Source organism: Convolutriloba macropyga, chromosome 1 (assembly GCF_964194025.1).
Source record: "Convolutriloba macropyga chromosome 1, txConMacr16.3, whole genome shotgun sequence".
NCBI lineage: Eukaryota > Metazoa > Xenacoelomorpha > Acoela > Convolutidae > Convolutriloba > Convolutriloba macropyga.
This window is the reverse complement of record NC_134468.1, coordinates 87,866,637-87,986,636: the sequence shown is the minus strand read 5'-3', so window position 1 is coordinate 87,986,636 and position 120,000 is coordinate 87,866,637. Positions and strand designations below refer to the sequence as shown.

Here is a 120,000-nt window from a genome sequence, read left to right as displayed (position 1 = left end):
TTTCAGGAAAATCCTCTACCCGGGTGATCTGAAAAAGTCTTCTCAACAATTGGAAGTTGATCATTGATTTTTGTGATTTGATTGTTTACCATTGTTAAAGAATTCATTTGGGTGACCGGACAATAAATCGACAGGACAACAGGTGGAAAACAGTAGATGGAAAATTACTCTATTTTCATTGGCTGAGCTCGATATCTATTTGCGAGCCGACATGAAATTTCCGCATCTGGCTCGAGGGCTGGGGGGGGGGGCTGGATAAGAATCCAGCAAAAAGCAACATAATATCACGACAGAACATCGCTATTTTGATCTTCTGTCTTTCTATCTATTTTTTTCTGATCTTTTGCTTTTCTATCTATTGTCCTAGCACCCCATATATATTCTATAGTTATTTGAAACATTGAAACCTCTCAATTACAGATGATCACATTTGGGGACAGAAGGAAACAGTTCCTGCAAGGACTCTGAGGTCTACTCTGCACTTTGCAGAATTGTAATCGGAACTAAGAATAACAGCACCCACTATTAAGTTTCCAAACATAAAACCAAACGAACTCCAGCATGGCGTAACTCTGTCAAACTTCCTCGCGTTTGAGTACAACAATGAGAGAAAAACACCATCGAAAGCACAGATTATAACTCCTTTTAAAGTTGTATTTTGGGAAATATTTTGGGTTAAAAGTGTAATCGGGTCACAAATGAAAGCTGTGCCCGTAATTCCCAAAGAGACAGAAATTACAGTCAGTAATGTCGGACATTTTTTGTCCTCGAAAGATTGGAGAATAACTGCTGTTAAAAGCGCGAAAAACACACCCACCATATTATTGTCAGCGGGTAATAAATACTCTAAAGACCAAAAATGGAAGTAAAGGGCGGCAGATCCGAAAACAGCGGCATTGAGCAAGCTGAAATATACCTGTTTGTCTCTGAATTGAGTTGACAAATCAAAACTCTTGTCGAATGATAGCACTACAATGCCAAACGTGGTGCCAAACAAACCAAGCCAGAAGAGAAATTGAGCAGCCAGGAATCCAGATTTAACAAATGTAAGACTGGACGTGGAGTAAAAAAGGGCGTTCAAAAGAAGACAGATAATTCCACGATTTGTGTCTCTCATAATGAATTTGTATCGTGTTAGGGATCTATTTTAACGAATTTGGATAATATTAGGACAAGGTTAGCTACTTAAAAAACTGTAGTTGATATGGAAGAAGGTAAAATTTTATGGAATTTTTTTGTCGCTATGGAATCAATGGAAATCTAGGTGACAATATAACACATCACCATTCTAGAAACTTTATCAAACTTTACAAAATATATCAATTTGATTTTATACAAACAAAAATTTGCCCAAATCAAAAATGTTACATACTAAAGATGGTATGGATGCAAACACGCATAGATTTTTATTAATCTTTTAGCAGCAAAAGTGTGTCAAACAGTGCAGAATTTTACCAATTTCAGTAAACTGTTTCAACAATATGTCCATTTTGTATAATAAAGAATGTGGCTTGCATTGGGAACAATTGATAGCATCTGGAAATTCGTGGTTCATGTTCATAGAATTTTTTAGTTACCAAATTTATACCACTCAGATTCTTTTGGAGGAAACCTGAATTTTATGCAAAATTGACACTGAGAACAAGCGCAAAGCTGCTGATATCTAGATAGTCAACTTGATTAAAAATTGACATCTGAAACTCGTGTAAGACATTGCCCTGAGAAATATGTGCCAGCAAAAGTCGCTAGCCATTGGAAACCAATTTGAACGTTTTCAAAGGATATAATTCTATAACACCTTTCATTCATTCATTGGAAAGTATACAAATGGTGAAAGTACCAAACAGTCCCAGACAAAACAGTCCCAAATAGTAAAATATTCCTAGACAAAACAGTAACAGTTTAAATATCCCATCTAAACATAGAGTTAAACATATTTAGATTACTTAACAAAAAAACACCTCCATTTAATCTTATGATTGTATGTCATTGATCAAAAATAAAGTTTATTACGCCTTTGTTTTTGCCAAAATTAAGTATTTTGAAACCAATTTTTGGTTTAATCAGTTAAAACAATGCATTCAGAAGCATAACTGATAATTTATAATTTGTTTATTGTTTATAGATCATATTTACAATTCTTTCGATATTTTTCGGGACTATTTCCTCAGAGACTCTTTTTTCTGCAAATATTTTGTAATTTATCATTGCTTCTGTTTGGGAATGCTTTTTCTGAGCACTCTACAAAGCTTGGCGGCAAAAATTTTACAGCGTATATAACTGCAAAAAATTGCAACATAAAAGTTTATTATGTGTCCAAAAAAATTATTACACTTAAGATCATCAGTACAAATCAGAGTTTTCGACAGTCAAATAATATTTCTATGTTTTCGTTCAGAAAAACTCTGTACTGATCTGATGTACTGGGGAACACCAAATACATTCAGAGAAAAAATTAACCGATTGCAAACCGGGTGGAAGAGAGAAAATGACACAGATAATTTAGAAAAAAAACATTTGAAACAGGGCAACAGATTGCTAATATTGACAACCGAAAATGAACAAAAAGAAACTTGACGCAGAGGATAGACCAGAACCAAATTTAGTTTGAGTGCGAATCAGTTTAAGCATGTTTTCTTTAGTTCATTCACACTTTTGATAATCGCAATTTTATTTTTCTCACTAAAAACCTTTGCGGGTAAAACAATAAAGTCCCATTTTTAACAAGTCTCAGATACAAATATGCGCGCTAACACCAGGCCAAATGAAAAGAATATTTAGGACTCAAATAAATTGCGCTAACACAGAAAAGACCAAATTAGCACAAAAAGGCCCAACAATACCAGAATCGATATTTGCAGGGCAACGTAACATCTGATAAGAGGCACACAGAATTGGCTGAAACCTTTTTGTTTGGAAATATTGTGCAATTTAGCATTGCTTTTTTGGGAAAATTTTGTCCGAGCACTTTACCAACTTTGTCAGCAAAAGTTTACGCCGTTTATATCTGCAAAAAATGCAACTGAAAAGTTCATTATACGTCACAAAAACATTATTACACTTAGGATCAACAACACAAATCTGAGATTTAGACAGTCAAACAAATAGTTCCAAATTTTTGTTTCAGTAAAGCTCTATACCGACCTGATGTACCAGGGAACATCAAATACTTTCAGAAAAAATATTACCCGGTTGCAAACCAGGTGGAAGAGAAAAAACGACATTGTTAAAAAGAAGACGTTTTTTCTTCGCCAAAAAAGAAATGAAACAGGGCAACAGATTGCTCATTGTGACAAGCGTCCTGAAAATGAAAAAAAATTATCGTGAGGCGTAGGATAGACCGGCACCAAATTTAATTTGAGACATGGTTTAACAAAATTTTTGAAAAATCAACCAACTCTGATAAACAAACGGTTGGGACGATTTGTCCTATTTCTACATATCAAAATACCAAATGTGATTTATCACTGAAACTTAAACTTCCAGATGCTACACTGTGGACAATTGATAGCAACTGGTATAAAAGTATTTAATCTTTTGGTTAATATTTTTGATTTGCATGTTTGAGTAAAAATAGCCGACAGATTAGAAAATGGTTATTTTCCATGTAAAATTGTTCTTAAACGATTTTGAGGCTATCTTGTTTGACTGTTCATTTAAAAAAAATCAAAAACGGCTAACAATTTTACTAAAATTTTCCAAAAAAATATAAATTCATACTAGCTTGCGCGGGATTTTGCTCATTGTTTTTTCTCGATTCTTTTGTTTGAATTATTTCAAGACTGTGATTTTTTGTACAAAATAACTGTGTTGCTAACGCTTGTTCCGAATAATTAATAACTGCTGCACTGTAACCTGACGTATACGAAATTGCTAATAAGTTAATAAGTTAAATAGTTAATAAGTTCAATTGGTTGGTAAATTTTGGGCCAAACGTTTCTTTGAAATGGTGAAGCCGCTTGTTTAAATTAATTGAACTCAGTTTTCAAACCCCAAAAATACTTTGAATTTGGATAAAGGTGTATTATTATATCGTATTGTAATATTGAACGTTAAACAAAGAAATTTAGTCAGATAATATAATCCCAATTGCGCAAATAAAACAAACATAATTTGATCCAAAATGTCAATAATTGGAAGGTGGTATCTTCTCCATAAAGTAAATGGATGACAGAATTGAACTCATATGTTGATGGAGACAGAATTCTTGGTGCATTCATTACAAACATTGAAGAATCAAGATTGATTCGGGTTATTTCAGGGCATATAATTCAACATAAAGTGTCGTGGGAGACCAAATAGGTTGAACGAACGACTTTCAAGGACAAACTGTCAGTAACAGGACATGCGCGTGTTCATAAATACATGTGTAGGTGGTGTCCTATTTGCTAAAATTTGTTCACGCTTTTCCCCCTTTTCTCTTCCCTTTAGACTTCCACAGCGCTTTTAGTTCATTCACCTCCAAAATACTTATTCCCTCTATTCTTTAAGCTATTACAGTGTTATATCTAGTTATATCTTAAGTGTTAAAACGAGCGAACTGCGCTTGTAAATGTAGGAAACCACAAATATACAAAATTGATACGTTAAAAAATGATATATTAAACTTGAGACTCTTTGTGGCAGGAAAATGGTTTTTATTTACAGAAGTCTAACTTTGAACTTACAAGCTGCTCCGCAAAATGTTGTTCACTAACTGATGCGGCTGCATACATGCAAAAACAATACCTTTAGTTATTACTATCCCGGGTTTAGCCGCCCAGAGTATTTTCAGTACTGAGCCAGCGAAAAACCAGGACTGCTTACAGGCATTTTTACACTTGTGCATTCTTTGATCATCTAATTTTCAGAGCAAATTTACTCTGATTTCGTTATGATCATAATACAAAAACAGTCAGTTTATATACTCTTCTGCTGGAGGGGTTCGTTTTTGCGGCAATTTAAAATGAACAGTGTGGAGGTTGAAGTGCTTTTGTATTACACAACATAAAATAAATTGGCAACGTAAATCTAACCGGGCTATGAACAAAAGTTTGGCTTGATTGATTGATTGATTTAAACTCAGATGGTAGACGATACAGAGTATTTTATAAAGAATATTAAGTTTAATCAGTTTACCACCTTGGACACCATACGAGTCAAAAGACTCCACAAGAGGTGCCCAGAGAAAAAAAACGTGCAATTCCTAATAAAACATATCGAAAACGTCTTTATTATCCAAATAATATGCCCTAAGTTTAATTCGAGTGGAAAAAATTTCCTTTTTAGATACTTGTTTGGGTAATAGACTTTCTTTATCAAGGTAGTTGAACATTTTTATTATTGAAAATCTCAATGATTTCTTCTGAGTCTGTGTTTTGACTTTTGGCAAAGGGATGAGTGACTTAGTGGACGCCCACGTGTTCGGCCTGTTACTGTCAACATCAAAAAAATTCAAAGGAGAAACTTCTGCAATCTGATCCAGGATCTCTTTCACAAGAGCGTCAAAATAAAAATCAAAAACTGACAGCACGTTGTCGCGCTTGAAAAGACAGCATACACGGTCTTTCCAACATGTTCAATGTGTAGATCAAAATTGAGATGAATTTCGTAACACTCGTAGATAATTGAATGAAACCACTTCTTCAAGCATTTCGCCTAATAGCAGATTTTTTTGATTTTTGTACATTCAAGCCAAAACCCACATTTTTACATTTCTTACTGTTATTGACAAGTTTGTTTCTTGTACACCAATTTTCAATCTTTTTCAAGTCATTATTGAGCTTTTCCTCAGTTTACGAATTTTTGCCTGATATTAAAATTGTTGTGTCGTCTGCAAGAAGTGCTATTTTTGAACTATCTCGAACAATTCGAGGCAGATCATTGATAAACAAAAGAAACAGCAACGGGCCCAAAAATGATCCTTGTGGAACACCAACATTAATTTCCAATTTTTTCGACTCTTTTAATCCACGGACTACAAAATTGTTTTCTATCTGACAATAATGAAGCAATGAGTGTATTAATTTTTCCTCGAAAGCCTAGATTTTTTAATTTTTTCATAAGAAGTGAATGACCAATTGTGTCAAATGCCTTTTGAAAGTGAATGAAGCCAGCGAAACCCAATTTTTGTGATTCAATAACATTTCGCATCAGTTCTGTAGCTGATGCGATAGCGTGAGCGCATGAGCGTTCTGGCCGGAATCCGAATTGTTCCTTTGAGAAAAATTGATGTTTTTCGAGGAATTCAACCATCCTTGTAATCCAGATTTTTTCAAACACTTTGCTTAGGGATGAGAAAAGACTAATTGGTCGATAGTTTGAAGGGTTTTCAAAATTTCAATTTTAATATAGAAGAATTACCTTGGCTGTTCTAAGACAAACCGGAAAAAATCCTTCTTGAATGCTCTTATTTATCAGTTTAGCCACATGATAGCGAACTACAGAAGCTAAGTTTTAAAAGTTTGTTACTAATCCCATCATGACCCGCTGTGCTTTTGTTTTCTAATGAACTTATTATGTTGAAAATTCCCTTAGTGTCAACGGGAAACAAGAAAAAAGTTTTGTCGTGACATGGTAAACCTGGCTCACTGTCTGCATTGTAAAAATTTGTGTTCCTCACTTTTTTCCCTACGTTGACAAAAAAGTGATTAAGTTCTTCCACATCAATGTCTATTATCGATTTTTTTCCTTTGCCCTAGGAATTCCTTGAACAATTTAAAGTTTTGTGCTGGACTAGCTGATAAAGTCAGTTTTTGATCATAGTGTTGTTTGCCAGCATTTCGCAGATTTTTTGTTTTTAAATAACGTAATTGCTTGAACCGGACTTCATTTCTACTATTTGGATGAGATATGAGTGTATCATGAGCACGATCTCTCTTGCTAACAAGATTCATTAACCTGTTTGTCATCCAACTGTATATGAAGATTTTATTCTTCATAATTGGACATTTATTATAAAAAACCTGTAGAATGATTGAACACAGTTCACACCAAGACCTTTCAAGATCATAACCTTTCATCTTGTTTAATCTATGTTGGAGAATGAAGAGGAGGTTCAAATAATTCTGTTTATTCTCAAAAAATTTAAAATTACGAACGTAATGAAATTCATTAGATTGAGAGCTAGAGACTGAAAAATCAAATTCATAAACCAGAGCATAATGATCGCTGAAAATCCTTTTCAGGGTTGATGCTTCTCTCGATTGTTTCGACAAAATATGATCGATACATTTGCTCGTGAACTTAGTTACTCTTGTGGGTTCTTCGTTTTGCATTTCATAGTTAAATGAATTGATCAAGTTTTTGTACTGTTGATGGTATGTATCAGAGATATCAACATTAAAGTCACCACAAATAAGAGTTTCCTCTTTCATTGCGTTTATATTGAACAGCAAACTTTCAAAAGTCTCAAAGGCCTATATAGAACACGGAAATTTTTTCGCTTTTTTCCGCTTTCTATGGTTAGAAGTAGGTACTCCAGATTTTCTTCAAAAAAGAAGTTGGATATTAGCTTTCGATCATGCCGTACAAAAACGCCAACGCCTCCTCCTCTTTTGTCGTTTCTATTTTTTACTATCATTGGTTGATACCCTGTTATAAAATACATATCTATGGGATCGTTATCAGTGAGCCAGGTTTCGCATACAGTTTTTACATCTTGTTTGGTATCGAGGGTTTCTAGTTGACAGCAAAGTTGGTCATGATTGGATCTTAAGGGTTGCACGTTTATAAACAAAAGCGATTTCGAGTGTTTATCCATTTCCAAGTAATAGATGATTGTCCAATTACTTGATACTAAAACTGTTACGAAAACACGAAGTTGAAAGAGAAGTTTACACTGCGTCTGTTTTTTAAGCCGCGTTTTTTTAATGTTTGGACAATCATCTAGTGGGCGAAGAGTCGTTGTCATTAAGTTTTTTCCAGCTGGTGCTGCTCCCAGATGATAAATTTTGTCGAAATTATCAATTTCAATTACATTGCCAGGTTTTTTGTGTCGTCGCTGATTTGGCACTTGCTTAGGATTCCAGTTGTTGGCTTAGTTGCGTTGATACGGAGATATTTTCTTTATTGACCGTGATTCAAGATCTTCAACTGCTTTAACACTATCAACAAGTTGTGTTAAACGCCCATTTTCAGTTTTTTAAAAAAGTTTTACCGTACAGTTGTAGGTCGTGGTGATCAAATCCAGTTCGTTAGCCTGCTTTTGAATTGCCAAATCATGTTGGGGGAGACGCTCTTTCATATATACGTGTTTACCATTTAGGGAGTTCCTAAAATTTTCAAGCATTGGTCGACGATTGTATAATTTAATTTTATCGTTGTAATAAATAAATTTGACAATTACCACAGGGAGGGTGTTACCTTTCCAATTACCCAAGGGATGACAGGTTTTGATTGCATCCGGAGTCATGGAACAATTCAAGCATTTATTTTAAAAAAATAGAATTTGATCCGTTATGTTGGCGTTACCAGGTTGCAAAGGGGGGCTATTTATAATGATTGTGTCTTTCGAACTATACCGCTCCAATTGAATCACTCTGGATTCCAGTTCGGTAACTTGGTTTGTTAGAGAAACTATTTGGTCTTCTTTTTCAGTAAGTTTTTTATGCAAATAAGTAAGAATGTTTCGCATTTTTTCGTCAGTAACATAACAAATTTCAGTTTCGAACGCGAATTTGGCCATGATTTTTACGTAAGCAGTGCAATAGTTTCAACTCAGTTCATGAATATGTAAGCGACTGTTTTCGAACGTTGCTCTTTTGCTTCTGCGATAATTTGGGAAGGCTACTCGGAACTGGGAATCCCCAATGCAGCCCATAGCACAGTTAAAATTAATGTGCCATCTGAGCAAAATTAAAACTTTTAATCCACGGTTGAAACAAAAGAGCCTTCGCGAAATAAAGGAATAACTATTAAATTACCGGGCAGTACCTGTCATATAATGACCTAAAAACTTCTTGATAGGTTCGAGAAGAGTGAAAGGGAGAAAAAACTATTTGTCACTTTACCTCAATATTATATATTATAACTAGCGCGTAATTTAGTATAGCAAAAAAATAAGATTTCCACATGTGAAATGACCACTTTATAATTTGGTCACATATTTGTTTAGGATTTGTCTGTTAATTTGGGAATTCTCTGTTTGACCTCTGAATTAAGACTGGACAGACTGAAATAACACTATGGTTTTCACTTGGGCATACAGATGATGAATTACATTTGAAGCAGACTGACTGCGTGATGTTTTTCAGAGCAGTACTGGTTTGTAATGGTTCATTACTGAATGACAGGGCGATAACTCCTGGATACAATAAGCGACATGATTCCGAAAAAAGTTGGTTGGTGCAATTGGAGATGGCTGTTAAAATGGGTTAATGACAAAGCTAAAAAAACTACTATAAGATTAGAATGATATGTTCTCCATTGTGATGTGTTCTGTGCATATGTATAAGTGTGAATGAACTTGTGTGTGTGTGTTTGCGCGTGTGTGTGTGTTTGTGTGTGTGTGTGTGTGTGTGTGTGTGTTTGTGTGTGTGTTTGTGTGTGTGTGTGTATTTGTGTGTGTGTGTGTTTGTGTGTGTATTTGTGTGTGTGTGTGGTTGTATTTGAGTGTGTGTATTTGTGTGTGTGTGTGCGTGTGTTTGTGTGTGTGTGTATTTGTGTGTTGTGTGTGCGGGTGTGTGTTTGTGTGTGTGTGTGTGTATTTGTTGTGTGTGTGTTTGTGTGTGTGTATTTGTGTGTGTGTGTGTTTGTGTGTGTGTGTGTGTAAGTTTGTGTGTATGTGTCTGTGTAAGTTTGTGTGTGTGTGTGTGTTTGTGTGTGTATGTGTGTGTGTGTGTGTGTTTGTGTGTGTGTTTGTGTGTGTGTATTTGTGTGTGTGTTTGTGTGTGTGTGTTTGTGTGTGTATGTGTGTGTGTGTGTGTGTTTGTGTGTGTGTTTGTGTGTGTGTATTTGTGTGTGTGTTTGTGTGTGTGTATTTGTGTGTGTGTTTGTGTGTGTGTATGTGTGTGTTTGTGTGTGTGTGTGTGTATTTGTGTGTGTGTGTGTTTGTGTGTGTGTATTTGTGTGTGTGTGTGTGTGTGTGTGTTTGTGTGTGTGTGTGTGTGTAAGTTTGTGTGTATGTGTGTGTGTAAGTTTGTGTGTGTGTGTGTGTGTGTTTGTGTGTGTGTGTGTGTGTGTAAGTTTGTGTGTATGTGTGTGTAAGTTTGTGTGTGTGTTTTTGTGTGTGTGTGTGTGTAAGTTTGTGTGTATGTGTGTGCGTAAGTTTGTGTGTGTGTGTGTGTTTGTGTGTGTGTGTGTGTGTGTAAGTTTATGTGTATGTGTGTGTGTGTATGTTTGTGTGTGTGTGTTTGTGTGTGTGTGTGTGTTTGTGTGTGTTTGTGTGTGTGTGTGTGTTTATGTGTGTGTTTATGTGTGTGTGTGTGTGTGTGTGTGTGTGTGTGTGTGTGTGTGTGTGTTTATGTGTGTGTGTTTCTGTTTGTGAGAGTCCGATTGTCATTCAGGCTGTGGTGTGCGTTGGGGGTCATTCGCCCGCAGACTAAATGTGGTCATTAACCCACCGATCCAAAAGAAAATTAATCATGGTCAGATTTTAGTTCAGTTTCCTCACGAGTTCGCTTCAACCGTGATTTTGAGGAAGTCATAATCAGATCTACTTAGACGAATTTTAAACCTCATACTTAAAACCGACTATCTAATGAGATATATTACAACCAGAATCATTTCTTCTAACTTTTAATTTTCGAAAGCTTTTTTCGTCGAGGGCGTAGGAGCAAAATTTTTTTCTCACCCAGAGAGTATTTAAGCAGTTCTAGGGGGTACTAGTATCTTGCAGCATGTTATATACAAAAGAAAATAACTTTTTCAAGTTTCTCTAAATTTTTTTTAAATTGAAAAAAGTCAGCACATTAATCACCAGACTTTGGTTCCTTATCAATATACATACGCACACACATACACACACACACACACACCCACATATATATATATATATATATATATATATATATATATATATATTTATAGAGAGAGAGAGAGAGAGAGATATGTAGTTGCGTGTAAGCAACTAGATTTATTTTGAATGAAGTCTTTGTTCAAAAAAGCGATGCATTATTTTTGGAAAATCTAGTGGAATTTAGACTTTAAATGCGGGTTTTGTATTCCAAAAGATACGCCAGTTCATTTGACTAGTTCACACTATCTTAAACAGAACATTACTGAATGTCTGCAGTCAATTTCAAACAGTTACCCCAGAAAAATTTTGCGTGGCGATTCACCATGTTGCAAGATTTTGCTCTATTTTTTTGCTTTCTACGGTTATTCTAGGTTTGCTTTTGGTTTGCATTTTTAAATTTAATTTTCATTCTTGCCCACCATCAGGTTAAGGGTTGTTTTTGATAAATAAAATAGTAATAAAGAATCGTTCCTTTTGAATCATTCTTCAAACTTCTTGTCGAGGTCTCAAACATTTACTTCATCTTTAAAAAAGGCGCAAATTAAGTATCCGTTTGTGGCCATAACTTCGTGTTGAAATACGTGGTCTGACAAATTTATCTCAAAAAAGGTTTAAAAATCAACAATTTGTGTCCAAATTACCAAAAATACTTCGCTAGTGTTGAAATAAAGTTTGAAAATGTTCCTAATTAAATTTTTACATATGCCAAAGTGCCCTTTAGTTTTGTTGCAAATCAAGTGACGGAGTTTATGACGGAGTAAATATTCTCTTTTGTTTCCAATTTCTCCGTCAAATTTAATGAAAACTAAGCTTGAGCATTTTTTTTGGATACACAACTCAGATACATTTTTAACTTTCCCGGACTAATCTTTCGGGATTCAAAACAAGGTGGAATATAATTTAACGGCTGATATGGATTGCAAAACTGAGGGAAGATGGTTAGGAACTTCCAATTGCCAGTTCAGTAAAAAATTTTGCCTGCTTTCGGTAAACAATAGATAATTAGGTAGTCAAAACATACAAAACCTGTTTTTGGGACATTTCTTTGAATTGTGGTGATATTAAAACTAATTAAACCAGAATTTATTTAGCTCTTATGATCAGGGCCAACAATTACGTCCGCAGTTCTGCACGCAAAACTATTTATAAATTTATAAAGTAGCAACAAGTGTTAACAATTAAAATTTTAGAATTTTTTTTAAAAACCGGGAATAGTTTTTTCTTTTTATCAAAAGCAATTATCAGCAAAAAATGAAATCGTTTTCACATGTAATGTTCTTAGCAATTCTTTATGTAGGAATAACTTTCATTGTGAACCTACGTTAGTATTAAGAAGCTGAAAGCTTTGCATAAATTTCAAATTGATTTTAACAAAAAATTTTTTCACAGTTTTTTCATGGTGTGTGCGATACGGTTATATCATAGTTCTGAAAGTGCACTGAATTATTAATTGTCCTTATGCCATTTAAGTTTAAGTGTAACCTCCAAGTCATTCACTTAGTTAAGTTTTACCTCCGACTATAAAGTCAAGCATTCAGATGTGTTCACACTTCCCACTTTTGTTAGTAATATCAATTTTCCTTCTTTCATCAGTTAATCTCAAATTCATTTGCTTGTCAATTTCTCCTGCTTTGAAATAAGAATAGCTTGTTATGGAATTGAGACAGTATTCCACATGGTTAGAATAGAGTTACATTTTTAACACTATTGCTTAGTAAAAGTAAAGTCTGTACACGCAAGCTACACAAATTACAGTGCATTTGCTCCTCGAATCTAACCCTTCTAAAGTAGCCAAATATTCGTTGCTCAGTTGTATACCTCTACTGTCAGAGGTATCACATTGCGCAGCCTGCACCTAAAGAACGAGCTCTTCTGGATATAGAACCCTATTGGGAACGGCCAACACTGGAACCTCTTTTGAGATGGAAACATTGGAGAATAATTCTGAAGTTGGCAATTCTCGCTAAAGAGGGCATTTCAATCGATATCCTACGAGAAGCATCACAAGATAAGGTCACTTTCTTTTCTTCCTGAACCTATCTATGAAGAAGATTTGGACAATAGCACGGCTCAAAGTGAGAGAGATCGCAGAATTCGCAACGAACAACTTGAAAATGCGTGATTCAACAAATGTCAGAAGATTGAGGCGGCGGGAATTTTGTGTGGCGATAGACAATGGAAGTGCTGTCATACCAACGCTGTCTCACTAACAAACCTCAGTCTTGGCACGGAAGACCGATGAACATTCGGTTCTAAAGAACCAACGATACAGATTGACCAAATCTCGACGAAGGACCTTTGGGATAATTGGGATAACGTCTTCACTAAGCAAAGAAACATAACATTCTATCGCTATACACTTCTAACACGAAAACAACTCAAAGGAGAACCAGCTGAGAAGCCTTACGGATGCCTTCGTGAACTATGGCTGAGCTGTGATCTTGGTAGTCACGAGGAATCCATAATTCGAGACGTATTCATCGCCAACATTCAAGATAGAGAACTACAGGGAAAAATACTGAAAGAAACGAGGTTGACCAAGAAAGCATTGGAGTTGGCAATAAACATTGGGATGTGTATTCAAAACCAGTTGAAAATATCGGGAGCAGCTGCACACACTGTTTCAAATCAAGTCGGTAACACGCCAAATAACAGTATTCAAAACTTTTGGAGTAGACATAGATCAACATCAAATAATTTTGTGAAACCTGCATTTTGCCCTCACTGAGGTTACGCCTGGTCAACCAGTCATCAGAACTGTGCTGCAGGTGGAAAAAACTGTAAAAAAATATGGAATGACTCATCATTTTGCAAGAGTCTTCCAAAAACGAAGATTCCAAATAAAGCCAAAACCACGGGTCAACATATTCAATGACCCTCTTCTGAAGCTGCTTATATTGGTACGTCTGTAATGGTAGCAGAATAAGTAATTCAGATTGAAACAATGATGCAAAAACGCAGTATATATGATGCCAACTATGACTCTGATTATGACGACTTCGACGACAACTTTGTAGCTGTAATTTCTGATGGTGATAAAATCAGAGAAGTGGAGCCCATAAACATGCATATTCGATTCGGAAAAACTGAGACAAAACATTAGTGGATTCGGGGAGCGTTTGCACCATCATAAATAAAAGTCAAGCAAACGCGTTGGCATTTAATAGTCAAGAAAATTACTGGGTATAGTCTCCGGAAAATGTCGAATTCGCAAACTTCTCAAATGAATTAATCAATACTATTAGTGTGATCAAAACGTCGGGGAGATGCAATGATTGGCAGACTTTCACTGAAGCAAACTAAACAAGTGTTAAACGCCGATCAAAATCAAAGTTTAATCAAGAAACAAAAAGTTCATGACTTCCCTGTCCTAATGTCTAGAACCTATGAATCTTTAAAAACACAGTTAAATTTACTTTTCACAAACTTTTCAGAGCGACTCATCAAAAACGAAAACTAGTCCCTATAGATCTTCAACCCTTAGTAAATGCAGAGCTATAACAAAAATTCTCAGATGAAAAACACATAATAAAATTGAAGAGTTGTTCAGATAAAAATTTCATATCTCCAATTGTTATAACTGTGAAAAGAGATAAACCGTTAAATTAGCACTAGACTCTAAAATACTAAAAAAATTCAATTCATAAAAATAAATACCAAATGCCTAATATTAAGTGACACAATGCCAAATTCCTAAATTGACACAATACAAAAAAATTTAGTTACCATTGCCTCACATGAAACGGCTTATTTCTCAACATTGGATTTCAAATACGCATACAGTCAATTAAAATTAGACCCAGAAACCTCCCGCCATTGCAACTTTAACATAGTTAGCGGTGAGGGTACAGGCACATATCGTTTCATTGCTGGATATTAGGGGTTAACTGACATGCCAGCAGCATTTCAAACAGTAATGGATTACACCTTAGTTGGTCAGATAATACCCATTGCTTTTTAGACGACATCATTGTTGTTATTCTTGGCTCAAGGTTAGTCTACAAGTGTTTTAAAAATTAGATGAAGATAATTTGAGAATAAAACTATCCAAATGTCACTTCGCTAAAACAGAAGTAGAATGGCTGGGTTACAATTTCGCTCAATCTGGAATAGCATCACTCGAAACTAAAACATCAGCAATATTAAATTTAACAGCACCTAAAAATTTAAAGCGATAACGATCACTTTTAGGATCCGTACAATACATAGGCAGGTTCACACCCAATTTGTCACAACTATGTCATACTATTCGACCACTTCTTCAAAAGAAGAGTAAACTCATTTGGACTAGTGAACTTGAATGTCATGTTCAACACATAAAAGAAAAAGTAGCAAACGCCAAAGAAAACACATTACAATCCACACTTGGAAACCAGGACCGAATGCAATGCCTCTAGAGCTGGATTAGGGGCTGAATTAAAACAGCGTTCACCAACAGGTTGGCTTGCTGTCGCATTCGCGTCCTAATTTTTTAACTCAATTGGAGAACGCCAAGCCTTAACAAACCAGAATTATTTAACCAGAAAAACAAACCAGAAACACGAAAACCTTAACAACTTTAACAAACCAGAAAAATTCACCGTTGTCGAAGATGGACATCTACCAGTAATAAGACCAGATCTCTTCCCGCACCTTGAATTATCCTTAACTCAGTCAGGATAATTAATAAATATTAATCAAAATCAACGCCCGATCAAACAACAAATAGCTCTTGACTTTCCAGGTCTCAACTCCGAAATTGGTAAATCTCACAAACGCACCGTTAATCTAAATTTAATGAAAATTTCACTCCAACTCATCAGAAAGGTAGACGAGAACCAATTAGTCTTCAACCCTTGGTAAACGCCGAACTTAAAAAACTAAGAGGTGAAAAAAACATCATAGAACTCAATAGTAGCTCTGGTAAAAAAATTTATATCTTCAATCCTCATAACAGTTGAGAGATAAAACTGTTAAATTAGCACCAGATTCAAAACTTTGAAACAGTTCAGTTCATAAAAAGATCAGGGGCTGAAGATTGATAATTTAATAGACACAATTCAAAATTGAACGCTAATGCTTCAATTGAAACAGCTTATTTTTCGAAATTGGATTTGAAGTACGCTTACAGTCAAATAACTTTAGACCCGGAAACCTCACGTCATTGCAATTTGTATATTATAAGTGGCAAATGTAAAGGCTCATATCGTTTCATTACTGGATTCTATGGTCTTACTGACTTGCCAGCTGCAGTCCAAAAAAGGAATTAAGTTTTAGTTGGACTTAAAAGCACAAACCGCTTTCTCGATGATATTATTATCTTCAACCGCTTTCTCGATGATATTATCGGGGATCTAAAGACGACAATTTACAATCAGTCTAGCAATGTTTGAAGAAACTGAATGAAGACTAATTAATGGGAAAATTTTATGTTTACGTAATTCAATTGTTCATTGTTCTGAACAAGTTTTATTCGTGTTACATTTGATCTTGATATTTCGCAGTTTGGTTAAATGAGTCTGAAAATACTGACAGTTTATATCTTCAGTAATTTAATTTGGAAAACCATAGCATTTCCATGTCTCAATTTGTTGTTGAAAATTTTAACGTTATTATGAACAATAAATTAATATTTATACTAACCAGTGAAAATGTTAATTATTTTTAAAAATGTGATAGCTTGCAGTTTCAATTTTTCTTTCAAAGTCACGGATATGTGATACGGTTATATCATAGTTCTGAAAGTGCACTAAATATTAGTTGTCTTTATATCATTTAAGTTTAAGTATAACCTCCGAGTCTTTCACTTGGGTAATTTTTATCACCGACTAAAAAGTCAAGTATTCAGATGTGTGCACTCTTCTCACTTTTGTTATTAATATCAATATTCATTCTTTCATCAGTTAATCGCAAATCCAGTTGCTTGTCAATCTCTCCTGTTTTGAAGTAAGGATAGCTTGTTGTGGAATTGAGTCATTATTCCACATCGTCAGGATAGAGTTATATTTGTAAGCCTAGTGCTTACTGAAACTAAAGGCTGTGAGCGCAAGCTACAAAAATTACGATGGATTCGCACCTCGAATTCATCCCTTCTAATGTAGACAAGCATTCGTTGCTCAATTGCATACCTCTACATTCAGAGGTATCACAGTGTGATAGATGGATAAAAATAGTGTACTAAATCTTAAAGTGTACCATTCACATTTCTAGTATAATTGATGAATATTACTAGTTTATTGATCAAAATTTAACCTCCCACTATAAAGTTGTTCGTTCATCTTGTTCACAAAACCCACTTTATATACTCTTGACTAAACTCACTCTTCTCATAACCTTTGTTTAATCAGTTGCTTTTAAAAACCTCCAGTTTTAAAGCTAAGATAATCGAATAGTGGAAACGCAGTTGTTTTCCAACTTTGAGAATACAATTGGAGTTGTGTCAGAATTCCATTTGTCTTTCTCGAAGCGTCTAAATCAAATTGAACATTGGGCATTGGATTCGTGCCGCGAATCCAAATCGTAAAATTGGACAAGCAATAGTATACTATTGCTTGTCCAGAGGTCATTTCAGTCTGGAAAAGTCTGATCAGAGACAGTTTCGAGCGCCCTTCGAGCGCACACGGTGTTCCGAGCGCTCTTTAGTCTGATCAGAGGATACTTTGGTCTGGGATGGTCTGATCAGATGTCACTTCCGGATGGCACCTCAACCTGGGTAGCACTATTGCATACCTACGGAGTCAGATATCACACATGGCACAATTAATCACATAGAACAATAAATTTACTACTAATGAAAGTTTTTGCTGAGCTGACGCCAAACCCGAGGATCACGTTAATTTAATGCTGAATGTATTAATGCAATTTTCTTAATTTTTTTGAGCTCAACATACCTGATCTTTCTATCAAAGCGCACACAACCACACACTGTAGTAACGAAACTAACAGAAAACCGTGGTTTTAAATTGCACTCTAATCAAACCGTAAATCAATTCAAATTTACCGAAAGACAAGGCAAGCTTTGAAAATGAGATTCAAAAATACAATGAAAGATCAGAGATAATTTTATTCGACGTAACATTTTCTTAAATTATGATTATAACAAGCACTTATTCAGTATCTATTGATGTATTCGAAAGGTACTTCACAGAAATTGTGTTGATTTTGAAGATTAGCGGTAAGGCGCTCACAAGTTTTGCCTTGATTTATTGTGTTCTGTTGTCTCTACGAACAATTTATCTTCATCATACATACTTATTAACTCATCATTTGGACAGCTTTGAATTAAACAGTTCGTTCGAAACTCTTTGGTATTTGTTCTTAGGGTGTGTATAAATGGACATTGAAGTTTCGCTAAAATTTTCTATATATATACATGTGTGTGTATGTGTAATATAATTTATTCACATTGTTCTTTGTACAGGGTGAAGATTTGCAACGTAATTTTCCTACCCAGTCTAGTGGGTGAGGAACTATATACTCAAATGGGTCTTTTTGTTCAGACAATTTTGGCCGATCGATATAATCATCGTAGAGAAATGTGAGTGGTGTCATTAAAAAGCCCATCCAGAGTAGAATATGGAATTAAAAATTGAATCAGTAATTAGAGAATAGTGAAGAACACACAGAAGAAAATCTTTTTAATATCTTTGTGCTGTCACAATTGAATTTCAGTGCGTTTTTGTCCAAAAATAACATATCAATTGGCTTATAGACTCATCAAGTAGATCAACTCAGACATAAAAAATTGTTTTCTTAAAACAAATACAAAACTACGCGAGCTCCGTTTTTATAAACAAAATTTTTCCCACCGAACTCCATATATAACAACAGACAAAAGTTGCAAAAATGAGAGTACAAATAATATTTCAATGAGGAGCGGCTCAATTATTAGCAACAGCATTCGTATGTGGAATAGGCTTCAAACAGGTAAAGAGAAAATAAAGCTCTGAAAAAAGTTGAAGGAATAAATGGGAAATGCTTTACAGTTTAAAAAAATGCGAAAAAACCAATGTGTCTCATAATTTCAATACTTTCATCAGCGCTCTTTTTATTCAGAACGCAATAAACCGAATCCTAATGTTTTTTCCAAACATTTTTTAAAACTGATGCAGTCTTCGATTTATGGTTTGACGGGATGTAACATCAACCAAGTGGTTATTTCTAAGTTTGAGATTTATAAAACCGTTAACCATCATTTTTTCGAGGAATAAAAAATTTGATATCGTCTTCTAAAGATCCGAATCAGTTTTCAAGATCTTCAGGATAGCAATCTTAAAACGCCTGGGTAGCAATAATTTTGGAGGCTGGTAGAATATTTTAATATAATTACTCGTAAGAATTCCGAGCAGTTAAATTCATGTCAACTTCAAACGCATTGAATTTCCTATTTAAACGTATTTAAACAATAACTATGGTAATACAGCAATATATTTTTAATAAGTTAATATGTTCATTTTTTTGAATAAATTAAGTATAACAAGTTCAACGAAAGAAAAAAGATAAAACAATTTACTTAAAACAAAGAAGCAGCAAAAGTTGAATTTACTATGTGGACAGTTGTAACTAACTAGATATGTAACAACTATTTGTAATTTGCATAACATTCATCTCAGTTTGATTATTTGAGTGACGAGATTTGCTTTAAATCCCAAGTAATAATAAAAGGATAATCAACGCTTTTCACAAACTTTATCTGATAGAGGTTGACATTTTACCCACAACAGAAGCAGCCGCGAGAGTACAGTTTGGCGTCTGTTCTATGAAGTTAGTCTTTGATTGATTGATTGAATGATCAAAAGTTAGGCTTTTCAATGATAATGACGAATTTCAATTAAAGAAGAAATACGATTTTAATGAGAAATTGCGCATCAATAAAAGGTTCCAAACATAGGCACGAATTCAGTTTAATACTAATATTTCACATAGGCTTCAGTTAATCCATTTTGAGTGAGTTTGAACTCTGTGCTCGTAGTCTAAAGTAATGGGAGTGCGGATGACTGGAGTTTGAGTATGACATCTTTAGTGGGTTTTGGATAGGTCGCATTGTCTGACTTCAAAACATCAAATGCCCAGCAGATACAATATTCCAAAACTTCATTCCCAACTTTCTCATCTGCTGCTAGGATTGCTTCCCGAAGTTCCTTCCCCGTGATTTCCCTGTAACACACAAAAAATAATAAATCTCTTGCACCTCACTCAAGTTAGTTCGACCCAAGTTGAGGCTCCCACACAGGAATGACCTGACCAGACCGTCGCAGGCCAAACTCACCGTCCAGACCTTCCCCGTGTGAAATCTGATTAGAACTTTGTGCCCTCAACGCTGTATACTCTTGAAGCGCTGTCGAAATCGTACGATCAGACGTTCACAGACACGTTACCTCTGATCAGACCCTTGTATAGATTTAAGTGCGCTCGAACTCATTTCCAGACACTGCAACGTGGGTTGGCAGCACACCATGTACGCTCGACATGGGTATGATTATGGGTCGAGGTCCATGGGACCGCGACCTGGGGACGGACTCGAACCCACCCCCCGCTCTCAACATTACGTCAACCACCTATAAATGGTACTTTTACCCTCTTGATGTAATATACAAACAATTATGTCCATTCGAACCATTCCAATATGGAAATACGCATTTAGATTCTTTACAAACGCTTTTCAAATCAAAACAATTTTCACGCGTTGGATGGTAAACTCACATCAAAATTTTTGAATCCATTTACGATTTCAAATGGTAACACATCAACTTTTCTGCAACTCTTCGCTGTTCTGGGTCGCCATTTTTCAGTAGTTATACAAGAATGATAAATATATTATGGTTAATTGACTTTTTCAAGAAAATATTGCAGTATTCAATGAAATTGACAAATCTCCAAAAATTGAAACCCAACATCTGACAGTAGGCGACACCTATGAAAAGATATATATTTGTTACAATCACATTTCAATGAAATATCTTGTTTTCATATCAGTAAGACTCGTATCAGTATGAGTATGATTACTTTCAACGCTGCCATTAAAAAGAATTTACCACTAACAATTTCTAGTCACACCCTAATGAGGCGACAACTTTGTCCTCGCATTTTAGATACCAGGACAACATAGCAGATATGTGCAACATAGCAACGACATAACTTTTTCTCTAACAATTTTCGTTTAAAAAAATTTTAATATAAATCCCTAACAAAATTCTCCTTCAAAAATACCATTGGGCCTGCAATCAAAGTTGATGGGACTTCAAGTTAGTTTGCTAGTAACACAAGAGACCAAAAATTAAACCCAAAATTAAGCAAAAATTGCTTAATCGTAAAAACTTTTCAGAAATCTCGTAGAATCAACGCAAGAAAACCATTATTTTAAGAATGAAGCCTCTATTTTAAAAAAATATTTTCATTTTGTCAAAACAAATTATGCAAACTGCCATTGATCAACGTAAGCAACAAGTTAAGAGAAATCAGAAAACAAGAAAAAAACAGGAAACGTTAAAAAAAACAATAATATTTTTTAAAACATAAATTCAATAACATGAAAACCATTAGCTTTGGATTGAAACATTTGCACCTGTCATTTGCACCTCTTTAGGAGGCCAGAAACTTGTCATTATCCAGAATATATGACACGACTACAAAAAGAACGACAAATACAGGCAAAAAAACATTTAAATTTTGACAGGAAACGGCGTCGAAAACGTTAGAAACAGAACCTATTCACTCAAAACCCTAGATATGTTCAATTGCGCCTTCTTTCATATCTGGTGTCGTAGTCGGTGTTCTGTCATTAGCTTAAAAAGTGACAAGGTAATAAAGACAAATAAACAAAAAAAGGAACTCAGAAAAAATGAAATGTCTTAGTCTCAAAGCCAAAAAAGCAATCCTGAAAACATAAAGCATTGACGGCTAAAATAAAGTTCACTTAAAAAACGATGCCACCTCTCTGTTGGAATTGAGCTACAATTCGACAAAAAAGAAAAAAAAAACGAAAAATTTTTAAAAAACGATTAATTTTCAAAACCATTAAATTCAAAATCATTAAAACCATTAGTTCCAGATTTAACAATAAAAATAAGTTCATTTATAAAACAAAAGGAAAAATCAGGCCTGCCATTATCCAGAATATATACTACTTCGAAAAGAACGGCAAACATGGGCAAAGATTAAAAATTCAATCAAATTTTGCGAGAAAACAGTGTCGAAGCCGCTAAAACTATAAGCTATTCATCAAAAACCCGAGAAATTTTCAACTACACGTTCTTTCAACGCCCCTGTTCTGACACATGCTCTGTCATTGGTGCACGAAATGTGACAAGACACTAAAGTGAAATGAACAAAAATAAAGAAAGAACGAACAAGGTACAAAAAAAAGATTAAAACTCTGAGTTTTCACAGCCAAAAACCATTTCTGAAAACATAAAACGCAGTGAAGGCTAAACTTCATTTTACTAGCAAACTGATGCAACATACCTGAAAATGAGCCACAAGTTGAAAGAAAAAAGATAAAAAAGTGGCAAAAGCAGAAACTTTCAACCAAGAAAACTAAAAATTTTCAACAGTTAACTTTTAGCCCTGTAGGACGCCAAGGGGACATGTCATTAGGAAGACTAAGTCTTAAGACTACAAATTAACAGCAAGTAAAAAACACAAATTAAAAAACTACAATTTTACACAAACAGTGTTTACGAAGCAATAACAGCTTTGAGCTTCTATCTAAATATATGATATGTATTTATTGCGCCTCATTTGCACATACGTTCGATTATTGGAAAATGAAGTCATTCCACTGTAATAGCATTCCGGTATTTCACTTAAGAGAAACAAAAAAGCACAAAAACTTGAAACAGCTAATTGATCCAAATGTTAGCAAGATGAGAAATACATAATTCGACGAAAAAAGGCCATATAGCAAAAATAATATATGAATTTATTTTTGATAATTGTCACAGTTAAATTGGAAAATACCCCCCCGCAACTGATTCAATTCCGGAACACTCTGATAGCAAACGAAAGCAGACATTTTTGGAGTTTGAGAAAATTGTGTCAGTATTTTTAGATTTGTACATCCGGCTACTTTGAGCAATATATTCTATAGAAAAGCATTTTTGATGGAAAAAATCTGAAAGGTTTGGCTGAAAAATGTAGCCAAACTGATAGCAAAAATTTTGAATCAAAATATTCAGCACCTTTATTCTGTCTTGAAATATAAAATCATAAACACCTTTGGGAAGAATTTTAACATGGTTTTAAGCAAAATTGAATAAAAATAAGGAAAATATGCATAAAAACAACTGAAATCAGTCAATTGTTAAAATAACTTTGAACCTCGATAACTCCGTGGAATAAAACGAATTTCAAAAAATCTTATTTCTATATTCTACGCTGAACGGGCTTTCTAATGATACCACTCACAACGCTCCAAGATAAATATATCGATCGACCAAAATTGACCGAACAAAAAAAACCCATTTGAGTATTTAGTTCCAAAGTGCGTCGAAAAAATTAATTCGATTGCTTGCTCTTTTCCATTCTAGTTCTCTGCTCCCAAGAGAATGCTTTGGTCATTATTTAATAATTTTGCTGTGATGATGTCACCAGTTGAAAATCCAAACTGAAATATTTATATGGACCAACGTTATTTTTCACTCCTCAATAGTTGGATTATCACCAAATATGCGGGAATCGAATTTTACTTTTCACCGAATCCTGTTGCCTTTAAAATTTAAGCCGCTTAAATTTTAAGCCAATTAAGCTTTAAAAAATTCTTGTTTTGTTTTTCACGAATGATTAAGCTGAACGTTCCTTGTGGAAACTGGTTTGCCACACCCCACATTGGAGTAAGAAAGGTAGTTTCGTGAAACTATTTCAAAGGGTACGTCAGGGCAAGATATGATGAGTTCGTGCTCGAACTTATAACCTCAACAAAGACTGTAAGAAGCTATCAATAAAACCCTGTCAATTTCAAGTCAAAAGCCTTCGCATTAAACAACTAGGCACTGAAGCAGTGAACTTGAATTCAAATCTCTTCGTGAGGCAGGTTCTTTCAAGGTCATAGTAATGAAGGAGATAAGTTGGTGTAATAAAATGAGATCACGTGGCATCCACTGAGTAAATGTGACATGATTGACAACAGCAAACAAAGAGATTTATGAAAATCTCCTCAAGGTAGCAAACTAACTGAAGAAAATCTGATGATATGATCAAAAATCTATGTCAATTGCTACGTACTAATTTCTCATAATAACAATTTGGAACATAATGCTCACACCGAGAAAAAAGCTGCGATTGCTCCATAGACCATCAGTTCAGCAAGTCATTCAGCTATGCAATTTTTGCACTCAATTTTTGTTCTTAGGTTTTAATGAGGCTTTTCTTTGATAGAAAAAAAGCTTGAAGAAAACATGATAACTAAATTTGGGTGACAAAAAATTGCATGCATGAATGAATGAACCAAAGCTTATTTGAAGTGAGCTTGAAGTCAAAGGTTGCAACAAAAAAGTTGGCGACAAGTAAGAACTACAATAGTCAATATTGACTAAACAAAAACGAGACATAGAATTGACTAGGAAAATGATTGGACAACAATTTAGAACTAAAAAATTTGAAAAAAAGTGAAAACAGACAAAAGTCAAACTATGAATTGATTGGGAAAACCAATTAGAAAAAAATCCAATCCAAAAATTGAAAAAACTGTAAAAATCAAAGTGAAATTACCGCTTGTGATCAAAAAACCACTAGCGAGAAAGCGAATTTTTGTTCAAACACCGTTTTCTCGCTGTACTTAAAAATTAGAGTGAAAAAATTTAACGCCCCAAAACCACTCGCTTTTTCGCTCCACTTAGTGTTTCGGCGCGACAAAAATCTTGACGACGAAATAAAAAAACATAGTACGACAAGTCCTGACGTACAATTCCAAGAATTTACATTGACTAAACAAAAGACTAGACCTAGTAGGGACTATCAGTGAACAGGGAAAACCATTTCTAAAAAAATCAGATCAAAAAAACTTAAAAAAAACAGAAAATCAAAGTTAAAAAGCAGCACGCGAAAAAAAACGATAGCGATAAATTGAAATTTGGTTCAAACAAAAAACTAGGCCTAGAATGAACGATGAATGGATTGGGAATACCGTTCAGAAAAAAATCCAATCCAAAAAATCGAAAAAAAACAGTAAATATAAAAGTGAAACTATCGCATGTGAACAAAAAACCACTAGCAAGAAAGCGAATTTTTGTTCAAACACAGTTTTCACACTCTACTTTAAAATTAGGGTGAAAAAATTCACGCCGCAAAACTACTTGCTTTTTCGCTCCACTTCCTGTTTCGGCGTGACCAAACACATTACTCCAATTTGACATCAAAATAATGAAAATGTGCGAAGTGATCTTAAGGTTCAAATAAAAAAATATGCCTAAATTGAACAATCAATGGATTGGGAAAACCATTTAGAAAAAAAATCCGATCCAAAAAATTGAAAAACAAACATTAAAAATCAAAGCGAAATTGCTGCTTGTGAACAAAAAATCACTAGCAAGAAAGCGAACTTTTGTTCAAACACCGTTTTCTCAATCTACTTTAATTTTAGAGCAAAAAAAATTTCACGCCTCAAAACCACTCGCTGTTTCGCTCCACTTCCTGTTTCGGCGTGACCAAAATCACTACTCAAATTTGACTTCAAAAATCATGAAAATGTGTGAACAAATCTTAAAAAAAGACAGCGCCCCAATACAATTCAAATTCTTGAAAATGTGTGAACAGATCTTAAAAAAAGACAGCGCCCCAATACAATGCAAAAAGGAGAGCGCTAAATAATAGCCGTTTGAGAGCCTGACGGCCGCTATTAATAACTCAAAAGGATCAAAAACTCAAGCGAGAAAAGGTCACTCAAGAAGTGCAGTCGAAAAAATTTACCAGAAGAAACGGTCTCTTAATAGAACTTCGTGCTCTCCTGGCGTTATGTCCCTGTTTTGAAAGTATTACCACTAAAAATATGTAAACACATCTTAACAAAAAAACAGAACAACCATACAATTCAAACTTTTGCTTAAAAAAAAGGAGTCTGATCAGCATTTGTGCAAAAAGTTCCCTACTCAGGCCAAACAATGTATGTCAAATAAAAGTGTATAAAATCTGAAATCTTAAACTTTATTGTTCCGAAATCCCCCCCCCCGCCCCTTAGTGGGGAGGGAGGAGCTATATACTCAATTGGGTTTTTTTTTGTTCAGACAATTTTGGCCGATTGATATATTCATCGTAGAGTTGTGAGTGGTATCATTAAGAAGCACGGACACCCTAGAATATGGAATTAAATTTTTTTTGAATTTCATCTTTTACAGAGAGTTATCGAGGTTTGAAGTTTTGTGAATATTTAAAAGTTTTTATTCACATTTTCAGTAATTTTTGCAATAATTTGGCACAATTTCGCTAATATAATTTAAAATATTAGGTAGCGTGGTATTGTTACCCTTAGAGGTAGAAGAGCGTTTCTGAATTATTCAATTGAAGTTTTTTTCGGCCAAAATTTTAAATAAAATTTTCAAAATTCGAACTTTTTTCATCAAAAATGGCTCAAAATGTGCTTTTTGGTCTTCCTTGTTAAAGTTTGCCAGACGTAGTGACATAGAAATCTTGATACAGACTCTTTAATCTCCAGCAGAACACTAGTTAAAATTATGCGCCCTATCAAAGTCTTCTGGAAATAAAATTTTGCCGTTTTTGCAGATTTAACTCGATAATTATACAAAATGCATCGTTATTTTTCTTAATATTTGAAGAACTTCAATCAAAAATTGGTCTAATTCGCAAACATTTGGAATACTTGGGCGGTATGTTGGGCACGCGGCGAAATCAGGGATAGGTTTGATATCATCATGGATTCTTACAATCGGAAATTTTTCAATTTTTATTTTGGTGTTGCCTTTTTTCAAAATATTTTGCTTTTGTTTTTTCAATGTTATTTACTCACAAAAATGTTTCATTCACGGCTACATTAATGACAGCTCCAATTTACGTATAAATGACGACGGATGTAGATATAGTTTGTTTTGAGAGAATCTAAGGGTTTCTATGGCTTTGAGGAAGAATTTGAGTAAACTTTAACTGAATTCATGCGTTTTGCATTCAATTGTTATTCTTTTTGCTGTCTGATTATTAAATCTCTCAGAGACCCAACTGGTTTCCTCAAGAGGTATAAGTGTATCTGTTCCATACATTCGGTTAATACCTAATGTCTCTTATGTCAGTGAATGTATTTCTTTAAGGAAATTTCAGTGATTTTTTGAGCTTGTCAATGTTTAAACTTATTTCACTCAACTTTTTGCTTATTCTCAGTAAATACAGGTCGAACATTCTTCCTTTTAGAATAAAAACTAGTTTTGTGGGGGAATGTTTTAACAGAACGTTTTCTGGCTTTTGGTACTACAAGTTTTCATAGAAATTTTTTTTGTGCATAATTGCCCATTTTTGTTGTTTTTGTTTCTTTGGTAAAATGTCAAATTACTCACCAATCTAGATGAAAAAAGCTTCCAAAACCTTTTAACTGAACATATTTATTGCTCTCATAACCTATGGTTTTAAGGGCTGCGAAACCGTTCTCTTGCAGAATTAGGAATTTTTTTATTTTTGCCCTCTATTTGTTGTTAATTTTTGCTGTCGTATGCCAAATATTGGGCAATTAAAGGTCTCTATCGATCTACTAAAGACACACAGCGGCCAATTATAGATACATAAATGAACTTAATAACTGATATCGGTATATAGCTAATGGTTTTATTGACTTTCAAATTAAATTTCTAAAAAAAGAGTGAAAGTATTCTTCAATTTATCTTTTTGTTCTGGTTTGCGTTTCTTTTCATATAATACAATGTTGAATTATTTACGTAATTTAGCCTCATTATTGATAGGTCTCCTTAATGTTTTGGCGAACCAAACAATAAATTTCCTGTTGTTTAAACGATTTGAATGATGTTTGATAATTTCCTTTTTCAGTTTTTGTGGTTCTTTTTGCTGTCATTTTGTAGTAATCGTTTTACAAAAAGATTTTATGATAATCAAAATAGACGTAAATGAGGATTTTCTGTTCTCGCGATTATTATTTTATCAATTTAATTGCTTCAACATTGTGGTTTCGTAAAGTTGTTTGTGAAAATTTTTAGTTCAGCTTTCATTAAATATTCGTGATTTTTGCATATTCGCACATTTTTGTAGGTTTTTTTCTTTTCACAGTATTACAGTAATGGGTGGTCTTTTGGTTATTTGAAAAAAGCAATCAATGATTTTTAATGTCTTTAGTGATCAGCTTCATGTTTAATTGGCTGGGACATCATTTGCGTGCAAAACTTTTTGTGCAAATTTTTCCTTTTTGCCTGTATTTGCCGTTCTTTTTGTCGTATGACACATCCTGGATAATGCAAGGTCTCAATCACTCTCAATGGAGTTACAAAAGATTCGCTCAACGATTTCATTTGATGCATAATGTTTCTAATCAGTTTGAAATTAATTCTTTCAAAAAAGCTTTGCCCTCTTGCTCATTTCTTGTCGACTTGTTACCAAGTTGCATTGAGGAAAAGTCCTATATTTTTTTATATAATAAAGTACAGGTAAATCTTCTTAGTATAAGTTTGATATGATGCCATTTTGATTTGGTTAATAATGGTTTCCAAAAAATGGACAATGAGATTGGGTCGAAATTCATAATTGTAATTATTTGATTTTAAGCGCCGTCTTTTTTGGTAGTCACAGGTTTCATCGGCCCTCTAAGGTAGATTGTTTTATTCATTTAGTAGTTTGTTGAAAGATTTGTTGATATTTTAATTTTTGTATCTCTTCCTCATTCGGTAGACAATTAATTGAAAAATGTAGATGAGCGGAGTCGGAACTTTATGTGCGAACGCATTTTTTTTTTGCAAAAGATAGAAAAATATTGTGGAACGTTTTGAATTCTAAAAAATTTGCTCCTTTCAAAGAAAACCAGCGAAAATTCTTTGTCTTTTAGTCTTCACGTTTGATTGTTAATGCCTTGTGTCTGAATTTAAAGACAATTACATTCAAATTTTAAGACTTAAAATTAGCTATCGTGTTCATAGGGGTTAAAAGAAGTTTCTTATGGACTATTATGATCAACACACTTATCCGCACTGACCCAGTGATGTCTTCAAGCCCCCTATTTCACACGCTTAAAGTCCAGTTCGTTAAGGCTTGACCAGAAGACTCAAATAGGAAAAGAAAGATAAGAATAGAAATGTATGGATGAAACGCTTAAAACAATGTATAACAAACAAGGAGGCTCGGTAATGTGCGCTCGCACATTAAGTTCCGACCCCGCTCATCTACATTTTTCACTTAATTGTCTACCAAATGAGGAAGAGATAAAAAAAATTAACATATCAACATATCGTTCAACAAACTACTAAAAGAATAAAACAATCTACTCTAGAGGGCCTATGAGACCTGTGGCTACCATAATATGACTACCAGAAAGGACGGCAATAAAAATCAAATTGTAACAAATATTAATTACGACCAAAACTCCTTGTCCATTTTTTGAAAACCACTAATAACCAAATCAAAATGGCATCGGATAAAAATTATACTAAGAAGATTAACCGGTAGTTTTTGGAACAAAATATGGGACTTTTCCTCAATGCGACTTGGCAACAGTGGCAAAAGTTTATTAAAACATTGCTTTTTTTTAAAAAAAAAGAATTAAATTCGAACTGATTAGAAACATTACGCATTACGAGGCCTTTCATTATCCAGGATATGTCATACGACTACAAAAAGAACGACAAATACAGGCAAAAACGAAAAATTTGCACGAAAAATTATTCTCGAAAACGATGTTGATCACTATGCTGATCACTAAAAGCAATAAAAATATTCGCTTGCACTTTTTGCAGGTGACAACATTTGTAAGTCAAATGATGCCCATTATTGTGATACTGTGAAAAGAAAACAAAAACCTATAAAAAAGGGGGCAAATTTGCAAAAATCACGAAAATTGGTTTTATGAAAACTGGTTGTCCCAAGAAGAAAGACAATTTGAGGAAAATAAAACCGTTTTGGAGAGCAAAATATATTTCAAAAGATAAATGATGTGATTTGTATATAGAGATGCTTAGCTACAACATAACAGAAACAAAATTGGCAGATCTCAAAAATATATCTCTTTTTTTAAAACAAATATTTTCAAAATTCATAGCCAACAAAAGCTTTCGACTAAAAGAGTTGACAGTTTGTCTTGCAACTACTTGGAAAACTAATTGCGACTGTTTTTAATGAGACTAAATTATAAGACTATAAAAATATTAAATACAATCTGAACTAATAAGTTTAACAGACAACTTTACGAAACCACAGTTGTGAAGCCATTAAATTTAACTACCATTAACCATAAGATATTAACCACGAGAATTTAACATCTTCATTTGCGTCTCCTTTCATCACCATAACATCTTTTTGTAAAAAGACCATCACGAAATGACAACAAAAAGAACCACAAAAACTGAAAAGCATCTAAACTTCACAAAATTCTACTGAAACAAATTGTCTAAGCCCTGAAGACATCATTTAAAAAGTTTAAACAACAGAAAGATTATTTTGTTTGATTCAACAAAACATTCAAAAGAGCTCTAAATAATGCGGCTAATTCAAGAACAGGATACAACATTGTAAAATACGAAAAAGAACGCAAACCAGAACAAAAAGGGATAAGTTGAAGAGTGCTATTACTCTTTTTTTAAAGAAATTTTGAACGAAAGACAAAACAACCATTAGTTATTTACCAATATCCGTTATTTTTGTTCACTTGTTTATCTAGAGTTGGCCACTGAGACCTTTGATTACACAATATTTGGCATATGACAACAAAAATTAACAACAAATAAAGGGCAAAAATGAAAAAAACTTTCTGAAAGAGAACGGTGTCGCAGCCCTTCAGACCATATGTTATGAAAACAAAAACAATGTTCAGTTTGAAATGTTGTCAAGTTTTTTCAGTTGGATTGTTAAATAATGTGACATTTTACAAAAGAAACAAAAACAACAGCAAAATTGGGCAATTATGAACAAAAATCAGAAAATTTAGTATGAAAACTCGTAGTAACAAAAGCAAGAAGACCTACTGTTAAAACAATCTGACACAAAATTAGTTTTTATCCTATAAGGAGGAAAGATTGACCTGCACTTACTGAGATTAAGCAAAATGTTGACTAAAGTAATATAAAAAAATGACAAAATCAAAAAATCACAGAAATTTCATTAAAACAAATACATTCAATAATATAATAGACATTAGGTAACAACAGAATGAATAGAACAGGTTCAATTGCACCTCTTGAAGAAAAGATTTAGATCTTCGAGTGGTTAAACTTAAAAATCAGACTGCCAAAAGAATAACAATTGAAGGCAAAAGACAAGAATTCAGTTAAATTTTACTAAAACTCTTCCTCAAAGCCATAAAAACCCTTTAGTTCTCTGAAAACAAACTGTATCAACATTTGGCCTCAAATTTAAATAAATTGGAGCTGTCATTGACGGAGCCGTTAATAAAAAATATTGTCAGTAATTAACATTAAAAAACAAAAGCAAAATATTTTGAAAAGGCAGCATCAAAATAAAAACCAAAAAGTCTCTGATTCTAAGAGTCCACGATATTATCAAACCTCTCCCTGATTTTTTCGCACGCCCATCAAGCCAACCAATTGTTAAAGTTATTTACGAATTAGATCCATCGTTGAATGGAATTCTTCAAATATTGAAAAAAAAAGAAGCATTTTGTATAATTATAGAGTTAAATCTGTAAAAAACGGCGAAGTTTTAGTTCCGGAAGACTTTCATACGGCGCCTAATTGCAACTAGTGCTCTTTTTGAGATTAGGGAGTCTCTGATAAGGTTTCTAGGTCACTAAGTTTGGCAAACTTCAACAAAGTGGACCAAAAAACATATTTTGTGCCATTTTTGATGAAAAAAGTTCGAATTTTGAAAATTTTATCAAAAAATTTAGCCGAAAAAAAAATTTCGATCAAACAATTTAGCAACGCTCTTCTATCTCTAACAGTAACAACAACACTTTGCCGTTAACAATTTTAACTTATTTTGAATTATATTAGCGAAAATGTGCCAAATTTTAGCACACAAAAACAATCGAATGTTCACAAAACTTTAAACCTCGATAACTCCCTGTAAAACACGAAAATCAAAAAAACTTTTTAATTCCATATTCTACGCTGGACGGGCTTTTTAATGATACCACTCACAATTTTCTACGATGAATATATCGGTCTGCCAAAATTGACTGAAAAAAAAACCCAGTTGAGTATATAGTTCCTCCCTCCCCACTAAAGTGGGGGTCGGAACAAAATCTACATAAACAAACTTTGTCTAGTAGGGACTACAACGCGAGGGATGTAGTCAACGTTTTTAAAAGCGATGTTCACTTCCATTTACAACAGGTGAGCACACTTTATTTTCCTAAAAAAAATCAGAATTAGAAACGTCTCCCGATCCAGTCCCTGTCAACTGTCTATTACTTAGCAGTGTCGTAAAAGTACGTTGTCAAGATGTATTTTAGATCCTTAATTTAACAATATTTATTGGAAATCAGAGAAAAAAACAAGACGTCTGTTTGCCATTATTACAGTTGTTTACCTTCACCTTTCCAAAGGTTTTTCCAAAGTCCACTTTATACGTTGAAAGATTTTCCAGATATTGTTTGGACCGAACAATTTGTGTCACAATATTTTTAAGTAAAATCGCCTAGCGCAATTATACACCTGATATTTTCAATCTGCAATCTAAATCTTTACAAACAAAAAACTGCTTTCCAATTCAACTGACAGTCTATTAGTTTCAGATCATGACCTGTACGAAGATCAAAGCAGGATTTCCATTCGCGGATATAGAATTTTCATGGATAAATTGTTGATGTGAAAAGAGTAATTAACATTTTACACAAGTTTTTCTTTACAAAAATATAACCGAGTTTGTTATCTGCATATCAAGAACAGATGATGAGTATTTAATGATAACGAAATCAAAAGTATGATTACAACAAATGATGATGATCAAATTGTGGTGCGTTTGATTCGTCTGTGATGGTTGGAATGAAAAACGAGTGATAATTGTGGTCAAACTACTCCAAATATTACTCGCGAGGGATTACAAGAACAATCGTGTGTTCAATCATCATACAAGAAAAAAATGTTATCATTTCACACGAGGGATCTTTTCCGTGTGCCCCCCCCAGCTTAGTTGGTGCACATTATTTGCACCCCCCAGACGCATGTACTATATTTTTACATAATGAATTACTATGTAATGGCACGTCCTCCGTAACTGGGGGAGCGTAACGTATCGGGGAACACAAATGGAAAAGATACCACACGAGAAAGTTCTAGAATGTTTTCTCTGCAGATGAGTTGAGAGTTGATGGAATCTTACCAAACGGCTCCCGATTCCATTTCGCCTTCGTCGTCACTGTTCAATAAAAGTAACTTCAATCGAAGTAACTATTCAATAACTAATTACATCAATCAAGGCCGAACCATCGTCTACCATCTGAATTTAAGTCAATTAATTAACCAATCAATCAAAAATCACAAGTTGAAAAAAACTGTCACGGCCATCTTGCAAAATGACAATATTATCGGGGACAGTGAAAACCTAGACGAATTTCAACGGTTATCTTGTAAGATCTTGCAAGATTCTGGCAAAAAACGTTTATCTTGCAAGATGCAATGATCCCTTTTTATCTCTGGAGGCTAGAGAATAGGTCGAATCCTATTCTCTACTCTTCAAAGAAGCTAAAGAGGCCGATGCAGCAGCTAAGGCACGCTTCCGGCGCTTCTCGCCGGACAATTATCTTGCAAGAGTCTTAGAAGATATTGTTTTTGTAGCCGTCGCAAAGAGCTGCAATTTGCAGGTAATTTTGGCGGGATACAGGCACTTATTGCCGTTTTTGACTGGTACTCTAGTTGCATTTGTTGAATAGGAAAAGAAAGATAAGAATAGAAATGTATGGATGAAACGCTTAAAACAATGTATAACAAACAAGGAGGCTCGGTAATGTGCGCTCGCACATTAAGTTCCGACCCCGCTCATCTACATTTTTCACTTAATTGTCTACCAAATGAGGAAGAGATAAAAAAAATTAACATATCAACATATCGTTCAACAAACTACTAAAAGAATAAAACAATCTACTCTAGAGGGCCTATGAGACCTGTGGCTACCATAATATGACTACCAGAAAGGACGGCAATAAAAATCAAATTGTTACAAATATTAATTACGACCAAAACTCCTTGTCCATTTTTTGAAAACCACTAATAACCAAATCAAAATGGCATCGGATAAAAATTATACTAAGAAGATTAACCGGTAGTTTTTGGAACAAAATATGGGACTTTTCCTCAATGCGACTTGGCAACAGTGGCAAAAGTTTATTAAAACATTGCTTTTTTAAAAAAAAAAAAGAATTAAATTCGAACTGATTAGAAACATTACGCATTACGAGGCCTTTCATTATCCAGGATATGTCATACGACTACAAAAAGAACGACAAATACAGGCAAAAACGAAAAATTTGCACGAAAAATTATTCTCGAAAACGATGTTGATCACTATGCTGATCACTAAAAGCAATAAAAATATTCGCTTGCACTTTTTGCAGGTGACAACATTTGTAAGTCAAATGATGCCCATTATTGTGATACTGTGAAAAGAAAACAAAAACCTATAAAAAAGGGGGCAAATTTGCAAAAATCACGAAAATTGGTTTTATGAAAACTGGTTGTCCCAAGAAGAAAGACAATTTGAGGAAAATAAAACCGTTTTGGAGAGCAAAATATATTTCAAAAGATAAATGATGTGATTTGTATATAGAGATGCTTAGCTACAACATAACAGAAACAAAATTGGCAGATCTCAAAAATATATCTCTTTTTTTAAAACAAATATTTTCAAAATTCATAGCCAACAAAAGCTTTCGACTAAAAGAGTTGACAGTTTGTCTTGCAACTACTTGGAAAACTAATTGCGACTGTTTTTAATGAGACTAAATTATAAGACTATAAAAATATTAAATACAATCTGAACTAATAAGTTTAACAGACAACTTTACGAAACCACAGTTGTGAAGCCATTAAATTTAACTACCATTAACCATAAGATATTAACCACGAGAATTTAACATCTTCATTTGCGTCTCCTTTCATCACCATAACATCTTTTTGTAAAAAGACCATCACGAAATGACAACAAAAAGAACCACAAAAACTGAAAAGCATCTAAACTTCACAAAATTCTACTGAAACAGATTGTCTAAGCCCTGAAGACATCATTTAAAAAGTTTAAACAACAGAAAGATTATTTTGTTTGATTCAACAAAACATTCAAAAGAGCTCTAAATAATGCGGCTAATTCAAGAACAGGATACAACATTGTAAAATACGAAAAAGAACGCAAACCAGAACAAAAAGGGATAAGTTGAAGAGTGCTATTACTCTTTTTTTAAAGAAATTTTGAACGAAAGACAAAACAACCATTAGTTATTTACCAATATCCGTTATTTTTGTTCACTTGTTTATCTAGAGTTGGCCACTGAGACCTTTGATTACACAATATTTGGCATATGACAACAAAAATTAACAACAAATAAAGGGCAAAAATGAAAAAAACTTTCTGAAAGAGAACGGTGTCGCAGCCCTTCAGACCATATGTTATGAAAACAAAAACAATGTTCAGTTTGAAATGTTGTCAAGTTTTTTCAGTTGGATTGTTAAATAATGTGACATTTTACAAAAGAAACAAAAACAACAGCAAAATTGGGCAATTATGAACAAAAATCAGAAAATTTAGTATGAAAACTCGTAGTAACAAAAGCAAGAAGACCTACTGTTAAAACAATCTTAGATCTTCGAGTGGTTAAACTTAAAAATCAGACTGCCAAAAGAATAACAATTGAAGGCAAAAGACAAGAATTCAGTTAAATTTTACTAAAACTCTTCCTCAAAGCCATAAAAACCCTTTAGTTCTCTGAAAACAAACTGTATCTACATTTGGCCTCAAATTTAAATAAATTGGAGCTGTCATTGACGGAGCCGTTAATAAAAAATATTGTCAGTAATTAACATTAAAAAACAAAAGCAAAATATTTTGAAAAGGCAGCATCAAAATAAAAACCAAAAAGTCTCTGATTCTAAGAGTCCACGATATTATCAAACCTCTCCCTGATTTTTTCGCACGCCCATCAAGCCAACCAATTGTTAAAGTTATTTACGAATTAGATCCATCGTTGAATGGAATTCTTCAAATATTGAAAAAAAAGAAGCATTTTGTATAATTATAGAGTTAAATCTGTAAAAAACGGCGAAGTTTTAGTTCCGGAAGACTTTCATACGGCGCCTAATTGCAACTAGTGCTCTTTTTGAGATTAGGGAGTCTCTGATAAGGTTTCTAGGTCACTAAGTTTGGCAAACTTCAACAAAGTGGACCAAAAAACATATTTTGTGCCATTTTTGATGAAAAAAGTTCGAATTTTGAAAATTTTATCAAAAAATTTAGCCGAAAAAAAAATTTCGATCAAACAATTTAGCAACGCTCTTCTATCTCTAACAGTAACAACAACACTTTGCCGTTAACAATTTTAACTTATTTTGAATTATATTAGCGAAAATGTGCCAAATTTTAGCACACAAAAACAATCGAATGTTCACAAAACTTTAAACCTCGATAACTCCCTGTAAAACACGAAAATCAAAAAAACTTTTTAATTCCATATTCTACGCTGGACGGGCTTTTTAATGATACCACTCACAATTTTCTACGATGAATATATCGGTCTGCCAAAATTGACTGAAAAAAAAACCCAGTTGAGTATATAGTTCCTCCCTCCCCACTAAAGTGGGGGTCGGAACAAAATCTACATAAACAAACTTTGTCTAGTAGGGACTACAACGCGAGGGATGTAGTCAACGTTTTTAAAAGCGATGTTCACTTCCATTTACAACAGGTGAGCACACTTTATTTTCCTAAAAAAAATCAGAATTAGAAACGTCTCCCGATCCAGTCCCTGTCAACTGTCTATTACTTAGCAGTGTCGTAAAAGTACGTTGTCAAGATGTATTTTAGATCCTTAATTTAACAATATTTATTGGAAATCAGAGAAAAAAACAAGACGTCTGTTTGCCATTATTACAGTTGTTTACCTTCACCTTTCCAAAGGTTTTTCCAAAGTCCACTTTATACGTTGAAAGATTTTCCAGATATTGTTTGGACCGAACAATTTGTGTCACAATATTTTTAAGTAAAATCGCCTAGCGCAATTATACACCTGATATTTTCAATCTGCAATCTAAATCTTTACAAACAAAAAACTGCTTTCCAATTCAACTGACAGTCTATTAGTTTCAGATCATGACCTGTACGAAGATCAAAGCAGGATTTCCATTCGCGGATATAGAATTTTCATGGATAAATTGTTGATGTGAAAAGAGTAATTAACATTTTACACAAGTTTTTCTTTACAAAAATATAACCGAGTTTGTTATCTGCATATCAAGAACAGATGATGAGTATTTAATGATAACGAAATCAAAAGTATGATTACAACAAATGATGATGATCAAATTGTGGTGCGTTTGATTCGTCTGTGATGGTTGGAATGAAAAACGAGTGATAATTGTGGTCAAACTACTCCAAATATTACTCGCGAGGGATTACAAGAACAATCGTGTGTTCAATCATCATACAAGAAAAAAATGTTATCATTTCACACGAGGGATCTTTTCCGTGTGCCCCCCCCAGCTTAGTTGGTGCACATTATTTGCACCCCCCAGACGCATGTACTATATTTTTACATAATGAATTACTATGTAATGGCACGTCCTCCGTAACTGGGGGAGCGTAACGTATCGGGGAACACAAATGGAAAAGATACCACACGAGAAAGTTCTAGAATGTTTTCTCTGCAGATGAGTTGAGAGTTGATGGAATCTTACCAAACGGCTCCCGATTCCATTTCGCCTTCGTCGTCACTGTTCAATAAAAGTAACTTCAATCGAAGTAACTATTCAATAACTAATTACATCAATCAAGGCCGAACCATCGTCTACCATCTGAATTTAAGTCAATTAATTAACCAATCAATCAAAAATCACAAGTTGAAAAAAACTGTCACGGCCATCTTGCAAAATGACAATATTATCGGGGACAGTGAAAACCTAGACGAATTTCAACGGTTATCTTGTAAGATCTTGCAAGATTCTGGCAAAAAACGTTTATCTTGCAAGATGCAATGATCCCTTTTTATCTCTGGAGGCTAGAGAATAGGTCGAATCCTATTCTCTACTCTTCAAAGAAGCTAAAGAGGCCGATGCAGCAGCTAAGGCACGCTTCCGGCGCTTCTCGCCGGACAATTATCTTGCAAGAGTCTTAGAAGATATTGTTTTTGTAGCCGTCGCAAAGAGCTGCAATTTGCAGGTAATTTTGGCGGGATACAGGCACTTATTGCCGTTTTTGACTGGTACTCTAGTTGCATTTGTTCTTACAAGAGTCTTACAAGATGGACGGTTATCTTGCACGACTCTTGCAAATCATACGGTTATCTTGCAAGACTCTTGCAAATCGGACGGTTATCTTGTAAGTCTCTTACAAATCGGACGGTTATCTTGTAAGTCTCTTGCAAATCGGACGGTTATCTTGCACGACTCTTGCAAATCATACGGTTATCTTGCAAGTCTCTTACAAACCATACGGTTATCTTGCAAGTCTCTTACAAATCGGACGGTTATCCTGTAAGTCTCTTGCAAATCATACGGTTATCTTGCACGACTCTTGCAAATCATACGGTTATCTTGCAAGTCTCTTACAAATCGGACGGTTATCTTGTAAGTCTCTTGCGAATCATACGGTTATCTTGCACGACTCTTGCAAATCATACGGTTATCTTGCAAGTCTCTTACAAATCATACGGTTATCCTGTAAGTCTCTTGCAAATCATACGGTTATCTTGCACGACTCTTGCAAATCATACGGTTATCTTGCAAGACTCTTGCAAATCGGACGGTTATCTTGTAAGTCTCTTACAAATCGGACGGTTATCTTGTAAGTCTCTTGCAAATCGGACGGTTATCTTGCACGAATCTTGCAAATCATACGGTTATCTTGCAAGTCTATTACAAACCATACGGTTATCTTGCAAGTCTCTTACAAATCGGACGGTTATCTTGTAAGTCTCTTGCAAATCATACGGTTATCTTGCACGACTCTTGCAAATCATACGGTTATCTTGCAAGTCTCTTACAAATCGGACGGTTATCTTGTAAGTCTCTTGCGAATCATACGGTTATCTTGCACGACTCTTGCAAATCATACGGTTATCTTGCAAGTCTCTTACAAATCATACGGTTATCTTGTAAGTCTCTTGCAAATCATACGGTTATCTTGCACGACTCTTGCAAATCATACGGTTATCTTGCAAGACTCTTGCAAATCGGACGGTTATCTTGTAAGTCTCTTACAAATCGGACGGTTATCTTGTAAGTCTCTTGCAAATCGGACGGTTATCTTGCACGACTCTTGCAAATCAAACGGTTATCTTGCAAGTCTCTTACAAACCATACGGTTATCTTGCAAGCCTCTTACAAATCGGACGGTTATCTTGTAAGTCTCTTGCAAATCGGACGGTTATCTTGCACGACTCTTGCAAATCATACGGTTATCTTGTAAGTCTCTTACAAATCGGACGGTTATCTTGTAAGTCTCTTGCAAATCGGACGGTTATCTTGCACGACTCTTGCAAATCAAACGGTTATCTTGCAAGTCTCTTACAAACCATACGGTTATCTTGCAAGTCTCTTACAAATCGGACGGTTATCTTGTAAGTCTCTTGCAAATCATACGGTTATCTTGCACGACTCTTGCAAATCATACGGTTATCTTGCAAGTCTCTTACAAATCGGACGGTTATCTTGTAAGTCTCTTGCAAATCATACGGTTATCTTGCACGACTCTTGCAAATCATACGGTTATCTTGCAAGTCTCTTACAAATCGGACGGTTATCTTGCACGACTCTTGCAAATCATACGGTTATCTTGCAAGTCTCTTACAAATCGGACGGTTATCTTGCACGACTCTTGCAAATCATACGGTTATCTTGCAAGTCTCTTACAAACCATACGGTTATCTTGCAAGTCTCTTACAAATCGGACGGTTATCTTGTAAGTCTCTTGCAAATCATACGGTTATCTTGCACGACTCTTGCAAATCATACGGTTATCTTGCAAGTCTCTTACAAATCGGACGGTTATCTTGCACGACTCTTGCAAATCATACGGTTATCTTGCAAGTCTCTTACAAACCATACGGTTATCTTGCAAGTCTCTTACAAATCGGACGGTTATCTTGTAAGTCTCTTGCAAATCATACGGTTATCTTGCACGACTCTTGCAAATCATACGGTTATCTTGCAAGTCTCTTACAAATCGGACGGTTATCTTGTAAGTCTCTTGCGAATCATACGGTTATCTTGCACGACTCTTGCAAATCATACGGTTATCTTGCAAGTCTCTTACAAATCATACGGTTATCTTGTAAGTCTCTTGCAAATCATACGGTTATCTTGCACGACTCTTGCAAATCATACGGTTATCTTGCAAGACTCTTGCAAATCGGACGGTTATCTTGTAAGTCTCTTACAAATCGGACGGTTATCTTGTAAGTCTCTTGCAAATCGGACGGTTATCTTGCACGACTCTTGCAAATCATACGGTTATCTTGTAAGTCTCTTACAAATCGGACGGTTATCTTGTAAGTCTCTTGCAAATCGGACGGTTATCTTGCACGACTCTTGCAAATCATATGGTTATCTTGCAAGTCTCTTACAAACCATACGGTTATCTTGCAAGTCTCTTACAAATCGGACGGTTATCTTGTAAGTCTCTTGCAAATCATACGGTTATCTTGCACGACTCTTGCAAATCATACGGTTATCTTGCAAGACTCTTGCAAATCGGACGGTTATCTTGTAAGTCTCTTACAAATCGGACGGTTATCTTGTAAGTCTCTTGCAAATCGGACGGTTATCTTGCACGACTCTTGCAAATCATACGGTTATCTTGTAAGTCTCTTACAAATCGGACGGTTATCTTGTAAGTCTCTTGCAAATCGGACGGTTATCTTGCACGACTCTTGCAAATCAAACGGTTATCTTGCAAGTCTCTTACAAACCATACGGTTATCTTGCAAGCCTCTTACAAATCGGACGGTTATCTTGTAAGTCTCTTGCAAATCGGACGGTTATCTTGCACGACTCTTGCAAATCATACGGTTATCTTGTAAGTCTCTTACAAATCGGACGGTTATCTTGTAAGTCTCTTGCAAATCGGACGGTTATCTTGCACGACTCTTGCAAATCAAACGGTTATCTTGCAAGTCTCTTGCAAATCATACGGTTATCTTGCAAGTCTCTTACAAACCATACGGTTATCTTGCAAGTCTCTTACAAATCGGACGGTTATCTTGTAAGTCTCTTGCAAATCATACGGTTATCTTGCACGACTCTTGCAAATCATACGGTTATCTTGCAAGTCTCTTACAAATCGGACGGTTATCTTGTAAGTCTCTTGCGAATCATACGGTTATCTTGCACGACTCTTGCAAATCATACGGTTATCTTGCAAGTCTCTTACAAATCATACGGTTATCTTGTAAGTCTCTTGCAAATCATACGGTTATCTTGCACGACTCTTGCAAATCATACGGTTATCTTGCAAGACTCTTGCAAATCGGACGGTTATCTTGTAAGTCTCTTACAAATCGGACGGTTATCTTGTAAGTCTCTTGCAAATCGGACGGTTATCTTGCACGACTCTTGCAAATCATACGGTTATCTTGTAAGTCTCTTACAAATCGGACGGTTATCTTGTAAGTCTCTTGCAAATCGGACGGTTATCTTGCACGACTCTTGCAAATCATATGGTTATCTTGCAAGTCTCTTACAAACCATACGGTTATCTTGCAAGTCTCTTACAAATCGGACGGTTATCTTGTAAGTCTCTTGCAAATCATACGGTTATCTTGCACGACTCTTGCAAATCATACGGTTATCTTGCAAGTCTCTTACAAGTCGGACGGTTATCTTGTAAGTCTCTTGCAAATCATACGGTTATCTTGCACGACTCTTGCAAATCATACGGTTATCTTGCAAGTCTCTTACAAATCGGACGGTTATCTTGTAAGTCTCTTGCAAATCGGACGGTTAATTTGCAAGATAACCGTTCAATTTTGACTGGGGCATCTTGAAAGCATTTTGGAGAAAACAGACAATTTTTCACCGGGAAGCAAAATTTGATCACTGCTTAACGAACAAAGGACAAATCAATTCCTATCTGCCTTTCGCGATCAATGATCTGAAATTCCTATTAATTTTTGTTATCGAAAGAAGCGGATTAAAATTTACGTGACATAAAACTTTTTAGTGTGACTCTATACAGTTGTGCTGAAGACTATTATTCCAGAATGAATTTTAATAAATTAATTACATACTTCAATCAATATTTTTACTTGATCACTAAGAAATCATTTGATCTCATTCAATTCATAATTTTCATGTGTAAATATTATATCAAAAAGATCTGGTGAAAGTTAAAGAACTGTTCCTTCCACCCCCCGCCCGGTTATAGAACATGACCATCAACAGTTGATATTTGCATACTTTTATTGTTATATATTAATATTTAATCAACTAATGGTACTTCTAGTTGCTGTAAAAACCATAATCCATGAAAAATCACAAGCTAGATTGTGCAAAATAACCAATGGGGTGCAAACAGACCTGGGTCCAATTAGAAGAAGGAAGGGAGCTACTTACATGGCTCTGCCTGTCTTCTCAGAGAGCAGTGCCTCTATCTGCTCAACTAACTCCAGTCGCTCTTTCGTGTCCTGGTTGTACAACAATTCTAACCACTCACTCTGTGTACCCTCCTCATTCTAAACAACAACAAATAAACAACTCTTAAAACACTCTCGTCCACATTTTAAAATGCCGAAAGTCTGCAGTGCTAGAAGTTAAAATGCCAGAGGTTCCTACTTAGCCAGAAGTTGACTTCCATGAACTTTCATTATTTTAAAACCTGCACGTTTCGTGGTTTAAGCAAGGTTATATGACTCTGCTGAAATCGCTTCGAAATTCTGACTTAATATCTCGATTTGCTTCGTCACTTTCGATAAACGCCAGAAGTTCTCGGTGACTTCAAGAAGAGTCACGTAACCTATACTTTAACTGAGCTCGTAATCATTCCCAATCGTAGAAATAATCTAAAAAAGAAGCGCAGTCCTTGATTAAATGCAACAAAAAACAATCTCAGCTTATGTTTCGTTAACAGCATTTTCAATTACGGTTTTTAAAACGAAATGGGATCTTTCGAACAAAATTCTCTCGTGGCAAAACAGAACCGAGCTCTTTCCGTATGAAATTTATACGCTTACATTTTCTGGCTCCTTTAAGATTGCCTTAGCTATTATAATAAGAAAGAACACGACCTATAAAAACAATTCTAAATTGAGAAATACAACAAGGAGGCTCGGTAATGTGCATACGTACATTATGTTCCGACCCCACTCATCCACATTCTTGACTTAGTTGGCTACCAAATGATGAAGATAGAAAACTTTCAAAAACATACCCAACGTTCAATAAACAACTAATGAAAGACGTCAAAATCACGCTAGAGGGCCAGTTGTTAATAACAAGACTACTAGAAAGGATAATAGAAAAAAATGTAACAACAAAATTTATATACGACTAAAACTCGATGTCTACAATAAAAAAAACAATAACAAAATCAAAATCTCATCAGATAAAAACCGAAAAAAAAAATTTAACCTATTCTTTAGAAAAGATATGGGACCTGGCCCCAATGCGACAGGTTAACAGGTCAACAAGAGAGAGCAAAAGGTGCGCAAGTTCGAAAAAGACCAAGTTCAAAAAACTTTTCAATTTTTGAAAACAATTAATTTCACAGTTATTAATGTCGTTAGATATCAACTGAAATCACTAAAATTTTCATTTAAATCTTCTTAGTAAGCAGTTTAAACATGCCATTACCCGATGTTCAATTGCGCAAACACTTCAAAGCCAACGGGGTGAATAATTATTGTTATAATTTTAAAAGAAACCAAAAATGTCTTGAAATGTACAAATGTATGAAAACCTAACATTTTATAGACCTCGTAGTAATTTTATAGATCTCATTTTATAGTGGTAAAAAGCCGAGAAACATTTGCTTGAAGCTAAATTGGTTATCAAGATTAAACTATAGCTCACTGGAAAGGGGTTGTGACCAGTGTTTACAGAAGCTGAGCTACAAATCGACCAGGAAGCCGATTGGGCCTTTCAATAATGAGACTAAGTCACGAGCCCACAAAAAAAACAAATGCATAAAAAGCCGAAACTTCAAACAATTTTACGACATGACACTGTTCAGGGCACTATAATTATCAGATGTTACTTGCAAGAACTTTAAATTGTCACTTTCCCTGCATCTTGACATCAACGAGTCTTCCTTATAAAAAGACTACTTAGACATGTCAACAAAGAGGAAACCAAAAATTGAACAGTATAGAAATCTCGAAACCTTTTGAAACTAAATGGTCGAAGCAATCAGTCCCAGCGTATAACCAAGCGCAAAAAAGTTTGAATTAACGAAAGCAATTGAGACTTCTAATAAATTAGATTGAGTTACATGGTGACAAAAAAAACAAAATTTTTTTTAATTTAAATTAAGTCATTAAAACAACAGCTATAAACTGAAATCCTTAACTAGGTTGAATAATACGTCTCCTAGAAGCAATTAAGATCTTTCGTTATCGGGCATATGGCATGCAGCAAGGAAAAAAACCATCATTGGCAAAATAAAAAACCCACAATGTTTTGCGAGATGACTGTGTCTCAGTCCAAAAAGCAAAACTATTCACCAAAGACAATTAGCACATCAAGATAAGCCTCTTTCCAACGATGTACGTTTTTCTTACAATACCTTCCTTTAATTGGACTGGTCAATAATGTGATAATTCCACAAGGGAACAAAATGAACTTATAAAATATGCAATAATGATGAAAAACAAAACAAAAGTTGAAAACGCGTAGTACTAAAATAACGCAACCATTAATTGAAAACAAAATCGTTACCCACGTTAAGTGATAACTCACAGGAAGTCAGTTTCCGCCTGTTTTTGCTGAGACTGCTCCCGAAGTTGAGAGAAATAAGATAAAATATTGGCAAGGTTCAAAAACTCACCGATATTTTCTCAAAAACAAATGTTTTCAAAGTAGTAACAGACATTAGAAAACAACTGAAGAAGTGTATAGGTTCTTTTATACCTTCTAAAAGCTATATGGATCTTTGATTGGGGAGACAAAGTCATCGGGCTACAAAAAAGTATAGAAATGAAAGCAAAATGTAAGAAATCCATAAAATTTTTACGAAAACAATTGGTCAGAGCCATAAAAACCATGAGCTTAACTCTGAAGCCATAATATACTCTCGTTGAATCGTGTTCATTGTAAATAAAATCTGTCATTAATTGAGCCCTGACTTGAAATTCTTATCCGTAATTTGCATAAAAACGTTTACATAGCGGAAACATTTTGAAAAAAAAAAAGGTTGCGCCCCAAAGAAATCTAAACACAAATATCATAAGAATCCATGGTGAGATCAAGATCAACCCCAATACTGCTGCGAAATTGTTGAAATTGTTTTGAAATCGATCAATTCTATACAAAACTTTTCAGTTTGTTAAATAAATAATGCAGTTTGTATAATTATAGAGTTTAAATTAGCAGAAAATGGCAGAATTACAATTCCAGATGACTCTTAAAGCCAGCCGGAGTACAAATAGATCTCTTTTGAGCTTAAGAAGAGTATGGCCGCGGTTTCAAGGTGTCTACATCTAGCAAATTTAAAGCAAGTGGGCTAAAAAAAGACATTTTCTTGACAAAAAAGCCTGGATTTTGAAAAATTTAGCATCAATTCTATCCAAAAAAAAGTTGAACCGAATAATTCAGCAACCGCCTTTATGTTTAGAGATAAAATCAATAGCACTACAGTTAACAATTTTAACATATTATCGCAAAATTGACACAAATTTGATCAAAATGGACAGATTTGGTCAAAAATGTGAATAAAAAGAGGTGAATTACGTCTAATATTCACAAAACTTTAAACCTCGATAACTCCCTATAAAAAGCGAAAACTGAAAACATCTTTTTAATTACATATTCTACGCTGAACGGGCTTTCTAATGATACCACTCACAACTCTCTACGATTATTATATCGATCGGCCAAAATTGCCTGAACAAAAAAAAACCAATTTGAGTATATAGTTCCTCCCCCCTCAAGAGGGGTCGGAACAACAAAGGCGCCATTTTGTAGCGGTTTTTAAAGCAAATGTTTAAGATTGATCATTACGAGTCCAATTTGACTTCAAACAATCAAATCTTTCGTTATAAATCGAACTCAAAGAAATTGACTGCACAAATAACAACTTGAATCAGAGAAGAGACATTTTGTTTACCCCCCCACCCCAGCTTAGTGAGTGAACATTTATTTGCGCCACCCAGACGCACGTGCCATATTTTTATTTTCTTTCGCTTTTCTATTAGGTCACGCATAGTTTTTTGTCATACTGTCTCGTTTCTTGTTGGTTGTTAAAAATTTTTTTTTATGCTTCGTTGCGACTAGAATTTTTTGTAAAGTGCTAATAACAGGTCACTGTTAATTGCTGATGAAAACTGATTCAAGACATCACTCGACTAGACTATATAAGCCTTCTGATGTCCTCTCAAATTTAAGTGATGTGTTTGTATTAATAACAATAACATGTCCTTTGATTTGAAAACCGAATTTATTATTATTATTTTTACATAATGATTTACTATGTAATGACACGTGATCTGTAACGGGGGGGGGCACAAACTCAAAAAAGATCCGTGAAACTAATAAAACTGTGAGCTCCAAACTTATTGCAAGGATCGTGAAAACATGTTTTATAAGCATGAGATATAAATCTTACATCTTGGAACAAGTTAGTGAATGTTATCTGATTGGGCTGATCAGTGGATTCGCTCATCTTCTGTGCACTCTCCACTAATTGAATCACGTGAGAATCACTCTTCTTCCCAATGTGTTTCTTTATTGCCCCTTTCATCTGCTCTTCTGTCACGAATGTGTTCCCATCAGCCACTTTCTCTAACTCCCTCTGAAGCAGGGCAGTCATCCGGGCAATCTTGTGGTAGTGGTCTTCGTCCATCCGACCTTTGAACAGCAAAAAAGGCTATCACACATTTCTTGTTATGAAAAATTATTCAATTTTGTAATTATTTGCAATGTATACAATTCATCAAAGAGATCCAAGAATATGGAAGGCTTGAAAAAAATACCTAGCAGTAAAAGTTACAAAAAAACATGTAACAAGGAAGTTATGACCCATAGAAAATATATGGAAATTTACAGAACCCAGTGCACAAAGTGTTCATGCTAAATTTGAAGTCATAGAATCCACAGAAAAAGAAATTACACGTTATTAATTCACACTTTCCGAAAGAGTTTAATACGCTTACGAAAGACTTTAAAAAATTAATTCAGTAAAAATTAATTCAGAATTTGCTATCTCAATATTAACAGAGCATTTGATCACATAAGAGATCAAGAGATTGTGCAAAAAAGTTGAGGACAATTGAAAATGCAAGAAAAGATTTTTAAAAAGGAAAAGATCAACAAACAGTAAGAGAACTGTTCAAATCTTCAATTAATTCACACTTTCCGAAAGAGTTTAATACGCTTTCGAAAGACTTTAAAAAATTAATTCAGTAAACGCTTGATTTTAACGTACATCAAAAAGATTTTCAGCATGTAATTGGTAGGGTTGAAATAAAATAACCAACTATGATGCAGACAAATGTTGTTGATAAACACCTCTATATCGCAAAGGTCAACAGCGAATTGGTAGGGTTGAAATAAAATAACAACTGTGATGCAGACAAATGTTGTTGATAAACACCTCTAAATCGGAAAGGTCAACAGCGAAGAACCACTTTTTCTTTTAAAATTTGTTTACGAAGTTTTCAAGTCTCAAGCAACTGAGCTTTCAACAAGCGCCAGCAATCGACAAGAATAAAACATGTTCATCATATCTACAACCGACAGTATTCGCCATATATAGATACAGCATTTAGAAAACACAATAAAAAAACCTTTTAGGAATGGATTGCCAGGCTATGTGGAGCCCATTTGCCCTGTACAACCTTCTCTGATGGACAATTCAGACCAAATCAAACAAAAAATTAAACCCCCGTAGGAGAAACGAATTTGCTATCTCAATATTAAATCACATAAGAGATCAAGAGATTGTGCAAAAAAGTTGAGGACAATTGAAAATGCAGGAAAAGATTTTTAAAAAGGAAGCTTCCTTCTCCTCGCCTTTTGTGGCGTCATTTCCATATGACTACTTCTATAATAAATATTGGCAGTTGACTACACGTAACATTGAAAAAATTGAAAAAAAACTATCTACCTTCTAAAGCATCTCAAAATAAGTCTATATTTAGCACTAGGACTTTTAATCGTAACTTCAAATTACTTTTTTATGTACTGTGTATTATCTAAGGTGCATACGTTCCTCAGAAAGCAACTGTTCCGCCTCAATTTAAATAACAAAGTTATAAAATCAAGTATTGAAAAGGGCTTAAAAATCAAGAATACCTCAAAATGGCGTTAAATCAACTAAAACAAAGAAATCAAATTTTAGAAATTAACATCATCGACACATCGACAAACTTAGACAATCCAAGTTTTTTCACGCAACCGAGGAAATGAAAGTAATACCCGTTAACCTATTCCCTGAGAACAGCGTACAAAAACTGCTGCGCAATACTAGACAGCAATAGCAACATTTCCCAGGTGTTAAACAAGACAGGAGAGAGAGAGAGAGAGAGAGAGAGAGAGAGTAAACGTTTCAAGAATATCAGAATTTCATCTGAATGTTTCACAAGCGTTTGACTAACTGTGATGCAGAAAAATGTTATTGATAAACACCTCTATATCGGAAAGGTCAACAGCGAAGAACCACTTTTTCTTTTAAAATTTGTTTACGATGTTTTCAAGTCTTAAGCAACTGAGCTTACATTCTTCTCTGATGGACAATTCAGACCAAATCAAACAAAAACGTAAACACCGTAGGGGAAACGAATTTGCTATTTCAATATTAACAGAGCATTTGATCAAGGGCAATTGTTCACATAAGAGATCAAGTGATTGTGCAAAAAAAGTTGAGGACAATTGGAAATGCAAGAAAAGATTTTTAAAAAGGAAAAGATCAACAAACTGTAAGAGAACTGTTCAAATCCTGCAAAAGACGGTTTCATCATAACCTATAGGGTTTATTCATCAGTTGCAGTTTGCACGAATCATTATTGGCGCCATATGTTCAACAGCCACAGGAAAAAAGTACTCCAACAAAAGGCAACAGATTTCGCAAAAACGGATTTCAAAAACCTTCTACATGGATGATTTTGTAGTCAATGAGAACGAACTGCAAGCGGCAGTTCAAGACATGCTACCTAAACTCTCGAAAGGAGGCTGCAATCTGACTAAATTGGTCTCAAACTCTGAAGAATGCCTCTTAAGTCTTGGAAGTCATGTGGAATACGGCAAAATGTAACAAGTAATCCACAGACAACACAATTAGGAAACTTCCTTCATGGCGACAGGGGTAACAATCTTTCAGGCAGGATAGTTGGAAGGAAGTACTACCAGAAAAAAAGCCACGACAATTATGAACAACCTAATAAATTAGCTACAAGTTTTCTGCGATAACTCAAATTTAGCCTAAAAAGTCGTATTATTGATTTTTTTAAAAAAACAGAGCGACCAATCATTTTCAGCAATTTTGGCGTGGACTACGTGGGACCTTTCACCGGAATGCAGAACGGAAAACCTAAATGAGCCTATTCACTTGTTTGATAATCAGAGCAATTTACATAGATGAAGATGACCTCAGCACCGAAAAAAATTTGACACCCATCCCTAGGCCTTCGATTAGCGCCGTCGTGGAGGAGGGAAGGCTGCACTGAGTTTTTGGCTGCTAAACTTTATTCCGTTGCTTATTCCTTTATATCCTATGTATTCTATCCCTAAGCTCATCACTCTACGCAGCCAGCGAGTTTTTTCTGTTGTCAGAAAAACTTCCTTGTTGCAAGTAAGCCGGTACGCAAAGACCGCTGCCGTTGCACCAGGGCTTCATCAAAGATCAGCTATTCAGGTAGCCCACTGTGCTTCTCACTTTCATGGGGTCTACTCGTTCAGTGCATAAAAGAAGCTCCTCTTCACGGTTTTGATCCAGCGAAACTGACAACCGATATATTTGCAACAATAATCAGCGAAAACGAATGTCGTGTCATTTCATGTCCACTCTCCCGCGTGAGAAGCAGCAACAAGGACAAAAATCATCTGGCGCCAAACCATTTGTTGCTCTACAGACCACTCTGCATCATAGCCGTTTCAACGACACTGAAGACTTCGGCGTAGATGCAGGCGAAACAAGTCGAGGCGTCAGCAAATTTGGAAGTAATGACCCTAAAAGCTTACCCCAAGAGCAATATGGCGCCTCGGTCTAGTCTCACGCACTTTCACCGGCAAAGAGAATCTAGATAGATCATGGTAATTTAAATCGACCCGCAGGTAAACTCATGTATGTTCACTCCAAACACCATAGAATGTTATGGTTAGGTTTTATGGGCCCGGGGACATTAATCATTAGCATTAAAAGCCTTGTCAAATTTAAGAGTCTCGGTGTTTTAAGATTATTAGTCAAACTGTCGGGCAATAAAGCACAACAATAAAAACTTACAACACATTCCAGAATCAGCTCATTGGACAAGATTAAGTTCTACTTTAAGTCGAGGTTATACAGAAATTTTTCAAACTATGTTGAAGTTGATCAAGATCATAAGTTGGTTTTCAGGTCTAAGGACGTTTTTGTGAAGTGAATACAAACACATCACTCAGATCTGACAAGTTATCAATGGTCTTTAAAAAGCATAATAAAGGGATGTATTGAAGCAGTTGAAAAATATTCAGTAACGACGCCTTGTTCGAGTTCAGCTAAGTGAGGCCTAGGTTAGATTAAGTTGAAAATTAAATTAAAATAAGATAAGTTATGTTAGTACCTTGTAGTATGTCGAAGAACTGTTTGATTCTGGAATCGAATGAGAAGCGTTGACAGGCATCGTTGAGATTGTACGCCATCTCAGTACACCTGGAATCGTACTTGTCTCTCAGGAACTTATCCAGGTACTCTGGCATTGGCTGGTGGGTTCCCAGGGACACCTGGAGAAATTTCAGTTGATCAAATTAATAAATTTTGACAGGTATGAAGTTAACAGATACCATGGTTGAATGTTGATGATTCTTACCAGATAACCCTTCATTGACATTAGGATGCAGAGGTATAGCCCAAAATTTCCGCCTTAGTAAAATTGGCTCGAAAATTAGATACATACAATGAACGAAATTAGGAGAAATCCTTTGTATCTTACTTTTCGCAAAAGGGGTTCCGCCAATTTTGCGAAATAAAAGAACATTCGGTGCGAAAAGTAGGTTACAAATCTTGTAGCACGTTTCCGCTCAATTTATATATCTATTATTCGCGCGCATTTTGAGCATGCAATAAGCACTTTAATAAAGATTTAATTGAAGCTTTCAAAGATTTAAAGTGCTTAAAATACATGCAACCATAAAAACTGATTTTGTTCCGAAAAATCCCTCGCACATCAAAGGCTTTGTATATCAATGTGGGACTGGCCGATTTTTATGAGTAGTAATAAAAAGTACTAATAAGTAGTAATAAAGTACTATAAGTAGTAATAAAGTAGTGATAAAAAACTACTAGTAGTAATAAGTTAGGCTTAATTAAATAAGTAGTAATTAAGTTAGGCTTAATTGCGGATTATATGCGAAATCGAGCTACAATGCATGCGAAAAATCGATACATAAATGGAGCAGATGCGTGATACAAGCCGTGCGAAAAATAGGTTATAAAGTTTGTACTTGTATTTCGCTGTTAGGATTAGGACACTTTTGCGAACACGGGATTCTAATTTCCATTTTGCCGGTTTCTGCTAAAGTAGCTATTTTCCGCAATATTGTTCTACTTTCAATGTATTAACATAGTAAAAACGAACACTAGATACACGCATCGGGCATATCTGCCCGTGACGATTTGGGTATACCTCTGCGTCGTAATGGAGGGAAAGGGGGTTAAGATCCCCATTACCAGATAAGCAACAGCTATCAATACCAAAAGAAAACCTTGTCGAAATTTGAGAATTGTAAATTCAATAGAGCATCTAAGGTAGAAATTCAGCCAGCGTCGCCTGAATTTTTCCCGTAAACTTTGGGCAAATTTCAGGTAGAAACAATTTGGCCGAATGATAGAGGTTGAAATTTATTTAGACTGCAAGGAAACATCATATACACTGCAATAAGCAGTTTCGCACTCTGTTTTACGGAAAAAATTGAATGGACTGAAGGATATTGAAATGAAAATTACAGCAATTTGTGCCAACGTGAGTTTCCTGACAAACGTTCTGTTGATGATCAAATCTTTCAACAGTCAAGAATTTGAATTTCATACGTTAGATCAGTTAAAAAGCCAGTCACATTAAAATATCCCGCTTGTTTGAGTCATAATAGCTTAATTGAAATCGTTATCAGTTTTAATAGATCTGTGATCGTTGAACAGATGCTTAATCTCAAATAGAAAGATGTTCGATCAAGTTCAATCATTTAACAAGGCAATTACAGACAACTGCAGCTCATCAGCGTGTTTGGTAAGTTGTGTGTGAATGAAATGTGATCAATTGGAGAGAGTGAAAAGATGTGAATAGATTGTCTAAAGTGCAGTAGCCGCCAGATATCTAACACTAATGCAATCTCTTGTGTTAAAAAAGTTGCCAATTACCGAAGAGTGGGAGCTTCTTTGTTCCTTCGCCTCCTTTAAAAAATATAAAAAATTTTGTGACATATGCCTAAAATTTACCATTTGCGAAAAGCCAAAACATCCTACAAAGTCGGAACAATTGCTCTCAAACTAATGGCGAAGGTTGGCTTTGGTAGTAGCTAGCAACTTCAGCTCAGCAAGGCTAGCCACAAAGGGAGGGGAGGGGGGATGTTGAGGTGAGCAGAAGGTAACTGCACATAAACTTAATGTCCTCTGGGCTTTACCAATTTTTGACAAGAAGATAAATGGCCTGACCAAGCAGAAAATCGCATAAGAAAGACCAACAGTATCCCGTTGCATTTGAGAGCAAGTAACCAATTAATCATTTGACCGCTGATAAACTATAACGATATTAAAAATCCAGTGAATGACAAAGATAATGATCAACGTAACATCTGTATATGCAGTAACAATGTCACATAAAGTGTTAAGGGAAATTTTGATGACAATGAGGTGAAAAGAACTTTGAAGTTACCTTCGCATCATCGGCAATCTTCATTTTCCAGTATTCTTTGATCAGTTTGCTTGTGTTTATTCTGTCTAGCTTCACATTTTTAATCTGTCCCTCGAAGCGCAAGTAGAGTGCCACCGATTCGTCCATGCCCTAAGCCAAAAACTTGCAATCAAAACTAAGGATTTATTCTGCCTGCCAGCTTAGCGACAATGTAAATTTTACGCCCCAAGCTCATGTGCTGTTTTTTACATATTACATATAAAACTACACAAAACGTAATTGCGGGCATAAAAACACATTATCGTAGTCATCCAGCGATTAATGACGCAAACCTCCGAATTCTCTGAACTTCAATGCATCCACAAATCACTTTTCTGGAGCAAATAGTTCAGGCTCCGTTAAATTAGTCCAAGATTAAGGTAACAAAAGCTGCTGGATGTTAATTCCGGTAACAGACACCATTCCGATCCCTTAGATTAATTTCTTTTTTCTTTTCTTTATACTAATTGATAAATGTGTCACATTCTGATTTAGAATTGGCATAACTTGTCTGTTGTTTGTACTAGCCGTCCACAAATAAACTTCAATTAGTGAGATATCCTAAGTTGACCTCAAGACCTTCAATTAAAGCAAAACTCAATTTGAGGGGGAGAGAAAGTCAGTTTTGAGAGTGAGGTCAGCCATGTGTGACAAAAAATTTACTCATGTGTTAGAACAAATCACTCGCTTCAATACGATGGAAAAATAACGTGACGTCTTAGTTGAAATTGCATGAATGATTAAACAAAAAGCACATTTGAAGTGAACGTCACATCATATGGTCGGAACAAAAATCTGGACGATCAATTCAAAATATAGCTGGATTAATTGCCGAAGCGTCGGACCCAACTGTATAGCAAAAAGATCAGTGCCACAAAAACAACCATTTTTCGTCTTGAAATAATTACTCTTTACTCAAATTATCTTTTCCTTTAAAATTTAAATTTTTAAATTTAAATTTTTGTCGAATAGTTTTCTCTTGTTAAAGATATCTTTCATACAACGAATAACATCTATTGCAAAATTTAAATTTATCCGGAAAAAGATAAAGAACTTTTCAGGAACTGCTCCAAGAAACTTTTCAGAGAAAATATAAGTCTTCTTAGTCAAAAACACCAGTTATAGATATCGTAACATTAATTCCAACAAGATGTCAAAACTTAAAGGACATAATTAGCAAACAATCAAATACAATAAGGAAAAAGTCTCAAAACCTCATTCTTCTCAGAACTCACAAACAAAGGCCAAATAAACCTAAAGATTATGGCAACAACTCATCTCTAAAAGTTAAATTAAATTAAACAGAATCAGAATTCAAAAGGAAACGGAAACTTAGAGTATAAATCATTATTCAGCATTCAAGGTCCAATAAAAAATATTCAACCATCTTCCTGAAAAAGAAACAGTTAAAACAAAATTCAAAGATTCGAGGCATTGAAGTCTTTTGTTGCAAATATTGAAATAATGCTGAAATCGCAAGTGTGAAAGAAATTTTCAATGAATTTCAAACAATTCTAAAACATGTTGATCGAATTATCAATAAAACAAAACTTAAATCTATGACGGTGCTAAGAATTCAAACAAACCTCACAAATTGCCAAAAAAATAGCCGCCGTGAATTCCCATTGCCCCGATTGGGATTGAAAGTACGGGGAAAATGAAAATTGGTCTTTGTACAAAACCATAGTTAAAGTGCGAACTATATTGATGTCATTTTGTAGCTGTACACACTCCTGTGTCTCAGTGGAGTACACGGGGGGCTAGTATCACTACCGATAAGCAATAGAGATGGTAACTAAGACTTATAAGAACAAAGTTTACGTACGGGCATATAATATTTCCGTTTCTATTTTCAATTTCGTTTTTATGAATCTGTTAATTTTAGATTGTTTCGCCGAGCAACTGTTGTTTTAATAAACTTTGAGCAGAATGGGTGAAAGATGAAACTGGCCTAAAGAAGTCAAAAAGATTTCAAGCAAAATGATAAGTATGAAATTCAACTGAAAGGAAGGTTTAAGATGATGATTATTATTTGTTGAAGTTTTTTTCCCCTGGTACTGTTAAATTTGAATTATGATGCTTGAAAACAAACTTTATTTTTTAAAAAAAAAAGAATTCGTATACCTACTCCATTCTCAAATATTCATAAACGCGTTAAGTAGTTCGGCTACCGGTAGGTAAAAGGATGTTTGTCGACCGAAAATGAGCTCGACATTTTATTTTGGTGTGATCTTGATAAGAAAACTTCGAAGAGGTTTGTGAAGCTAGTAAATCTAACAAAATATAAGTAAGGAAAGTTTATCATAGTTAGTTAAGAGAAGAAATTTGATGTATCGATTAAAATATCTCCAAACAGACGTTATATAACTAACCAAACCCTGGAAGTACTCCTGGTCAGTGAAAGTGGCTAGATCAGCCCCTGAAATCTCAGACAAGAGAATGTCTACTAAGTTCTCACTCCTCTTCCCACTGGCCAACTCCTTCCACCTCTTTGTTCCACCCGAGATGTAGTCTCCACACTTGTCCCATCTCGGCCTAAAACATGCACAAGGATCACGGCTACAAAACATGAACCAAAAGTTCTTAATAAAATGGCCTGCAGTACTAAACAAAGGATCTTTTCCGTTTGTGCCCCCACACCAGTATGTTATGCTCCCCCAGTTAAAGAGCACGTGTAACTACATGGTAAATCATTATGTAAAAATATGGCACTGGCACGTGCGTCTGGGGGGGGGGGGGTGCAAATGATATGCACCCTTAAGCTGGGGGGCACAAACAAAAAGATCAGAAAAAAAGGCGTCCGGATAGACTTCACCTGCGCAAACTGATGCTCTTCTTTTAAGATTACTTGTATTAAGTCATCTCCGCTATCTTGCAACGTTTTTTTCTGAGAAAATCCCAATAACCTGTCGCCCAAAAAACCATTAAAAGCGGCCGGAGAAGACTTGCTTCTATCTTGAAAAATTAAATTCTTCGTTTGACCTAAATAAAAAAACACGATTCTCCCATTACACTTCACTGAATTCAAGATAATATGGAATTTTTTGGAAGTTTAGAACAGGAAAGCTCCCCGCTTTTCAAAATGTGACAATTCCAAATAGTGATCTTAGATATCTTGAATCCTTTCCAATAGTTTCCTGCGAAGCATTCATTTTATTACACAGATTAGACTTGAATTTTTCAATTAAAATTTAAACTATTAAACCACGAACAATCATTTTTTGCTAAAAAAATAATCAAAATTGCATGATAATCATTTTCGCACGACAGAGGCGCTAATCTGCCCATTTTAAGAACAAGATTGGGAACAACTTTGAATTTGAATGTTTAAAATGTAATTGGAAGAGTGTTAAATGATATATTTTAAATGGTATAATTTTTGTTCCGACCCCCAGAGTTGTGAGTGGTATCATTAGAAAGCACGTACACCCTAGAATATGGAATTAAAAAGATTTTTTCAAATTCCGTTTTTACAGGGAATTATTGAGGTTTAAAAATTTCTGAACATTCGGCAGCTTTTATTCAACTTTTCCGTAATTTTGGCAACAATTTGACTCAATTTTGCAATTATGATTTTAAAAAAGGTTAAAAATTCTAATATTAGAGTGTTATTGTTTTCGTTAAAAATAGAAGAGCGTTAGTGAATTGTTTGATTGAAGATTTTTTGGCTAAAAATTTTGATAAAATTTTCGATGATTTTTTGGTCGATTTTGCTTAAATTTGCAGAAGTAGAGACCTAGAAACCGCTGACATATTCTCCGTAAACTCCAAAAGAAGAGCTAGTTGAATTTCGGCGCCCTATAAAAGTCTTCCAGAATTAAAATTTCTTGCAAATTTAACTCAATAATTATACAAAAACATTTTCTTATTTCTGAAATATTTAAAGTAACCAGAGATCTAATTCACAAACATTTGGAACAATTGGACAATTTGTTGAGCGCGCAGCAAAATCGGTTATAGGCTTGATCTCCTTGTGGACTCTGCCTTTTTTGGCGCTACCTTTTTTTCAAAATATTTAGCCTTCATTGTTTTTTTAATGTTAATAACTGACGGTCGACTTGAAAGCAAGGCCGATTGTAGACATAGTTTGTTTTCAGAAAAAACCTAATGATTTTTATGGCTTTGAGGAAAAGTTTTAAAAATTTTTAACTGAATTCGTGTGTTTTGTTTTCATTTGCTCTTATTTTTGCAGTCTGGTTGCTTAGTCTAACTGGACAGATCCAAATGGCTTCTTCAAGAGGTGTAAGGGAAACTATACAGTGTATCCAGCTGTTATCTGATGTCTCGTATGGCATTGAATATAAAGGTTTTAAGAAAAATTCAGTGATTTTTTTGAACTTGTCAATTTTTCAATCTCATTGTGTCAACTTTTAGCTAATTCACAGTATATACAAGTTAAACTTTCTTTCATATAACACAAAAACTAAACTTGTCGTCTTTTAAATAACCTCTTCTTGGTTTTGGTACAACGAGTTTTCACACAAAACTTTCAATTTTGTGCATAATTGCCCAATTTTGCTTTTTTTTTCTGCTTCTTTGGTTAATAATCACATTCTTGAAAAATCCAATTGGAAAAAGCGCCTAGAAAACGCATTTTTATATATTTATTGCTTTTGATTGCTTTTATAACTTATGCTTTTAAGGGCTGCGACACCGCCATCTGTTAGAATTTAGTAGTTTTTTGTTGTATTTGTGTTACTTCTTTCGTAAGCCATATATTTGGTAATAAAATATCTCAATGGCCAACTATAGTTATAAAAACGAACTCAATAACTGATATCGCTATATAGCTAATGATTTCATTGAGTTTCAATTTATTTTGCGCTTTTCGTCACTTTATCGTATTTTACAATTTCGTAACTTAACCTTATTATGGAGAGATCTCGTTAATTTTGTTGAACTAATAAGTAATTTCTCTGCTTGTTAAACGTTTAAACTGTTGTTTCTAGGGCTTAGTCAATTTGTTTCAGAAGAATTTTTTGAGTTTTAGATAATTTCCAATGTTTGTGGTTCTTGTTGTTGTCATTTTGAGATAGCTCTTTTAAAAAAGACTTCATGATGTCCAATGAAAACTCGAGTGAACATATAAATTTTTCGTCGTTAATATCTGATAAAGTTAATGGCTTAAACACTGTGCTTTCGAAAAATTGTTTGTGAAAATTTTAGTTCTGCATGTATTTATTGTTATTTTATTGTCTTCTAACTTCCTCTCAATAATAACAGGCGCACTCAGTTTTCTAAGATGTTGCAGGACTGTCTATTCTTTCAGTTAAAAGCTAATTTTTGTTATGAATTTTTTAAAGTATTTTTTAAAAAAGATGATTTTCTGAACTTTGTCAATCTTATTTCTGTTAAATTGTAGCGCAGTTTCTCCATAGACAAGTCACAACCATTATCTAGTGAACTAAAATTTGCTCTTCATAACTGATTTATTTTCCTCAAATGTTCTTTGTTTTTGGTACTACGAGTTTTCAAAAAATATTCGTGATTTTTTGCTTGTTTGCCCGATTTGTTTTCTTTTCACAGTATCACAATAATGGTCGGTTCTGGTTCTGTTGCCATTTGAAATAAAAATGCAATTAAAAATTTTTATTGTTTTTCGTGAATATCTCAATGTTCAATTGGCTGGGACACCATTGTCATGAAAATGTTGTATTTTTGCCTGTATTTGTCGTTCTTTCTGTAGTCGTGAGATATTCTGAATAATGAAAGTTCTGAATCACTTTCTATGGAGGTATAAATTAATCTCTCAATGATTTCAGTTGATACAATGTTTTTAATCAGTTTGACATTACTTGTTTTCAAAAAAGACAACGTTTTTTTAAACTTTGCCCTTTTGCTCTTTTCTTGTCGACTTGTTATCAAGACGCATTGAGGAAAACTCCCATACTTTTTCTAATGAAGTACGTTTTTTCTTCGTCAGCACAGGTTTTATCTGATGCTATTTTGATTTGGTAGTTATTTGGTTTAAAAAAATGGACAACGAGTTTTGGTCGTAAATAATATTTTTAATTATCTGACTTTCATCGCCGTCTTTTCTGGTAGTCACATTAATGACAGGTCTCATCGGCCCTCTAATGTATACTGTTTTAAAAATTTAGTGGTTTGTTGACGATATGTTATTTTTTATCTCTTCCTTATTTGGTAGACAATTAAGTGAAAAATGTAGATTAGCGGGGTCGGAACATTATGTGCGTAAGCACATTACCGAGCCCCCTTGTTATATATATCATAAGTGACCTCGGTGTAGAAGCTCGTTTGAGTGTCTCTAATTCTATGTAGTATGCATCTCTCTCCTCCACCAACTGTGCATATGATTTGTTCAGGGCCTCCAGTGCTGTTGTGAACTTCTCATTTTCTTCCTCCTTCGACTTCATCTTTGCCTTGTAGTTCTAAAGAAAAATTCACTCTATAACACTACAGGGACATTATAGAAGGACTAAAAGGATACTAACATGGATTGAAAACTATGGATTATTGATCTGTAATTTGAGCTCCATAAACTTAATAATAAGGCTCAGTGCATTCTGAAATCTGTACATATTAAAAACTCAATCGAAAGGGGAAAAAGAGAAATCTTGTTTAGTTCCTAGATTAGTTTCGTAGATTCCTTTCACAAGTTCCTAGTTTCGTTTAGTTCCTAGATTAGATCATTTCACAAAAAAAACATGTTCTGCGATACTCTCATTTAATGGTTAGAGACTGAATTATTCTGTAGCAGTGAAATGAGTGAAAACACTTCGAGATTAGATCTCTTTCATAACTCATAGAGACAAACTTTTTGCAATCTCTTCATCAAATCAAGTGGCAAAATGATACAAGAGTGTAACACTTTAACAATTCATAGATTTTGAAATTTGTTTTGATTTTGTAGTAGCTGATGGACCGAGCTGCCATCTTAAGAACTGTTTTCTTTTCACCGGTTAAATTATAACCCTCTATAACTGATTTTTTGGATCTATTCTGTTCCCCCCCCCCCCCCCCCAGTGTTTTTTATGACCCCCAGTTACAAATTATATGTTGTTATATAGCACGTTACTATATAAGAAAATAGCACGTGCGCCTGGGGGTCATAAAAAATTTATGCTAACTAAGCTGGGGGGCCGAAATATTATAGATCCGATTTTTTAAAAAAAAACATTTATAATGGTATACATAAAATGTAATGGATACTCCCATTTTTATTAAGCTGTTCAAAAAATGCCAGGATCTATTCTGTTTCGGCCCCCAGTGTTTTTATGACCCCCAGTTACAAATTACATGTTGTTATATAGCACGTTACTGTGTAAGAAAAAAACAAGTGCGCCTGGGAGTCATAAAAGATTTATGCTGACTCAGCGGGGGGGGGGGGGGACAGAATAGATCCAAATGCCATTTAAAAACAACATTGGTTTGTGTCACACAGGTTTAAGGATACAAATATTTTGTCCGTGAGGAGGGGACGGGGGTTCATATTGTTTACTAGCATAGAAAGAATACCTCAAAATCGGTCTCTAGTATCTCGAAATGTCTGCGTGGGACTACATTGGCATAATCGGCTAATGTCTCGTTCAACTTGGCAGTTAGTTGTTCATTGGCTTCACGACACTTTCTACAACAAAAAGTAAACAATATACGTTAAATACATTTACAAAAGAGCAAATGAAAACAACATGAACGAGTCTAGACAAGAAAAAAAAATCTCAATCGTTCTGAGCAAAACTCTTGGAAGATTTCAAAAAATCTATTTCAAACAAATCTGATTGCGTATAACGGAAAAAACTGAATGTCTTAATAAATATTCGACGCGCATCATTAGGAAAAATTAGCGCTCATGTAAACTAATTTTCAAGTAAACAAGGAGGCTCGTTAATGTGCGTTTGCACATGATGTTCCGACCCGAGCTCATCTACATTTTTTGACTTAAATGTCAAGCAAATGAAAAGATAACAAAAACAGATGTTTGAAATAAAAAAAATCGTTACAAAACCTAACTATCTATTAAATTACATAATGCCATGCCCCATTACAACACTCACGAGTTCTGCCCTTAAAAAGACTACGAGAGAAAAAAACAAACAACAAAATAAGCAAAAACAAACATTTCAAGACAAAAACTCAATATCTAAACTTAAAAGCACCTATTAACAACGTCAAAATGCAATCAGATAAAACCATAAATGCACAAGGTTACTATTTCCTAACTATACAGCAGATGAAGACTTTCCATAATGAGACTAGGTAACAAGTCGTCAAAGAGAAGAAATAATGAGGCAAAATTCAACATTTTTAAACCAAATAACTTCAAAAGTCTTAAAAATCATTAGCTTATAACAAAATAATTCTCGGTAAAATTAGTAAAAGTCAATATGAAAGCAATTGGACCTGTCTTTGGTTAGTCTAAGCCATGGAAACGACTAAAGATACAGAAAAGGTAAAAAAATTACAAACCATTTGCGAAAACACAAATAATTGAAGCCATTAAAATCATTAGCTATTATCTGAATAATATGTATTTTTATTTCAGTTCTTGTTTATAATAATTCAGCTAAAATTATACTGAAAAAGATAAGTTCATTTGTGCCACATTTGAAAATCATTGGGATCTGTTATTACGCGATTGTGCTGAAGGAAAAAGAAACAAATACACTACTCACATGACTTTTTACAAAAACGCATATTGTCCAACAAACAAAACATCAGTTACATCATGATATCAGTAAACATGTTAATTTTTGAAATACACGGAATTGTATGGGACCTCTCGATGATGAGAATAAATTACAAGTTGGCGAAAAGAACAACAAAAACTCAAAAAAATTTGAAAAAATTTCGAAAAAGTATAATATCAAGAACTTTATGACTATTCGCTATAAACTGACTGCTTCGAGTAATACAATTCATTCAATGTTTAATTACAAGCTTATGAGATAGTTCAGCCTTTTACGGCTACATAAAGAAAAAAAAACAGGCAAAAACTGCAAATTAAAAAAAAAGAGCGAGAAAAGTGTCGAGTGAAAAGCCATTAAAAAACTGAAAGTTTCACAAAAATTTTTCAATTTCAATTAATTCTTCAACAGCAATGAGATTCTTCTGTTTTAACAATATGACTTCAAAAAATCAACAAATCCGAACAAATACATTAAAACTAGGAAATTTTTGAGAAAACCCGTAGTATCAACACCATTAAAATCAACAGATTTCAACGGAAGCCAATAAATAGGCTAGACTATGCCTCGATGAGGCGACAACAAAATTTTTCATCCAAATGTTATCAATAAGACATCACAACAAATCACTGAATATGAAAAAAACAGCAAATACAGTCAAAATCCAAAAACTCAAGAGAAAAGTACGAGAAGAAAGTGTCGGGGCCAGTTAAACCATAAGCTTTTCTCTGAAAACATTATCTATGATCCACTGGACATCTTCTTTAAACCAACAAGAGCTATCAATATTGAGATAAGGTGATAAGATTTCAAAAGGAACCAGGATTACAAAAAAAATATACAAAAATTAAAAAAAAAATTATGAAAACTCGTGCATGAAGTCATAAAACCAATAGTTAGAAGATAAAACCGCTTACTAGACAAATTTCGGCTGAAGTAGAAAGGAAAAGGGACCTGACATCACTGAGACTGACTTACAGTTCACGAAAAGAAGTTTACGATTGATTAATGTTCAAAAAATTTTCAAAAAATTATTTTTAAAAGTCTTGACAGCCAATAAATTCAATAGCTTTCAACGGATATCAATAAATACGCTCAGTTAGGCCTCGATGGGAATACAAAGATGTTTGTCAAGCAAACCTAATCAATAAGAGATCCCAATAAGTCATATGACAATGAAAACAACAAAACATATAGGCAAAAACCAAAAAAATCAGTAGAAAAGTGAGAGGAAAGTGTCGAAGCCAATTAAACCATACTTTTTTCTCTGAAAACTTTATCTATGATCCAAGAACGTTTTTTCTAAGCAAGTTGGAGCCATCAATATTAATATAATGTGATGAAAATTCAAAAACAACCAATATTACGAAAACATCCAAAAATTTGGAAAAAAGTTTGTGAAATCTTGTGGCATTGGAGTCAAATGACCAATAGCTAGAAGATAATACTGCTAACAAGATTAATTTCGGTTGCATTAGGAAGGAAGGTGGTACTGTAATTATTGAGACTGACTTACAAATCACGAAGATAAGTTTATGATTGGTTAATGTTGAAAAAAAATTCCGAAAATATATTTTCAATGTCTTAACAGCCATTAGTTGTCCATTTAAAGCACTAGATAGGTTCACTTAATGCTCATTACGAAACCTATTGCACTTTTAGTCAATGAGTTTATGCCATAGGACTCTAAAAAGTTTTTAAAACCTAAAAATGAAAGTCCGAATTTCAATTGAAATTACGAAAACTCAGAGTCGAAGCAAAAAAAAACAAGAGCGATTCCTTGAAAACAAATTTTTTAATCATTGGGCATAATTTGACTATAAATGACTTTTGTCAATAACTGAACCTCGATCTGAAAAGTAACTAGTCTCACAGTGACTAAAAAACAAAAAAGATAGGAAAAGTTTTCTAAAAATAACAGCACTTGAATTAAATTCGAATTTGATAGTAAATTTTGTTATCAGAGCAGAACTAGCCTTTTTATCGTCTTTCGTTTAGTAGTAACACAAAATTGTTGCATACTGTAGCCTGAAATATAATTTTGAATTAATATTTTTTAATAGAAAAGATCTAATTTTACACTAAAGTTACACTAAAAGTGAACAAAATCATCCAAACATCTCGTGTTCACACAAAACTTTAAACCTCGATAACTCCTCGAAAATTACGAAATTCAAATAAATCTTTTTTAATTTCGAATTCTACGCTGGACGAGCTTTTTAATGATATCACTAACATTTCTCTACGATGAATATATCGATCGTCCAAAATTGACTGGACAAAAAAAAACCCATTTGAGTACATAGTTCCTCCCCCCACAAGTGGGGTCGGAACAAAAAATTAACTGACGATAAAGATCAGGTTGAAGAATGCGAATATAATCTACACTTTGAGAATACACCCTTAATACAACAAATCTACAAGGTAGTGGTAAAAAATTTCTAGCACAATTTTTTAAACCCAATCGTCAAGAGATGCTATTATGCTAAACCTATACCAAATTGCTGTAATAACAATCTATTCTGCCCCCCAGCTTAGCGGGAATAATTCTTTTACGCCCCCCCCCCCCCCCCAAGCGCACGTGCCAACTTTTTACACAGTAAGGTGCTATCGTTCTTTTTAAATCACAAAAGCAAGAATCGTTCTTTTTAAATCACTTGTTTTGTCCAATCTCAATTTCAGTGCAATTTTTTTTCAATCGTTGTCGGTTATGTCACTTCAAAGAGTTAATAAACAAATAAATTGGGGAATAAAGGTTTGCCACCTGCGCAAAAAGTTTGACAGTGCAAGAGATCTATTACTGAAAGACAAAATTTTACCAGCAGAGCTTTTCATTAAAAAAGTTTGTCTTCTTAAATTTTTTGACCTCCTCTCACAATATAAACAGAGTAGTCGAGAAACCAAAAACTCCTCTTTCAGGATTCTTGAAAAGTACGAATTGACCAAAAACTGCAGAACTGTCCAGTTTTTTCCAAAGAATAAGTGCCAATCCAAATGGAGTGACAGGTCACTGATCAGAAATTTTTCTAGGAAGTGGAATAATTTGCCAATTGAAATCCGAACTAAAAACAAATTTAAGGAAAAACTAAGCAGCGAAATGGTCAAACTGCATGAACGTGTTCCAATAGATAGACAAGTAAGAGGCTTTAGGAATTTTTTCTACTGAAGTATAAAGACCAAACTATTCATATATTTACGAGGCGATTTTGAAAATGTAAATATTTAACCAAACGTTCTTGTTGTGGTTATAACTTTAAATTTACATTTTTGAAGATTAAAAAAATATATATATATATATATATAACAATACACCATGTTTGTTACTGGGGGTCATAAAAACACTGGGAGGGAGGGGACAGAATAGATCAAGTCATACATCTTAAAAAGGGAATATATCGAACGCAAAATCTTTTGCGCGAATGCAACTTGAGTTTGTGAGTAATAACCTGAGTGCTATTTTGAGAATGATAGGGTCATCCTGCTGCTCTGGTTCCTTCTCTTGTGTCTCGTTGGCCTCCCCGTCTATCTGGCTGCCCCCTCCACCAGACACACTCTGCTCCTATAGTTAGAGCTACAAATGTTCATCCGTTACATCAAATTAAATTACATTCAGAATTTCAGTTGACATCAATTTCAAGTACAACAGATCAATAATACAGGCACAATCACCAGTCAACTAAGAAAAGGGGGTCTTGCCCATTATAGCCCCCCCCCCCAGCTTACTGTTCAGATAAACTATAGCCCCCCCCCCCCCCCCACATGGTAATTATACCATAATCGGGGGCTATAATTTTATGGGAGGCTATAATGGGAAAGACCCAGAAAAGGAACAGAAGGAGGAGGCTGCAGAGGGGGGGGGTCTATGATGGTGGAAAAGACCCAATTCCTGTTGGCTAAGCTGCGGCACTATTATCCTTGTTTAATTGGTCTGCTGTGGTCCTAATTGGGAAGTAATAGATTTTGCATGCAGCCTAATGTGCAAGTTGAAAGGGAGAAAGGACGAGAAAGGGGGGGACTAACTTGTTCACGCTGGTAGCGCATTTCGTTCAGATCCTGAACTAACATCCTCCGCTGATCACACTCATTTTTGTACCTTTCGTACTCGCGTGCCAACTCATCAGATATCTACACAAAACACAAAGAAACCAAATCCTTCAGTAAGAACGAATATTAAACACACGATTGTAACTGCCCTCTGGATTTTTTCAAGAACTCGGCTTTGCCTCACAGGGCGTGCAAGTAATCATGAACTATGACTTTTTGTTCACGAAAAAAGCATTGCAATAATGTGATATAAGTCCTTTGTAACATCCCTTGTTCTACGTTTAATCATGCGGTACACGATCAGTACACAGAAATATTTTTAGCCGATGATTGGAAAAAAGACTTACTTTGTCAATTTGAGCTTGGTAATCCTTTTCCTTCTCCTTCATAGAGTCTATCTTCTGCAGAAGTCGGATATTCTCTTTTCTCAAATCCACAAGGTCTAAACAAACATCACATCATAATAACTATTACACAGAATAAGATAGGGTTTATGATGTCAAGGTCATGATATGTTTGTTGTTCATGTCTGTTCAAAAGAGGACAATGCTATTCTGCAAATCTTTTTTAGAGGACGTTTCAAACATTTCAATTGGCAGGCACCAAAATTTTGTATCAAATGGAGGACAAAAATAATAAATACATGCAAACTCTAAATATGCTAAGATAATTTAGTCCTAGTTGTCGGACAGTTGTTTCCGGATTATACCCCACATCGCGTGAGAGGCATCACCATAGACAACGGTCTGCAATTTTTCGCATGATGCTGCCTTGTGAATTATGAACTACTTTTAATCAAAGTGGATACCTGTGACTGCATTTTCGGTGAATAATAAAAAAGTAGCAATGTTTAGGGAGTATTTTACAATGAAAGTGTGCGCAACGGTCGTCCAGTTGAAACAAAATATATTGTCGTCTATTTGATTTGTCGTCCTGTTGATCGGCCCCCTTTGTTATGACTAATATCTTTTAAACAGACACCGGCCGTTCTTTAAAACGCATTGGCGCAATTGTCATTATTAGCATATCTCATATAGGAACGGAACCCTGGCTGGTTAGGGATCTAACACTCTTCATACAGTAGGTTGTCTGCAGGTGTAGCCAGCCCCGTGTGAAGACAGACGTCTGCATAATAAATACGACACAAACTCTGCATAAACTATCTATAGTGCACCATCTTACAGTTTGTGAACAATAGAGATGGTCTGATAAGAGGACGATATGGGATATGCGAAAGAGGAAACAGGTATCAAAAGGTTTGATCTAAATGGGGTCATGATACAAGGAAGAGAGTAGAAATGGGGAACAGGGACTAGGAGGAGGAAAGGGAATGGACACATACTTCTGGGACCAACTATCACTCCTGAAAATCACCCAAATCAACAACGTCACAAACAAAATTACAAAAAATATTCCCTGCTAAGGCTAAACATATTCCCTGTTAAGGCTAAACATATTCCCTGCTAAGGCTAAAAGTAATGAATATTAATTAATATAAAATTAATTTATAATTAAAATGGAGTAACCTTGTCTCTCCTGCTCCTGTATTTGCATAATTTTCTGATCACACCTTTCGGACACTGTGACCAGCATCTGTTTAAGTGGTTCCAGTTCTCTGATTTTCTGATGAAGGTCACTTATCACCAGCTCATATTCGTTCTTGATTGCAGACAAGAGGGGTCGATAGGTTTTGAAGTCACTGATCAGGTACTCGAATACCTCCCGGAACACCTGAGAATTATGGAACAAAAGGTAATCAAGTGAATGAGGTTACTACCAAAACACAAACTCGCAGCCTGGGGGGGGGGGGCAATAATAGAAAGACCCGAAAAAAAGTGAAGTTGGAGTTTTCAGATTGCTGAACTCAAAATTTCCAATTTACGAATACCATTATGCATCAGAGGCTTTTATCGTGAAAAGCAATAACCCGTACACTTAATAGGGATAAAAATCCGTCAACTTTTGTAAATGTTACCCGAAGTAAAATAATCCCGAGTCCCTGGGGGCTAAAAATGTATATTATGTTCAGCCAGTACCAATTCTGAATTCTAGGTAACCACTAAACATACTCGTTGGTTATCTCCGTTGAAGTTTTATTCGGCGCGGATTGTAAATTTACAGTTCTTTAAGTTGTAATCGTGGTAGTTACTTACCGTCTTTTGATAATGTCTGGGGGGCCATAATCAGATTCAAGCAAGCAAAAAAGAGAGTTAATAATACTCGAACTGCAGACGTCTAACCTGTAAACGAAGTTCACTCGGTCCCTTTTGCGGGCAATCAAGAGCCCTCAACTCAGTATGGAGGAAACCCTCGAGTTGTTCTAGGAATTTGGGTTTGGGAATCACTTTTTTCTCCCAGGGATTGATGAGTTCCGAGTGTCCCTCCCCACAGTGTTTCTTCACCAGGGTCATTTGTCCAAATGTGGGCCCAGTGGCATAAGCTGGCCAACTTTCGAACGATACTGGTTGTTGTAGGATCTAACAAAGAGGACATGCAATATCGGTTTGATCCAAATGCAGTTCACGCACCTTTGGAAGAACTTAAACGTGAGCCCTAACCTGGTAGAACCTATCAAATTTGGTATTAATCATTATATACTCCCCAATTATTGTTATGACCCACCTTAGTAGGGGAGGAAAAACATGATCAACTTTTTTTTGTTCTGTCAAATTTTGGCCAATCAATATAATCATCGTAAGAGTTGTGAGTGGTATCATTAGAAAGTCTGCCAAGCGTAGAATAAAAATTTAAAAAAAATATTTTTGAATTTAATTTTCCTCGAGGATTTATCGAGGTTAAAATATTTTGCAAACATTTGTTCGCTTTTAGCGCCAAATTGGTTTAATTTAATTTTTTTGCGGCCAAATAATGTAATACACTAAAATGCAGAACAATTATGTGTTTCAAGTAAATACCCCAACGATAGCAACGCTATTTTTGATCTCATTGCGGGTATTAATAATCAAAATGTTTCGGATTGTAGAGGGTCATTGTCTTTTTTAATAAACTTTGCACTATTTTTAATTATTTTCTCCTGGTGTCAATTAAAGAACAATCAGTTTTCATGACAAGGTTCCATTATTGAGAGATCCCAATAAAGACCAAATGAGTTCCAATGTTTACATAATACAATGTTTACGAAAATGTTTTCCGACAATGTTTTTGAAAATTTTCGATAAGTTTAATCGGCATTTTTGTGTTGATTTTGAAGTCCTCTGACTTAGAGTCATCAATAAAACGTCCAACTGTTCCCGCAAAAAAGTTGCAAAGAACTCATCTAAACTTTCAGTTGACAGGTAATGGCACTAATAAATTTTGAAACATTTGATTAAAAAATATCAGTTAGTTTTTGAGCCTGGCCGATTTTTCTCGTCAACTTGTCGCCTGGACTCATTAAGTATAGATCCCATCTTCTTTCTAATAAAGCACAAAAAAATTGTGTCGAAAGTTTTTAAGTTTTAACTAAATTTATAGCTTTGATACGACTGGTATACAAACAAAGTTTGCAATTTTTGGAAATTTGACCAAAAGTCCCGTATTTGTTACTCTCCTCTTGCGTATTGCAACCCAAACAGAATAATAATAGATCCCATTTTCAAAAATATATGTATTTTGAATTTTCCCTTCGCTTCGTAAACTTTTAAATTGGTCTCAATAATTACAAGTCTCACATTGTTTCTAATAAAGCAAGTAAAAAACTTTTCAGTATTTTGATGTTTCAACTATTGGCTTGATCAGTTTTGCATATTTGGCACTGATTCCCCTTCCCTTATTTGTTGTTTTTTCAGGTTTCATATCTCCTTAATAAATTAATAACCGGCCCCACTGAAGTTACACGGAAGGCCAAATGGTATATATATATATATATATATATATATATATATATATATATATATATTAATGTTTTTTGAGGAAAAAAAAGAAATTTTTGTTTTGGTTTTTGAATTTTAGAGAGTCGCCTGTATCTATTGTTATTTTGTAGCTATAGAATTTATTGTCGCTAATCACAGATTCCAGGGATTTTTGAAAATTCCATGCGAATCTATCGTGTGTCTTTGAGATTACGAGATAATTATTTGTTTTGACTAGTTGTTTTAAATTTATCAATATAACTTTGAACATTTGTTCTTCTTTTCAACAACTTGTAAATGGTTTTTACTTATCATACTTCCCATCCTATTTCAGTTCAATTAAAAGATCTGTTAAGCGAATTTGTTTTAACTTTTGGTTTTTTGACGTTGATACTACAAGTTTTCAAAACTTTTCTTGTGATTTTTGGATATTTGCAAATAATTGATACATTTGTTTGTTTCTGGGGTCATCTCGCATCAACAAATTAATGAAGGGACGGATTAAAAGTAAATGGAGCCCCGACTGAGCTTATTAATCTTCTCATCTAATAAATTATTGTTTTAATGGCTACAGCACGGTGTCTCTCTAAGATGTTTGTGAACTTCAAAGTGTTGCCATGATTTAATGTTATTTTGTGGCCATATAATTTAATGTTACTAATGACAGCTTCCATGGGCTTTTCGGGGAATTTTTTTGATATTACGAGCGATTGGTTTTTATGACTTTTGTAATTTTCCGGTTTCAAAAACACAATGGAGGTTAGAACTTTAGAGCTTATTTTTGTTCATAATATTTACGTTGACTTGTTTCCAAGTCTTGAAAAGGACAAGTCTCATCTGCTTTCTTGAGATGGACAAGCTAATTTTAAGTTGTATCTTGTGATGCGTCGTTGGCTTTGTTACTAAGTATCCTTTGAAAAATTGATTATGAATTTTGGCTGTAACTAATGTTTATTTTTGATCTTCTATTTTGTCGTTTCCCGTGTCTCGTAGTCTTATTAATGTCAGGTCTTATCTACTATTTAATGTGGCTTTATTTAATTCATTTATTGGTCTGAGTTCGAAACATTTTTTTTACTCGTCATAACGTGAATACGTGAAACTTTCCTAACTCTACTCCTTTTGGTAGACAATTTAGTGAAAAATGTGAATAAGCGGGGTCAGAACATTAGGTGAAAAGGCCCATTACCGAGCCTGCTGGTTGTATATTTACGCTGATTGAGGGGCTATAATGAGCTATAAATACTAGATTTTATCGACTAAGTTCCAACAGCAACCAAAACCTGGTTATTATCAAAAGATACCGAAAAAATTTGTCATTCAAAAAGATATCAAATAAGGATGTAGAGTCTGCACCAAAACGAACCTATCATTAGATGGTAATCTGGTAAAAAAAGTACAAAAAAATTATTCATTTAAACCCTGCTTTCAAAGTATCAAAAAGCAACAAAAATCTAATATGATTGGTTTCACGGCAATAAAATTTATAAATATTTCAGCATTGTGCAGATTGGTTAAGCCCAACTCAGGGTTATTTACGCGACAAAAAACTAGCCAATCTTTACGAGGAACGAGTACAAAAATGCTTTAGTAATAAAAATATATACTTGAAAACTTGAATTAGATCGCAATGGACATCACTCTAATACCTTTCATGGTTAGGTGAAAGGGTCAACAAAAAATTGTTCTTATCTTAAGTGGAATGGAAATTTTGTTTGCAATTCATATAGCATACATCATGTAGCATAATCTACTGGACAGGCCATCAATAGGTCGCATGGGTCTTAATCAATTAACAAACAGTATCAGTAAAAGATGCCTGGTGTAAAATAAGTGCCTGGCTTATCATAGCATGGGAAAATAGGGAGAAACCTCACGGGGAATACCGAAAGCGTGGGGTTTCAACAAAACATCAGTGAGCGAAAGTACTAATGAAACAGAGGTCATGAACAAACACGGCGTCACATACGGGGGTCAGAAAATAAGGTTGATACAAAAAGCAGTTAATAGAGAAAAGTGTTAAAAGTATACAAATGCTGAAGTTTGGAATGCCCCGATTGGCCACCACAAAAGAAACTGACCAACAATATATATGATAGTATGGTTTGTTCCATATATGATTCAATGGATAGAAAGCTTGGTCAAGATAAAGGCCAGACCTTAGCAAACAGTGAAATTATTTGAGTTTCATTAATGAAAACGATACCAGGGCTTAACCTTTTAGCGTTAGACCTCAACTGATAAGTCGAATACATCATAGTTGTCTTATCCAAAAAATCCTGCTTGCTTAGTTTGCAACACCTGAAGAAAGACAAGCTACAGTAGTTAATCATTGCCGTGCAGAAGGAGTAAAAAACAACTTTAAATATCTTTAGAAAACTGAAAGAGAATAAAAAGACAGATGAAAAGAAGATTGCTCAATGTTGGGCCAAACATACGCAATTAGCTGCTGATATATAACGTCCTGGTATATCAGTCTGAATATTTCGACCTAGAAAAGTAAACGCTACATATGGAACAAAAGGTTGAAAACGAAGGGTCAAAAGTCGTTCGATAGTAAAATGGTCATTGAGGACTATTCAACTGACCAAATTTCTCAAAGAAAGATTATTGCAACTTCATCTACTAAATACCATCCTCGTAAGACAGGAAACCACGTGATCTTATTAATCATTTTGGGTACCAATCACAGCCCATTTTCATCTCTTTTGAGAAAATTAAACGTCAAAATAGTTCCAATTTGTGCAGTACTCAATTTCTTGAAATTCAGTAAATTTGATTGACATCATGAACTAGCACTGCAGAGTTCCAAAAAAGTTCATAGACAACCTTATAACTTATTGAAAAAAATTATTATTTCTCTTTTTCTTTAACTTTTTTCTTTGCATTTTTCCTTTTTCTTATGGTAGTTCCGGCCATACAAATTCCCGCGTCAGAACTACCACTACCACTTTCACAATCATTTAAAAAATTCGCAACAGCGGTTCTTCGAAGCAAAAAAACAAATAGCATTACCTTAAGAACTGTTTTTTCGCCAGAGCTATAGAGTCCTGGAATTACTTCATCATATCTAATCCAATTAGTAATAATCTTAAAAATGAAACCGTGAATAAATATCAGGGCCCACTTTTTAAGGAAATTTTGAACATCTCATGTTATGGAAACCTATCATGGAGCGACAATAAATTAAGTTAAATTTGATACAAAATTAAATTTTGTCAAAAATAAAAGCAAAAATTTGTGAATGCAAAAAATTGTACACGCAAAAATTTGTATATTGAAAAATCTGTACACTACTGGCATGGTATTATATCTGTTTTTGGAATTTTTTATATCTGCGGTCATATCCTTCGTAAGCTCAAAAAGAGAGCTAGTTGCACACCCGCTGTCTTTAAGATTCTCCTCGAATTATAATTTTGCCAGTTCTTCGCAAACTTAAACTCGATAATTATAGAAAAAGCATTTTTATTTTTGATATACTGAAAAAATCTGATTAAAAATTGAACAATATCGGAACCATTTGAACAATTGAGAGTTTTCTCAGAGACGCAGCAACATGGGGGCTGATTTTGATCTCACCATGAATACTTGCCGTAATAAAAATATGGCGCAGCCGTTCTTTAAAATATTTCCGCATTTATAGATTTTATGTAAATTACTAAACAGAATTTCTAATCAGGGCTCATTTATTGAGAGATAATATGTACAAAAACTGAGGCCCAACAAATTTATATTATGGTTTCAGAGTTAAGCTCATGGTTTTCATAAAATTGTTTTCGGAAAATTTTATGGGAATCTCATGTTTTGCTTTTAGTTGTTATAACTTTTGTACTCCAATGAATTTGTTTCCCTAATCAAAATTCCGATTAGCTTTTTATGAGGTATAAAAGAACCTAGACAATGCTTTCAGTTGTTATCTAAGGTCTCTTATGAATATAAATATAGTTGGTTTAAGAAAAGGACGGTGAATTTTTCAATTTTGCCACAGTTTTATCTTATTTCTCATAACTTTAGGCACAGTCTAAGCAAAAACAGCCGGAAAGTCATTTCTTGTGAGCTATCAATTAATGCCTGCAACGGTTTTATATTTAACTAATGGCTTCTTGATTTTGATACCACGAATTTTTATTTTTTTGAGCATAACTGCATACTTTATAGGTTCATTTTGTTTCCTTGTCGAAATACCACATTATTGACAGGTCCAATTGAACAAAAACATAGTTGGGAAAACTCTCAGCGTTGAAAAAAGCTGTATCTGAACAAGCTAATTGTTTTTGTTGAAATGTTTATGTTTGTTTTTGTTGAATTGATTGGGCTGAGACCCAGTTCTCGCAAAATTGAGTGATTTTTTCTTTATTTTTGCCTATATTTATCTCTTTTTGTTGTTGAACGATATATAGCTGATAACGGTAGTTCTTCATTGCTTCGCGGACATACAACTGAACCTATTTAAAGATTTCATTTTATAGTTATTTGTTTTAATGACTTTCAAATTGACTTTTTATAAAAAATTAATTTCGTCACCATGTAACTCTATCTCACTAATAGGAACTGACAACTAATTTTGATGATTCAATTATATTTTTTCTGCAGGTTATATATGATGGCTTCGACCATTCGTTTTCATAAAAAATTTTCGAGATTTCTATACTGTTCAATTTTTAGGTTTCTTTTTGTTGTCATTTCTACGTAGTCCTTTTATAGGGAAGACCCGTTGATGTTCAGACGAGAAAAAAGTGATGGTTTACAGTCCTTGCAGATAACATCTTAAAGAAACAGTGCCCTGAACACTGGTGTCGTAAAATTGTTTGTGGAGTTTCGGCTTTTGATTGTATTTGTCTATATTTTGTAGTCTTGTGACTTAGTCTCAATAATAACAGTCCCAATTGGCTTCCTGGGGTATTGCAACTTAATCCACCTCTTTTCATTGAAATCTTATGTCGGTTATGGCTTTTGAAAATATTTTTTGTATAGGTTAATTTGTTTTTTTATTGGTTTAATGTGATGCGATTTTGATTTTGTTATGATTTTTTTTAATAGACAGCGAGTTTTGGTCGTAATTAATGTTTGTTATTTGGTTTTTATTATTGTCTTTTATAGTAGTCCTATTAACAACAAGTTTCATGGGCCTTATTGAATTCCATTAGTGGTTTATTGAACGATATGTATATTTTTGCAAGTTTTCGATCATTTGGTAGCCAATTAAGTCAAGAATGTGGACAAGTGGGGTCGGAACATTATGTGCGTACGCTCATTACCGAGCTTCCTTGTTTCATTCTAAGTTTAGAAAGCGAAACGTAAACAGAGCACTACGCATTTAATAGGTTTGCTCATAAAACTTGGAAACGCCTCAAAAGGCCGAAACTAGGAAGAGATTACTCGTCTTTTTTTCTTTTAAAAAACAATGAAAGTTATTAACTAATAATATTGATCGACCACTTCAGTAAGCATCGTTGCTTTGAGACATGATATAATGATCAGAAAGCTTTTGAATGAAAAAATTCTATAGACGCATTTAAGCTGCTTCTTCAATTAGTTAAGTTAGAAACATAGTTAAATTGCTTATCATGCATCAAATTTTATGCGAAGAAACTTAGTCTTCACAAAAAGCAGCTTCAATCTTTTTGCATCTTTCTACTCCTTTTGATTTAACGTTTAGATTAAAAGCTATTTTTGTAAAAGTCTGAATACATAGAACCAAAACAGCTCTTAAACAACATTGAGTGTTTTTCTCTGACAGTGACCGAAATCTTAATTTGATCCACTTTACAAAAAGAGAAACAATTTTCAATTCAAATAGAGCCTCTTTGTATACTGTTGAAAAAACATTCGGAAACAACAAATAAAAAATATGGCAGAAAAGACATTGCCATATTTCTATCAATATAGAACCTGAAAGATAGAATCTTTCGAAAAAACGAGTTAGCTCATTTGGCCTGCAAATCGTTTCTATCAAACTCCGTATTAAATGCTTAAGATATCTTTGAGATGTTAAAGTTTCTCTAGATCAGAGATATGAGTAAGTGCTAATCACCGATTAGTCTTTTAAATAAACAATTGTCATTGAAGGGACTTAAAAGTTATTATCTGTCAGATAGTTTTCTTTCACTTCTTCCTAATTAAATCGTTGTTAGCGTTTATCTCTGAAAACAGCGCCAAGTGCTCACCTAGCATACTCGCCTGACAAAAACTGTTTACTTAGTAACTATGCGACTAAAAACGATAAAAACATCTTCAAACTTATGAGGGGCTTGACAAAACATAAGCAGAAATAAACTTCACCAAGAATAAGAACAGAAAACGTGTGGAAAATCATTAATGTTATTATTATCTCCGTCAAAAATAAGTTAACACTGAAAATTATTCAATCTATTGATTTGAAGCTTGAACTGAAAGCGTACAAAGTCGACAATGTGATAATTCAAATCTAAAAAATACAAAAAAATGAACAAGCTATAGTTTCAGTTCTTTGATTGCCTTAACTATCTGAACAAACCATAATGTTTGGCCGAAACAAAGTTCGATTTGATTAAACAACAAAGCGGTTGGCTTGCCACGGGGGGGGGGGGGGGGGGGTGCACCGGGGGCTGATGGGGGCAGCACTGGGTGGGGGGGGGGGGGGCAAAAGCGCGGTGGGGGGGGGTGGAGCCAATAGTGGGGGTGGGGGGTCAACAAAGTGGGGGGGGGGGGGGGTGTCAACCTCTAAGAACCGCCCCTCACACCATAAGTATAAGTATAAGTCTCCAAGACAGTTTGAGCTGAAACAGACCTGAAAGGCTCTAAGAGCACATAATGCCCGCTGGGCGCTACCTGTTTATCCCGTTTTTTGAGGACGAAAAGTCAAAAGCGTCAGACGAAAAATTGGTCAAGCGAAAAATCGCATAAAAAAGACCGACAGGACTAATATAATTGCCACAAACTTCGTTTGAGAGCAATTAATAATCATTCAAATAAACCCATAGAGAACTGAAGAGCACATAATTTTAATGAAAGGACAATGAAAGTTTTAAAAGGAAAGTTTCGAAACTCTTGAAACAATTTACATCAACTAGATGGTTTTCTCACGTTATGGAGTTTATCATATTAAAGAACGTACCGAAATATACTCTGATCTGTCTCAAAATGTCTCATTTTGTATATTGATGATGGAAATAACAAGATTCTCCCAAAGCAAGTTAAAATTTGGAATTAGCTTGTGGGGTTTGTTGGAACATTCTGTGCTATGCACAGATTGACACAGGAGCCATCTTGTTATGAATAATTATTTGATTAACTTCTAATTAATTATCTTGGTTAACTTCTATTATGAAGTGACTGACGTTTCTGCTGTTGGAGTTGGTAGTCTGTCGTATGAGTCTGTGCATGTCTGAGCCCCTTTCCGGCTCCATCAGTAATCCATCTGGCGCAAGACCACCCCCCGCGGACCTAAAACGTCCAAGACATCCACCTGAATAAAAATCAAAACAAAAACCATTTTAATCTCAAACTCACGTCAAAAATAACACTGATTTTCTTTTGTATATCACTGCTGGTTCATATACATGCTTTTCTGTCATTAAAATATAAATCAATTTTAGTTTTTCTTCGCTCACTTGACCTACAATGAGTACATTCAGCCACTGTGATTTCTATTTTGAAAATTGAACGCTTTCTCTAGGTAAGAATTTTAGATCAACATTCTGATTTTAAAAATCGATTCTTTTGTTGCGTTGAAATGACATTGAAAAGACTAAAACGATTGCAACAAAAAATTTCGTAGTTTCCAAATGAATCAAAACAAGGAATAAAAACCGGTGACAGGTTGAGGAATGAACTCACCCACTCCGCTTGTCATGTGCCAGGGGAGGAAGTCTGGCTGCAGATTTTTCCATTTCACTCACTCACAAGTTGAAAAAGAGCAGTCTAACACATGAACAGTTCTGAAAAAATCACATTAATTACAGCAAACACAACTTGTCTCAAAATTTTAAAATTCGCCCAATAGATAAATTTTGAAAACGAAGCTAATAGGCCTTTCCATTTGGTCGTAATCTTTCTTCCTTTCATTTAGTTTTCAGTATATTTCATTGATTTTTCATGTTTAATTTCAAATTACATTTAAAAAACCATTACTTCCATTGCGTCTCAAATTCATTTCAAGTTGCTTACATTCTAAGAGTATTCACATCCTAAGTGGCAAAATGATAATAAAAATGGGACTTAGATTGGCTCTAAAGAGTAGTTAATTAACATGTTATATTCTTTGTGAATACAGGAGTGACTACCTTGCAGTGTTAACTGAATAGTAATAAAGGGCACTACGGATTCAGTAAAACTATAATATAGTTTTTTGCAAACTAGCACAACGCAAGAAAAACTAAAAACATCAGAACCTTTATTTTTGATATTGAAACTGTTCCTCAAGCATAAAAGACTACCTTAGGTTTGAAAAATTACATATGATGGAGTGAATTTACTCAAAATGCAACTGTTTTCCGCGACTACATTTTAACATTAGATGTGTATGCGTGTGCTGTAGTGTATGTAGGTTTGTCAAATATTTCAACATTTGCTAAGCTTTTTAAAACAAACCTTCAAAACGATAAACTAGGAACCACTTCTCTCCACCATCAGTCTTTAAAACTACTGAAAAATGATTTAAAATATCAAAGCGATCTTGAAAGTGATGCTGATTTAAAAGAAATCAGTCTAAAAACAAAAAAAATGGAGTAACTAATTACTAAATAGCTCTTTCAGCTTAAAATTTGAACCAATATCTTGTCACTATTTTCCGAAAAAAGATTAGCTCATTTGGTCTACAATTTAACTCTAATACTTATGATACCTTTGCGATAAAATATTTCTCGCGAGCAGAGACACGAGTAGTATTTTGAAACTGTTCCTCAAGTATACACAAATACCTTAGGTTTGAAAAATTACAAATGATGGAGTAAATTTTCTCAAAATGCCAGTGTTTTGCGCGACTACATTTCAACGGTGAACAGACAAAACAGTCCGACAAATTAAGAAAGGAACCCTTTAAGGTATTCATATGATTGTATTTCTTTGAACAAAAATTAAGATTATTACAACATAGTTTTTGACAATTAATGTATTTTTAAACAGGTTTTTGGTTTAGTCCTAATTCATATCAATTAAAAACAATGAATTCAGAAGCTTAATTTATACATTATATTTTTTAATTGTTTGTAAACTATATTTACAATTGTTTCACTGTTTTATTTGGGACTATTTTGTCTGCGACTGTTTTTTGTCTGTTTCGTTGGGACTATTTTGTCTGGGACTGTTTCGTCTGGAAATATTTTGCAATTTGGGACTGTTTTGTCTGGGACTGTTTTGTCCCGACACGCATTTCAGCATTAGATATGTATGCGTGTGCGGATAATAGTGACAGTAACTAGTTCAGATTAGCTTCAAAATAGTAAATATCAATCGCATTGATCCGCGATGACTGTTTTGATCAAGCACGGATAACAACGACAATGTCTCGTCACTGTTATCCGCACCATCAATGCTGCACTTGGTTAGAGTATGTTTTTTCCATGATAGTTTGTGCTAATCAGATCAAAACCAAATTGGTCATTAATTTCAGAAAAGTCCCTCGCAATACTAATTGAGAAATAAGAAGAAAATTAGCAGTTTTTTAACTACCCATATCAAAGCTCACGAGAGCAATTAAGTCTAGGGACTGGATGGGCTCCTAAGTAACAAATAAATTTCAGCAAAAAATTCTAGCGAATAGAGATTTACAGAAAATAGTTACGTTCTCCACAAATTCGAGTAACAAAATTTGTGTTTTTTGTCACTATTGTCCACGGTTAACTTTTCTCTTTTTAAAAAGGAAATCAAAACGTGAAAATATTTGACAAGGTATTGACACTTTCGTAAGCAAAATGCCCACAGAGCTTCAAAATTACAAATTTGGGTGATTTTGCTATCGCGGAATTCGGTTCAGCTAGCCTCACTTTTGAATGTAACTCGATTCCACAAAGTTCTCGTAAGTCGCTTATATTAACATAGCAAAAAGCAAGTAAGTTAAACGCTCGGTCAAAAAATCAATGAAATTAGGATTATTTTGAAAAAATCAAAAACTTAGAAAATTATTTGCTTCGAAAGGTTGTTTGTGTTGTAAATAAAAAAATAATTGTAAAACTATTGAAATGATCTATAAATCTGACAGTATTGAACTGAAGAATTTTTTAAAGGCTCAAATAGGAAAAAAAATGACCATCATCAGGAGTTTTTGGTATTGAAAGCATTGTTCTTGTTAGAAGGTCGAGAGAGAACAAACTAATGTAAATTGTGCACAAGATAAGCCTGCCAACAAAATCAACTTTTTCAACGTATACTTGGATGAAGAAACGAAGCCCTCAGGAACAAGAAAGAAAACGAGAATGGGTTATAACAGATGCCTAAGTTCGCAAGCTTAGGCTTGCAAAAAAGAGATACTCGTTCAAACCCAGTACCGGGCCATTTTCAGAAGGGTTGAGCCTGCTTAGAAGCCCTAACCGTTCCTTCGATATTTACGACAGTTTGCACTTCTAGCCGTTTAAAATCAAATACTTCCAAACGCAAATTTTATAAGTTCTCTTATCTTAAGGCACCTTGACTAGTTCGGGAGAGCTTAGTGCTATCAATTTGAAATCATCAGCAAATGTAGTACAACTATAGTTCATCAGCAAATGTAGTACAACTACTCTTTTTTTGAATACACAAGACGCTCACTTTACAGTTTCAAGACGCTCACTTTACAGTTGATTCAAACAGTTGACCTTTAAATGCTCTTTTTTTGAATACACAAAATCGTTTCGTGCACATTGAATTGAACAAATTCTCTCAGTTTCCTTTACATAAAACATTTCTTGTGAAGATTAAAGCAATGAATATAGATAGCAGCTGTCAAGTTCCCAACCTGCTAACTCTTGATGAATGGAAACAGCTAAATAAAGATACTTCCTACAAACTTTATGTTGATTTGTCTAATAAATTACATCGAAAAGATTTATTTATTGAACAAGTGTTAACGGGACTCAAAACGAAAATTGATGCTCATCCCTGCCTTGGAGGAGAACAAGGCAACAACTCTGAGAAACAGTCAGCATCATCCCCCAATGGTTTTGGTTTGTTCCAGGAACAGGTCAGAGATTTCAAAAAAAATGATTTCACGACTTTGCAGGAGAATTGTGTTTTGGGTAGTAGCATAATAGCAAAGCTGTATGATGATGCAAGTATTCCACTGGACGTTGCAATTCATGCATACCGGGGTTCCACGACGCTTGAAAAATTAAAAGTTGTTGACAAGTATGAATCAAAAAAACTAAAAACCCTAATTTTGCAGGATGGGACTAATAGCGTTTCAAAATCTTCCAAAAATGGTAAAGATTTGTTTGCGGACTATCAAAAACTGGTTGATAAATGCATGGAAAAATTTACTCCCGATTCAATGGTGCTGTGTGAAATTCCTCCTTTTAGGGAGATACCTATAAACAGTGATAAAAATGAAAAAATTGCAGTCTTTAATGATTTGCTAAATAATACTTATGGGAATGTTGATAATGCAATTATAGTGCTTAAGCTAAATGATATTATTCGAAGTGTTTCAACATACAATCCACGCATCACACATTTCAACCAATTGTACCATGACAATGTGCATTTAAATTATAAGTTGGGAATACCATTCCTGAAAAACATACTGCTGGGATACCTATTAAAAACCTCAAATGGGGTTATTGACTTTAGTAAAGTAACATCTAACGCTTCTTATAAAATGCAAAATTCTCTAATTATCAGCAACGCTACTTTTCACAGCCTCCAAACAACAACCTATCATTTAATCGCTATCATCCATATTAACTGTTGTCAAACCTTGACTTTTAGATGAAATAAATGGAAACATTTTGATAGTTTGTTTGATTCATTAGGCACGAGCGGTTTGACATCAATAACTGAGTATAATGTTGAAAGCTGTAATTCTGATAAATTTATGTTATTATTTTTTGACGAGGCAAACAGTGGTTTTAAACTTTCCCACGCCACTGAGCCTCACTTACAATTCTAAATTAAAAAAACTTGATTTGTGTTTGATAAAAGTTGACCTGCTGAAAGTTTTCGGCTTTGTATGTTTTTTCTCATCTGGGCTCTTTTTCCTTCTATATGTTCACATACTTATGTTAATTCACGGGGATGTTGAAAGAAACCCAGCGCCTTTGGAAACCTTAAATAGTATACACACAAAATGTAAAAAATGGCCCATGCAGCTGAAAATTGTGCATGCTAACTGTCAAAGTATCCAGAAAAAACAGCTACAGTTGAAGAGTTTACTCAATGACATCGGTCCAAATTGTATTTACGGTTTAACAGAAACCTGGTTGACCAGTATTGATAGTAATAGTTTTTATAACCCTAATCCCTATCAGTTTGATATCCACAGATGTGATCGACAGGATAAAAAAGGAGGAGGATTGTTATTATTAGTACCCAAATTTTGCAATTCGAAAATCAGGAAAGACCTTAACAACATGTCCAAAATTTTTGAAAGTTTATGGGTTGAATGCAAACTATCCTCTCACAAAAGTATCTTGATTAATATTTCTTACAATCCAAATAAACAATTTTGTTCACAGTTTTTGGATGAATTGGCTTTATGCATCGATAAGGCTTCCACTGAAAATAAATCAATATGCCTAATAGGAGATTACAACATTAATTACTTGAACAACAAAGAAAAACAGAAACTGGATACAATTATTCTACCTTACGACTTGCACTTGATGAATTCAAGAACTGCAACCAGGCACCAGAACGGTAGCTGCAGTTTATTAGATTATATCATAACTGATAATGGGCTGAGAGGGAAATACTATTATGTATTCCACTCTCCTATCAAAAGCGATCATCTTGCACAAATTCTATTCACTGATTTCACGCTGACTCAAAAACAAAAACCACTCAGGAAACTGATATTTGATAAGCGTAATTATGATCCCCACAAATTCAGAAATTCTTTAAATTACATTAACTGGAGCCTCATCTATGAATCTAATGATATCGAAGAAATGTTCTCACGTTTTGAAAGTCTGATTGCAAATGTAATCAGATTACATGCACCAATCAGAAAAATTTTTATACGGAACAACAAACCTAATTTTTCACTTGCAGATAAGTTTGTCTCAAACGCAACAAAATGCCTCAATAAAAAGAGGAACGAATTTCTACTATCAAAAAATTTTGATAATTTCCTAAAACTAAAAGATCTGACGAGTAAAGAGTATCTGAAAGATTATGAACGCTTCCAAACACAATTGATTGAGTCTGCTAACAGCTCCAGGAAACAATGGAATCTGATCAACGAAGTCAGAAATAAATCTAGAACAGGAACTAAAATTCTCTCTTTGAAAAACTGCTTTGAGGATGTAATAACCGACAGCAAAAAAATAGCGAATTTGCTTAACTATAAATTTAGTAAACTTGGTGAATTTCTTTTAAATAAACCAACCATTAAACAAAACTTTCAGCAGATCAACCCTAATTTGTTCTCGTTTCGTTTCTTTACCACATTTGAGTGTCGTAAAGCTCTCAACAACCTCAATAAAAACAAACCATTGGGTCCTTCAACTATTCCGGCTTGGGCATTAAAAGATGGTGCTCATATTTTAGCAGAGCCGTTATGTTTTCTCTTCAACGGATTTCTTAAACAAAACAAATTTCCTTCTCTACTGAAATTGGCAAATATTACACCTATCCACAAAAAAGGAGACACTGAAAACCCGCTGAATTATAGGCCTATTTCTATAACGCCTGCTTTGTCAAAAGTTCTTGAGATTTTAATCAAAGATCAAATAGAGGAACACCTATCAAAATACAACCTCCTATCCAAAACACAGTTTGGATTCAGGAAAAAATTTTCAACAATTGATGCTCTTGTATATCTGACAGAAACTGTAAGACAGAAACTTGATGAAAAAAAAGTAGTCACTGCGGCGTTTTTAGATTTGTCAAAAGCTTTTGATTCAATCGACCACTCAGTTTTACTAGAAAAACTTAAACACCTTGGTTTCTCTTCTTCGGCTATCCTTTTCATTAAGAGTTACCTCACTAACCGACATCAAAGAGTAGTGATACCAGAAGCTGAATCTGACTGGCTGGAGGTTAGGCAAGGAGTTCCACAAGGCACAGTTTTAGGACCACTCCTATTCAACCTATATGTAAATGATCTACCAAATTTCATCAACTGCAGTTTAATCCAATACGCTGATGATGCAGTTGTTTATACTTTCGGCAAAAAAATTACTGATTGCAAGCTGCATTTAGAGAAATCAATTTCTTCGCTTGTTGACTATTTTTCATACCATTCTTTAAAACTGAATTCAGAAAAAACTGAGTTCATTGTCTTTGGCACTTCTTCCGCAGCAGAGTCTATTAAAGTTGACAACCATATAATAAAAGAAGTTGAGAATGTGAAATATCTCGGAGTAATTTTGGACAAAAAATTGATGTACCAACAACAAGTTAAACAAATACTCAGCAAGATGGCGCAAGGAATAAAAACACTTTACGTCCTGAGAAACGTAGTACCATACCATTTGCGCAAAATCCTACTGAATTCTCTTGTTATTAGTCATCTCCAGTACTCAGCTGTTTTGCTTTCGTCAATTTCAAAAAATCTTCTGACAACCTTAGAAAAGCAACTCAATTGGGCAGTTAAAGCTTGTTATGTTCAACGATTTAACAGTTCATCACTTAGTATCAAACTAGATAACTATATACTGCCAATTAAACAACTACTTGAATACAGAACAGCAACGTATGTCAATCAACTCTTGACATTTAAGAAGCCTGCCTTCCGAAGAATAACAGGACTTAGCTTGCCAACCTATAAGTTCTACAGACATTCAAGGACGAAAACTATTTTTCTTGAAGAGAGGTCAAAAACATCATGGCTGGACAAAAGTATTATCCGAAAAGGCTTATCAATTAATAATTGTCTTGAAAAATACTTAAAAGGGAATGAATCAAACAGGCGGGTTAAAAAAGTCTTCAAGAACTACTTTTTCCAACAATTTCAGAAGGACCCAATGGGAAACATTGTCGGCAATGTTTCTTGGAAAGCTTTTAAATTTAAATAACGCTTCATTTTTGAGTTGTTTCTTCTAATTTGTTGTTATAATTCGTTGTTATAATTTGTTTCTTCTACCTGGAGAAGAAAATCTTTTACCTGTTATTTATTACTTATGTTATATCTTTACGCTGCCATTTGTGTTATGTTTAGGCTCCTTGACCTATTTATACTCATTTGGAAATTCAGTGTTTTTTTTTTAACTATCCGCTTCAGAGGTTTCTTCTGGAAGATTATTGGTGTGAGTTGGGCTCAAGCTGCATTGTTTTATTCAAGCGGATCGATTTAAACGCAGAATTCGAACAAAACACTCAAACAGTAGCGGCTCAAATTTTTGGAGGACAATACCCCGGGGAGAAAAGACCCGACAGTCCCAAGTTTGTCTCCTGTGCTTCAAATTCAGCTAGAAATTTGCAAAATTTATGCTTCTTGTTTTTTGCGAGCTGAATGCACCCAAAAATATTATATCGGCATATTGGGGCTGGAAAAAAGTTTTGAGGCCAAACTCTGGAACTCTAGAATTAAATTTCTCGAGGTTATTCTTAGGCTCAAACTATTCGGTATTCTGTACCGATTTTGCAGAAATAAAAGAGAAAAATAATACAGTTCGGAAAATAAATATCCAGGTGTAACTTTTATTTTGTTTCAAATACAGCACAACAGCAATCACCAAAAATTAACACAATTAATGCTTATTTGTTCAACAACTGATCTGAATAAAATCAGTTTGGTCAAGGACGCTAGTAAAAAACGTAATACCAAAAACCAACAAAAAATTCAAAAGGCTTTGGCGAAACAACATTTTTTGGAGACAAATATATATTTTCAAACATTTTTATATAATTTTACAACATTTTTATAACATTTTACATTATTCCCCAAATTTTGGATGCATACCAAATACTAGTATTCCTAATGAAATGAATGACGATAAACAACAAAAAAAAATAGAGATAAAATTTAATTTTTTCGGGTCATTTTAATCCCAGAGATTGGCAAAATTTCAAAATTTTTGTTTGGCGGCCCAAAAACACTTTCCGAGGTCCAGTTTAAAGCGAAAGTTTAGAGCCATTGAACCACTATTAAATCTTCTCTTAAGTTAGAGATAACTTTGGAGGTATCTTGGCTTCAACTTATTGGTTAGAGAGAACGCGATGAAACATTTAATTTCCTTCCACAGAAAATTTGTACAGCAGAAAAAATACTAGTTAATAAATCTAGCGTCAGTATCAGAGTGATAGCCTTGAATACTTGCTAAGCAACCAATGGGGAATAGCAAGCCTAACTGCCATCAGTTTTAATTTTGATAGACTTTTTCAAAAATAATTTTAATCATCGAGCACCAAAATTTGCGTCCATATATAACCAAATTCATGACACAAATTCACAACTTGCACTATGGAAAAATTCTTCGATTAGTTGTCAAAGATAGCAAATTAAAATTAGATAGAGAAATAGAAACAGAGGGCCTTGCAATTATTTGGCCATGTCTTTTGTTGCAATGACTTGTTCAATTCCACAAGCTTTGAGCACAGTCACCAAAAAAGATTGACTGTTTTTGGCCTTTGCTTTCACTTCAGCCAAGATTGTATCATTTTCAATCTTGTATTGCTCTGTCGAGCCATCGTCATCATTCATGACATCTACGAAGCCATCGTCGTCTATGTCGACGAAGTGGTAATCTTTCCTAGTTACATTAGGTACATCCATATTGTGTGTGGAAGGGCAGATATCCTCATACTTCTTCCCGGTGAAAATGTCCAGTGCCACCAGGTGTACTTTAGCATGACCATGTTTGCCAGTTTTGGATGTGCTCATATCGACAATTTTACACGGACGTCCTTTTATCATAACGTGGCCATTCTTCCGAAGAGAGCTGCATTGCATGGGGTAAGTTTCCGATGCCCCAGAATCACCACCCTGGAAATTATCTTCCAAATCGTCCATTTGTAACTTAAAAGAACAGAATAACAGAATTTGCCGTGTGAGAACAGGCGACGAAAGCCAGTGGACACAAGTTTTATTCAGAAAACACAGCAATTCAAAGAAAAGTATAAATTCAGACACTATATTTAGGCCCAGAAGTTCAACACATTACCTACTATTGAAATGAAAAAACAAAAACGTGGGAGTTCTCAAGTTATTTTTATTTTTATGAAAAGAATTCGATATTTATATAGCGTTATGTTTATTAAAAATATTTATAGTGTGATAGCAAAATTGATTGCATTTTCAAATTATAAGGATATGGAGTATTGTTTTGTATTTTACAATTCTGACTCCTTGCTTTTCTTTTTCATCGCAAAGCTGCCACATGTGATCAAAAGTGGCGGAGCTCTGTAGTATGAACCCAAATATATAAAGTTATTAAAAGATGCATTAATTAGCTATGTAATGGGGAGGAGCAATAATGGTAAAGATAACGTGAAAAAGTTTAGGAACAGCTAGCATCCTAATTTTCAAAATAATCCTTTGTACAAAGGTCTTAGTAAGGCTATATAGGGGTCTTTCCCATTATAGCCCCCCCCCCCCATGAAACTATAGCCCCCATTACGGTAGAATTACCATGATGGGGGGGCTATAGGTTACATGCGCACTAGGCTGGGCGGGCTATAATGGGAAAGACCCCTATATAGATTGGGCTTTTACAAATTGGCCTGACTTATGCATTGAATTGGTTTCGGGATTCAAAGGAATATTTGGAAAGACCCACATAAAAATTAGGATGATACGAGTTTGACTATTGAAACTATCAAGGTTCTTTCCCAAGATTCGGAGTCTTCTTATGAATTAAGACCATCGCGATTATTTCGCTAAATGGTTATTAGTGCAACCAATGTTAGACCTTTGTAACTCTAGTTGACACAAAATTCACCTTTATATGATTCTAAGTTTGAGAGGTACAGTTAAGTAGTAGTAGTAGTAGTAGTAGGAGAGTCTTTAGGGTCGGAGCCCTCGGGTGTGGAACCCTTCAGTTTTCGTTTGGCACGAGTTTTTTCATTGGTTTGCAGATTCCACAGTTGCATAGAAGTCTCCAGGTGCAGCTGTCGAGTTCGTTGTAGCTTCTGTGGAAATAGTTTTGGTACATCTCTGTCAGAAGTTTCTTCGTCATTGGCTTCTCCGTTGTCCTACTGATGATGTTGAATAGCTTTGTGGCTCTGAAGAAAAAATTTTCGTCTGATTTATGTAGTCGGTGTTTGGGGAGTTCAAATTCCTGCTTTTGTCTTGTTTCGTTTTCTTTTCGCTTTGGCAGTTTGTCTTCGGGGACGTAGTAATTGCCTTCTAGGATTGAGAGGAGATAGAGGACATCGTGCATTTCCATGTACATGGAGAGTGGGAGTATTTTCAGCGTTTCGAGTCTTTGATGGTATTCGTCGTTTCCACCGCATATCCACTTTGTTGCCTTTTGCTGGATCTTCTCGATTGATTTCATGTCAGTCTTCGAAGGGTACCAGACTTGGGAGGCGTAAGTGAGTACGGGCACTACGTATCCTATGTAAGCGTTCAGTTTCGTTTCCATTGAGGTTCTGCTCGAAACATTTCGTTTGAGTGTGTAGAAGGCGAACGTTAAGTTTTCCAATTTCATTGTCAGATAAACAGACACATGGAAAGATGCATTATCCACTGTACGGAACCACACCCTCATTGTTGCCTTCGCAAACAAGGATCTTGTGGGTGACAACTTCAGCTAGATAAAGTGAACATCATCATCATAAATTAACAAATCGTCGGAGGGCAGTGTTCTCAAAAGTTTACAGTTCGTTCCTTCAAGGGTCCCCATTTGTTCTCGTCGTCTATGTTGATGTCTGGTACAAGGTCGTTAGCGATTTTCTTTCTCCAGAAGATTCGATGCCGCCGATGGTTCTACCCCATTTTGTCGAGGTTTCAAGGAGTGATCTGGACACGGGCGTAGGAGGTAGTCTAGCTAGGTGCCCGAAGAATCGTAGTCTTCTTTTAGCAATCACTTCGGACCAGGGTTGTGTGTTGAGCTTTCTATACAGGTTATCTTTTCCTCGCACAGTCCATCAGACGTATTGATAGGGTAGGATTTGATAGGATCTCTAGGGTACGAATTTCCTGATCTGTTTTAATTTTGTCATCGCTGCCCATGGGAGACGATGACGATTGGTGATATCTTTGTCAGTGTCGATAAAGGAGTCGACATTGACGTGTATATGAAATGGATTATGAACAAAAAGAACTCTATTGTTTTTGACGAAATTTTTCACACTTGACTTGAGAAATTTGTGAAAACACTGGTCATTAGAAAATTTAGAATAAACAACTGCTTTTTAAAGTCAAAAGGTCGAAATGTTCCGGTAACGAATCGTTGTTTTAAATTTACTGGGTAATCCAGAGGGCGCCCATCACAGCGACCTTCACTGTGTCCGTGATATTGATTGCCCCCTATCGACGAAAATTAGTTGATATCCAAGTTTTTCACGATCGCTTTTGTCTCGTTGGTTCAGGAAACAAAGAGAGACAAAAGCGAAAGTGATATCCTCTAATTTTCATCGATAGAGGCAATCAACTTCGCGGACAGGGCTTTGCAATCAAGAATAACCTGATAACAGTCGAAGCGAAAACCTTCGTTGACAGGATTTGCATACTCACCATTGAGAAAGGAAATGATCTGCGAAAGCTGTTGAGGAGAATCGAAAGACCATCTTCAAAAGGGATATCAAGAAAAACCGCATGGTGCTCATCAACTGCTATGCACTACACACGGGGATAACAACAAAAAACCCCGAGGAAACTACCGCGACCTAGATGTACTGTTTAAATCACTGCCCAACTAGGATGTATAAGAGGAGGACGCGTGGGTTCGTTCGCAAGAGGAATGAGGAACGCGAACGGGGAAATGCTATACGAAATCCTAGACAGGCAAAAGTTCATCGCGGCAAACACCATCTTCCAGAACAAAGCCGGGTCTTTCCTATTATAGCCCCCATTATGGTATAATTACCATGTTGTGGGTGTGCTATAGGTTATCTGACCAATAATATGGGGGGAGCGGGGAGGGGGTTGGGGGCTATAATGGGAAAGACCTAAAAGCCAGCCACATTACAACATGAGAATAATCAATCGTAAAAGAGACTACAACCACATAGACTACGTTGCAATCCCCATCTGCCACAAATTCTCAGTCATTAATGCGAGGAGTTAAAAAGTCAACAAAGTTGAAACGGATAACAGACTTGTAGCAGTTAAGATGTACAGCAAAGAAGACTGGGAAACAGGCAAGACAAAGGTTTAGACAAAATAGATTTAGAAGGCAAATACAAAATAGATCTAGATAAAATCACTAAACATTTCGAGAATCACTTCACCAATCCGGACTCAGAAGTGATAGCAAAGGAGCCGACAAGGTTTTTCAGACTGGTAAATGAATCAGAGGTCAGAGAAGCGGTCAAGAAGCTCTCTCTCAAACAAGACCGGATGAAGTAACCTCAGAAGGCCTGAAAAAATCCGATCCAAAAGCTGTCACAAAACAGAACGAATTGCTCAGAGATAAAGACGAGAAGCTCACGAACAGCTACCATGGTATCGATTCTGAAACCAAGCAAAGAGGGAACCAAACCGTTTAGTTACAGACACCTGAATCTACTATCCAACCACCGGAAGCTTATCTCACTCATAATTCTAAATAAGAATCAGCCTGAAAATCGAAGCATCGATACTACCCTCTCAATATGCCTACAGAACTGGGAAATCAATCAACAGGTGACATTGGCTTAGCGCACAAACATCTCCTCGCAGGATTATCAACAAAGAGGATCCATAAAGTTTGTGCAGGAATAGACATGTCCAAACCATACAATACTGTGGACAAAAATAATCTGATAAACACATTGAGAAAAAGAGGTATCGAGGAAGAAAACGTCACCATCATAAAACGCCTACTCAGTCAAACAACACAGAGCAAAAAATGGTAAAACAATAGGGTAACCGTTCAACAGCAGCATAGGGGTCCCACAAGGGGATGGATTATCACCTAGACTTTTCACCCTATATACGGACAAAGCTCTCCGAAATATTGAGCTTGAACTTGGGCAGAAGCACCAAAAATACAAAAACTCCAGAAACACAATCATGACTACTCGAAAAAAAACAAGGCACCATTACCCAGCATGTTGGAGTATGATACGATGTAGATTTCATCTGTGATAGTCTTGAAAAAGCACAGGAAGCTGTCCAAAAAATTTGATCTCACAGTCAATCAATCCAAAACCGAATAAACTATCTATCACATAAACAGACCTGAGAAAAACGAAAAACTGGGAACAACACCAGAAAAATGTGCACAAAACCGAAGAAAACAACTCGCGACAACGGCCTTGCTCAAATACAGTAAAATTTGGAGAAACCGATACCTCAGCGTGAAAGACAAGATGGACATCTCTAATGTAATTGTGAGTCCGATTTTACTATATAATAGATCGACATGGGTTGCAAATTAACGCTAAAATTGATTCATCCATCGAAAACAACTCAGAAAATGTCAAGATATACGATATCCTAGGATAATAGAGAACTGTAACCTATATAGTTTTACCCAACAAATACCAATTTCAGAGACAACTGCAAGAAGTCAAAGCCCACCCAGTAGATTTATAGAGACGACAGACTCCAGCAATATGTATCCTCGAGTTTATTGTAACCGCACCACCCTTGAAGAAACCTTCAAATCTCCCAAACATCATAAAGACAAGGATCAAAGTACAACAAGGATCTCGGATCAAAAGAATTCAGAAATTGGTATGAGATGGCTATGACAAGACGGTTGTAACAATAAGAAGTTGCTTTAAAAAGAACTGATTTGGTCGCTATGTTTGGCAAAGCAAATTTGTAAACATAGACATCAAGAATTTTGAAGCTAAAACAGGTTATTGGAAGAAGTTTTATATGGGTAAACAGCAAGATATCAGTAGTGGGTAAAAGGTGCTCTCCAAGTGCATTTCAATTTTTTGAGCTATTTTTACATAGTAAAAACACCTCAAAAAATTTTCATGCACTTGTTCGAGCACCTTCCACCCACTACTCTATATACCTACTACTTGCTTATACCCCCATTTTATTCACTACTATATATTAGCTTGTTTTATCCTTTACTACATATTACCTTTATATTCACTCAAAATCTATCGTTTCTTGTCTCACTTAGTGCAAACCACTAGTGTCGATTTAAACCGGTAATTAACTGTTATCAGACGGATAGTTTGGGTTCTATCCCCCACTGACTCCAGTGGACGTCCCCAAATACTAGTATAAAACTAGTGGGACCGTGTAAAAAGCACGTAAAACCAACTTGCGAAAATTGATGCAATCACTTCGTGGATAACTTGAATAAAAAACCAGCTTAACTCTTTTACATATTTTAAATTTTGCTAATATTTATATAATATTAAGATCCTTGTTTTTATTTACTTCTTGGCCAAGTCATAATTAAGCTAAAACCCAAAGCAGTAGCAAAATTTAATAATTTATTAAAAAAATAAAGCAAATTTCAAAATAGGAGCGACATCCCTCTTCTAATAGCGAATCACTTTTTAAGAGCAAAATTGCCCCTATCGGAGTGATGCCCCAGTACAAAATCACTATTTATTGCGCATAAAGAGTGATTTCCCTCTTTTTTAAATAAATTTTAAAATTATCTAAATTATTTAATGAATTTTTATTTTTTATTTCAAATTATCTATACTCTTCAATAAATTTATATTTTCTTTTACCTTTTCTTTATTTAGCCCGTTATTAATAAGAAATTAGACAAAATTATAATATTTACATAAACAACTTTCTTCATTTTGTGTAATAATAGAACTGCTTCGTAGATTTCTAGTAAATCCTTCAAGTATATCCACATCTGGATGTTGTCTTTTTACATGAGCATTCATTCCATTATATCTCACAATAGAAGGGCAATATAGACACCTAACTTTAGTAGAAGTACAATTTCTACATGTATACTTGCTTTTATCAAAATCTGTTAATGGTTTTACAAAACTACATCTATTACAACATCTAGTAATAACTTTAGGATTAGGGCTAGGATCGGTGTAACCGCTTCGCGGATTAGAGCTAGAGTCAATACTAGGACTTTATCCAGATTCATCTTTAAAAGAACAGTTTTTATGCAAATACCGCCTAATGTTTTATCACCGCACACACATTTACCAATTTAATCTTCATGACATATTGAATAATGAAAAGCTGGATTAAAGGGAGCTCCACTTTTATGATTACACACTAAACATTTTATAACCATTTATTGTGAGGGGAATTTAGCCAAGATTTCAATTAAATCTCTAGTATTATCTTTAAACGTGATATATTCGGCTAAATATTTCCTTCCCGTCATATAGGGCATATTGGTTTTATATCTTTTATCTAAAATCATGTCAAGGTCTAATTCTGTTTTATCTCTAACAAAATTTATAATCTCATCTCTAAATTCTCCATTGTTTTCATATAGTCTGCTTAAATTTGTTTGTCCCTTTCTTTTAAAGTCCTATCCTCGTCGTTTATATATTCTTCTTGTATTGTTCCGCCATCGAATTCTTGTCCATATCCAACGTTAACTAATGTACTTACTCTATTCAACATTGTGCTTGCTCTCATTGCTACACTCCCAGCATTTCTTAATATCATATCGTGATAAATATATCTAAATATAATTAAACCTGAGCTTATAATTCCACCAATAGTTGATAAATTTTTTAAACCTCTTACTGTAACCATTTTTTTAGTTAGAACTTCATTTTGTATTTTAATATTATTTAATTTAAGAAGTTTATGAAAATAGAATACATAGTTATAATGATTAATAACATTTCTATCCGTGGCATTAATCATGAGTGGTTTCATATATGCTATACGTTTATTTATATCTTCTCTTTCTAATTTATCTTTTAAACTAAGAGCTTTTAAATCAAGGAAACCAACTCTCGAGTCATATATCATAGTTCTATTCATACCAATAATAATAAAGGTATTCTCTTTCCTATTATATTTAATTATACCATAACGAAGTTCAACTGACATCCCATCTGTACAATTATAATAGTTACTATTTAACTCACTAATTACTTTATTGAAGTTATGTTCACATTTATATTTTTCATTAAAATTTTTAAATAGATCAGCTCCATTATATGTTTTTAAATAAATAGTATCACAACTCATTCTTGCTGTTTTAATTATTTGAGCTGGTTTATGACACATTACAATCATTTGAATATTATAATGTCTTCCGTCTGTGAAATAGTAAGCTTTATCCTTATTTAACTTATCACCCATATCATCAAGTACACTATCTTTGAATTTAGAATTATCTTTTGATGTGATCATATTTATATCGAATGTTTTAAATCCAATATAAGACTCGCCAGTCTCAGGATCTATCCAATGTCTATCATATTCACATACTATGATTATATTTTTAGTCCAATCTTGGTCTTGATCATGGTCCAAGTAAAATATTGTCTAATAAAATATTTTTTTGCCTGTACCAGTTCCACCATAAACAATAGTATGTAATGGTGACTTTTCATATTCAAATCTAACTAGACTCCTATAAATAAATCCACCAAAGCTTTCTTCTAGTTTTGTATATTTACTTGGTATCGAATTATAAAATATAAAACAAATTGAAATTATGATAATAAAAATAAAAAGTATACCCCCTTTATCCATTCTTATATATAAAGTTTATATATAAAAAATGCTTATCCTAACTTTTGAGGAATTCAATAATAAATTTAATATTGATAATAATGCTATGAGTGATATCAGAATAAAAGATATAAGCAAATATATAAGTCTAACACCAATTGAAATTGTAATGAGAGATGAGATTCCAGATAACATAAATAAACCTAACTTCAACATTATTGTAAATTTACGTCCAACTGATAGTACGCATTGGGTTTTAGTTATAAGAAGAGAAGGTGGTCCAACATATTACTTTGATAGTTTTGGTGTAGAAACTCCACCTTTATTTTTAGAAGAATATGTTGATCTAGGATCTAGTGAAAGAATACAACAATATGATGAATCTTATTGTGAGGCTTATTGTTTATATATGATCTATCTTATTGATAGAGGATTTAGAATTAAAAGTGCTTTGAATATTTTAGTTAATCAAGTTAAATGTCCTGAAATATATAATGAGTGTTTTTTTGGGTTGTAATGTTAATGTTAAAGATAATGATCTATGAAGTAGCTCTGCTAATAATCTTAATGATAAAGATAATTATGATGATAATGATCTACGAAGTAGCTTTGCTAATAATGACATTGATAATGATAAGGATCTACGAAGTAGCTTTACTAATAATGATAATGCTAATGATAACGTTAATGATAATGATAATGATCTACGAAGTAGCTTTGCTAATCAGGGGACCTGCTCCGCAGATAATGATAATGATAATTTTATATGTCTTTTTGGTGAAAAACATCAAAGGGGTAAACCTAACAACAAGGATTGTCTTAGTAACAATATCTCTATAAACATAAATGAAGATCTACAATCATGGCTAAATGATGATAATATAATTACTGAAGCTACACTCCCAGAGAACTTTAGATGTATAATATCTGGTCCTAGTGAATGTGGTAAGACACTCTTAATAAAAAAACTAATTCTGGCCAGTATATATTTTGATAAGATATACATCATTGGACCTACTGGTGATCAACACAAAGATATAAGTTGCAAGTCTGTCGAGTTTGTTAAAGATATAAAAGATTTACCATCTCCCGATAAACTACCCAAAGATTTAAAGAAATTAATGATATTCGATGCTGTTAGAGCCAAAGAACCAGTTATTAATGAATACTTTTGTAGGGGTAGATATAATAATTGTAATATGATATATCTTAATCAAAATCTGTCTTTGTTATTAGAGTGTTAGATAGACAGAGTGTTAGAGAGAACTGTAATCTATTTATTTTATTTGAACAAAGAGGTAAAGTCCTCATATCTATATATCAAGATTTCTTTAATAATGTTGAACTTAGTTATAACAATTTTGCTAATATATGTAATAAAGTATGGAAAGAGCCTTATAATTATATTGTCATTGATATGACTAAAAATAAAAATTTTAATGGTAAACTAAGAATTAATTGGGATCGGAGAGTTTTGTAGTTTAGTTTAAGTTTAAGTTTAAATCTACACCAAATGTAAAGTAAAACTTAATACATCGCCATTAAAGTCTATAGGTCTTCCATGCTCGTCTTTAATATGAAATTCAATATATTCTATTCTATCTTTAGTTGCATTTTGATATAAGATATTAGTGGGTATAATATTTATCAAGTAACCTGGTGGTTCTGTTAGAGTAAAAGTATATAGTATGTCTTTGTTATTACCATTATCTTCAACACCAGATATCACATTACAATGAATGTTAATAGTACTAAAACCCATAATATCAACAATTTTCTGAGATGTATATTTACCTTGTTTATAAACTGCTTTTCTAAATCCTAGTAATGAGGCTTTTGTGTTTTCTATATCAAAACTAATTGCACCTTGTTTTATCTCCATTAAACATTTCATTGTATTCTTATCGGGTTCTAGTATAACATTACCATTGGTTTCTTCTTTTATTAATTCTGCTATTTCAGTTAATTCATATGCACCTGGTATAATTGCTTTGTTATGGGGTTTCGCCCATCCGTGAAGCGGCTCCACCGATGTTTCACCATCACTATATAAAAATTGATTATTCCCTCTATTCACATTAAACACCGAATTATAAACTGATAATCTAATTAAACCTAATTTTGTTGTATTAAGTATAGGTTCATTAAAGTTAAACTTTTCTCTTGACTTTATCATTCTAAAGTTAAATGTATGCTCTTCTTTAGTTTTAGTTAGAGTTTCATGTGTCTTTTGTAGTTCATATGGAATTAAGTTGTCTGTCATTTTTTATCTTATAAAAATGGATTCTAATTTGGATACAACTTATGGTTATAGTAATGAAATACACAAAAGAAAGATCATACAGTATAAACCAAATAATCTAGCAACAGTGAATACGGTTAATACTAACATTAATATCATACTCAATAGAGAAGAGAATCATTTAAATTTGCGTGATTCATATCTAGAGATAGATTTTGCTGTATCAGACGATGCTGCTTGTGTATTTGCTAATGATGCTAATATTAGATTAGTTAGCTATGGTATGACGGCATTGTTTAGTTCAGTTAAACTTGAAACTAGTGGTGGTAGGACTGAATATATAGATCATTGCCATCCTAATCTATTGATGTATAAGTTATTAACTAGTACTGATGATGAATATGAGAGTGGTTTTGTTAGAAATCAAGGTAATAGAGATAGTCAACTTAAAGGTGATCATAATGCTGCAGAACGAGTTCATTTGTATATGATGATTAAGATGAGTGATCTATTTGATTATGTAAATGATTTAGAAAAGATTATATATGGTTTAAGATTTAAACTAAAATTAAAAAGAAATAATAGTGATAGAGCTCTACTTAGAGTTAATGCTGGTGCTGATGCAGTTGGTAATGATGGTAATATAGATATTAGAGATATATCATGGTGTGCCCCCAGTATTGATCCTAGTAATAACAATAGAATTATTGTGCAAAAGGGTTTAAGTAAAAAGAATAATCTAGACTTTAGTTATTATGAAAGAAAGACATATTATAAGAATGTACCCAATGCTACTAACTTCTTGTTTGATCTTGGTATGGAAAGTGGTATGGAAAGACCGCAATATTTAATAGTTGCTTTTGAAAATTATAATGTTAATGAACAAACTCATGATGCAAGTACATTTGATGTAATGAATGTTACTGAATGTTATTGTAAGATTTGTAGGGAGTTTTATCCCGAGGATAGAATGAATATTGATTATGGAACCAATAATTATAATGAGGCTTTTAAAGAGATTGTTAGCTTTAATAAAGATTATAATGGGCTACCACATAATATAAAACCATATATAAATCATAGAACATTCAAAAGTAATTATAGAATACATGTATTCGATACTAGATATCAAAGGGATCATATAGGTCCACAACCAATACAACTTAATTTTAAATTAAGTGCTGCAGTTGCAGATGTTATATGTCATGCATTAGTGTTAACTGGAAAAGTTATTAGTGTTAATAGTGATGGTAATAAAATGGTTGATAATGTATCCTAATTATAATTATAACTATAGCCCTAGTCATTATAACTATTTCTTACTTGTCTTGACAAAACCCCTAGCATAAATAATATCTAGTTTCTTTTTATTCTCTAGAGCTAAGCCTCCAGCTTCAAGCTTAATCTTAGCCTTGTGCCCAACCTTAGGCTTAGGCTTAGGCTTAATAACAACAAAGGAATTATACTTTTTAACTTCCATTGTTTTTAATATATAGAAATGGGTCTTTTAAATACGTTCAAAACTAATTCATATTGCGTAGGATGTAGACATTATAGTGGTACTAATAACATAATTGGAGCTATTACTTCAAAATGTTAATAATCAAGTAAGAGCATTAGAAATAGCAAGTAAAATAGGAAGTGCAGCTGCATCTAGAAATCCTAGAGCTGCTTTATCAGCCACACCTGATTTAATTAAATTTGCAACTACTGGTGAAGGTATAAAGGTAGTACAAAAAGGAAGAGGTTTCTACTTAGGTACAAAGAAAAGATAATTAATTATATTAGAGTTTAAATATAACTATGGGTATGTGTATAACTAAGACAAAGACTAGCTCTAATATTATCTATCTGCAAAGCAGGTTCCCTGATACATATTAATACTAATATTATTATTACTAAAAACATTGCTATTACTAAGCACTAATAGCTTTAATCTAAAAAAACACTTAACTTATTTTTCTTATCAACAGAGTCGCGGCCTCGCCGATTCTTCTTATAATCCTCATATACCTTGACTATTTGATTATATTCATCATTATCTATTTTATTATCATTCATTGATTTAGTATATAGTTTATTAAACTTGTCGCTAAACTGTTTACTTAAAATATACCTTTGTGAATACTTTATAATTTTATTTCTTATTTTAGTATTAATTGTTCTTGATAATGAACCACAAACAGTTGCTGTAGCAAAAGCTGTTGGTAAAAAATAAGGTAATCCTATACCTGTTAATGCAACTGATGTTGTTGTTGCCGTTGTTGCTATTGATGATAATGCTATGTCTCCTATCTCAGCTACGTTAATATAGTTTTTATATCTACTTAACTTTTTATTATAGTTATAAGTTTAAGTTCCATAATAATTTATAATATCTTTTATTATGTTAATATTGTTGTTAAATTTATTATTAGATTGAACCTTTTTGTTTATCAATCTTTCTGATACAGATGATAGATCTGGATATAATAATATCTCACTCGGTGCTGTTGACTAATTTTCAGCAGTAAAACAACTCTCAATAACTTTCATTATATCATCTTTTTTAAACTCATAATGATTCTCTAGTCTTTCCTGATCATTTTTGTCTAGTAGCCTACATTCTAATAATATGGCCATTATATGTTTTATAACTATCTTCATCATTAATATATGGTTTTCTCTTAAACCACTCCATCTATCAACACTTGCATCACCCAATTGAATGTTAGTAATTGACTGATTAAACTTATTGTTATCAAACTCAACTTTTAGTTCATATTTAGAAATGGTATCAGCTGAAACATTTTTACAAACATGAACAATATTAGTTTCAATTTCAGACAACTTACTAGCCATTGTAGATATATTAGATGAGTTAAGAGAAACTAGTTCAACTGTATTACCATCAATCCATACTGTATCTCCATTGATTGTAGATGATGGCAAACAATAATGTTTGCATTTAGTCGGCCATTTGTAACTTCTTCAAATTAACCTTTTCTTAGTTCAGTTATGTTTTTACTTAAAATATCTATTTTATTATTAAAAGATAATAAGTTATTGTCACAATAATCTTTATAAACAACATCTTTTTCATTTATTGGAGGATGAACATTTGTAATTTTATAGGTATCTTTCATGTCAATGTTATCAATATCTTCTAGGAATAAACCATGAGCCTTACTTAGTGTTAAGTTGTTCATTGATGTTGATGTTGATGTTGATTGATGTTTAGCTTGATTGAATCTATTTCTTGTCATCTTTCTATTTTTTATAGTAAGAATTATGTCTAATGATTCTAAAACTTTATTATTAGATTCAAAGTCAAACTCGGATTTTAATAATTCCTGTTCGTAATATTTACCTTCTCTTATTTTTCCATTCATATCTTCTATCTTATATGTTGGTGGTTGTGTTTTTAAAATCTCATTAAATTTAAACAACTCTCTATTCCAATTAGAAATGTATCACTTAGAGAAGATATTACGTTTATATGCATTTCTAACATAGTCACCAACTTTATGTGTAGGTTTAATATTCCTATAAATGAATGAGTATTTAACCTTATCGGGGTTATTAGAAGCATCAACAGGTGTCATATTAATTGTTGAATGAATGTTATTGTTATATGTTATGACTGCACCATTTAGTTTTTTTACCCAATTGCCATCACCATTGATGAACATTGATTTATTAATTATATGTAATAATGTTCTATTAAATCTCTCTATAAACACAGCCTTTAAATACTTTTAAATAGAATATAGTTTTGTTTCATATTCTTTAAGTAAAGACTTAAATGTTTTATTGTAAGACTCACAACCTCTATCTACCCATAACTTTTCTGGTTTTCGACTTTCAGAGCCACCCTTTGGAAGTTCACTTAATACTATTTTAAACTCATTAGTTATAGATAAACCAGTTTTATTCTTTAATGGTATAGCCCATGCATATTTTGTGAATATATCTATAACAGTTAATATAAACTTATAATTATTATTGTATTTACTTAGAGATGACTTATCAATTAAATCAGCTGACCATGTTTCATCTTTATATAATCGTATTATTCTTTCTCTTCTAAACTTTGTTATTTGAGGACTGAATACTTCTTTAGCTAATAAATGTTGTTGTTGTTTTTCCATCATTATTCATTTACCATAGTTAAAAACAAAATTATCTAATTGTAGTTGAATAATAATATTCATAGATAATAGTTGCTTAGATATATCTAGCATCATATAATCCATCATGACCAGCTTTTGTTTCTGTTATTAATAATTCTAGTCTTTCTACTAAACTATAGGGATCAGTCTTAGTAAGACCACTAGCTTTAACTTCTTCTTCCTCTTCTTTATTGTATCATAAACAGGGGATTCACTTCTAAAGGAATCTTTTCTCGGTGATGCGATACTAATTGATAATCTTTTTATAACTTTCGATCTATTACTTTTAGTATCCCCTCTTTGTTTATAACCGATATCCCTTAGAAATTGTTTTATTTTGTTTCCCTCACCTTCTATGTCTCTTTCTGTCACATTTTTTTTAGTGATAAGGAAACCTTTAGTGAAATCGTAGTTGTTGTTTCTTAGTTTTATACCCTTCGGTGTTATACGAGTGGGCACATTATTAATTGTAAACTCATTTTCATTTGCATCGACTGGGACTAATCGTAATTGAAAATTCGTTTCTTTTCTCATATCTGCTAGAATATCAAGCATCTCGTTACTTAGCTTAAATAACTTGCCCTCTCGACCTGGTAATGTGATAGGCTCTCTGACAGAGAACCCACTTTCTTGAACGGGAGTGAACTCTAAAGCTTTCAATTCATTTGTGTTGTCTTCTTTTCGTAAACCTGTCTCACCGATCTGGGAACAAGCTTCCTGGATCTGCGCAGCAGTTTCACCAATCCGAGAAGCAGTTGCACCTATTGCTTCCATTGTTTGTGTTTAGTGGTCTTGTAGTAATTCACTATTAATATTTGAAGTTTTAGTTAGAGGATCAAATAACTCTTCTATTTCACCATAATATTCTTGTTGTTTTAATTTATCTTCTAATCTATTTCTTCTGTTTAGTTTTTGTAGTTTATTTAATTCTATGAGTTTATCTAGCCTAGTCATTTTTATAAAAATAGTTATCACAGTTCATTATATAATCTAATAGCGGCTTCAATAAACTTTCTATCTTCCTTAATTAATATTGTTTATCAGGGAACCGGTTTCACCGATCAGTGCTGGGTTTACCATAGTTCGTCGGTTTGGCGCAGACAAAGTCTGTTGGCTGATTTTTTAAAATAAATTTCGTTTGAATAATTACATGTTCTCATCTAGGGGATAACTTTTTATATTATGTACATAAAATCTTTTATCATCAAAATTACTTAAACTTCTTTTACTTATCTTAATTGTGGTCATACGACTTCCTACTTTTTGAATCCTACTTTCCTCTACTGTCCTTTTTCTTTATTATTCATTAGAGCATTATAATATTCCTCGTGTTTTCCATTACTTTCTTTCTTTATTGCTTTCTCTTTTGCGCCATAGTTCTTTATACTATATGTTTTGGGTTTTAATACAATAAATTTTTCTATTATTTTACTCCCTAGCTCGTGTTTAAACTTGCCAGGGACTTTATTATTTGTTTTTATGGGGGGTTTAGATAAGACAAGTCCATGAGCTCGTTGTCAACATTACCTCTACTATAGCTTAAAATAAAACTATCCGTGTCCATATAGTGAAGGTTGATGTCTTCTAGCGATGGTTTCAGTACATCATAATAAAATTTATACATATGGAGTTTAGTTAACTCCAATACAGTAGAGCCTAGATATTTGGGTTTATCATATTGTATTTCTTTTCTATAGAATTCTATTAGAGTATAGTTTTCATATCTAATTACATCTTTACATGTTGGTTTACTAACAGCCTTAAGTATTTCATAATCATTAGTTAGGTTCTTGGCTTCTAGATATTTTAATGGATTCGCACAACTTTTACCAAACAATGAGTTATTCATTAACCTAAATATATTTTTCTCAGGCTCAGTTTTAGCTTCAGCTCTCATTTTAGTATTAAGTTCAATATAGTCTCTAATTATATAATCTTGTTTAAATTTAATTTTTCTATGGATTTTGGTAACCTTTATACCCATGTTAACAACAAAATTTAACAAACGATAGTGTATTGGGTATTCATATTTACTATTCTGATCTAATATTAGTTTCTTGCTTTTTGATGAAGTTGGGGGGCCTTTGTTTGTATCCCAGTTCATTATTCTCTACTTCTCCTCCATGGGGTGGTAGTTGGAATTTGCAAGTTCTCTCTTTACATTCATTAGTATACTCTAAATCACAGATAAGCCAATAGCCGTAATCACTATCATCTGAAGTATTTAATACTTTGTCTAGAGTTGCGTTGGAGTACTGAAAATCTTTATATGGTAGCTATTGCATTAGTGCATAACCGTATAAGTTATTAGCATCGATGTACCATATAGACCTTTGACTTTGACTATAACCTTGACTTTGATTACCATAACACCACATATGCCACCTCTCATTGCACTAATGAAGTCTTTTAGTATTTGCTCATATTGTATTGTGTCTAATTCAACGTTGCTCAGTTTTAGGAAACAATCGAAGCTGTAGCCTGGCAGACTAATATAATGTAGAGGATTGAGTTTATATGTATTCATGTTTAAGTGAACAAATAGATTGAAGCAGTGCCCTAATATGAATATATCATTTTCTATATATTCCAATGTTAATTCCTTATTGTTTTTATTACTATTAGAATTATTAAAACCATCTACTTCATCTTGGGTTGGTAACTTAGTTGTTAGTGATGATCTAAAGTCTTGAACTGATAGATTGCCTAGTTTATTATTATAAATATTCTCATCTTTAAAGTATTCATAAGGATATAATGTTTTGTTTTTAACAGTATAAACTTTTGCCATTTTACCAAGAGACATTGTCAAGAAACTGTAACTATCTATAAACTTTAATGCACCCACTCTTAACATTCTAGCTTTGCCATTAGTACTAGGCAAGATATCAATTCTTCTCCTGCTATTGTTCTGTTGAAATATCTCATTAAGTAATAGATTGAAGTCATAGCCTTTTCCATTAGGAAATATTACTGGAATGAAGTTTTGATGTTTATAGTTTAATTTACAAATATTACATGCTGGGCCTCTATATCTACCTGTTTGGTGACACTGATCTCTAATTTTATTGACACAGTTTTTATTACAAATGTGACATATATCATTAGCATCATGATACAATTTATCTTCTTCTGTGAATAGCATTGCTTTGTTTATCTTAATGCTCTGTTTTGTTTCTATTTCTAATAAATCTCTAACATAATCTTTGATGCAGTCTGGACCAAAGTATGATCTGCGAAGCGGGTTCCCTGGTTGACCTTCGGTCATGCTCATTGGTGTCTGCTATGCCAACTATAACCAATAGCAATAGGTGCATGTTCAGATATTTTATATGTATTATCTCCAATTTTTTGACCTGTTCCTCTCATGTAACATTCAATATCACTAAATATAACATTATTCACTTCTTGTCGTTTGTGTTGATTCTTGAATTTAATTTGTTTTAACTTAGGGCAAACAGTCTTTGGTTTGATTTGACACAGCATTCATGAGTTTCATATTTATATTGAGAGCTAAACCAATAGGTACAATTATCACAAAACCAGAACTTTGCATGTTTGGTATTGGGTCTTTCTAGTAATAGTTCTACATTTTTAATTAGAGCACAGTATTCATTCCATGCTAGTATTCTTACATTATGTCTATCTTTTACAAAGTCAAAACATTTCTCTAGACGTTCTACTTTTGCTACGTTACTATCTTGAGTAGGCCTGTAAAACCAAATATTGATATTATATTTATTTTGGATTTTTGTTATGTAATCATATGCAATTTGATTATATTCCCAGTCATCGACTAGATTATTAATATACTTATTTTCTCTAGTTGCATCTTGGGTCACACGATATAATGCGGCTGTAATACATAATCTTAAGCAATTAAATTTATTATTTTAATATTTAAAATAGCTTTTGTTCTAGTTCTTAGATTTGGTGGTAGTTCGATATATGATCCTAATGATGGTTTAGTTCTTTCTATATTTAGCTGAATGTCAGCTATTCCAAGAAACTCATAATCATAGTCATAACCCTCATATGTTTCTCTAGTATTATCTAGCCATTGGTTTAGATAGAGTCGATGATCTTTAGTAATATTTTCATCAGTTCTAAAGTTTATAAGAGTTGTCTTAGTGTCTTCTTCTCCTCCTCTCTTCTTATATAAGCAATTGTCGGTAACTTTTATATTTATATGATTTAAATGGTTTAAACCCATCTAATATGTAATCTATAGGCTCATTAATATCATTAATATAACTACCCGGCTTAGTAATATATAGCTGTCTTTGGTTAAAGCTTGATTTAATAGTATAATTATCTGCAAAGCTTGGATTGGTGTAACCACTTCGTGGATCAGTTGAGATAACACTTTCTCATGTGTTTATTCATCTGAGTTTGTAGACCTATCTTTTTTAAATTTATCGCCACAAACCCAGCATGGTTCAGTTTTAGCTATATCTATGCCAGTTTCAATTTCAGTTTTAATAATACCCTTAGTTTTAGTAATATCAGTTTTAGTCTTAGTTTCAGCTTTAGCACTAGTTTCAATAATATAATCATCTTCATCCGAATTATACACCCTCTCCAAAATTTCTTCTTCTTCAGACTCAAACATTTTCTCCAATAGTTCCTTATGTTTGATATCGTATGATTGATGCCTGTATAAACCTTTCTTTGATTCAAAGGATAAATTACAGACGTCGCAGAAGTTTATGACACTAGTATTAGTTGATTGAGACATTGTATATTTATTTAGGGAAAATTTTGGAAAAAATAATTTTTGAAAATAAAAATGAAATGAAATAAGTGTAAAAATAAGTCTTGGAAAGAATGTTGTAACAATTGTAAAGAATTAGAATATTCTTGTTATGTATGTAAAATTATGGTTAGGGTGAAAGATTATATGGAACATTTGGGATATCATTTTTCTGATCCTGATCAATATCTAGCATGTAGTATGTGTAATGTTTATAAACATATATCATTATATAGATTTAGAAATAGGAAATGTAGACTATGTATTTATCTTCATAGATATAGATATGGTCATACTAGAAATCAATTCAGAGAGCATGTTTATAAGTATATTATTCAAATAAGCTAATTCTTCTTCTTCTTCTTTAATTTATCTGCGAAGCAAGTTCCCTGATATTTTAGATTTAGACCTTTTTTCGTAATTAATACCGGATTTAGAATAAATAAAGAGAGCAAAACACTGTTAGAGTAATTCATAAAATATTGATTAATTTTTGATTGAATTTAGAGCTAATATATAGTAGTGAATAAAATGGGGGTATAAGGAAGTAGTAGATATATAGAGTAGTGGGTGGAAGGTGCTCGAACAAGTGCAGGAAAATTTTTTGAGGTGTTTTTATTATGTAAAAATAGCTCAAAAAATTGAACTGCGCTTGGAGAGCACCTTTTACCCACTACTGATATCACAACTACTGCTTTTCGAACTAGAAATGTACCAAAAACGGGTTTTTCCCATTACCTCCAGGAAATTTTAGCCCCCAATAATTGTATAAAAACCATGATTGGGCCCTCTAGCTTATCTGACCACAAATCTGGGTGGAGGTGAGAAATTTTCCAGAAAACTTTTTCGCTCCAATAACAATACAAGAAAAATCTGAGGAAGTTTCCAATTTAAAAACTGCAAACCCATCAACCACTTATTACCAGAAACCAAAACGACGTTTTGCCGATATTGCCAAGAAGCTCATTCGAATATGTTAAAAATTATTTACTAAAACGCTTTTTATTCATTAATTGTTTTAGATGGAATTGGCAAGTTGAGACAGGACAAGCAATTTTCTCATGAAGGCAAAAGAAAGATGTTAGATAACTTCAACTCTGCCTGCCTAACTTCGCAGTCGTACAACTGTTCTCATTCCTGAACGTTTTTTTTTGCAAATTGAAGTGGTTTCTCGGCAGACAGATTCAAATTTTAAAGGCAGATCTTAAAAGCTAAACACATGGAAGCTAGCGCATCAGGCGAATTTTGCTTCAAACAACCTAATCTCAGATGAGTTCTGGAAACCTTTTTGCATCTTTTTAGTTTGTGCCCTCCTTCTCTCGCTTAGTGGGTGCGGGCCTTTCTCATTAGCTACCCAAATTATTGGTCAGATATCTTTTAGCCTCGATCACCAACCATAGTTTTTATACTAAAACGGGGTTTTTTCCCGGGGGGCTATAAAATTATGAAGCTAAACAAGCAACTTTTTGTAGCGGGCTTTAGTCTGATCATTTAAGAGCTAAAGTCTGGTCACGGCTAATTTTGGTCTGGATGGTTCTGATCATTGCTAATTTTATTCTGGACTAGTATGATCATTACGTAAACCTCAACCTGAATGAAAGTATTCAAGGAAAGAAAAGAGAAGCTGCTGAAGGTTTGCAGGAGAATTGTTTAATTTATGTAAGAAATGCGCTAAATCAGCTGAATTTGAAATTTTCACACTAAATTTATGTAAGAAATGTGCTGAATCGAATACTGACTTTTTGTAGGAAATGTGTTGAAAAATTTTTTTCAGCTGATTCAGCACTTTTTTTGATTTTCTGCGCAATTAGCAGAAATCTTTTCAGCACATTCAGCGGTTTCCCAACAAAAATATTTGGTTACAGCTGCTGTATTAAATAGTTTACATGGATTTTGGGGCAGCCAACGTGGCCCCTTGAGTGTGTTTGTGATTGTTGCAGCAAGTTCACAAAGCGCTAGCAGACATTCGTTATGGAATTCAAAATAACATCGAAGCTCTGAAACAATACGTACACAGCGAATTTGCTGTTAATCTCCATGCAGATTCGGGAAATCAGCAAAAATCAGCAAACAAGATTCTCGACGACTACCCTGACGAACCGGAGATCATCTAGCACCACTTGATCAAGAACAGAATTAGTGAGCATCCGACCAATCCCCGTGAATTCCTCACTGCAGACGAATTTCTTCACAAAATACGTGCCCTGCCTCAAATCGTTGGAACACTATACTGCAAACGAAACAGAGCCAACAATATACTTTTGGATCTGAAGAAGCTCAGCAATCCTGTTGTCAAGGTCTTCACTGATTTAATTTCACGTCTCAAACTGAAGACTGCTGAATTTAGAATTAATCTGAGAGAGCTACACCAGAAACACAAATACAAGCTACATAGCTCAAACATCATTCCAAACACAAACTTGATCTGGGATCGCTTCCAAAGACAAACCAAAAACCGAAAGCCAAGCCCCGATCAGCAAACAGACGGAAACTCGCCGAGAATTAGGAATATTTATGAGTAGAACAAGACTAGAAAAAAATGTGGGCTTAATTGTCCAGTAACTACCTCATAAATACTTGTATTTTTTATATAATTTAGGTCTCTGAGCTTAATTGTTCAGTACCTAAAACTGGTTTTCTGAGCTTTCTTGCTCAGTTTTGGACCGTCCTTGCTCCTCAGTTCTGGCCAATATTTTTTTTGAGCTTAGTGGTTCAGTGACGAGTCATCAACTCCCTCCATTTTTTTTATTTTTATACCGCTTTCTACTTTTCTTTTCCCTGTCTCACTGATATGTTTAGGAAGTGTAAAACCTGTAAGCAAGTGATTGCACAAGAACTCCCAAGACACACAGGTGTATCACGTAATTGCAGCATGCACCTTGAGGCAATTTTCACTGGCCTTGCGCAAGTAGCCATCAATGGAATAAAGAAGCTAGGCCCCCTTGAGATGCTCTTTTTACAGCATGTGTAGACAATGACGCAGGGGAATCCTTCATTAGGTTTCAAACCATTGAAATAATAATGGAAACTTCCAAACGAGATTCTTTGGAGTTGATTGTTCGGCATAGAAGAAAAGCTAATTACGATTGTGCATGACAAGGTTGACAATGCAGTCAAGAGCATATGTGATAAAGTGGAAAATAGTTACGCAGATGCCATAGCCGTCTATCCCAAAGCGGGTGAAGCAGGCCCTGCCAGGGCAAGAAATGAGTCAAAAACTAACAATCAGGACATTTGAAAGAGTTTTCGGGTCCAAGGGTTCAAAGAGGACCCCAGTAAAACTAAATACGAAAATCTTGTTCCCACCATCAACGAACAACAAGATGTCTTGAATACTATCGGAGTCAAATCACAAATACAAGAACTAAGAATATTAGGAAAGTTTGACAAAAACCTACCCAAACCAAGGACGCTTCTGGAAGACGAGAGGAAACAACCTGTTCAATTTAGCTTTATTCGTTAACTGCTCTTTAGTAGCGCTTAAAGACGATGAGTTTATGCGATCACATTATTACTCTGATCATGATAAAATCTGTCTTCTACTGGACATCTCAAACCAGTAAATCAAACCAAACATCGACAACTTTTGAAGTTTTGGTAACGCGCACTACTCAGAAGTGAATCAAAGCATGGAGCAAGCTGTGTTTGAAGCAGTATTTTTTTCAAACATCGACAATATGTGCAACGAATTCTATAAACACTCGGAAAAAATCATAGCAATTCACTTGCCCAGGAGGACAAGAGAATGTCAGTCACTACCACCAAAGATTGTCCCCGGTATTTTGAACCTGATGAGAGACTGAAGAAAAATAACGACTGCTAGAACAAACCAAATAGCTACAGAAGAAACCTGGTAACCAAGATGCAAAACTTGGTCACTGAAGCTGCAGAGTACGATAGGGTGCTGTACCAGGAAGAAATGATGTCAACTAGAGATACAAACCTGATCTTCAGGCATTTGAAAAGTCTAAATAAATCCACTTTCCTCCCCAAAGTGATGATGAGAAACGGAATTGCATCTTCCAGCCTCCAAGACAAGACAACGACTTCTTTCAATCCGTTTTCCTGAACGAGTTCTTTCAATCCGTTTATTCTCAGAAGTTGAGTTCAACCTCTAAGATATCAAATATAAAAACCCTAAATTGACAAACTTCAGCATTTCTTAAGCTAAAATCTTTGACATCTTGTTCACTCTTGATAACAAAAAATCAAGAATACGCAAAGGATGCCCTCCAATCTTAGTCCAGAAAACAGCGTTCCACATGAAAAAGTGCCTCAACAATCTGCTAAAAAATATCAAAAGGCTTTGCAAAATCCCAAAGTTTCGGAAACTGGCAGCTACATTTCCAATCTACAAGAAAGGAGACGAAATGATGGTTGACGTTTATCACCCTGTCTCCCTAATGAACATCGACAGTAAATTATTGGAGAAGCTAATGTACAGAGCACTATACAAGTATTTTGTAGACTAACTGAAAAAACAAACAAACATGGTTTTGTTCGAAGGAGATCAGTTCTAACGAACATGATTTCGTTCCTGAAAAGAATCTACTAGGCATTTGACAAAAACTTTCACAATGAAGTTATGGCATTTTATTCCTACTTCTGTAAAACGCTCGACAGAGTTCCACATTTTGAATTGCTGAAGAAAGTGGCACTAATGGCAGTCGGAAGCTGCTTCCTCGAACTTCTATGCGATTACTTAAGGGACAGGAAACAATACGTGCGAGTGGCGAATGCCACATCGAAAATACTAAAGGTCACAAGAAGAGCACCACAGGGTTCACTTTTTGGACCCTTGTTGTTCTGCATCTTCATTAACGATCTACTCGAAGTGCTCAAGTGCAGCAGCCCATTCATTTTTGCTATTGACCTTAAAATCCAGTGCAAGAGGATGTACTGGCAGCCGAACGGTTGTAAGTGCAAGAGGATGTACTGGCAGCCGAACGATGGGTGAAAAACAACAAAATGGAACTAGCAGCTGAGAATTGTGCCCAAATCAATTTTCGTGGACGCCAAGTCGATCATCTCCTCGGTGAAGAGAAACTCAACTTTGCACATGAAATAAAGGATCTGGGGATCACAGTGTGCAGCCATTTGTTTTGGTTAGCACATGTCAACGCTCGTTAGAAGAAAATTAACAGAATTCTAAACGCAATAAAAGCTTCAAAGTCAAGACGTTCCTTTAACTAAGAGTGTATAAATCACTCTTTTTGCCTCTGCTGCTCTACGGAATGAGCTGTGTCCAACTGACTCAAACTGTCCTTCAAAACATCGAGAAGTTTCAATGAAGAGCTGTCAAATGGATAACCGTCAAACTGAAGGGCAGTACCTGAAAAACCTGCGACTACTGTTATTCTACCGCATCCATTGTATATGCAGCTGAACAACCTTCTCACATCTTTGAAGTTTTTCAGGGAAAACCTGACAGAATCGAATTTCCTGATCTGACTGAGTCTAGAGGACGAAGCTCTGATATCGCCTTTCTGAAAACCGAAGAACCGAAAATCAGTATCCTGAACGTGATGAGGAAATTCGTCAACAAATGTTTTGCAAGACAGAACACCTGCACAAGGCATCTAGAGTGCGATTGCCATAAGTGCAGAAATAACTGAAACAGATTTTAAACGACTTACCAGAGATAGACTCCCATCAGCCATCGGCTGTAAATCTGCAACAACAACATTAACAACAACAAGAACAACAACAACAACAACAACAACAACAACAACAACAACAAATCAACAGCAACTACAACAACAACAACAGCAACAGCAGCAGCAGCAACAACAACAACAACCCCTCAACCAGGGGGGCTATGATTTGATGGGGGATATAATGGGAAAGACCTCCCCATAACGGCCAATAATGAATCACAGAATCTTTTATTGCCTATGAAAGAGAAGAGATCCGAATTTTGCTAGATTTTGTTAAGTAACGGAATCTTTGCCCGAACAAAATTATATTACTCTAGACATTTGCTCAACCCAAAAAACTAGCTGGAGTTTTGCTAGACCAAAAATACTTGGGAATAAAAATTGCGTCGAAGTCAAAGTCAAAAATCAAGAGATTGTCTTTTCACGGGTCTTTTCTGACCAGTTCAAATATGTTTTCAACTGATGGGTCAATCAAGTTTTGTTGATGAGTCTGCATTTTTGCCTCAAAAATAAAACGTGCTTTTTTAATACTTATAAGGTAGGCATACTTCCTCATCTTTCGCGATTTTCAGGAACTGTTAATTTATTTTTAAAAAACTCATATTTTTGGAAAGAAGGCAACCGAAAAGGGTCATATTTTCATTAAGGCTAATGGGAAGGGTCATTACTATTAAGCTACTTAGTTGCATTCAATCAAGTCTTGTGCCAATATAGGCCAGCTGTGATAACTGCTTTATAATAAGAATTCAAAAATATTATTGGCTGTTTTCCAACTGTTTCTTAATTGGTGAAATGCTGTTTAGTCCTGCTCCGTGTGTTTATACTATTTGCACAACCAAACACATGTGCAATATTTGTTAATAATGGTTTACTACTTAATGACACGTGCTCTGTAACTTAGGGGTGGGGCACAAACTGAATATGTCCGAAGAATTTATGCGACTGCACCCGGGTCGAGAAAAACTATATAAGAAATGCACTGAAATGCGCTGATTTTTCAAAAAAAAACAGCGCATAAAGCTTACATAAAAATGCACTGAAACGTGCTGAAATGCCCTGAAACTTTGCAAGAAACGCGCTGAACACCACTGAGTTCTCACAAATTAGCCATCACTGACAATCGAACCCTGCTCTTCGGTGCCGTAGCCTTCACTCAATTCCAATGATTCCTGGAATTCTTCCAATTTAATTTGATTTTATATTAAAAGACAGTTAGGAAGAAAAGTGCGGAAATTATGTAAGAAATGCGCTGAAAATTCAGCGCATTTCTTACATGTCTTCAGCGCTTTTCAGCGCATTTTTTAAGAAAAAGATCATCATTAAATAGGGAAAATTCAATGGTTCGAAATTGAGGAATCAATGTCAAAAATCTTTCAAATCCACTAAATAGTTTCAAGAAATGCGCTGAAACTTGAATACATTTCTTAGAAAGTTTTATCGCATTTCAGCGCAAAATTATGAAAGATTTTTGCGCTGAAAATTTTGAAAAATCAGATTCAGCGCATTAAACTCATTTACATAATTTTATCAGATTCAGCGCACATCTTACAAAATTTTGTACTGAAACAGCGCTGACATCTCAACCCGGGCATAAACCAATTACGATCATTTTTATTAACTTCAGCTATTCCTACACAATAATATAGTGTTGTTCATTGGATATTTTCCGTTTGAACCCCGTAGTGGTTGCATATTTTTGCATCACACACACTCATGTGACCTACTTTAACTTATCGATATAATATGAAATGGAACATGATCCGTAACGGGGGAAATATTAATTAGAATTGTGGCTGTTAAAACAAAATCGGGTTTTTACCGAAAATTCTGTAATCAATACAATCAGAAATGTAATAAATTTGTAAACAAGTGCTTAATAGAGGGTTCTTATCAAAAGAGCCAGCTCACTTTGCAAGCTTAATCATAACAGAGTTAAACTTTGAGCTGAAATATACAGACTTAGATAAATTTTTTGTCTAATGTCTTAGTACCAGCAAGCTAGAATTACTCTAGTATAACAAAATAAGAAATTTCTCGACCGTTTTTTCTAACATTGTTGTGGAAATCAATGCCAACACGACAAATGCATAAAGTTCAGCAGCGTATCTGGACAAAAAGTGTTTCAAATCGAACAGAGTTGTGGGAACGCTCTTCCATATAATCGGAATTCCATTAGCGACTTTGCTCCTGGATGCTATTTGAAGCACCGTAATCAACAAAGCAGTAGCTTCTCTACTCTAGAAACTGAGTGTACAAAAAATTTAAATTTACCCAGGTCGATGTGGCCAGACAGAAATGAGCTCTGATCAGACCATCTTCGAGCGCACACATGTTCTCGGTGCGCTCAATTACATGGTCTGGAAAAGGCTTCCAGCGCAGTTTTGTCTGGACAATGGTCTGGAACTTGCCTGATCAGAGGTTACTTCGGACTGGGACGGTCTGATCAGAGGCAGTTTGAAGTGCACACTAGTCTGGCCAAAGGTCAAGTGGAGCAAATTTTTTTCATGTTTTTTGTTTTTTTTACAGACATTTGTTGTCTCTGGTAAGAGTCAACAATAAAGCAGCATTCTGATCAGAGCTCCATCTGAAAATTTGATGGGGTAGATCAGAACTAAGGGGTCCAGCTGATAGCAACTGCCGGTCCCCTCAAGAAAATATTTTGAATCAAAGTATACCAGGATGTTTTTATGCAAGGCTGTCTAAGTTCATTTATTCAGTTGAAAATATAAATTAATGGCATACTCAATAATTGTTTTTGGCACTTTTTTTGGTTTGAATTTTTTAACAATACTTTTAGAATTGGTTTTTTGTTAATTGAAAATAAGATTGATGACATCGATTTTCATGAAATGAATATATTATAAAGATATTGAGAGATTTGTTCATGTTCAAAATCATTCTCTGATCAGACTATTTTGAGCGACTTATTTCAGACTTATTTCAGACACTTTAGTCTAAACAGAGGCAACTTCGAGCGCACATTTTTCTGATCAGAGGTGATTTCCGGCGCACTTTATTCTGATCATAGGAAGTTTCGAGCGCACTTCAGTCTGACCTGAGGCTATTTCGAGCGCACTTCAGTCTGATCAGAGGTTATTTCGCGCGCACTTTAGTCTCATCAGAGGTGGACTCAAGTGCACACTAGTCTGATCAGAGGATGACTTTCGAGCGCACAAAAGTCTGATCAGATGAGGTTATCGAGTGCGCTTTAAGCGCACACGGAGCTTCGAGCGCTTGATAGTCTGATCAGAGGACACTTTAGTCTTGGACGGTTTGACCAGAGGTCGCTTTTGTCTGGGACGGTCTCTTCGGAAGCCATTTTGGTTTGGACCTCAACCTGGGTAGCGCAAATGTGTTTCCAGGTACAATCTACATTATACACCCAGTGCACCGATTCCCGGAAATCTTAGTAAGTTCCCAGAAAATTTCCCTGCAAAACCCAGGAAAAACAAGGGAAAGACCCGGGAAACTTTCCGGGAAACTTCCCAGTGTTCGTAAAATATGCAAAGATTGAGTAAGATCCCGCATTTCCCGGCAGGGTTTCCGGGAACACGTGTTTCAGGGTTTTTTCTGCATCTTATCAGGGTTTCAGGGGGTTTCGGGTTTTCAGCGGGAAACTTACCAGGAAAACCCATTATAATCTTTGTAAATATTTTCCATGAGGAAGACGGGTTCGTGGAATGCCCGCAAAAGCACAGAATTGTGGTTGCCGATTTTTAGCTAAAATACTGTATGGTAATTTTTTGCTGCAGGAAGGGATTCTTTAAATGGTGGGAAAACTTTTCTGGGCGCAGATATTGCAAAAGGTCATTTCTGTAAACTGATCATAATTTTGACCGTAGCTATGTTTCAATTTAAACCTTATTGCAGAAATTTTGTTATCTGCAGAACGAATAAAAGCATAATGTTGGTTAAGATCAACACTTAGATTGGCAAGGTGCGGCTGTGATCTAATAATTAATTAAAAATATTTTTTTTGGTCATAAAAATTGGGGTATGTATAGTGGAAAAGTGCATTTAAAAAAGCCCTAAAACTAATTTGAAGAAAAGGAATCGGAGACATCGCTGTTGAAACCAAGCAGGGGTCAGGAGTAAATAAGGAGTATTAAACGAGTAGCTAAAATGCTCGATATAATTTCCATTTATTCAATAGTTGGGTCTCAAAGCATCTTCTGCCCAAGTTTTGCAAACATTCATTTCCATTTTTTTATGAGAACAAAGACGTAATTATTTGAGACCCAAGATTGAATAAATGAAAACCTTCATCAAACCTGAACTGAATAGTGAGGACACAAAAAAGCACAACGAGTGCCTGAAAACACGCCGTGAACTTCTCGACGACCTTAAAAACTCCCTTACCGCGAAGAACCTAAGTATTCGAAACGTGAGCCTTGAGGTTCTGGAAAACTCCACCTGGACACCTCTCGACAAAACTCGGTGATCCAAAAGTACTCAAAGCATCTAAACAGATGAACAGGGTCAGGAATGACTATCAAAATTGTCAATCCTAACCTTTAACGGAAGAAATCTTCTAGACCTTTAGCGCCGGATGCAATTATCAAACTGTCTAACGTCCGTCAGTCAAAAGTATGGTGCGTTACTGAAACGTGGCGCACTTCCGACATTCCAAACTCAGCATTCTTCTTGTCATCATATCATACCTACAGAAGTGATTGTCCAATTGATGTCTCTCACAAGACAAAACATGGTGGTGTGCTAGTAGCAATCCACACCAGTGTAGACCACAAAACTCTGGAAACAGATATCAAGAATCCCGATCATTACGTGCTCAAACTCTTGACATCAACTCAATCTATCTTAGTCTGTTGTATTTATAATGCTCTCGCTCCAAGTATCTATCAAAGGCAACAAACTGAATCTTCTCTGCTTCAAAAACTTCACTTGTTAGTCCAAACTCACTTCTGTATTCCATCGTAATTACTGGCGATATCAACTTCTCCAATATCAATTGGGAAAGTATCCTCTGAAAACATTTATGAAAGCAACTTCTTGGCAAAACTTATCAAACTGAACCTGTAAAATTTCAGTAGTACTCAACTGAACGTTCTACTCTGCAACAATACCGACATCATAATAAACCCAAGTGTTGATCTCAACTTTTACCACAATTATCAAATAAATAACGAGCCCTGATCTGATCACAAGCCGATCCTAACACACTTTCAATTTGCTAAGAACAAATGCAATACAACTTCATCCGTATAATATACCTTTAAAACAGCCGACTGTGACTCCCTGAACTCGGACGTCAGAGAAAACCTCTCCAATCCTTACTGTTACAGTAAATTTAACCAACTGGTGAAAGAATGGTACCAATAGCTGTGGCAAAAAGTTGTCAAATTTATCCCTAAGGTCACAGCCCACTGAAAATTGTTACCTCCGTGGATTAGTCGGTCAAGCTCATACCTTATCAAAAGACTGAAAAAATTAAAGCTCAAAGCTGTAAACAGCCTTCAAAAATACTTGAAATTCAAAAAGTTAGAGAAACAGATTTGCACTGAAATTAAAAACGATCTAACCGAATTTGAAAGTAGTGTCTTCAACAACCAAAAATTCAGTGAAATCCAAAGGTACTTGAAAGGTATATGAAAAACTCCGTCCATCCCTCCTATAAATTTGAACGGTTGTGTTGCAATTGAAGATGTTGCTAAAACCGAGCTGTTCACTATATATTTTACTAGCATGATCGGTAGAAAAGACTCCAGAACTGGAATCGACTACTCTCTCCCTAATTCCCTAAAGTGCACACCAGAAAAGGTAAGCGTAATACTGAGAAACCCTAACCCGACGAAATCAACTGGTCCCGACAATATTGGGAATGAAACTCTCAAAATGTCATGAAAACCCGGGCAAAACTCTGGCACTAATCTTTCAAACCTGTATCAACAAATATAATTAACACACTTGTTGGAAAGTGTCTCAAAATACTTGTTTTTTTCAAGAAGGGATGAAAGCCGACATCAGCAATTACCGGCCGATTAGTGCTCTATTATTGCTCGCAAGTCTTCGAGAAGGTCATTTTTGTTGTAGTATAGGAACACGTCATAAAAGCGGTTCATGAAAATCAGATTCGATTCAGAAAAGAAATCTGCTACCTTACAGCTCCTCTTTTTTCGGGACAAAATATACAAAAACAACGATGCAAGGGCGACTGGTCACTTGGCGTTCTTGTATCTAGACTTTGCTAAAGCTTTTGATACTGTCCCTCATGCTCAATTAATCAAAATAACTTGCAACCTTCGGAAATGGTGGCAACCTTCTGAAACTCATAGAATCTTACTTCTCCGAGTTGCAACAATTTGCCACAATCATTAACTCCTTATCGAGCACTCGCGTAGGTACAAGTGCTGACCCTCGGGGCTCCATACTAGGCCCGCTGCTGTTTCTGCTTTTCATTAACGATTTGCCCGTGTCACTGCAGGACATTCCGAGCTTTGGATATGCTGACGACTTTAAAGCAGTCGTCTCCAGTCAAGTTAAACTGAATTTTGTATCAGCAGAAAATGGAAAATGGCCTAATGGAAATCCATTGAAACCTAACATCAAGAAAACACACTTGCTAAACAACGAAAGCGAATTAAGTGCCCGTCTTCTCGTTAATTGCATTGGACCTTGCAAAGAGCAGAGAGACCTTGGTTTGATAGTAAATTGCAACATAACCTGGAATTCCAACTGTCATCAAAGATCAGCAAAAGCCATGAGTGCCCTCTTCCAAATTGAGGGATACCTTGCTGTAAGCTGCTCTGTTAAAACAAAACTCGACGCATACACTGGTTACTTTGTTCCAATTGTTACCTATGCCTTTCAAACGTGGTGCCCAAACAGACAAAACCTTCAGGAAATTGAGGAAATTGAGCATATCCAAAAAGTGGCAACCAAATGGATCTTGGCAATAAATGCAGCATACAAATACCGACTCCTAGAGCTTAACTTACTTCTCCTCTGTCTTTACATCGAAAAGCACAACTTACTTTTTTACTGGCGCTCCTCAGAAACCAGTATGACGTAAAAATTCAACCTGAATCTGATGAATCTGCTGAAACGACGCGACAAGCACAGAGAGCGCAATTCAAAGTTCCGAAAAGTCGACTCCGTAAAACTGACGACAACTTTTTTCGACGAACCAAAATACTGTTCAACTACGTCTTGCGAGTGTACAAGGAGTACGGAACGAACCTGAACAAAACTACACCAAAAAGAACCTACCATCGTTTCTTTGAAAAATTCTTTAACGTAGACAACAAGTGCACATGGGAAATCATGTGCAGATGTGGAGACTGCAGTACACACGATAAACTAAAACTAAAATAAATTGGATCTTGTAAATGGGTGCAAACCATTGAGCTGATTGCTCAAAATCCTTATCTACTACTACTAAAACTAACTCATGTAAAGATATTGATGATTTTGATTGTTTTTACAAGCTCTTCACAGTCAACTTTTTCGAACGTCTGAACAAATGGTTGAAACAGTGTTTTTTGCCACTCAGCGAATACTGTTCTCAACAAGCTCTCAACAAGTGAAAGGGTATAATATTTGAAATTTTCCATTCAGAAAAGCGGTTATCTCGACTAAAAGTTTTGTTCCCTGCCTGAATGATTACGAAGAAACGTTCTACCTCGTAGAAAAAACAAACTGTTGTTGCAGAGACTGATTAAACAAAAACGGCAGCAAGAAGAAATCTTGAGTGCTTTATAGTAAAAGCTAACCTTCAAAAATCAATAAAAACTAGAAAGATATTATCTGTGAAAACTGTATAGTGCTTTAAAACTTGGTGAAAATAAAGTATTTGGGAGCAGATAACAGATGAAATCCGCAATATTTTAAAACAATAAATTGCTGTTTGAGACAAGCAGCCATGAACAGATGCCGGGTAACTTAAATATTGTCATACGGCAATAGATACCCTTCATGTATCCATATCCGTATTTTAAATTAATTCATTGTTGTAAGTTCCTTTTGAAGGGCGAATGCCATTTAAGTTCAGTTGCCATATACTTCCTCCCATTTTTAGCAGTTTAATCTGTTCATTCCGTCTGTACCGGATATATATTCATTCACGTTGTAAACAAATCAAACTTTACTTCCTTTATGTATGATTAAAATCTGAACAAACTTTCTTTCATAATTTGTATCATCATTTAACTTTCATTCACCAATTTGCAGCGCTAACGCTCAGTTTAAATTAATTCTTGCAAACGCTTCTCATTTGAGCTTGTTAGTTCAGTTAGAGTCAATCGCACCGCGATTGCCCAATCTAGAAAGAATCTAGTTGAAAGTAACAACTAAACCTGCCATTCGCGGCGCAAGTGCCTATCTCAGTTTGTGCGAGGCCATTTGCAATTCAATTGACTATACTCATTGTGTATGAGTATAACATGGCG

At 34.5% G+C, this 120,000-nt stretch overlaps 2 protein-coding genes across 4 annotated transcripts; both read right to left on the bottom strand.

Moving 5' to 3' along the window:
- Nucleotides 1-19,437: 19,437 nt before the first annotated feature.
- On the bottom strand, nucleotides 19,438-77,949 carry LOC142344074 (translin-associated factor X-interacting protein 1-like). Of its 3 annotated transcripts, none has more exons than XM_075395559.1 (16): nucleotides 77,821-77,949; nucleotides 77,322-77,427; nucleotides 68,392-68,628; nucleotides 67,678-67,882; nucleotides 66,499-66,593; nucleotides 66,128-66,232; nucleotides 65,554-65,666; nucleotides 60,939-61,050; nucleotides 59,700-59,851; nucleotides 55,832-55,994; nucleotides 53,442-53,570; nucleotides 52,928-52,960; nucleotides 51,135-51,294; nucleotides 46,982-47,223; nucleotides 42,778-42,896; nucleotides 19,438-20,071 (listed from the first exon to the last, which is right to left on the bottom strand). In XM_075395559.1, exons 1-16 carry the CDS (start codon nucleotides 77,871-77,873, stop codon nucleotides 19,888-19,890), a joined length of 2,208 nt encoding a protein of 735 aa, XP_075251674.1. In that variant the 5' UTR covers nucleotides 77,874-77,949; the 3' UTR covers nucleotides 19,438-19,887. The 3 variants fall into 3 exon arrangements, with proteins under 3 accessions (XP_075251674.1, XP_075251680.1, XP_075251685.1); XM_075395570.1 differs by lacking the exon at nucleotides 19,438-20,071 and adding an exon at nucleotides 37,887-37,941; XM_075395565.1 differs by lacking the exon at nucleotides 52,928-52,960.
- An 8,321-nt stretch (nucleotides 77,950-86,270) lies between these two features.
- Nucleotides 86,271-87,069, bottom strand: LOC142352859 (eukaryotic translation initiation factor 5A-like). The gene has a single exon (XM_075405017.1). The coding sequence runs from the start codon at nucleotides 87,065-87,067 to the stop codon at nucleotides 86,597-86,599; it is 471 nt and encodes a 156-aa protein (XP_075261132.1). The 5' UTR covers nucleotides 87,068-87,069; the 3' UTR covers nucleotides 86,271-86,596.
- Between the last annotated feature and the right edge of the window lie 32,931 nt (nucleotides 87,070-120,000).

Bases quoted from the DNA above. Each gene is read 5' to 3' on its own strand.
- LOC142344074 (XM_075395559.1), bottom strand. From the start codon at position 77,873: ATGGAAAAATCTGCAGCCAGACTTCCTCCCCTGGCACATGACAAGCGG. The intron at 65,667-66,127 runs GTTAGTCCCCCC...CTCTAACTATAG, and splicing joins TGCGCTACCAGCGTGAACAA to GAGCAGAGTGTGTCTGGTGG. The intron at 55,995-59,699 runs GTCACTTATGAT...TGCATGTTTTAG, and splicing joins AAACGAGCTTCTACACCGAG to GCCGAGATGGGACAAGTGTG.
- LOC142352859 (XM_075405017.1), bottom strand. From the start codon at position 87,067: ATGGACGATTTGGAAGATAATTTCCAGGGTGGTGATTCTGGGGCATCG.